Below are 132,790 nucleotides of genomic sequence, written 5' to 3' on the forward strand. Positions count from 1 at the left end.
GGGATACGCAGGGGCTTTGTAAGGGCCTCGGAAATTGGAAGGCTCCCTGGGAGGGCCCAGCAGCCTCAGCTCTCCCTGCTCTCCTCTGTAAAAAGCCCAAAAGTACCCACTCTTTTAAGCCCAAGGGCACTCAGGGCCTGTGTGGCTGCTGAGGGAAGAGGACCCAGCACCTGGGGATCCCAAATGAGCAGCGGGGAGGCAGCTTTAGAAGACCTGGTCCTGCGAGGCCAGGTTCCCAGCCACAGAAGACTGCTTCAGATGGAAAATAAACTGAATAATAAAATCAGGAGTCAAAAAAAAAAAGAAAGAAAGAAAGAAAGAAAGAAAGAAAGAAAGAAAGAAAGAAAGAAAGACTGGGCACAGTGGCTCACACCTGTAATCTCAGAACTTTGGGAGGCTGAGGCAGGAGGATCACTTGAGCCCAGGAGTTCAAGACTAGCCTGGACGACATAGTGAGACCATGAGTCTACCAAAAATAAATAAATCAATCAATAAATTAGCTGGGCATGGTGGTGCAGGTTGCAGTGAGCCATGATTGTGCCATTGCACTTCAGGCTGAAGGACAGAGTAAGGCCCTGTTTCAAGAAAAAAAAAAATCCTGCCTCCGCATATGGACCCAATTCACCATGTAGTGGGGAAGGGGGTTCTCACCTCTCACCCCGGGCCCAGTCAGCCACTCCTCTGGGGTCCCCCCATAGACCTGGAGTCTGACCCCTCCCCACAGCCTGTCCCCAGCTCCACAGCCCACAAACTCCCTTCTGCAATGGCACCTGCCCACGTTTGAAGGCATTCACTGAACCCGAGAACCCCCTCCTCTCAGGGCCCAAAGCCCCTGCCTAAGTCCCCACAGCTGTAGCCTCACCTGGAGTCCACTACAGTCCTGTTGGTCATGCATTCATTCATTCATTCATTCATTCAATCAATCTCTGGAGCATCGCTCTGGACCAGGCCCGAGGGGGCTTCAGCCGACCCCACAGGGTATCCTGTTCCTCATTTTAAGGGCTCTACTTCTGTCCACGGCGCCCACGCGGTCGTTTCCAGCTTCAGCTCTGGGACTCAGAAAGGAGTTCCTGGCCTTTGAGGGAGGGGACCTGAGACATAAACCAGGAGAGGGAACAACTCCAATCCATGGAGAGGCTCCAACCTCTCTCCCCCACCCGGGGTCGGCTCCCATTGTCACTTTCTCATGTGCAAGGCGTCTGGGTTTCCCGGTTGGGATCCGAGGCAGGGGCCGGGCCTGGCTCACTCTCCCATGGACCCTGGTCCCCTTTGGCCACCGAGGGGTCCTGCTCGCTGCTGGCTTGGGCGGGAGTGCTGCAGACCCACAGCCCGGTCCTGCGCCCACAGGGGCTGCTACCCTGTGCAGTGTTTGCTTCCAACAGTCCCCGCCCCGCCCCCGCCCCCGAGCCAGCCCCCTTCTGCGCCCTAAGCCAGCCGGGCTCCACCACAGGGGTCTGGGGCCGGGCGGCCTCTCTCGGGTCTCAGTCTTGTCATCGGAAACCCGGCGCCGGCTGGGGCAGCGTCTGGGAAGCGTCTCCTGGCCGTGCCCAAGGGGAGGAGGTCGTGTCCCGAGGGAGGGGTCTCGGAGCGTTCCCGACTCACCCGGGCAGGAGCCGCCACCTCCGGGCACCCGCGAGGCCGGGAAAGGGCGGGCCGGGAGAGGGGTCACCCGCTCGCCTGTGTGGGGACCGCGCGGAGCGGGGCAGCGGCCACAGGCATCCCCGACCCCGGGCGCATCCCCTGCCCGCCCGCCGCGCTCCCCCGCGCCGCGCGCTCACCTGCCGCGCGCTCCCGCTCCACCGCCGCCCGAGTGGCCGCCCCAGTGGCCGCGGGCTGGCCTGGCACTCACCGCGGGCAGGGAAGGAGGAGCGGCCGCAGGCGCCCCCCGCTGGCCGCGTGTCCCAGGCCTGGGGCGCGAGGGCGGGAGCCGGGGCGGGGGGCTGGGGGCTGGGGGGCGCCCAGGAGGCCGCGTCTACCCTGCAAGCGCTGCTGCCCCCGCCCCGCCCCAGCTCCCCTAGAACCGTGAGAAAGGCGCTGCCGCGGGAGGGAGCGGCCGGGCAAGCTCGGGGCGCGGCAGGAAGGAAAGGCGTCCCAGCAAGACCTTCTCCAGGTACCGCGCGCACGTGCTGGGGAGCGCCAGGCCGGCCCCACCCGCAGAGGGAAACACTTTCTAGCAAACTCTTCCAGTGTTTCTGCCCCAGGCCCGCCGTTTCTGGAAGGATCCACAGACGGCGGGCCAGTGCCCTCCTCCCAAGCCGGGGGAGCTTTGGTCCCGCCTTGCGTCTCACTCAGGCCTTAACCTCCTATGGCAGGGCTCAGGGGCGGGAGATGACGGCGACTACCCCTGTAAGTGTCCTCAGAAAGTAGGTGTTGTAACCTCGTTGTGATCCCTGCAACCCAGGGTGGGGCCCCAGTGTTGGCAGAAAAAAAATCTGCTGTGTTTCCAAGAAACTCAGACAGGGTGAGCAAGAAAGCCTCCTGTGAGTCACCCTGGGAGGGGCAGAGGAGGCCGTCCGCGGGAGTAATCAAGTCTACGAGGGCATTTCTCACTCGCAGACCCCCATGAGTCCCGCCATTTCCGACTGGTCTAAAGCTCCCTGGTACCCAGGAATTGGGGGTTCCCACTTTACTGAGAGGGGTTACAGAAGCACCTGTTATGCCCATTTCTCAGGTCCAACCCCCAAGGCCCTAGCAGGTCTTCATAGAAAGGGCCAGAGAGTCAGTAGTTTAACAAGCATGCAGGGAATCTATGACAAACAGGTAGGAGAAACGCTGATCTACTGGGAACCTATGGTGGGATCCTGGAGCCTGGTACCCCGGCTCACACCAGAGGGGAGCGATCCTGGTGTGGGAGGGCGTTGTCCCCCGCGGTGGGCCTGCAACCCAGCCCCAGGCCACCCACGTTGAAACCATGCTGAGAAATCAGATGGCCGAGGCTGGAAGGTGGAGCCTCTGATTTCCATTCCAGATGGCGACAGGGAGGTCCCACCTGAGACTTACATCCCAGCAGCACCAAGCCCTCTCGGCTTCCCGCGCTGATCGGGCCCCTCCTCTGGGTCGTGCAGCCCCCGGGCATCAAGCATGGTGGCATCTGGCGCTCTGGGCCGGTGCGACTCCATTACTCACCGGCCTCCCCTTGGAGGGCCCTGGCCGGGGTCACTGCAGCATCCTGAGGGCTCACCCGGGAAGATCTGAGCAGCTGGGGCCTCCCTGTGCCGGTAATGGGAATCCCGGCAGCAGTGAAGAATGGGAATAGGATCATCAGCAGAGCCAGCTTCCGAAAGCACCGCCCACCCCCGGCAGCCCCACCCCTTCAGCAGAACCTTGAAAACGAAGAAACCCACCTGTTTCCCCAAGGCCTCCAGAACAGCCAGTGCCTCAGGGTCACGGTGACCTCTGCCAAGGTCAGCCCTGGAAAGAGAGAGGGGAGCGGAGCCCGCTATGGGGGGAGGGTCCTGCTGGGACCCACCCTCGGTGCTCTCCAAGCCAGGAGCCCTCAGCCCTTTCTGGTGTGTGGAACAGTGCTATGACTTCCCAGCCCGTCATCTGTGTGTCATCTTCAGGCAAATCTGTGAGCAAGTCTCCTGACAGCAGACGGGAAAACAGAGCTGGAGAAAGTGAGTTACACACCGTGCCTGCATCACTGCTCCCATCAGAACCGTCGGGGCATATCCATCATCCCCATGGTCCTCATCGCCACTGTGGACCTGTCAGCGGGATCACCCCATTGGATACTCAGTCCTCAATAGGGGATTCTCAAATGGTAGCCAGCAACGGACTCACCCAGAGGTCTGGTGAAGGCACACATGGCTGGGCTCCACTCAGTCTCAAATTCAGGAGAACTGCGTCAGTACTGAGACTTAACTTCTGTCTCACTCCCAGGTTACGCTGATGTTGCTGGTCCTTGGCAGACTGGGTAGTGAGGCTCTAAGGCACTGGATTCCAAATGAGGCTGGAGTGCCATTCCCAGAGATTCTGGTCCTTGGGTGGGTCTGGGAATATGCAGTATTTTTAAAATCCAGGTGAGTTTAATTTGTGACAAGGATGGCACTTCAAATCAGAAAGGAAAAGGAATGGCTCCTTTTTTTTTTTTTTAAGCCACAACTGGATAAACTGGTGGCACGTGGCTGTGGTCCCAGCTACTTGGGAGGCTGAGGCAGGAGGATCGCTTGAGGCCAGGAGGTGGAGGCTGCAGTGAGTGGTGATTGCACCACTGCACCCTAGCCTGGGCAACATAGCGAGACATGGGCACACAGAACCACATCGACTTATTTTGTTAGTTTGTAGAGACAGGGTCTCACTATGTTATCCAGGCTGGTCTCGAACTCCTGGGCACAAATGATCCTCTTGCCTCAGCCTCCAAAGTGCTGGGATTAGAGGCATGAGCCACCCGCACCTGGCCTAAAAATATTTTTTTTTAATAAAAATTTTGCCGCCCCGTCTGGGAAGAAGTGAGGAGCGCCTCTGCCCGGCCGCCCCGTCTGGGAAGAAGTGAGGAGCGCCTCTGCCCGGCCGCCCCGTCTGGGAAGTGAGGAGCGCCTCTGCCCTGCCGCCCTGTCCGGGAAGAAGTGAGGAGCGCCCCTGCCCAGCCGCCCGGTCCGGGAAGAAGTGAGGAGCCCTCTGCCCAGCCGCCCCGTCTGGGAAGTGAGGAGCGCCTCTGCCCAGGCACCCATCGTCTGGGAAGGGAGGAGCGCCTCTGCCCGGCCACCCATCGTCTGGGAAGGGAGGAGTGCCTCTGCCCAGCCACCCATCGTCTGGGAAGTGAGGAGCGCCTCTGCCCGGCCACCCATCGTCTGGGAAGTGAGGAGCGCCTCTGCCCGGCCGCCCCGTCTGGGAAGAAGTGAGGAGTGCCTCTGCCCGGCCGCCCCATCTGGGAAGTGAGGAGCGCCTCTGCCCGGGCATCCCGTCCGGGAAGAAGTGAGGAGCGCCTCTGCCCGGCCGCCCCGTCTGGGAAGAGGTGAGGGGAGCCTCTGCCCAGCCACCCATCGTCTGGGAAGTGAGGAGCGCCTCTGCCCGGCCGCCCCGTCTGGGAAGTGAGGAGTGCCTCTGCCCGGCCACCCATTGTCTGGGAAGTGAGGAGCGCCTCTGCCCGGCCACCCATCGTCTGGGAAGTGAGGAGCGCCTCTGCCCGGCCGCCCCGCCTGGGAAGTGAGGAGCGCCTCTGCCCGGCCACCCATCGTCTGGGAAGTGAGGAGCGCCTCTGCCCGGCCGCCCCGTCTGGGAAGTGAGGAGCGCTTCTGCCCGGCCACCCATTGTCTGGGAAGTGAGGAGCGCCTCTGCCCGGCCACCCATCGTCTGGGAAGTGAGGAGCGCCTCTGCCCGGCCGCCCCGCCTGGGAAGTGAGGAGCGCCTCTGCCCGGCACCCATCGTCTGGGAAGTGAGGAGCGCCTCTGCCCGCCGCCCCGTCCGGGAGAAGTGAGGAGCGCCTCTCCCGGCCGCCCCGTCGGGAAGTGAGGAGCGCCTCTGCCCGGCCGCCCGTCTGGGAAGTGAGGAGCGCCTCTGCCCGGCCGCCCGTCTGGGAAGTGAGGAGCGCCTCTGCCCGGCCGCCCCGTCCGGGAAGTGAGGAGCGCCTCTGCCCGGCCGCCCCTCTGGGAATGAGGAGGCCTCTGCCCAGCCACCCATCGTCTGGGAAGTGAGGAGCGCCTCTGCCCAGCCACCCTCGTCTGGGAAGTGAGGAGCGCCTCTGCCCGGCCACCTATCGTCTGGGAAGTGAGGAGCACCTCTGCCCGGCCACCCCGTCTGGGAAGTGAGGAGCGCCTCTGCCCGGCCGCCCCGTCTGGGAAGTGAGGAGCGCCTCTGCCCGGCCGCCCCGTCTGGGAAGTGAGGAGCGCCTCTGCCCGGCCACCCATCGTCTGGGAAGTGAGGGGCGCCTCTGCCCGGCCACCTATCGTCTGGGAAGAAGTGAGGAGCGTCTCTGCCTGGCCGCCCCGTCTGGGAAGTGAGGAGCGCCTCTGCCCGGCCGCCCCGTGTCTGGGAAGAAGTGAGGAGCACCTCTGCCCGGCCGCTCCGTCTGGGAGGTCTACCACGGAGGCCAGAAGCAATGTGGGGGCTGGACGTGGTGGCTCACGCCTGTGGTCCCGGCACTCTGGGGGGCGAGGCGGGTTGATGACTTCGGGCTAGGAGTTCGAGACCAGTCTGGCCAACTTGGCAAAACATGAAAAATACAACAGACAAACCAACCAACCAACTCAGTGACAACAAAACAGGTCTACCCTGGAGTCATACTCTAATTTTTTCTATTTTCCTCCCTTTCTGATCCTTTATCCCACTTTCTTTTTCTTCCTCTTCCTTCTCCCTCTTCTTTGTCAAATAGAGGATTGAGTTATTATCACTGATCCATATAAAGTCCCTCTCTCATTTATTTTAACTCCCACCCCCCATTTCTATTCCCCGACTTCCCATGTGTAACCTTCCTAATATGTTTGATATGCATCTTTTTGTTTGTATGTATTTTTAGAAAATGTTTATTGTTTTTGTGTGCAAAAAAAATTAATAAAAAAAAGGAATTCAATAAAATAAAATTAATTACAAAAAAAAAATTTTACACCAGCAGTGGCATGAGCTTGTAGTCCTACCTATTGGGAGGCCAAGGCAGGAGGATCCCTTGAGCCCAGGAGTTTGAGACCAGCCTGGGCAACATAACAAGACCCCTGTCTTTTTTTAAAAAATCAAGCAAAAACTAATAGAGGAGAGATATTTGTGTTTGAAAATGGAAACTATAAGAGAAAATATGTTAGTAATTTTGGAGTGGAGAAGTATGCATGGGAAATTGAATGCACACGGAGGTGCTGCTGTTGAAAGTTGCATGTCTCTGTCCAGATGAGGAAGTCTCCAGATGTCCACGTCTAATGTGTTTGTGATTTTATTTATTTATTTATTTATTTATTTATTTATTTATTTATTGAGACAGAGTCTTGCTCTGTGTCCCAGGCTGGAGTGCAGTGGTGCGATCTCAGCTCACTGCAACCTCCACCTCCCGGCTTCAAGTGATTTTCCTGCCTCAGCCTCCCAAGTAGCTGGGACTACAGGCGCCCACCACCACGCCCAGCTAATTTTTGTTATTTTTTAGTAGAGACAGGATTTCACCATGTTGGCCATGCTGGTCTCGAACTCCTGACCTCAAATGATCTATCCACCTTGGCCTCCCAAAGTGCTGGGATTACAGGCATGAGCCACCACACCCGGCCATGTTTATGATTTTAATTATCCACTGTGTTGATAAGCTCCAGAATGCAGTGACCTGGGGTCCCTCCTAACTTACAAGTGCCCAGTGCCCACTGCTCCAGGGCACTCTGCATGTGTTGCCTGAGTCCGTTTCTGCGGTGGGCAACAGTTTGGGGCTTTATTTCACTTGTGCAGCGAGAAGACTTAAAAATTTAAAATCAACCACAACAGAAGCTAAGAGTCATGTATTTCGGCCACCTTAATCCTGCCCTTCACCAGGCAATGAGAACAGCCAAGTAGGAGAATATAAAAGTTTCCCGAGCGGTGCCTGTCCTTTCAGTCCTTTTACAGCCTCTTGATGCATCACTACCCAGAGCATGGCGTCAGCCTCCTCAGCCAGATGGTCCTTGCTGCCTGTCCCAGAAGAAGGAGGAGCTCCCTCCTTTCCCACACTTCCTCCAGCGGTGCTCGCCACAGGACAGAAGCTCAGTGAGTGCCTAAGCACAGGCAATACTGCTCATGAATTTTTTTTTTTTTTTTTTTTTGAGACAGAGTCTCTCTGTTGCCCAGGCTGGAGTGCAGTGGTGCGATCTTGGCGCACTGCAACCTCCACCTCCCCGGGTTCAAGCGATTCTCCTGCCTCAGCCTCAGGAGTAACTGGGATTACAGATGCCTGCCACCACCCCTGGCTGATATTTGTAGTTTTAGTAGAAATGGGTTTTCACCATGTTGGCCAGGCTGGTCTCTAACCCCTGACCTCAGGTGATCCACCCACCTTGGCCTCCCAAAGTGCTGGGATTACAGGTGTGAGGCCCCGCGCTCAACCATAATTTTTAATTAGAAAGAGGAAGAAGGCCAGGTGGCTCATGCCTGTAATCCCAATACTTTGGGAGACTGAAGCGGGCAGATCACTTGAGGCCAGAAGTTTAAGACCAGCCTGGCCAACATGGTGAAACCCCATCTCTGCTAAAAAAAAAATACAAAAATTAGCCGGGTGTGGTGGTGCATGCCTGTAATCCCAGCTACTCAGGAGGTTGCAGTGAGCCGAAATTATGCCACTGCACTCCAGCCTGGGCAACAGAGTGAAACTCCATCTCAAAATTAAAAAAAGAAGAAAAAAGAAAATTTAAGAAGCAGCTAAGAATGCCAGTCCTTCCCCTATCCCAGCAGGAACCTGTAAGCCTTTTCTCTGGAAGAAGGTAAAATAGACAGTCTCTGAATTGGGGAACGCCAAGCCCAGCTGTGGGCAGGGCTACTCAACTGAAAACAGGAAAACTTTAAAGGCAAATTCACGTGGAAGGCTGGGACACACGCCTCCCCCCACCTCACAGTAGCCCTCTTCACCCCTCAGCTCCCAGGATGTTGGTGGCCCAGAGCCTTACCCCCAGGCTGGAGGAATTCATTGGGGAACCCCACAGCCTGCTAATTCTTACAGAAGCACACCGCTGACTTAGCCATATTGATTGACAGAGCTTCCCCCCGGCTCTTAAATATGTGCAGGTAACCAGGAATCACCAGAAATCCATGGACAGCCTCAACCTCACAGAGAGTCCAAAACAACAAATGAGAAAAAAGCTAACAGGGACTATGCAGGTAGACAACAACCTAACAAAATGATACCATTCATATCCTCAGAGATTCCAAACCTATATTGTAACTAGGAAACAAAATTGGATACTATTTTTTTAACAAGGAACATCTGGGGCCAAGGAAAGGACTTGGAAAGTAAAAACATGATAACAGAAATTTAAAAACAACAGAAAATTTGGAAGTGGAACAAAGAGTCAGAGATGGAAAATAGAGAAGAAAAGATAAAATGAGAGGATCAGTCCAGGAGATGCAATACCTGAATAATTATGGAGTTCCTGAGAAGACAGAAAGGAGGGGAAAAAAATAATTCCAGAAGTTTCCCAGGACTGAAGGACATGCAGTACCACATCAGATGCCCCATCACATCAAGTTCCCAGTGCAGTAGATGAAAACAGACTCACCTAACTTTTGTAATAGTGACATTTCAGAACACAAAGAGGAGATCCTAAACGTTTCAAAAAGAAAGGTTACAACTATCTTTAGACTTCTTACAACAACGCTGGGAGTGATGAAGCAATGTTTTCTTTTTTTTTTTTTTTTTTTTTTTTTTTTTGAGACAGAGTCTCGCTCTGTCACCCAGGCTGGAGTGCAGTGGCGCGATCTCGGCTCACTGCAGGCTCCGCCTCCACCCCTCAGGGTTCACGCCATTCTCCTGCCTCAGCCTCCCGAGTAGCTGGGACTATAGGCGCCCGCCACCTCGCCCGGCTAATTTTTTGTATTTTTAGTGGAGACGGGGTTTCACCGTGTTAGCTAGAATGGTCTCGATCTCCTGACCTCGTGATCCTCCCGCCTCGGCCTCCCAAAGTGCTGGGATTACAGGCGTGAGCCACTGCGCCCGGCCGAAGCAATGTTTTCAAATGCCGGAGGAAAAATGTTTTCAACTCAGGATTCTATATCCAGCCAAACTATCAACTGAGTGTAAATGAAGAACAAAAACATTTTCGGATGTCTACTGCCTGTGCACACCTCCAGAAAGCTACTGGAGGATGAGCACCAATGAAAGGAGACAGTTTATCAAGAAAGAGGGAAACAAGACACATAGGAGAGGAGCTGCCCCATGGGATCATGGAGGAAAAGTGTCATTCAGGATGAAGTTTGTGTGCTGGGCACAGCTGGCCAGAAACTCCAGGACAAGTGCCTCTGAGAAGATGACAGTGATAAAATACCTTATGTGCTAAGCATTTGGAGGGGCTTAGAACATTGGCATAGTTTAGGGTGAATTAGTAAACAACATGGAAAACAAAAACTCCAGGAAAAACAAAAAGAAATTGCACGGAAAAAGAAATATTACACAGTTCAGGCCGCGCACAGTGGCTCACACCTGTAATCCCAGCACTTTGGGAGGCCAAGGTGGGTGGATCACTTGAGGCCAGGAGTTTGAGGCCAGCCTGGCCAATATAATGAAATCCCATCTCTACTAAAAATACAAAAATTAGCTGGGCATGGTGGTACATGCCTGTAATCCCAGCTACTCAGGAGGCTGAGGCGGGAGAATTGCTTGAATCCAGAAGGCAGAGGTTCCAGTGAGCTGAGATCATGCTGCTGCACTCCCACCTGGGCGACAGAGCAAGATTCTGTCTCAAAAAAAAAAAAAAAAAAAAAAAAATCAGACAGTGAGACAGGGAGGATCACTAGGGCCCAGGAGGTTGAGGTTGCAGTGACACATGATTGCACCACTGCACTCTAGCCTGGGCAACAGAGCAAGACCCTGCCTCAAAAAATAATTTAAAAAGATAAATAAAGAAAGATTACACAGCTCAGTTGATAAGAACAGCCCTTACACAGTCACTATAATGTGAACACTGAATATTGGGCTAAACAAAATTCATTTTAACTCTATTGGGAGGCTAGGGCACAGAAGTAGTTCAGGGGTGGCAGGAAGTCAACACAATTTCAAGAACTAAGAATCAAGAATCAAGACGTGGCAATAGAGGTCTATTATTTAGAGACATGGAGGTAAACACAGCACCTCAGAAAACCACAAAAAGTTGGAAATAGCTACCTTAGAAGAGGGGGAAAGTAGAGGGAGGGACGGGGGACAAAGTGCTTGTAGTCCCAGCTGCTTGGGAGACTGAGGTGGGAGGATGGCTTGGGCCCAGGGTCTCCAGACTATAGTGTGCTATGATAGCACCTGTGAATAGCCACTGAACTGCAGCCTGGGCAACACAGCCAGACTCATCTATTTAAAAAAATAAAATAAAACACTATTTGTGTTTAAACTATGACAAAACTGGTGCCCTGGTCCTATCCACCTGCTTTCACCTGTCTTGGCAGGGCCCAGCCCACCTCCCCAGCACCTCTGCAGCCCTCCCTGTGCCCTGCCGTGTTGCTTAAGCACCTGTCTCAACAGGTTCCCTGTGCCGCCTGCTAACCTCACATCTCCCTGCAGAGACATTTTAGGCACTGATGCCTGACACGTGAAAGCACAATTTTCTTAAATTGGATTCTTAAAAACAAAGATGTGTGGTGTAACCCACCTTGTGACTATTTTGAAGGGTGCTGTGTAAAGCCACATTCCCGAAGCCACCTGCTGAGTTATTTAAGTACCAAAGTGGTTTACAATCTAAATTGAGCAATAACTCTTTTGAAAATTGATACACCATTTAAATAAGCCACTTGATACTTTTAATAACTCTCTCCTTTCCTTTCCTTTTAATGTTCACATTAAACATTAAGGCATTTTTACCTCTAGTTTCAGCTGTGCGTTGGATGGTTCCTCTTCAACAAAATTTTACTCTCACGTTTTCAAATAGTAGTTACTTGCTTTAACACACACGTGCACTTGCACACACGTACATAATTATATATTGTCAATTTACAGTACAAGAATAAAGGTCCTCTGCAACACACACACAAATTTATACTACTTCTCAAATGAACTATTAGACTATTAGTTTGGGTTTAACATGGTTTCTTTAGACAAGCAAGAAATATAAAGCATTTTACTTGAAAGGTTGAAAGGTGAAATTCTTCCAACTTCAAAGTCAAAGATTGCATTCCTAAGCTAAACTGGTAAACATAGTACATCTCATAATGCACTTACTGAGCTGAGTGTGGTGGCACATGCCTGTCGTCCCAGCTACTTAGGAGGCTGAGGCAGGAGGATCACTTAAGCCCAGCAGTTCCAGGCCAGCCTGGGCAACACAGGGAGAACCCTATCCCCGAAAAAAGACTTTTCCAAAGAATAGAAATTACAGCAGAATTTTTTTTTTTTTTTTTTTTTTTTGAGGGGGACAGAGTCTTTGTCGCTCAGGCTGGAGTGCAGTGGTGCAATCTCGGTTCGCTGCCACCTCAGCCTCCCAGGTTCAAGCGATTCTCCTGCCTCAGCCTTCAGAGTAGCTGGGATTACAGGCATGTGCCACCACACCCAGCTAATTTTTGTATTTTTAGTAGAGACAGGGTTTCACCATGTTGGCCAGGCTGGTCTCGAACTCTTGATCTCAATTGATCCACCCGCCTCAGCCTCTCAAAGTGCTGGGATTACATGCGTGAGCCATCACACCCAGCCAATTACAGCAGAAATTCTACAGTCCCAATGAGAGCCTAAGAAAGTGATTTTAAGGAAAATATCTCCTTAAAAACCTATCATTGCACTGCTCTGGCTTAGGGAGATCAGTCGCACAGCTACACTTTATCCTCCTCTCTTTTCCAACATATTTTCCCACAGATTTTCCCAACAAAATCTGAGGCAGTACTCTGCCTTCTCTGTCCTCCAAAACTGGATTCTTTTTCTTACCTGAGTTACCTCCCTCTACTCATCATAAAATTAATTCCACCCTACTTTTTTTGATAACTTATTTGTTTTCTTTTAGAGACAAGATTTTACTCTGTCACCCAGGCTGGAGTGCAGTCGCACCATCGTAGCTCACTGCAGGCTCCAACTTCTGGGCTTAAGCGGTCCTCCAGCCTGTCTTCTGAGTAGCTGGGACTACATGCATACGCCACCACCCCTGGCTAAGACAGGTAACTTATTTTCAGTGGGAGTTTTAATTGTTGCTGCTGCAGTTATTGGAGGGTCTTGAAATTAAAAGATTTTTAAGGGGTAGGTGGTGGAGAATGACCAATGTAACTATTTCATCAGTTTTGCCAAGGGTGACATATTCTAAAAAGTGGAAATAAAGTATAGAAAAAATAGCAAAGCACTGTTTCAGATGACCATGTTATATTTATAACTTTTAAACCTAGCAAAAATATCAAATGAAACAGTTTTCAAAGAAAGTCATGAAAATTCAACTTGAAAGAATGTAAAACCGGCCAGGTGTGGTGACTCATGCCTGTAATCCCAGCAATTTGGGAGGCCAAGATGAGCAGATCACTTGAGGCCAGGAGTTCCTGGGCAACATGGTGAGACCCCGCCCCCGCCCCATCTCTTCACTTTTTTTTTTTTTTTTTTTTTTTGAGACAGAATCTCTGTCTCAAAGAGTCTCTGTTGCCCAGGCTGGAGTGCAGTGATGTAATCTCAGCTCAGTGCAACCTCTGACTCCTGGGTTCAAGCAAATGTCCTGCCTCAGCCTCCAGAGTAGCTGGGACTATGTGTGCATGCCACCACGTCCAGCTAATTTTTGTATTTTTTAATAGGGATGGGTTTTCACCATGTTGCCTAGGCTGGTCTTGAACTCCTGGCCTCAACCGATCCTCCCACCTCGGCCTCCCGAAGTGCAGAATTACAGGCATGAGCCACCACGCCTGGCCAAAAAAAAAAAAATTTTTTTAAGTGTAAAACTGTGGGAAAGTTTTTTTCCTTAGTAAAATGGGTTCAGAAGAAAATTGTCATCAAATAGCAGTACTTTAGAAAATCCCTATTCAAGGTAAGCTGATGCAGTAAGCCTGGGCAACAGAGCAAGACCCTTTCTCTAAAGACAAAAGGGAAGCTGAAAAATATTGGATATTTCTATTAATTTGTTAGCCTTGATGCGTCTGACACATTAATTTACCAAAGCAACTTGCAAGCTAAAGTCAGCATAATAAAAAGGAATGAAATATATCTCTATGTGTACTGACCTGGAAAGACATCTTTATATGGTAGGGAAGTTGCAGAAAACTATAATACGATCCCATTTGTGTTAAAGGATAAAAGACCCCCTGAAATTATACTTGTTCATGTGTACAAATGCATAGAAAAAAAATCTAGGATACGTCCCATAATATTAAGATGGATGGGTTTGGGGAGATGAGTGGGATTAGGAATTGAAGTGCAGCTAGATCCTTTTTTACTTGTTTACATTTCTTCACAATAGAACATACATTCATATGTTACTTGTGAAATAATTCAGTGTCTAGGTAGACGGACAAAATTGTCATGGGATATTCAGTTCATTCTCTACTATTATATTTGAGAAACTTTTGGGATAATATTTCGAAGGATTTTGCTTTTTTTGCCTTTTTTAACTGAGCACTTGCAGCAGCGGTTTAAGCAGCAGAAATCGGCCAGGTGTAGTGGCTCACACCTGTAGTCGCAGCACTTTGGAGGCCAAGGTAAGCTGGAATGGCACCACTGCACTCCAGCCTAGATGACAGAGTGAGACCCTGTCTCAAGAAAAAAAAGCGGCGGGGGGAAGACATCGCGCTGGAGTGGGCAGTCTGGTTTCACCCGCCAGTTGTCTACATGCTGCTGAGCACCTTCACTCTAAGCCAGTTTGGGACTATCTTACAGGAAACTATCCAGGATTTTTTTTTGGCCACCGCTCAGCTGGGTCCCAGGCAGACAGACCAGTCCAAACCAAATCCTCCCCTGCTGAGGGAGAATTCTGAGACATGCCTTAGGCTGCACTTTGGTTACTAACCCTGCCTCTCTCGGTTCTCTGGAGAACCATTTTCATTATTCTGTTGTAATGATCTGTTACTTGTTGCTCTGCCCAACCTATGGTAATGCATTTCATTTTCTTAGTATAGCAAGCATAACCCCCTGCATTAAAGTGGAGGGTGAAACTGGGCTGGTATTTGTGAATAACCAAATTCTATGAGATCAGTTTCTATAATCTTCCATGGCTGTTGGGGGGGCCAAATGGTTATCATTGTCTAGGACAGAGTAGGATGAAAACAGCATCCTCAAGCATCTCCCAGTACTAGCATTAAAAAGGATGATAACCAGCTTAGAGATCCAGCTTAGAGAACCAGCCACAGAAATGCCATATGTGCACAAGAAAACCTGCCTAAACAGAGCTGTCTTTAAATTTTTTTTAGAAAAAGTAGTCACTCAGGTTTTACATAAGGGCTCATACCAGTGGTTTTGAAGATAAATGAAAGCACAAAGCCTTTATTGAATTGCAGATTATGAATAATAAACCGAGTGGTAAGCACTAGGGGCAGATGTGCATAGAAATGCAATTTATAAAATTTCCAAGGCAAATAATTGACATCTTTGAAGAAACTGTCATTAGCTTAAAAAATCTTCCAGGTGTGCATTTCATTCATAGTTTTCATCACTGGTTGCCCAGTGATACGGCCTCAGGAAATGTTGAGATTTCTTAAATCATTTGTATCAAATATCTTTTTCTGGTAAATTCCTTAGTGTCTCTGCAGTGGTAACTAGACAAGATTGGAAAGTTTTCAAGATGATTCAAACCTCCAGCACCTCACAGGAGTCCACATTTCTTAACACAGAAGACAATGCTAATCAAAGAAGGAAACAAAAAGGTTATTAAAAAATACTGGCTTCACCAGTTTTCTAAATACACGTTTATCTATGTATATTCCACTAAAAATGTTTAACTCAACAGTCCTTCACACTTTATACCCAGAAACTACACTGGTCGTCCCTCACTTTTCACCCGTAACAATGTGTGTTAAGGCAGTGCTGCTTTTTAGTAGTAAAGATTGGAGACTCTTGACACTTCTAACAAACAAGTTTGTGATTTATTTTAGGATTGTAGGACTTTCAAAAGACTTTTTTAAAGTGACTTCTGCAAGTTTCAATATGCAAAAATCTGAGAGGATCTTAAAATTAGGAGATTAAGTTTAGGGACAAAACAACTTATTATGATAAATTGCAACTAAATATAAAAGATAATAATGAAATGGTCTTAGGGAAGAGCTATGAATAGCACAGAACCCAAATTGAAAGATGAAGAAAAATATTAACTCCAAGAATGTGGCTGATAACCCATCATTTCACTCTCTTTGAAAGGCATGGCCTAACCTCTAAGACCTCTAAGAGGCAAGTACTGAACTTCACCAAGTCGCTGGCTTTGGAGAATGCTTTTCCAAGTCCTCCTTTCCCTCCCCTACCCAATCCCACCCCACCTCACCATTCAGGTTTTTGTTTGTTTTTTTAAGAGACGAAGGTCTCGAACTCCCAGCCTCAAGCAATCCTCTCGCTTCAGCCTCCCAAAGTGCTGGGATTACAGGCGTGAGCCACCATGCCCAGCCTGAGCAACCTGTTTACTTCATACTTTCTCACTGGTACTATATGCATTTTGTTTCTAGGCATCTTTAAGATTAATAACATTTCCCCAAAATACATCCAGACTGTCCTTAGGAGAGACCTTCCATGTTACCAGGCCACACAGAAGCTGGTGTAGTGAAAGGTAGCTCCGTGGTGAAGCCACAAAGATGTTAAGTTAAAATGTGGAAATACAGATGATATGCAAATACTAATAAAAATGTTCACTGAAATACAGAAGAGAACACCTGATTTCCACATCATTAGCTGTTCTTATTGACATGGCTAAAATATCTCTCAGTAAATCCAGGAGCTACCACAAACGTATAATAACCAAAGGGAATGCACTACATCCATCTCTCTGGTTCTGCCTCCTTTTCTTTCAGGCTACTAGGCCACAGACAAGGTTAAACTCAATAAAGTACACACTTAAGTAGAAAATGTAAAGGCCAAACATATTTTTTTAAAAAAACCAACAACCTGAGAGACAGTAAAATAAACATTAGCAGTTTATTAACTAAAAACTGTCCTCAAATATTTAATTCTAGATATCAAATAGATCAGCAGACTTTATAAGCAATTTTTCTGGTTAATAATTTTGTCAACATTCAATGTCTATATATATTTAGCTCATTATCTTTGACCAAAAAAAAAGAAAAGTCACTAAGGGTGTGAAGTCAAGATGGCTTAGAACAAGATGACTGAGAAAAAGGCTTCCAGTTAGGTCAAGTTTTCAAATCATGTAAATAACTTCTACAGTAAAATCTGGCTTGTTTATTAGCTATGTTAAATATCAAGGAGCATATTAAAATTTGATCTTTAACACTTATTCTACCCACAAATGTTTTGACAAGATGGCAGGTAGCTAGAGTCTTGAGGGTCAGAAACCAAGGCAAGAAGAACTCTTTTAAGGAATTTCATGTATCTTTGTTTCCACTTTAATGCTGGAATGTTAACATCATTCTCTAAATATTTTACTAGATGAACTATGACCCTGATGAAAACTACTATCAACAGTAACTACTAAATATAACTTTTATATTCAATTAGGTTTGTTAGAGGCATTTATAGAATATTTTGCTCATGAAATACTTTGAGAATGTGCCTTTCCAATAACTGAAAAAGTTTAATGAACTAGGAGAACAAGAATAGATGGGTAAGAAGAAATTCTTCTGTTCATTAATTTTAACATTTCAATATTTATCATAGCAAAATTGGGAATGTATTTTTGATAGTTTATCATTTAGTTTTGACTGTGAAGCAACCAACTGCCTAGAAACATTATTGGTTAGTGACAGAAACACTGAGAAATCAACATATTAGAATTCAAGGAACTGATCAAACTATAGACCAATATTAAAGTAAAACTGAGATGTAGTCATGACCAATAAAAATATCAGCAACATCTACCACTAATATGTAATAATGGTGATTTCTAACAGATCAACCTTAATAACTACACCTCCCAGTCACTGCAGAGGGCTTTGCAACGAACATGTCACAGCAAGAGAATCCTGCACGTCACGGGGGTCATTACTCTTTTCCGACCCTCTAGTGTTTCCAGAAACCCCAAACACTAGTCCACAGGTTCAGGCAAACACAAGTCACACTTACCATTTCATGGGGGAGGGAATGAGCAGAAAACACATGGAGAGATACAAGGTTCGAGCGGAAAAAGACAATTAAAAATGCTCACCCTATTGTCCATGTTTTGCCCAGTGCAGATTTTATCTAGGAATATCTGGAGCCAAATCAAATAACCTAAATATTAATGAGGCTCAAAATGCAAGTAAAGGTAAAGTACACTCAAAACAGGACAAAAATATAACAGAATCAACTGTTGAAGACTGGAGGGCAATTACTTGTAAAAAACATAGGTCCTACAGATCCAAGCTAGATTTGAAAACTGAGTGCGACATCTCCAAACCAAACAAAGACGTTCAAAACCAGGCACCTTCACAGTCACCTTAAAGCTGGAGGGAAAAAATGGATATACTTTTATCATCAAAACATAACCAGTAAGATTTTGTGCTGACACCTCACCAACCCATCAGCTCCTCTAAAAAACAGTATTTAAATATTAATATTTCTGATGGCCAGGTACACATACATGACTGCCTGAGAAATGTCACCAGAGTGAGGGAGAATTTGTAAAATCCCATTCAACAAGTATTAGCAAAGGAAGGTTATGATTCATGGATATGAATGGACTATAATATATAAATGACACATTTCTGATATATTCACAAAATCTTTATAGAAAGTATTAAAACTCAAAAAAGAAATAAGATAGGAGTCAAATAGATGAAATGTATAAAACAAATGAGCAGGCAAACTAAAAGTTCTTGAAAGTATTTTACTTCAGATTGAAAAATGAACAGCTTCCACACTGTTCACTGCAAGATACACAGTATTCACGAATACAATGCTGGTCATTTGAGGAAATGTATACACACCTCAATTTCTCCTTCATGCTTTTTTCTTTTAGAAAGATACTGTTTACCAAAAAGAAACTTCAGCAGTACAGGAAAAACTATTTTCCCAATAAATTTACGAAAACCTAAGATTCCCAATGGAATCAAGATTATCTTCCCGCTACCACCACCTTAATATAATCACATGCTTATTGGAACACTAATATTCGCACCCTAAGAGTACATTTACTTTCAACAATGAGGGTGATTCTTTAAAAACAAACAAACAAAAAACAACAAAAAAAACTTCAGTGTGGTAAATGTAACATAGATCTCTGCAAGTATTAAGTGTCTGAAATAGGCAGCTAATACTGGATTTAATATTATTTTATAAATAATTGTTCCCTTAGCAGTAAACGTAAGTCTACACATTCACAATTGTCCTAGAAAATAAATACTGTGATTATGCACAATGTTATGACAAACTAGTTTCAAAAACAAAAGCTCAACATCTCAATAAAAATTCTGATCAGAATAAAATGTGACTCTAAAATTTAAAACATTGTCAAAATAACATCACATTTGAAATCTTCCACAGTTTACACGAGTACTATGAGTTTCCAGTTTTGGAACGCATTTTTCCATTGTGAATTAAAATATGAACATATTGAAAATTGTTAATTTCAGTGATGACATCAGTTTTGGTCTTACTTTAGCATTATTTTCTTTATAAAAAGTTACACTAAGTGTCCATTAATGGTCTGATTGGTCTTCAGTATTTCATAAATGTATATAAAAGAAACTCCTAAAAGCCAATAGTACTTTATATGTATATATATATAAAAGAATCTCGTCTCAGAAATGGCTGTATTTAACAGAGCCATACACGCTGATGCTAAACTTAAGAGCTTTCACCCTGAAAGAAAGCATTTTCAGAAATGTCACTTACATTCTATTATATTAAATATTCCCAACTGAGTTTCAAACTCAACAGGTAATGATAACAGAATTATACATCTCATTGCACTCAAAGCTGACTACAACCAAAATTTACAGTATGACTGAAACAAGCCAATGTTTAAAAAAGTTTTAATTAACGATAACAATTCCATGAAAGAAGAGGATAAAGAATGGGATGACAAGAAGTATTTGGTCTTAATAAGGCAATACAAAATAGATCCATTATCAAAGACCATTTAATTTGTAAAGATCAACAATACCAAAAGCATAAAGTGGAATATAAGAAAATAGTTTTTTATACGTATGATTTAATTAAAGCTGTTTACAGTTATTCTCCCACAGTAGTTAAGCATGAATTTTAAAAAGAATAAGAGATGAGAAACAGGCACACGCAGCACACAGGGTTAGAGAAGCCAGCATGCAAAGTCTGTGGAACTCGAAGTTTCACTGCAACAGGAATGAGACCAGACATGGGTGGCCTTTTTTTTTTTTTCCTATTAGGAAGAAATGGGGGGGAAAAAAAAAGACTGCAAAGGAAGCAAACACAAAGTCATGTAATTGCCCATTGCCCAAGACGACAGCACTATAGAAAACAGTTGCAAGTTAATTCTCGGAGATGACCAGAGATTTTTCAGTGTTTACACAAAAGTACATAGTACATTTTTTTTTTTTTTTTTACAAAATAAAATAAACATCATTTGCCACCATAAACCTTTTCTTTAGAGAGGAAAAATTTTTGCAGCAGGACACAAGGGTTCTATTAAGTCATTTCAATGCTGAGAAAAACAAATTGAGTAATAGAACTAATCACTTCCCTATATATGGATGTTAAGATGACAATTTAGATTATTTTTCAAACTAATCCTGAGAAAAAATCTGTTTACAATTTAAACAGTAATGTTATGTAAAAAGTATTATTAACAAATCCACTATTACAAATATCAATTTCCTATATGGTCTTCTATATATACACACAATAAAATGGTAAATATATGCAAAAATATTAAAAAAAAAAAAAAAACATGCACAGATCACTTTCCCCTTTGGAATCTCGACTTCCTATCAGATACCTTTGTTTTCCTTCCCCACCCCATCCTCTGATACTGTTTTTGTTTCTATCACCCTACCAACACTGAATACTATTCCCTATAACTCTGCATAAAGCCAATGAGAAATATATTTATTTTACATTCAAGCTTTAAATCTTAAAATGACCCTGTTGTAGCATATGACTTATCAAATAAGCAGCCTTTTTTTCCCTCTTTTTTGCTTGCTTTTTTGTTTGTTTTTTTTTTGTTTTGTTATGTTTTGTTTTTTTGCAGTTGTCAGTCTTCATGATCCATTCTGTGGCGAGCTGGGAAAAAATGCAGTTGCTAAGTCAACGTCTGAACAGTGTGAGGCTCCTGAATATCTCCCAGGAGTCCCTGCGCAACTGTCCTGAGCATGAGATCATTGCACAGAGAAGACAGTCCACCGCGCAGTGCCGACTATCTACAGAGGTCTGAGAGGGGCGCGTCCCTCTTGTGTTTCCTCTTTTTGCCATGGTAATACTGATTATTGGATTTGCCTTGATGTTGTTTGTTTGTCATCAAGGAACCATGGCTTGTTTGAGTTGTACCTTGGAAGCCTTTGCTGGAAGAACGAAAGAGCCTTGCTGATCCATGCTGCAGAAACAGAAAACAACCACAAAGACATCAGTATTGCAGAAAAGCAGAGTATTCTCAAACACCTGGATTCAGGGCAGCTTTCAAAACTAGGAATATGCTGGCTAGAGAGTTACCTTACCGGTCACTGACTTATCTAGTGGGCAGAAAAAGCTGTTACAGGGGTTCTTTTTAGCTCTAAAACCCTTACTTTATTTTAATGGAAATACTGAAAAGCATAGACCACTCGCCTGCCTTCTTAACAGAGTGTGTGGGATGTAAAGGTTTTCTTCAGAAACCTACCAACCCAAACACCACATCATAAGTGACATAGCAGGAAGAGGCTCTTGGGCATGACAGGCACACTGGTAGGTTGGGGTCAGCACAGGTGGCCGCTCCCTTCCTGCTACTCATGGCCTGTGGCTTTCTCGTGACCCCAGTCCCTTTTGTCAACCCTGTCACTTCAACTGGTATTTTGTGATGAGTCTGTGTCTGGTATACATGGCTAAGGCCGCGTAGGTAAAGTGAACTCAGTGAGTCAAATCAGACACAAGGTGACAGCCAAGAGGCCTCTTCCCAGGTTCTCAGCTATAGTGAGGAGTGACCCAGCCTCAGGCCAGAGCCCCATATCAATGGCTTCCTCCCCTCACTCTGAGTCATTACTCAGTTAATGACAATCTAGGCAACAAAAAAACTTAAACTAGAATATCTCTGTGGCCTTTTAAGTCCAAGCTAATGTTAATCAACTGACCATGCCTGACAGCCAGCTGATCATTTCAACACCGGCAACGAGGTATTGAACATTAAAATATTAGAAAAGGATACATTATTCCCAGATATGCACACTGCCATGAGGCCTCACAAAACCTTCATGCCAGCTTATTTCATGTACAACTGAAACATTTTTTATATGGGAGTTTGGCTGGAACATCTTATAAAGACCAGTCAATAGATTCCTGAAGAGATTTATGTTACAATGGTGTCTCACAAGGATCTTTAGGACATCCGGTTTCTAGAAGCACTGTCATGTGTTGGAACCTCTTAGAATAAAATAAGTTTGTTCTTCAATCTAGCGTTTTCTTCAAACCCATGCTGCATATTATTTACATGTGGGAAATTCTAAATATTTTGTATCAAATACTAACAATTAAAAACCCACGTTCCACACACCTGAGATTTGTTGGTGCTGTTGGATGTGTTAGTGGTTTGGGTGCTTTGCATTTTCCCAACTGCCTGAGAGGACTCCAAGGATACATCTTGCGACCCTACTCGGTTCCCAGTGGACGGACGGCAAAGCAGCTGTTTCGGGGTTTTGCATGGTGTTGCATCGGAATCCTAACACAAGTCACGTGAGTTATAATGTGACATATTAGTAATTTAGATACTCAATATTCAGAAAGAAAAACAATTTTGGTTAAAGTACTCTCTGGACTAAATTTAAACTTTTGGGAGTTAAAAGCAGCACACTGAGGAATTTACAAAATTAACTGTTTGTTTAAATTTTCCTCCAAACATTTAAAGTGACTGATTTTATCAGAGAGCTTCTGTTCATTGTTAAATCCACTGCCCACATCTGACCTTGAAGGAGCTCATGGAGGTCTAAGTTTATTTGTTTTTTTATTTATAGAAAATGAAAAACTATGGTAAAGAGTGAGGAACCTAGGTCCTAGTCCCTGGCTTCAGCCAGACACAAGATGATGGGTTTAAGGGATTATATCTCTGAGAGTCTGTGATGACAAATCAGTGATCATTCTAACCAAACATACTGGTGTGGGTGGGTGTGGACTTCCCGCGACAGTGGGCTGAGCTCCACCTGTTTCTGGGCTGCTTGGGCCATGACAATGCTACGTCTCTCTGTAGGTCTCCACCCTGGCCCTGGCACTCTACTCAGCATCTCAGAGTCACATTCTCTCAGTCCCCAACACTCCATCTCCCTGTGTCTGTGACATCTAGCTTGGCATTCTGTCCTCCAAAGCATACTGCTCTAGGAACCAAAAAGGCACACAAGGAGATTTTGCAAGGAAGATTTATGATTCCATACTGACACATGGTCACCATCAACAACATACAATATTTAGATTACTTTTCATGTCCTACACTTAATAAAGTTAAACGCAAACAGGTAAGCCTGCTTTAGATCTCAAATCAGTACACTACAAATTCACTTTGATTTTAAAAGGTAACTTACATTATAATTGACACATAAATTCTATCAGGATGGGGGAAGAAAAAAATTCTATCAGGATAGAAAGAGAAAGTAGATTAGAGGTTACCAGAGGTTAAGGGAGGGAAGGAAGAATTAGAAGAAATTACTGCTAAATGCATGGTTTCTTCTTGGGGTGATGGAAATGTTCTAGAGTTACTGGAGATGGCTGCACAACATTGTGAATATGTTCTAAAAACCACCAAATTGTACATTTTTAATGCTGAACTTTATGTTAATTATATCTCAATTAAAAAAAAAATTTGGCCAGGCGCGGTGGCTCACGCCTGTAATCCCAGCACTTTGGGAGGCCGAGGCGGTCGGATCATGAGGTCAGGAGATCGAGACCACGGTGAAACCCCGGCTCTACTAAAAATACAAAAAATTAGCCGGGCGCGGTGGCGGGTGCCTGTAGTCCCAGCTACTTGGGAGCTTGAGGCAGGAGAATGGCGTGAACCCAGGAGGCAGAGCTTGCAGTGAGCCAAGATAGCGCCACTGCACTCCAGCCTGGGCGACAGAGCGAGACTCCATCTCAAAAAACAAAACAAAACAACAACAACAAAAAATTCAACCAGGAAGCTGAAAAAAAATTGAGTGAAGCCTTACACAAGAGTATATTCTATGTGGTTCCATTTGTATGAAATTCTGAAACAGGCAAAACTAACTATGGTGTTAAAAAGTCGTAACAGCTGGGCTCACGCCTGCAATCCCAGCACTTTGGGAGGCTGAGGCAGGTGGATCTCTTGAGGTCAGGAGTTCCAGACCAGCCTGGCCAACATGGTGAAACCCCATCTCTACTAAAAATACAAAAAATTAGCTGGGTGTGGTGGCACGTGCCTGTAATCCTAGATACTCAGGAGGCTGAGGCAGGAGAATTGCTTGAACCTAGGAGGCGAAGGTTGCAGTGAACCGAGATCATACCACTGCACTCCAGCCTGGGTGACAGAGGGAGACCCTGTCCCCCCTGCCAAAAAAAAAAAAGGAAAAAACAATAAACAAATATTGGAGCCTGGCTACAAGGATGCACAAGCTACAGTACTCTAGGGGAACTGATGTCTGTAATCTACTTTGAAATGGATCAAAGAATAAGATGAATTAATGGATAGAGTGATGGATAGACAGGTATGAGATAAGCAAGTAAAAGGTTAAGAGCAGAATCTATCGGTGAGTACATGAATGCTCACTAAAATTTGTTCACTTTTGCTGTATGCTTGAAATTTTTCATAACAAAATGTTGAGATAAAGTACAAGCATGAAAGTTATTAAAATATCCCAGTAACATGTAAGCAAAGGAAGTAGCCTTAGCCTTCGAGACAGTGTTAACCCCAGCAAGAGAACGTGCATGCGTCTGAGTTCAGAAGAGCCGAGGCTTTCATACTTACTACATCACTAGAGCTGGACTGTGTGGCAGAAGAGGACGACACTGGACCTGATGAAGAGTTTGAAGAGTGTTTACTAAGAGATTCCGAGGTTTTACTTCTACATTTTCCAAGGGCTTCATTTTCTTCAGATAGATTATTATTACATTTATCTAACTGCTGAGTATCTACTATCAAGGTAACACCATTTCCTGAAAGAGTGGCAAAAGATTGGAAAACGTTTCTTCCCATTAAACGCACACAACACAGAAAAGCCTCTAATAGTCAACCGACCAAGGAAAATATCTTACCATTGCATGAAGGCTCAGGTCTATTCTTCAAGCCCCACTGCTTTGATATCCAATCTCTATATGTGGCAACTTCATCTGTTACTCTAATTATTCTACCTAGTATGCTGCATGTGTTTAAAAAGAAAGGGAGAGGGAGGGAATAACATTAATTTGAAGATAAGAAGCCACAACCAATTTTGACACAATGGGCTGGTTATAGATGAACTTTTACCTTTCTGTTTCATTGTTGGGATAGTACTTTGCTATTGGTGATACAGCATGACTCAAAACAACGTAGGCATAATCAAAGGCCTGCTTCACTTGCATGGCCCCATATGAACTCCTTCCAACATCGTTACCTTTAAAAGAAATATACGTAACATAGTAAGCTTGACTGTGCTTAATATGCACTAAATGTTGATGACCCTCTTCCAGGAGAGCAAGGGCCATAGTTATCCCACCAGACTTGTGCCCAGGAGCTGAGCTGTGAGCTGTCCCCAAAGCTCCCCAGTCTCTGAATATGTGCATCATGCAGTTGGTACTTCATTATGGTGCATCAGTTGCCGAAATGTATTCTGGCCCATTAAGAACTATCCCATTCCATACATAAACAGTTATGCAAACAAAAGAAATAGTGCCCTGTTCACTCCTAAGAGTGACATCCCAAGTTACATTAGAAATACTTCCATATTTTTTGGGTTTACATTAGCTATATATCTATTTCTCACTCTAAATTACGAGCCCCTAAAAAGCAAGGATCATCTTGCCGAAAAGTCTTCATGTCCTTTGACCCAATGCTTTTGAACAGAGCAGGCTCCCAATCAATGTAATGTTTCCTCAATGAATAAACACATAGAAATATTAATGTTTATAAGGCAGCTCAATAAGCCAGAAAATGGTTCCTAGGCAACTACTGTATCTCTTCACCCCCTTTCCTTACTCATTTTCAAAGTTTACACATTAAAGCAAATGACTAAAAGCACTTCCACTGAAGTCCAATAATGCAGAATCTATTTTACAATTATATCAAGAAAAAATATTGCTCAGAAAAATCAGGACACAAGCAAGCAAACAGAACTTCAAAAAAGCATGGAAGGAATTTACTTTCTGCTTACTTTCAAGCCTACACAAAGCTGGAAAAAGTACAAAGAGACATGCAAAATCAAACAAGAAAGGAGAAATTCAAAAAGAAAACACATTGTCTCCTTGCACCCTTCTGCTCATGAATTCAAAGATATATTACTGTGCTTGCTGCCTCTCAGGACTTCAGAATCATCTCATTAAAGCCTCATTAATTGCTGACAATTGGTTGTAATCAAGGCAATAAGGACCCAAGAAGAAGGAGCAGCAGCCACCAAACATGAACCCATCCAAATAAGTGAATGCCTCTTCTACTATGCTTTTAGGGTTAAACAGATTCTACTCCCTACTTATCTGGAAGTCTCCAAGGTGTTTTTCTATTGTCTGTGTCTGTTTATTTTAGTATGTTTGCTCATGAAATATTTTGATGAAAAAAGAAAAACAATTAGAAGTTGTTCCTTCATTTTTCATCTAAAGAGAATTTAAAGTATAATAAGGTGACTGACAGTGCCCTCTCTTTGAATGCCCACAAATTTACCTAATTTCAATACCTGGTTGTAAAGGATCTTCGATATAAAGCATTGATGGCCTGTAGCCATCTAGCATATTTTTCTGTACTTCATCTTTGGCCACATATGAACCACCATCCTTTATCCGGATGCCAGTCTTTAAATAATTGAAGTGTCGTCCATATAATTCAAAAAATTCTATTAAGAGAACACCATAGTTTGTATTGGGGATGCAAGCATCTTCCCTGGGATGTAACTAAAAGCAGAAAAGAAGAAATTATATTGGATTTTTGCTAAATTATCAAGGAGAGGGGGAATAAATTATATTCTAACTTCTACAAACAATATTATTATAATTTTGGTTTAGCATAGCAGTCAGTTGATAATGGGCTAACAGCAGGCTATACTGCTGTTACACACAACACTGAAGTCCCAGGGTGTGGGAATGGCGGGAGACTGTTTGTAAGGCTGAATTTTACTGCTGCACCAGGCTGCCGACCAGGGCTGGCTTGGCCCAACACATCAGCAAAGTCGTTCTGACTCACGAATAGACTCAGGCAGTTGGCAACCCTGCCCCATATAAACATACCCACTTACAATACTACGACTCTAATTCGCTTACCAAAATAGCAGGTCTCAATTCCAACTAAACTTACAAGATTCAGCTGCTTAGAAGACATTCTTATTGTTGGCATTTATACTATTTATGCTTACGGAAACCAGGCCGTACATTTTGCATGTTAAAATTTGCAGTGAAAAGTCTCAAAAATACTAGAATGTATGGGATTTAAAACCAAAAATATTATTTCATAGGAATTTAAAAATACTTATTTGCTAAATGATAAAATGTACCCAGTTTAAAGGGAAAAGCCATAAGTAATCAAGGAAAGCAATGCAATTACAGGTTGATTTTGATTTTTTCCAAAATGTTTCCCAGCTGATTGATCACTTTTGCTTTTAGTGTGCACTAGCATGGTATACCCATATGACTTACCTGAAGGAAACTGACTGCCATTAAAAAGAGACTATAAGAACCAATTCCACCTGTAAATACTTCATTAAGGTCCCTCTGCAATAGGAATTGTTTCAATACTAAAACCAAGTATGGTAATACAGGATATTTCTGAAAAAGAAAATTGTATTTTCAATGAATTCCTGTATCAGCAACAGATCTAAGCATTAAGAGGGGCATAAATTGGTCCTTACATTATAAAATTTGGTAGAGATATACAACATACTTAATTTTCTATTTTAAGAGTAAGCTATTAAAAAAAAGTAAACTATAGGTAATGAATGGTTCTCCCCTTATATCTAAAATGTAAGACATGTACAAATGAATAATAGCATCTAAGTACTTGCTACAGGGCCGGGCATGGTGGCTCACCCCTGTAATCCTAGCACTTTGGGAGACCAAGGCGGGCAGATCACCTGAGGTCAGGAGTTTGAGACCAGCCTGGCCAACATGGTGAAACCCCCATCTCTACTAAAAATACAAAAAATAGCCAGGAGTGGTGGCGGGAGCCTGTAATCCCAGCTACTTGGGAGGCTGAGGCAGGAGAATCACTTGAACCTGGGAGGCAGAGGATGTAGTGAGGCGAGATCGAGCCATTGCACCCCAGCCTGGGTGACAGAGCAACTCCATCTCAAAAAAAAAAAAAAGTACTTGCTATAGGATAGAAACACTAACAAACAACATGTAACTGATGATGCTTATTTGTGACCATGACCCTCTAACATTCATTTGTAAACAGATAATAGAAAGAGTACAAGGACAAAGTCACCAACATCTTAAAGCACTCAATCAGTGAGATTTTTAAGAATCGCTTTTCTTGGTGACGCACCACTGTAGACTAGCAACCTTTATTCTGCCACAGCCCTGGGGCAAACAAGAGTCCTGCCTGCTGACTTGCACATGGGCTGATGACTACACACAGACCACCCCTCCCTTCCACGCTTTACAGGGAATGAGGCAGGGCTACCTGAGAGAACACCTGAGTGGGCAAGTATGTACAGAATGAGAGTCCACCTTTTGCTGTGCACATATTCATTCACTTCTCTCTGTAAACCATGCCATAGGCTGGGGCCACTGAGGGAAGCAAAGCAGGCACAACATCTTCAAAGAAGTCTTAACAGCTATTATTACTTAGGGTGGTAAAATTACTAGTGATTTCCATTTTTTTACCCCTCACTCTGTCACCCAGGCTGGAGTACAGTAGCACAATCTTGGCTCATTGCAATCTCCAGCTCCTGGGCTCAAGTGATCCTCCCGCCTCAGCATACCACGCCCAGCTGATTTTTGTATTTTTGTAGAGACAAGGTTTCACCACATTGCCTGGGCTGGTCTTGAACTCCTGAGCTCAAATGATCTGCCTGCCTGGGCCTCCCAAAGTGTTGGGATTACAGGTGTGAACCATAGCACCTGGCCGGTGATTTCTATTTTTTTTTTTCTTTATTCTTATCTCCGTTTTCTAGATGTCCTACAATGAACACGCATGGCTTCTATAAAAAAGAAAAAAAAGCTTATACTTTTGCAAATTGTATCAAACTAAGCAAGCATAGGAAAGAACAAAAACATGGAGAAATAAATATTTTTAAACATTGTGGGCTGGGCGCGGTGGCTCACGCCTGTAATCCCAGCACTTTGGGAGGCCAAGGCGGGCAGATCACTTGAGGTCAGGAATTCGAGACCAGCCTGGCCAACACGGAGAAACCCCATCTCTACTAAAAATACAAAAATTAGCCGGGCGTGGTGGCACACGTATGTAGTCCCAGCTATTCTAGAGGCTGAGGCACAAGAATCGTTTGAACTCGGGAGGCGGAGGGTATAATGAGCCATGATCGCACCATTGCACTCCAGCCTGAGTGACAGAGCGAGACTCTGCCTCAAAAAACAAAACAAAACATTGTGGTTAAGTCAGTCTAGATACAGTTCCCTTTCAAAGAACAATTAGGGGTCAGGTGTGGTGGTTCATGCCTGTAATCCCAACACTTTGGGAGGTCAAGGAAGGAGGAATGCTTGAACCCAGGAGTTTAAGAACAGCTTGGGCAACATAGCAAGACCTTATCTCTACTTAAAAAAAAAGAAAAAAAAAGTGGCCACATAGCAAGACCTCATCTCTACTTACAAAATAAAATAAAAAAGTGGCCGGGCTCGGTGGCTCACGCCTGTAATCCCAGCACTGCAGGAGGCTGAGGAGAGCAGATCACCTGAGGTCAGGGTTTGAGACCACTCTGCCCAACATGGTGTAACCACATCTCTACTAAAAATACAAAAATTAGCTGAGCGTGGTGGCGTGCGCCTCTAATCCCAGCTACTCAAGAGGCTAAGGCAGGAGAATTGCTTGAACCCGGGAGGCGGAGGCTGCAGTGAGCCAAGATCGCAACACTGCACTCCAGCCTGGGCAACAGAGTGAGACTCCATCTCAAAAAAAAAAAAAAAAAAATTAGCCAGGTGTGGTGGGCAAGCCTGTGATCCCAGATACTCAGGCCAAGGTGGGAGGATCACTTGAGCCCAAGAGGCTGAGGCTGCAGTGAGCCAGGATCACTGTACTCTAGCCTGGGTAACAGAGTGAGACTCGGTGTCAAAAAATGAAAGAAAGGAAAAAAAAGAAGAAGAAGGAAGGAAAAGGGAAAGGGGAAGGAAGAAAAGGAAGAAAAGAGAAAAGAAAAGGGAGGGAAAGAAAAAGAGAGAAAAAGGAAAGGGAGGGATAGAGGAAGAGGGAGAGGGAGAAGAAAAGGGGGAGGGAGAGAGAGAAAATGAGAATACGAAAGAATAAATAATTAGGGAAATATCCAACAGAATTTTATCTGGATATACCCTTCAACCTCAAAATTTTGCTTCTGGGAATCTTCCTACAAACATTTTGCACGTGTAAAGCAAGATGCATGTATGGAAGTATATTCGTCAATCCCTTTTTCTAATAGCAAAAAAAAAACTGGAACAACACTGAAGAACTGCTAAATCAAGCAGTCACAGCCTTACAAAAGACTATTGCCTGTGTAACCAACAAAAAGAATAAAGCAAACCTGTATGTGCTAATATGGAAGAAACCTCCAAAACATTAAGTTTTTACGAAGGTATAAGACAATGTGTGTATAATATGCTACTCCTTTTGCTTATAATTTTAAAGAACATAAAAAAGCAACACAAAAAATAATAATTGGCAATGAGAAATTCTGTAAAAATGATCTAAGTATCTACGGTGTAAAAGTGACTCACTTTACACTGTCTCTTTATACTGATGAATGTTATCATTTATATGAATTTCAATTTTTAAAAGTTTTTTCCAGAAAAAGAAAATATCAGACACACACACACACACACACACACACACACACACCCAATATAATGGGATTATGGATATTTCTTTTGTTTTTCTGCTTTTCTGTCTTCCATACATTTATGCAAGATGATAATGCTTGCAACATCAAGTAGTTAACATTTTTTTCTTAAAAAACAAAAAAGAAGAAATAGAAACTTTAGAGCTGCTAGAGAAAAAAAAAATTGTGAATATTCTAACAGAAGCCAAAGGAGTTAATGGTTTAGGTTAGAGGTGAGAAAGCTGACAACTACCTAAGTATGTAAAATGTTCCACAAATGATGGTGACAAATTCTTCTCTATCTTGGAAGAAAACAGAATAGAAATAAACTCAAATAATTGCAAAATAGAAGTAAGGAAGCCTGTAGGAAACACCTTAATGGTAATTTAGGGATTGAAATCTAGAAAAGGCTCTTAAAACTCTTAACCAGGCCAGGCGCGGTGGCTTACGCCTGTAATCCCAGCACTTTGGGAGGCTGAGACGGGCGGATCACAAGGTCAGGAGATCGAGACCATCCTAGCTAACACGTGAAACCCCGTCTCTACTGAAAATACAAAAAATTAGCCGGGCGCAGTGGTGGGCGCCTGTAGTCCCAGCTACTTGGGAGGCTGAGGCAGGAGAATGGCAAGAACCCGGGAGGTGGAGCTTGCAGTGAGCCGAGATCGCGCCACTGCACTCCAGCCTGGGAGATAGAGCGAGATTCCGTCTCAAAAAAAAAAAAAAACTCTTAACCTATTTCCTGTTTAGAAAAAAAAAAAGTACAGCTGGGCACAGTGGCTCATGCCTGTAATCCGGGCACTTTGGGAGGCCGAGGTGGGCGGATCACAAAGTCAGGAGTTCAAGACCAGTCTGGCCAATATGGTGAAACCCCATCTCTACTAAAAATACAAAAATTAGCCAGGCATGGTGGCGGGTGCCTGGTACTCATTCCAGGCACGAGTCCCAGGTACTCATGAGACTGAGGCAGAAGAATTGCTTGAACCCAGGAGGTGGAGGTGGCAGTGAACCAAGATTGTGCCACTGCACTCCAGCCTGGGTGACAGAGAGAGACTCTGCCTCAAAAAAAGAAAAAAAAAAAGTGCAGCTCACTGCCTGCGCAGTATTCTTGGGGCAAACGGGAAATGGATTAAAGGAAAGGTTCTTAATCTGAACTCCTAAAGGTTAAAAACAGATGGAATCAACAGTGTAGTAGAATTCCATCTCTTCTGTCTCTACAAGGAAGGATCTAGAGCAGACAATTTCTTCAAAAGCTTTCTCAACTTTTAATTCTTACCTGAGGTCACATTATAAGTTAATCACTGATCATTACAAGCAGATTCAAAGAAAGCAAAACCGTTGCATACAAAAGTAAGGTGCAGGCTGAGCATGGTGGCTCATGCCTGTAATCCCAGTGCTTTGGGAAGCTTAGGCCAGGAGTTAGAGACCAGCCTGGCCAACACAGCGAGACCCCAACACTAAAAAAAAAAAAAAAAAATACAAAAAATAGCCAGGTGTAGTGGCTTACGTCTGTAGTCCCAGCTACTTGGGAGGCTGAGGTGAGATAACCACTTGAACCCAGGAGTTTGAGGCTGCAGCGGGCCATGATCCAGCCACTGCACTCCAGCCTAGGTGAAGAGTGAGACCCTAGCTCTATTTAAAAGAGACAGAGAGAGACAGAGAGAGAGAGAGAGAGCAACATGCATATAAAAATATTAGACCACCACCACAACAGTATCTTAAAATTACGTTTCTAATAGTTTTCTTGTATAAACACTAAATTCTCTGACCTTGGTAAAATCTTTGATGAGGTCAGCTGCTCTCACGCCATTCTGTACATTAAAGCTGATATCAACTTTCACTTCAGTAAAAGAATCTGTTAATTTAATAATAGGTACCTATAAAGAGAAGAAAGGTAAAATGTAAATGCTTTAACCAGATTAAATGATAAAATCAGGGGATAGAAGCTTACTAGACATGAGGTCTCCATCATCTCATGAGAGCATAACACTGAATATTCTAAATATGGCGCACCCCAGTAAACCTGGTCTGCTACAAATATCATATGCTGCATATTTAGCACTGGGCCCCATACAGTATATTACAGTATAATTTCAGAAATTACAGTATAATTTCTATCAATTGAGAATTTTGTTTGGTGTCCAATTTTTTATTATTTATTTTTATTGTTTATATTTAAGGTGTACATGTTTTGATATACTTATCTTGATATACATACTGAAGTGATTACTACAGTTAAGTAAATTAATATGCCCATCATCTCATTTATTAGTTGACTTATAATGATAATTTTAAAATTAACAAAAACTTTCCTCAATAATTTGGAGAACACTTTCTGAGTATAAGATGAAAAACTATGAATGCCAGGTATTAAATGTTTTGTATCATCAAACTGTTTCTAATAAGAAAATTGCTGGATTCTTAAGGTGTACACTACAACCCACTTGCATTAATGGTCAGTTTTGCAAATAGCCCAAAAAGCAATCTGACAAGATAAAATATAAAAATTATTCTAAAACACTGACAGGATTATTTACATGAGCTATCAGGAGTTCTTTTCAAAAAATGCTCTAACTTGGGCAACACAGGGAGACCCTATCTCTACGAAAAAAATTTTTTTAAATAAGCAGGACGTGGTAGGGTGCGCCTTAGTCCCAGATACACATAAGGCTGAGGTGGGAGGATCACTTGAGTCCAGAAGTTAGAGACCAGCCTGGGCAACATAGTGAGACTGTATCTCTCTTAAAAAAATGAATAAAACAAACAAAAATCTCTACAGTGAGTATTGTATATAATAAAATTGGGTATTTTGCTGTTGTTAAAAGAAATGCAGGCCAGGTGCAGTGGCTCACGCCTGTAATCCCAGCATTCTGGGAGGCAGAGGTGGGTGGATCACTTGAGCCCAGGAGTTGGAGATCAGTCTGGGCAACACGGTGAAACCCCATCTCTACAAAAAATACAAAAAAATTAGCCAGGCATGGCAGGTTGTGTCTGTAGTCCAACTCCCCAAGAGGCTGAGGTAGAAGGATCACTTGAGCCGAGGAGGCACAGGTTGTAGTGAGCTGAGATTGTGTGGTCACACTCCAGCGTGGACAACCAGAAAACTTTTTATGTGCAAGCACGGTGACATTAACAAAATGAAAGAATCACTCACTTGCAATGTAACTGTGCTCACCAAACTTTAATTTTATTTCAAGTTTCATAGGTAAGTAACTAAGGATTTTAATACGAAATGCTGCAGAACTTACAGTTGCTTTGTCTAAAACTTTCACCGAATCCTCATCTGCGACTTTGTGTTTCCGAAGAGCTTCTTCCAGAGTCCAGAGGGGTAGGTTCTCCCACTTCCCAAACACCACTAGGTCGATGTCACTGAACACAGAATACATATACAAGAGGGTCTGAAGAAGTTGGAAACTTGTTTTAACTGACACTCATGCTTATAGACTTCATTAGTACAGTTAAAACCTATTTCCCACCCTGGCCAACGAAGACTAAATGTGTTGGTGATAATGGTTTTGTGGAGAAGGGAAATAGTAGTTGTTGATTTTAACAAATTCCTCCTCCCAGTCATTTCACTGAATTCAGGCCTCAGGAAATAGGGTGATTTTGAAAGAAGTAAAACCTCAAAGAAAAAAAAAACAAAAAGCACTTCACGTATTTTCTTTAATAAAGGCTTCTGGTACTAGACGTAATGATTTTCCTATGTGGATGAGATTAATTGCGACTCAAATATTATGAAGTGCTTTTAAGCTGGATGCAGAACAGGTATCCAGCATGCTACCATTTGTGTTAATATACACACATGTCCTTTTATATGCACAGATATCTCTGAAAGGATATGTGAGAAACTGGTAAAAGCGGCTGTTCCAAGGAGAACCAGGGGGCAGAGGTGGGACTGAGACTTTTCCCTGTATTGATTTTTGTGCCTTTTCCAAATGTGAACTATGTGAATGTACTACCTATTCATAAAATTTAATTAAATTTTTTAACAAAGATTTTTCATGTTTTACTGATGCTAAGAACCTAAATAAGAAATATGAACTCCAAGTTGAGTATTTTATGACTTTTGCAGGCCAAGGACATCTATGAGAAGAATGGAAATTGCCAGGGTCCATCCACTTTAGCACACTTTAAGTTGGGGTAAAGTATACCAAATCAAGCTCAAATGGAAAAACATGATGCTGACTTTATTCTGGAGCGATTAAAATTTAAAGTAATAATAATAATAACCACGATGGAATGTTCAAACAATTTCAATTCTTAGAGAGCAAGTATTCACCCTTCGGAGAAACATTATCATTTCCCAAAAGAGAGCCTCCAAGGCTGTGCATCATAAGAGGTCTCATTTGAGAAGACTGAAACTGAACAACAGTCCTGAAAGGCCAAGATCTTTCTCAGAGAAGAGATCTGTACCCTGAATTTCTGGATCAGGATGCTGGAGCCATAACTAGTAGAATGAGCTCTTAATTTGAAAACAAGAGTGAGTGTGAGAGTGAATCCTCACATTCAAGAGGATATATAATCAGACATTTTATCATGATACCACATTAACATCTGTGTCAGTGGGTTAAGTTATGGGACTGAGCAATACTCTGCTAGGTAGTCAATTTCTAAAATTAGTAACTAATTGATTCCACTGCAACATGATCCCTTTTCCATCTCTCTGTACCATCTATGTCTTGGTAAGATGATGTGAAGTGATATTCTACTTCAAGGTACATCAGATTAAATGCTGATAAATCTTTATTTATTATTTTTTCAGACAGAGTGCAGTGGCGCGATCTCGGCTCACTGCAACCTCCACCTCCTGGGTTCAAGCAATTCTCCTGCCTCAGCCTCCTGAGTAGCTGGGATTACAGGTGCGTGCCGCTACACCTGGCTAATTCTTGTATTTCTAGTAGAGATGGGGTTTCACCATGTTGGCCGGGCTGGTCTTGAACTTCTGACCTCAAATGATCCGCCCTCCTTGGCCTCCCGAAGTGCTAGGATTATAGGCATGAGCCACCACACCCGACCCCATTTTGTTTTATAAATTTGTTTTGTTTCTACTCCTTACAAATTTGACAGCCAAAATGAATACACTCTAGGAAAAGTCCTTTGAAAGATTCATGAGTGTACTAACCTAGTAGGTAAATAAAGTCCAGTTTTAAAACTTCCAAATATCTGGACCTGAAACAGAAAAAGAAGTTGTTATTATATTGAGTTATCAGATAAAGTCACCAAGATATGGAGAAATGTCAGTTTTTGCTACCCTCTACTGGTACTTTTTGGTATGACAAGAGCATTTTTTTCTAACCCCAAGCTTCATGAAGCGGGGATTCTGTTTCACAAGCAGACATTCTGAATATAATTTAAACTTATCTGGTTCAAATATGAAACACATAGACCAAAATACAGTTGTCCCTTGGTATCGGCAGGAGATCGGTTCCAGTTCCACCATGCCAAAATCTGAAGATGCTCGAGTCCCTGCTATAAAATGGTGGAGTATTTGCATATAACCTATGCTAGTCCTCCCATATACTTTACATCATCTTTAGATTACTTATAATACCTAGGACGATGTAAATGCTACCTAAATAACTGTTTTTTTTTGGTTTTTTGTTTTTTGTTTTTTTTTTTTGAGACGGAGTCTCGCTCTGTCACCCAGGCTGGAGTGCAGTGGCACGATCTCGGCTCACTGCAAGCTCCGCCTCCCAGGTTCAAGCCATTCTCCTGCCTCAGCCTCTCCGAGTAGCTGGGACTACAGGCGCCCGCCACCACGCCTGGCTAATTTTTTTTGTGTGTGTGTATTTTTAGTAGAGATGGGGTTTCACCGTGGTCTCGATCTCCTGACCTCGTGATCTGCCTGCCTCGGCCTCCCAAAGTGCTGGGATTACAAGCGTGGGCCACCGTGCCCGGCCCCTAAATAGTTGTTATACTGTATTTTTAAAATAATTTGTATTGTTTTTATTGGTACATTGTTATTTTTATAGTTTTTTCTGAATATTTTCAATCCACTGTTGCTTTAATATGGAAGTGTGGTACTTGTGGATACAGAAAGCCAACCACAGGAAACTTTCAGAAGCAGTTCAGATCACTAATGTTCTCTCATTATCCAGAGACACAATCACAAATCCTTAATTTTTGTTCTCTAAGCAGGAGTCTTCGAAAAGATTACTAAATTGGGATCAGACTACTTTAACTGTAGGGCAAGTGTGGGCCTTTGGGTCAATTCCACAGAGAACATCAGGTACCATCGTTATAACATCATGCTGCGGCATAAAACTGGGATGCATTCCATCTCAACCCATGGAGAACGGTGGAACTCAGGCAGAAATACGTATGCAGGTAATTGTAATAAAAAAAGCATAGGCCGGGCACAGTGGCTCATGCCTGTAATCCCAGCACTTTGGGAGGCCAAGGCAGGTGGGTCACCTGAAGTCAGGAGTTCAAGACCAGCCTGGTCAACATGATGAAACCCCATCTCTACTAAAATTACAAAAATCAGCCAGGTGTGGTGATGGGCACCTGAATCCCAGCTACTTGGGAGGCTGAGACAGGAAAATTGCTTGAACCTGGGAGGCAGAGGCTACAGTGAGCCGAGATCATGTCACTGCACTCCAGCCTGGGCGACAGAGCGAGACTCCATCTTGGGGGGGAAGAAAAGAAAAACAGTGAAACCAGTTCAACCTCTGAGGTGAGATGGACCTGGGAACCTAACCACAAGCTCATGTTCCTCATCTGTAGGTAGACAGATGATGGCTGCCTGGCTGGCTGGAGAGAAAGAGAGAGAGATAGACAATCAACCTCCACCTAAGAAAGGTAAGGGTTAAGTTAGATCACAGCTTCTCAACATTGGCATTTGGGGGTGGATAATTCTTTGTTGTAAGGGCCTATACTGTTCATCATAGAATGGCTGATGGCATCCATGGCCTCTACCCACTAGGTACTAGTAGTGCGTACCCAGTCAGGACAATCAAAAATGTCTCGGACATTGCCAAATGCCCCCTGGAGAGCAAAATAACCACCAGCTGAGAACCACTGATTTGGATCACATAGGAGAAAGAATGCGATGTATGGTCATTGCTCATAAAACATTAGTATCCTTGCCTTTTCCCTTTACCTACAGTGTCATATACATACTGTCATATACATGCAAGTTTTACAAACGATGAAACTTCTTTGTTTTGCCAATTGGACAAAAACCTTCCCTAGCTTCCCACCACCACCCAGGACAGTGCCTAAAGAAAAGCTACAGAACACAAAGTAATGGATTTTATTAGTATTATTTTGTGTACTTCTTTGCATACACAAAATTGTAGAACAGGCCCTCAAAGTGCCCTAAAAAGTGATGTATTAACTTAGTACCAGTAACAGGCCAAGTGTGGTGGCTCACACCTGTAATCCTAGCACTTTGGGAGGCAAAGGCGGGCAGATTGCTTGAACCCAGGAGTTCAAGACCAGCCTGGGCAACATAGTGAGACTCAGTCTCTACAAAAAAATACAAAAATTAGCTAGGTGTGGTGGCATGCACCTGCAGTCCCAGCTACTCGGGATGCTGAGGTGGATCACCTGAGCCCAGGAAATCCAAGCTGCAGTGAGTCGTGATCGCACTACTGCACTCCAGCCTCAGCAACAGAGTGAGAACCCATCTCAAAAACAAAAAACAAAAGACTTAGTACCAGTAACAAAAACGACAAATAAGCCAAGAAGAAATCCTGAGTAATCATTTTGTTCACTGACTGGGAGCTGTCTAAAAGGCAATTAGCTGGTCTGAGAGAGATGAAAAATGGCAATTTCAGGAAAGAAATAAAGAAAGACTTATGCGTGCATTAGCCAAAGGAAATGAACTTCAAGTGACAAAAGTTCTTACTTGACATTTTCATTCAGCTGTAAACAATTATATAATGTTTACCCTGGCAGGCTGGAACTAAGTAGTAATGAGGTTTTGATATATCATATCCAATAACAGACCAGTACAACAATGAGGTTTGATTTGTCTTTCTTCTTTTTACACTAGTAATTTCTAAAGATAGCTTGCCTTTAGTAGTTGCTATTAGCACTACAAAAAAAAAATAAAAGTTGTTAGTCATCCAATCCAATGAAAATAATTAGGAAGCCTCAATTTCAAAGACTGCAGAAAATTGTTTGCCTTTAAAATTTAATTAGACCACAACTCTACAGAGCACTTCTACTTGCATGTGAGGACTAGCATGAGATACCAGCAGATAGGCTTCTAGCCCGTGGACAAGGACTGTCCAAAGCATAGGGTACCCAGGAAGGGACTCACGTCAGCGCTGGGCCAGAGCTCCTTAATTACACTCTCGATCCTGTTCACCACCTCCATCCGCATCTTCTCCTCCTCAGGTCTCGGAGACATGTATTCATAAAAATCACTGATTTCTTCATGCAGACTGAAGAAAAAAGCAGAAAAGTTAATATGAACAGGGCCAATCTAATGAGAAATCACTATCTTAAATAATCTTATCTAATTAAGTCTTATAATTCAGCTGATGACTACCTTAATTTTAATGTTATAACTCAAGCTAAAATGGGAATGTACAGAATTTAATCAAAAAAACCAAAATAATTAAGTAACATGAGAAATTTCCTATGCAAAACACTTGTTGGGGTGCTGGTGATTTAAATAAAATAAAATAAGCATAAGGTCTAGCCTCTGCCTTTCCACTTCTGATCTAATAGACACAAGAAAATACTGAACCCAGGTGACACAGGCAAGTTTCCTGGCAGTAGGGACTGACCCTCTTATCTCCTGGGGATCCATTCCTCACAGTAGCAAACAGTACATCTTTCATAATGTTTGCTCAGTGAATTAAGTGTCAAATGAACAAATCAGGCAGTGAACAACAGCAAAGTCTTGAACAGAATGGCTGGCAAAGGCTCCATGAAGGAGCTGAAGACTTTCAGAGCCTGCGAGGTACAGGGCAATCAGCCAGCTACAAAGGCTGTGGCAAGCAGAGTGGGAGAAGCATCTGGAGAGGAAAGCAGGCCCCAGTAGAGGGCAGGCTCTGAATGACTGGCTAAGAGGTTCAAGTTTCCCCCTGTGGCAACAGATAGCTATTTAAATGTTTCTGAGAGGGACCCAAAGAGACTGACTTCAAAAATGCAGCATTTTAAGAAGATTAAACTGGCAACTATGCAAACAATGGACCAGCAAAGAGACTAGACTGGATGCAGGGAAAAGTCATGAATCACTGAGTTGCAAAAGGATTGGATGAAGGCCTAGAGGATGGTGGAAGGAAAGGAATGGGCTCCAGAAACAAAACACACACACATACCCACACCCTGTAGATAGGCGAAGCGCCTGACTATCATCGTGGTGGGGGGCTAAGGATGCCTTCAAGGGCTGAAGCCTGAGGGACTGGGGGAAAACTACTGGTCTGGAAGAAAGGACAAACTCACTGAGCTGAGCAATGACTTGAACGTAGTCAGGACGAGGGACAGAGAGAAAAGCAGCATTCCTTTCTAAGTTGGTGAGGCTGTGAAGAGCTATGGCTGGGAAGGGAAAGTGAAGTGGTCAGCTCACCTTCCCTAGAGCACTGACCACCCATGAGGACTGAGCCACAGAGGTAAGCACAGGGACTCTACCAACTGGGATAGACCAGAAGGCTCGGAGCAACAGGTACAAAGTGCCTTAGGGGAAGGAGGGGCAGGGGGTTTGGCCTGGGGCACAGCAGTGGGAAGGAAGGGCAGCCACAGCTTAACAGAGCCTTGAAGGAGGAGCATGTCTGCAACTGCGTGGCAACTTCAGGGTCCAGAGCAGGAAGCTGGAAAAACTGGCAGGCCAAAAATCGTTTTAGGGAAAGAAAAAAAAGTGTCTACATCCCAATCCCCAAAGACTATAACTTTTGCTACAAGAAACCTTAGAAAGTGAAAATGTGACTGATTAAGCAATCCATAGTTCCTCCTTCTGATTTTTTATTTTTAGCCTAAGGGTCAAAAACCTTGAGTTCTAGACTCAGGTTCTGCCTGAGGGCAGCTGTGTTCCCTCTGACAGGTGACTGGCACTCTCAGGCTTCAGTGTGTCAGGTACAGCACACAGCTGGTAAGCAGGAGCCTTTTCAGGCCTTCAGTTTCAAAACCTGGGCCCTTCGTAGAGGATGATTTACAATAGCGTTTGGCCTGTTTGCTATGCAATATGTCATAAAAAGTGGATCTTAAAACTCCAGAGAGGTCTGTAGGTGAATCCAGAAGATATCCCAGTGAGGACGTTTTCCTTGCTATGCCTCTGGGTACCTTGGGACCTTCAACTTCTGTTTCGAAGTTTTGTTTTGTTTTGATTTGAGTTTCCCAGGTTTGATTATGTTCTCTAAGGTTATCTAAACCCTTCTGCTTCTTAAAGACAGCAGCTGAATGGGAATAGCTGTTAGGAAGCTTATGCTTTGCTGTGCTCTTCTGCACAGGTCGGCTGGCAAAGATGAGGGCCATGAATGAATGACAGAACAAATGGACTGCTTCTTATCTCATTGCGTAATCTGCTGTGAGTGATCAGAGTTTATTTGTAGTTCTAAAACAGATCCATAGAAAAACTGCATTTTAACCAATGGGGGGGAAAAAACTCCTAAATGTGACTGCATCTACTCTCAAGGCCCCCTTATGAATTTTCTAATTCAAATAAAGGCAAAAAATATTTAGCACAACTGCCAGTCAATCTGAAGTCATAAGAAACATACTAAGAATTCATTCTCTGGCCAGGCACAGTGGCTCACGCCTGTAATCCCAGCACTTTGGGAGGCTGAGGCAGGCAGATCGCCTGAGGCCAGGAGTTGGAGACCATCTGGCCAACACGGCAAAACCCCATCTCTACTAAAAATATAAAAATTAGCTGGGCGTGGTGGCGCATGCCTGTAATTCCAGCTCCTTGGGAGGATGAGGCACAAAAATCACTTGAACTTGGGAGGTGGAGGCTGCAGTGAGCTGACGCCTGGGCAATGGAGTGAGACTTTGTCTCAAAAAAAAAAAAGAATTCATTCTCTAAACACTACCAAGTGCCTATGTTCAAGGCACTAGGAGAAAACTGGCTCGTCAAACATGATCCTTGCCCTGGGTCACTTCCATCTAACAATGAAAAGGAGCACTTATTTAAAGCAGTTTTGTAGTGTGTGCAATGCATATGTTCTGCCCTATTCTGCCATAGGCAGCTTCCAGATGAATGATTCAGAGCTTTCCAATGATCACAGCTGCCCAGGATGGACTAGGTTGCCTTGTAGGTTAGTAAGGTTCCTGTTACTACCAGCATAAAGAAACCAGATGACCATGAGGCAAACGAAGGTACAATAAAAGGGCTTTCTGAACTTGGTAAAAAGTTGGAAAAGATTCTAAAATTCCCTTTCAGTGCTGCAGTTCTAGGGTTCTGACTAGCACATTAATTTGGGGGGAATTATTATAGATTTATAAGACAAGCTCTGAAGACTACCCTCAACAATCAATAGCCCATGGCACCACCTTCCTATTTTAGAAAAAATGGTTCCACAGGTTATTGTATTTTGATTGATGCATATTTGCCACACTGGAAGGGGGAAAGAGGAATACGGAAAAAGAGGAGGGCTATTATTAAAGCAAAGCCACACTTGCAAGTCAGAAGAGGAAATCCAATCTCGGGTCTGCCAGGCTCAGTTTCTTATCCACACCAGGCACAAGCATCACCATCTCACCTATATGTAACTAGCTACGTGTGAAACACTCAGAGAACAACCAGATAAAATATCTTGGAACAGTGAGGAAATAAACTTCAAGTACAGATTTTAAAATAATTCTAACAGGCTCTATCCTCGGGACTGAGTAATTTTACTGGCACAGTGCCTTGCATATTCAGGCACTTAAAATACCCTGACGAACTGGAAGTCCGTTTGTAGAGTGTGCACTGTAAGTCTGGCTCTCATTTGAGTGGCAGAGTGGACCACCTGAGGAATTTTGTAGGCTTGCTTTCACATGGCAATATAATTTTATGCCTCTGAAAGCATCCAAGTACACAGAGAAAACTTTAGTTTCTCCCATGTTTGGATCAAAATTTAATACGATTTATGAGTAGGTATTGCTGGATGATACACGCCCATTGTCACAGTTTCTCATATGAAATTATAAAATATATCATACTGAAGTAAGAATGATGGAAAAAAAGTATAGAATACAACTCTTCTGTGATCTGAACCTGTATGTACCCAAAATACAGTGCCCTCTCTAAGATATCAATGTTTTTATGTTAAAAGGAAAAGTGGCTCGGGCACAGTGGCTCACACCTGTAACCCTAGCATTTTGGAAGGCTGAGGCAGGTGGATCGCTTGAGTCCAGGAGTTTGAGACCAGCCTGGATGACATGGTGAAACCCCATCTCTACAAAGATACAAAAAAATTAGCCAGGCGTGATGGTGCACGCCTGTAATCCTAGCTACTCAAGAGGCTAAGGTGGGAGAATCGCTTGAGCCCGGGAGACAAAGCTTGCAGTGGGCTGAGATTGTGCCTCTGTTCTCCAGCCTGGGCAACAGAGCAAGACTCCGTCTCAAAAAAATAAAAAAAAATTTAAAAAAGGAAAAGTGAACAAGATCCCTGTTCACAAAGGAAAAGTCATATAAAAGCAATATGATGAAATGAGCACCACTATATAACGGGAAAGGATGCCAAAAAAAAAAAAGAGAGCAAGAGAAACAAAATTTGCTGGGGTAAAATTTACATTAAAATCTCAAAATTAATAACATAACATTTAATACAACAAGGAGGTGTCCAAAAAACAGATTCCATATTTAAAAAATAAAACTCACAGGTAATTTAGGTTAAAAAAAAAAAAACACTTCTGTTCTGAGGAAAGATCTGCTACAGAAAAGGAATCCAGCCTATCAAAATTATGTGAATTTTATAATGCTTGTCATGGGGTGGGAGGTTCAAGATATTTGGCTGGAAAAGGAAGAACCATTTCACATCCTTCAGCTGGACCACCCTGGGTACATTGTGAGTTGCTTAGTAGCTTCTGCACTCTAAAAACCAAAGGCAAGGTGGAAAGCTTCCTTGTCCCTTCTAGGCCAAGGGAGGCAGATGACCCACGGCCAGCCCCTCTGCTCAGCACCGTCCCCTGCAGCTCATCCACACTTCTGTTCAGGGATGACACTGCTTCCCAAGAGATACCTGCCCAGACACAGCATGTCTGAGCCCACCTCCACATCAAGGTCCAGCTTTCCCAGTTCCATAACTGAAGTCAGACCCCTTTAATTACCAACTTCATCCTTACATGAAGGAACCAACAAAGTTCTATTCGATAACTGTCTATAACAGGACATCCCTCCACCAAAAAAACTGTCAATAACAGGACATGCCCCCAACAACAACAACAAAAAAATACATACATATATATTTATCTCTTAAGGTTCATGATATCCAATTTTGAAACAATATATTGAAAAGGCATTCATATGTATGTGGGGAAGTATAAATTACTACAATCTCTCCTGAGGTCATTCTACTAACAAATGATAATGTTCATTAAATAATTTTTAAAATTTCCCTTCTTTCCATCCTCCAGAAATATTTTCATGAGGGAACAAGGATATCTGTATAAGGATGCTCACCACAGGATTAATTAGGATACTAAAAAATTTAGAAATGATATCAATGTCCATCAACAGGATCCAATCAAATAATAATAGAAGCACCCATAAAGCACTTTCCCTTTATGGCCAATAACCTCTTAAAAAGAATAAAGTAAAGCTATATAAGCTGATAAAGATGTCAAATATGTTAAGTTGGAAAGAAAAGGCATAAAAAATGTGTTCAGCAGAATCCCTTTTGTGTGCGTTAGACATGTGCAGGGGCAGATGTGGTGGCTCACACCTGCAATCCCAGCACTTTGGGAGGCTGAGGCGGGTAGATCACTTGATGTTAGGAGTTTCAGACCAGCCTGGCCAACATGGTGAAACCCCATCTCTACTAAAAATACAAAAATTAGCTGGGTGTGGTGGCGGGCACCTGTAATTCCAGCTACTCGGGAGGCTGAAGCATGAGAATCACTTGAACCCGGGAGGCAGAGGTCACAGCAAGCTGAGATCATGCCACTGCACTCCAGCCTGGATGACAGAGCAAGACTCTGTCTCAAAAAACAAAAAAAAACAAACAAAAAAAGACATGTAAACACATACACACAGAGGCAGACACACAAAACGTTCCTATTTGCATTGCAAGTTTTCTGGAAGGAGAACTGTTAACAGATATTACCTTAGGGACAGGGACTTTTGCCCAGTGGAGGGTACAGGCAGGAGAGTTAGGAAGACTTTAACTTTTTTTTTTTTATCTTTCTGTACTATTATAATTTTTTAAAAAAATCAGCATGTATTTGTCCACTTGTGAAACAACGATTATTGTCTGCTTGATGAGATTATAGTCCAGGAGATTTGTTGTCACCTTTATATTTTCCCACGTGAAAAACATGGTTGTGAGTATGCATGTTCCACCGGCCAACCAGCCCTCTGCCCACCCCACACAGAACAGGGTCTATCTACAATACTGTTAACAGTTATCACATCTGAAGAGGGACTGGAGGGGTCATTTTAAGAAAAATGCATACATGTTAATTACCACTGTATATTTTTAAAACAAGAACTTCATCATAAAAAAATTCACTAAAGAAAACAAAGCAGAAACACTTAAATTACTCTAATAATCTAGCCTTGCAGACACACTTCGAAAGAGGGTGATGTGGGCCAGCTGTGGAAGGAGCTCAGTGGTCTGCCTGTGGGCAATACTGACAGTTGGGGACACAGAAGACCTCCAAACCCAGGAATGCAGTGACAGCACACACCAGTACATTTTGCGAAGTTTCTGCATGCCCAGAGCAGTGTGTATGGTGAGTTTCTGCTAGTGTCTGGCCCATCCTTTCTGGGATTATTTACATACTCAAACGCATTGCAAGGCAAATTTCTGGAAGAATACACAAAAACTGCTAGCAGGACTTTCCTCTGGGTGGAGTAGAGGTCTGAATTTGCACGACTTTGTACTGTTTGATTTTTTTCAAACCTGCCTAGACACCAAGAGAAGTGAGTGACTCAAGGCCCTGGGGTGATGGCAGGGCAATCTGAGTGACATCTTCAGGAGACTGCAGATGGATCTTTACCAAGAAACTCATGCACACATCTAGACATCCCTACAAAGATGTCACCTCAAACTAAACAAGTCCAAAACACAACTGCTTGTCATTCTCTTAAAGCTATTCCTACTCCTGTGTTTTCTTCCCTGAGTTACTGTTTCCTTGAGTGGAAACTTCAGTCTTCCTTGGTTCACCTTTCTTCATCTACGGAGCCAAGAGGTTTCCAAATCCTTGTACCCAAAACCAAAAAACAAAACACTTCCAAATCAGACCCTGACCCTCCACCTTCCCTGACCGTGCTTTGAGTTCAAGTCTTTTTCTCTCTCAGTAGAACACTATGGCAGCCTCCAAACTGGTCTCCCTGCCATGAGCCTCTCCCTTTTCTAGGCCATCGCTGCATGATTACTGAAGTCCCCTTCCTTAGCCTATCTGCATCCCTTCCATCCTCCTTATGGTAACACTGCCTACCTTTCTAGCCTCACTTCCAAGAGCTTCTGAGCTCTCTTCTACGACAGCCCCACAGAAATGGACTGGGGCATGCCTTGCCTTTTCAAGAATCACTCTCTCACTCAGCTTTGGAGAGCTCAAATATTAGCTCCTCTGTAAAATTCCCAGAGGCAGAATGACTTCAGAGCCTCCTGAGGGCTCCTGGAGCATGGCAGACCAGGCCTACCCGAGGCAGAGCAGTCAGGCTTACGGGCCTCCCTATTCACACTCAACTCTTCCTGCTTTGGGCTCTGTGTGCCCAGATGCAGGACTCAACACAGAGAAGCACCTCCTTAGGAAGGGACCTTCTGTTCACAGGGGGATATCTACCCACCCCAATGTCCACACAGTCTCAAAAGGGACATGATGTTCCTTAAAATGAGCTCCGAACCAGAATCCAAGAAAATGGATGCTCACACAGTGTGGCTGAGAACTGACAAAACCAGGAGGAGGACAATTTGACCCAAGAACTATAGATGTCCACTGTCCTTAAAGAAGGCAATTACACCTTTCAGAATGTAGCCAAAGGAAGTCTGCATGTGCACAGAGATAGGGCGGTAACAAAATATTCACAATGAGCATGTAATTTTCTTTAAAAAGCCAAGGTTTACAAGTGGAATGACTAATGGCTTTACATTTTAAAGTTTGCACAATGTGCCTACCTTCTACAGTACTGACAACAATACAAGGTCACTTGAAAAAGGCCATGCCTAAATAGGAAGCTCTCCAGTTCCAAAGTAGAAAGACAAAAAGCCCTCTCCTCTATTTGTGGACAAGAAACTTATTCACTCCCCTAAATAATTTGTACTATCTCCCAAGATTTAAAAAAACAAGAGAGAAAATACAGATGATGACATACGGATTTAAATACAGAAATACAGATTTAAAAGGAAAAAGAAAGAGCCCATATATCTTACTTTTATGAATGCTGCAGGCATTTACAACAGTGAATCATGGCTAAGGAATGCCATATTTGCTATGGCAACCCTTCCTTGGTTAGGACATGAGAGTAAAAGTACAGGGAATGGATACTCGTCTATGTGTCCTAAATTACAGTTTTCATTTTTTTCTTCTTTTAAGAGGTACTCGTGCCTGCTTTCCTAGAAATTAGAGCATTCCTTTTAAATGCCACTGCCAGTTGCACTCAATTTCTGGACTACAGTTTTTTAGGCCAATGTTTCAGAAGGATGGTTTTTCAGTTGATTTCCTCTTGGTCCCTTCCCACTTTGCTGCTATGAAAAGGGATAATGAAAACCACCCGATTCTCCCCAGGCCTCTTTCTTTTGCCATCCAGTCTTACTACTACTTTCAATTGATTATAAAGAGAGAACAAGAAAAGAAATCATTACCCGAGAGTTGCTTTATCTAATTTGGGTCAAAAATTCTTTCCCCTTCCAATAAAATTTCTGAATTACCCAAACTACTCTTGAGTAGTTCTAACAAAATTTGGGTAAAGTTAGGAAGCTTAAAGAAGAACGGTTGATGGTATTGTCTAAGATCAAGTATCTTGAAACTAAAGCTTCATTAATAAATGTATCCCTCAAATGGGAAATCCTCACATATATGAGTGAAGAAAAAAACAAAGCACAAATAAACAAAGTTTAATCTTTCCTTAGCTACAAGGCTCAAATGCCAATAAAAAGTTTGTTATATTCTTAAATATTAATAATGAAATATGGATGTGTTTAACCCACATAATCCCAATACCAAAACTTCATTTATGTATTTATTTGTTGTTTACCTTTAGTGGAAGGGCTGATGTTTAAGAATAGATACTGCTCTGTCAAAAACACAACCATTTGTAACATCTTTCCCTATGTTACGGTACAGGTAAAAGAAGCACAGAACTACCAAAGGGGCACCTTACATTCAAGGACTCCTACATATGAAAATTCCAGTATCCAAAACATACTACTGGTGATTATTTGCTCAATAAATAATTTATATTAAATAGGACAAGCTCCCATGTGTATTTAAAATGTTTTAACTATTAGTAGTGATTACTTGGATAATGAAACTGGAAACAAGACTAATTTGGAGAAAAGATATCACAACTTTCTTTTTCTGCACTGTTGAAATCTTTTGGCTAAGTGCTGGTATTTTTTTTTCTTTTTCTTTAGAGACGATGTCTCACCATGTTGTCCAGGCTGGTCTCAAACTCCTGAGCTCAAGCAATCTGAGCACCTCAGCCTCCCAAAGTGCTAGGGTTACAGGTGTGCACCACTGTATCCAGCCCCCACCCCCTCTTTTTTTTTTTAAATAGAGTCTCCCTCTGTCACCCAGGCTGGAATACAGTGGCTCACTCCAACCTCTGCCTCCAGGGTCCAAGTGATTCTCATGCCTCAGCCTCCCCAGCAGCTGGAATTACAGGTTCGCACTACCACATCCAGCTAATTTTTGTATTTTTGGTAGAGATGGGGTTTCGCCATGTTTGCCAAGCTGGTCTGGAACTCCTGACCGCAAGAGATCTACCTGCCTTGGCTTCCCAAAGTGCTGGGATTATAGGTGTGAGCCACCTCAGCCAGCCACTGCTGGCATTTCTTTTTTTGTTTTTTTCCTTGAGACAGAGTCTTGCTCTATCACCAACGCTGGAGTGCAGTGGTGCAATCTTGGCTCACTACAACCTCTGCTTCCCAGGTTCAATCAATTCTCGTGCCTCAGCCTCCTAAGTAGCTGGGATTACTGACACGCGCCACCATGCCCAGCTAATTTTTGTATTTTTAGTAGAGACGGCGTTTCACCATGTTGGCCAGGCTGGTCTCAAACTCCTGACCTCAGGTGATCCACCTGCCTCAGCCTCCCGAAGTGCTAGGATTACAGGCGTGAGCCACCGCGTCCAGCCCAGGGCTGGCATTTTTAAAAGCAAAAAAACAAAACCAAATTGATTCACAAAGAATCCATTTACATATACACCAAAAATATAATGTGTATAAATGTAGATTGACTTTTATGAGGTCCTATATTTTTTCAAAATTAACAAAAAAATAAATTCTGGGCTAGGCTAAGTGGCTCAGGCCTATAATCAGCACTTTGGGAGCCTGAGGGCTAGAAGATTTTCTGAGGCCAGGAGTTCAAGACTAGTGTGGGTAACATGGCGAGATCCCACCTCTACAAAAAATAACTTTTTTAAATTAGCAGGGTGTGGTGGTGTGTGCCTATAGTCCCAGCTACTCGGAAGGCTGAGGCAAGAGGATTGCTTAAGGCTGGGAGAAGTTGAGGCTGCAGTGAGCCATGTTCATGCCACTGCACTCCAGCCTGGGCAACAGAGTGAGAACTTGTCTCAAAAAAAATAAAAATAAAAAACACAAAAATAAAGCAAAAGGCAAGTATTCAAAATAGACAAAAAACTCATAATATTCAACAAAAGAAAATGAACCCATTTTTTAAAATGGGCAGAAGACCTAAACAAAGGCCTCACTAGAGAAGATACATAGATGAGAAGTAAACATATTAAAAAGATGCTCAATGTCATATATCATTGAGGAATTGGAAATTAAAACAGGTGAGACAGCATTATATACCTAATAGAATATTCAAAATCCAGAACACTGACAACACCAAATGCTGGTGAGGATGTGCAACAACAGAGACTCTCATTCATTGCTGGTAGGAATGCAAAATGGCACAGCTACTTTGAAAGATAGTTTTTTCTTTTTTCTTTTCTCTTCTATTTATTTATTCACTTATTTTTGCTTCCTTACCCTCTGACTCATCTTTTTTTCTTTTCTCTTTATTTTTTTAAGTCAGGGTCTTGCTTTGTCACCCAGGCTGCAGTGCAGTGGTATGATCACAGTTTACTGCCACCTCCAGCTCCTGGGCTCAAGTGATCCTCCCACCTCAGTCTCCCAAGCAGTTAGGACTATAGGCACATAAGACCACATCCAGCTAATTTTTAAATTTTTTGTAGAGATGAGGTCTCACTATGGTGCCCAGGCTAGTCTCGAACTCCTGGCTTCAAGGGATCCTCCTGTCTCGGCCTCCCATTATGCTAGGATTACAGGCGTGAGCCACCACACCCAGCTGGCAGTTCCTTAGCAAACTAAACATACTTTTACCATACAATCCAGCAATTGCACTCTTTGCTATTTGCCATAATGAACTGAAAACCAATGTCCACACACAAAAAAACCTACACAGAAGTTTACAGCAGCCTTATTCATAACTGTCACACCGGGCACGGTGGTGTATAGCTGTAATCCCCATTACCCAGGAGGCTGAGGAGAGGGGTTCACGTGAGCCCAGGTGTTCAGGAGACCAGTATGGAAAACACAATGACACCCTGTCATAAAAATTTTTTTAAATTATCAAAACTTGGAAGCAACCAAAATGACCTTCAGTAGGTGAATGGATCAACTGTGGTACATCCATACAATGGAATATTATTCAGTACTAAAAAGAAATGAGCTATCAATCCAGGAAAAGACATGAAGGAATCCTAAATGCATATTACTAGGTAAAAGAAGCCAATCTGAAAAGGTTATATGCTGTATGATTCCAAGGGCATGACATCCTGGGAAAGGCAAAACTATAGAGACAGTAAACAGATCAGTGTTTGCCAGGGGCTAAGGTGAGGGATAAATTAATAGGTGAAACACAAAATTTTTAGAGCATAAATGTGTCCAGCACCCTTTATTGAATGTTCCATCCTTTTCTCAATGACTAAGTAAATGCTGCTCCAGTATGCCCAATGGCCTGTCCCCTTACTCCCCTGCTAGTAATTCTACCACCCCACACACTTTCTTTGGGAAACAATTCCTAACCCTACTATTCCATGTGATTCTAGTGAGGCTGCACTGCAAAGCCAGTTGGCAGTTCAGGGCAGGAACAGCCATGGGTGGCCCCCAGTTAGTGTAGCATCCCCATGGTCATGCGCCAGGGATGGGCACATGGCCCCAGCGCCCCAGGACTTTACACACTGACTCTAAGGACTTTACACACAGCACCTTAGGACTTTACACACTGACTCTAAGAAAGGTCACTTCCCTTTTTGATCTCAAGCTATAAAAATAGAAGCCTGGAAGTATCAAAAAACCACACCTCCTTTCCTCTGGCTGCACAAAGGAAGCCATTAGCAACAGGAGAGAATGGAGCCAACCCCAAAAAGAATCAAAGTCAGGGGAGAGACAGGCACTTGAGCTTTCTCTGGAGTCACTAAAGCAAATGCCACCTTTGTGTAAGCAATTATGAGTTTATCTACCTTGCACCTGAAAGACTCCTGATTCACACACAAAGACTTTGATTATATATACTCTCATGGATAGCTGGATCAGGTCTTAAGTGTTCTTTCAGATCTATGGCTATTTCTGTCTATTCAACGGCTCAGATTACCCTTTAAAATTCATGTAAAATCTATAAGTAGTTGATAGTACAAAACCAATCGTCTTCCAAACTCATCTTTAGTTTTCAAAATGTTCCTGGCTATTCTTGCCTGTTTATTCTTCCAGATGCTCTTTAGAATCATTTTTAACAAATGACTCTCCCACCCTCCCCACAAAAAATCAGTGGGATTTTAATTTAAATTATATTAACTAACACATTAATGAGCTGATCTGACATCTTCAAATTTTTTTTTTTAATGCAACCCACTGTAAAGATTTTTATATTTTCTTCACTTTTCTGGCTTTGCTCTAAATTATCTTAGGGATTTGATGCTCTAGTAAGTGAAATTATTTTTTCTTTTTCTTTCCTTTCCTTTTCTTTCCTTTTTTTTAGACAGAGTCTCCCTTTGTCACCCAGGCTGGAGTGCAGTGGCATGATCTCAGCTCACTACAACCTGCGCTTCCCAGGTTCAAATGATCCTCCAACCTCAGCCTCCAAAGTAGCTGGGACTACAGGAGCGCACCCCCACACCTGGCTAATTTTTTTGCATTTTTTGTAGAGATGGGGTTTTGCCATGTTGCCTAGGATGGTCTTGAACTCCTGAGCTCAAGAGATCCACCCACGTTGGCCTCCCAGAGTGCTAGGATTACAGTCATGGGCCACTGTGCCTGGCTTCTTCTTTTTTTTTTTTTTTAAATTATATTTTCTGTCATATATTACAGATACTGACTTTTGTATGTTTATTTTGTAACCAAGCAGGCAGTTTTCTTGCCCTACTACATTGGCTAGAATTACTAAAATAAGATCAAATAACATGGTGAGGGCAGGCTTCCTGTCTTATTACAGATTTAATGTGTTAAATCAAGTTTAGCCTAAAACTGTCTCCTTACATATTTTAAGTTTGACCTACTTTCTGTCCATAATGAACTATAACGAAAATGGAGATGTAAACAGACTGTAACCTGCTCTTGTGCCAATCACTGAGTTTTGGCCAATCAAAGGTGGCCAACTATACAAACCTCAACTTGTGTTCAAATAAGGCAAATTCAGAGCTGTAACCAATCTGGCTGTTTCTGTACCTCACTTCCGTTTTCGGTACATCACTTTCCTCTTTCCATTCATAAATCTTTTTCCACCACATGGCTGTGCTGGTGTCTCTCTGAACCTACTCTTGCTCGGGAGGCTGCCCAATTTGCAGATCATTCTTTGCTCAATTAAACCATTAAATGGCATGGTGGCTCACGCCTGTAATCCCAGCACTTTCAGAGGCCCAGGCAGGCAGATTGCTTGAGCCCAGGAATTCAAGACCAGCCTGGGCAACATGGCAAAACCCTATGTCTACAAAAAATACAAAAATTACCCAGGCGTGGTGGTGCACACCTGTAGTCCCAGCTACTCAGGAGGCTGAGGCAGGAAAATCACTTGAACCCAGAAGGTGGAGGTTGCAGTGAACTGTGCTTGCACCACTGCACTCCAGCCTGGGTGACAAAGCAAAAGTCTGTCTCAAAAAAAAAAACTTAATTTGGTTGTTGTACTCTTTTTTTTTTTTTTTTTTAAGAGATGGGGTCTTGCTATCATCCCCAGGCTGGAGGGCAGTGGCACAATCACATCTCACTGCAGCATCAAGCTCCTGGGCTCAAGTGACTCTCCTGCCTTAGCCTCCCAAGTAGCTGAGACTACAGGCATGTGCCCACATCCTGCTTAAAGTTGTACTATTTTTTTTTTTTGAGACAGGGTCTCGTTCTGTCACCCACACTGGAGTGCAGTGGCACGACCATAGCTCACTGCAGCCTTTACTTCCTGGGCTCAAGCAATCCCCCTGCCTCAGCCCCACTGTAGCTGGGACTACAGGCGCAGGCCATCACACCCAGCTAATTTTTGTCTATTTTTTTTTTTTTGTAGAGACAGGATTTCACCATGTTGCCCAGGCTGGTCTCAAACTCCTGGCTCAGGCGATCTGCCTGCCTTGGCCTCCCAAAGTGCTGTGATTACAGGTATGAGGCACTACCCCTGGCCAGTTGTACTCTTTTTAACAGATATATTTAAGATTTAACTCCATACTTTCAACAAGCATCTATTATATTTTTTGCAGAATAAAGCAACATTGGTAGCTTCTTCCTTTCATGATGAAGGAGATGATGATGACGATGATGATGATGATGATAAACTAAAAGCTACTCTAAGTATATGGCTTCCCGGTAAACAAATTTCACAAACAAGGCACTAATATTGTGGTAACAACAAAAATGTTTTAAGTCAAACAAAAGCCCACTACTATAACAAATCTTTTTTTTTTTTTTTTCACACTCCTAATTAGGTAACTCTCTTAACCAAATAAATAGCAAACAAAACAAAATAAAAACAATACATCCAATACTGCCATTGGGCTGCCAACCAGCAGATCACAGGATGACATTTTCTGGATATGCACAAAACTGAAAACATTTAAGATATTTTCCATAATTCTTTGAGTATAAAAATTTTCTGGACTATGTACTGTTTCATCTTATCAAATCCCTCAGACCAAGTTTATTTAGATACATATGTTGCATTTACCACCTAATTTCTCTTAAACTTTGCTGTCTAAACAAGTTATTAGCAGGCACATCTGTGTACAATGTACCGTAAAGTTCTACATTGACTATTTCTTCCGCTCCAAAGTAGAGCCTGGGATGATTACTATTCCAAGAGTATTTCTACTATATCTATTGTAGACAACACAGCACTTTATCAAAATAATGCTTACTCATTAGCCCTGTAAAGGACTCCCACTAAAGTTATCTTTATTCCTGAATACAGTGTAAGATCTTTAAGACCTATGGACAAAATAAGAGATCTACTATATAGCTCACCAAATTGTAAAATTTATATGTATATTTTTTATACCTTTATACATTTACATGTCTTTTGGAAGATACTGTGAACACTGATAATTTTAAAGAGGCCTCATTTAGTTTCATTAATAGAAAATGATATGCATAAGTACTGCACACTTTCCTCTTTACATGCTAAAACTTGAATAATGATAAAAATATGCTATACTACTAAGCCAGACATAATTTAAAGCCTCCTTTTGTTTTCATGACTCAGGGCCATCATTAAACACACCCATAATTGTCCAGTATCTTCCAAGTGGCTTGGGGTCTAAATCTGGACTCTGCTATGGGCTCACTCTTCCTATTTAATTCTGACTTCCTCCCCTTTCCTCTTTCAGTTTTCATTCCACTTAACACAGTCATTAATAGATAGTAAACTCACTGAGAGCCAAAGGATTTCTCCAAAAGAATCAAGTTCGTACTTTCAATGCTAGGCTTTCAAAGCTATATGATGTGATAAGAGTGCCTTCCACATTTCCTTAGCTGTGCTTTGGAGGGGGTATCACCAGGACAAAGCATCTAACTTCTGTATGGTACTTCATATTTTTCAAAGAGCTCTTACCTATTCTCTGTTTCAGTCATCCACAATAATCCTGTGACTCAAACTAGGCAGAATTTAACTTCTAATTAAAAAATGTTTATGGGAAATAATCGATTTCCCTAAGATCACATAGAAAATCAATTAAACAAGCCTGGGCAGTGTAGGGAAACCCAGTCTACAAAAAAATTTAAAAAATTAGCCAGGTCAGCCGCGGTGGCTCACGCCTGTAATCCCAGCACTTTGGGAGGCCGAGGCGGGCGGATCACAAGGTCAGGAAATTGAGACCATCCTGGCTAACACGATGAAACCCCGTCTCTACTAAAAAATACAAAAAATCAGCCGGGCGCGGTGGCGGGCACCTGTAGTCCCAGCTACTCGGGAGGCTGAGGCAGGAGAATGGCGTGAAACCAGAAGCTGGAGCTTGCAGTGAGCCGAGATCGCGCCACTGCACTCCAGCCTGGGCGACAGAGCGAGACTCCGTCTCAAAAAAAAAAAAAGAAAGAAAAAATAAATTTTTGCCAAGCACGGTGGCTAGCGCCTGTAGTTCCAGCTACTGCGGGGGAAAGGAGCTGGTGGGGGTGGAGGGGTGCTGAGGTGCAAGTATCGCTTGAGCCCAAGAAATTGAGGCTCCAGTGAACCATGACTGCACCACTGCGCTTCAGCCTGGGCAAAAGAGCAAGACCCTGTCTCAAAGCAAATTCAATGAACCTGAAAAAAAGAAAAAGAAAGAAAAAAATAATGGCCAGGCATGGTGGCTCATGCCTATAATCACAGCACTTTGGGAGGCAGAGGCAGGTGGATCACCTGAGGTCAGAAGTTCAAGACCAGCCTGGCCAACGTGGTGAAACCCTGTCTCTACAAAAATACAAAAACTTGCCAGGCAAGATGGCAGGTGCCTGTAATCTCAGCAACTCAGGAGGCTGAAATGGGAGAATCGCTTGAACCCGAGAGGCAGAGGTTGCAGTGAACTGAGATTGCACCATTGCACTCCAGCCTGGGCAACAGAGCGCGACTCCGTCTCACAAAAAAAAATAAATAAAATAAATAAATAAATAAAAGAACAGAACGGAAAAAGAGAGAGAGAGAAGATACTATCTCAAAAAAGAAAAAAAAGCATGAAAATCAATAATCAAAATGAAATATGAAAAAAACAGATCTCACTTGAACACACCAACCATTAGGACCACAGAGGTAAAGCCATGGGACTTGAAATCCTGGCTCAGACTTTTCTAGCTGAGTGCCCTTTCAAAAGTTACCAACAGTCCTCATTCTCAGTCTCTGCATCTATAAAACAGGGACGTTAATGCCCACTCCACAGCTCTGTGGGGTGCTAAGCCCAGTGCCCGGGAAGTCCCCACTTGACTTTCAGCTTTAGCAGCCATGGGACTTCATGAGTTCACAAGGGCAATGAGAAAGTATGATGGTCACTACTCTAAGACAGGTCCGCCAAAACGGTGATCACTTCCTATGGCAGCCACCAGCCCTCCTCCTCATCCTTCAGGAATCCTTTACTCCTCCTCATTACCTACATTCCCACAAACACTTATGGAAGGTGACAACATGCCCAGGCTTTTGTCCAACCAACCATTGTCATATCAACATCAGACACACCTCCTCTTAAAGACTCCAGGACCTGGCCAGGTGCGGTGACTCACACCTATAATCCCAACACTTTGGGAGGCCCAGGCAGGCAGATCACGAGGTCAGGAGATCGAGACCATTCTAGCAAACAGGGTGAAACCCCATCTCTACTAAAAATAGAAAAAAATTGGCCAGGCGTGGTGGTGGGCACCTGTAGTCCCAGCTACTCGGGAGGCTGAGGCAGGAGAATCGCTTGAACCCAGGAGGCGGAGGTTGCAGTGAGCCGAGATCATGCCACTGCACTCCAGCCTGGGCGACAGAGCAAGACTCCGTCTCAAAAAAAAAAAAAAAAAAAAACTCCAGGAACTGCTGCTATGGGCCCACCATTCCTCTTTACCAGCCTGACTCTCCTAACCCTTTAGTCCTTTGCCTGAACCAAAAAGCTAACTCCAAAGTATTTCTAAAAGAACGCAAGTATCAGACAGTTCCACCACCTTTAACATCTCCCAATTCCTCTCTACCAGAGGTCAGCAAACCACGCCCAATGGCCATATCCAGCTCACCTCCAGCCTCTGATTTTTGTATAGTCCACAAGCTAATAATGTATTCATTCATTCACTGAGACAGGGTCTCACTCTGTCACCTAGGCTAGAGTGCAGTGGCACAAACCACTGTAGCCTTGACTTCCTCGGGCTCAGGCAATCCTCCCACCTCAGCCTCCCAAGTAGCTGGGACCACAGGCACGTAACACCATGCCCAGCTAATTTTTTGTAGAGACAGGGTTTCATCACATTGCTCAGGCTGATCTCAAGCTCCTGGGCTCCAGCAATCCACCCAGCCTCCCAAAGTGCTGGGATTAGTAGCGTGAGCCATCACGTCTGGCCTGTTTTTACATTTTTTAATGGTTGAAAAGAAGTCAAAAGAAGAATTATACAGGGGACACATTAAAATTATGTGCAATTGAAATTACAGTGTACACAGTTTTATTAGAGTAGTCATGTACATTCATCTACATATTGTCGATGGCTTTCTCAGTTGTAGTTAAGACAGAGATCACAGATTCAACAAAGCTGAAAACAACTTGCTGCTCCTGGTAATACACAGGCTCCATAATATATTCAAGAGTAACTTGATAGGTCAAGTCTACCAAGTTACACTCTGTATTTCTCTCCATTGCCTTGTACATTTATTTGAGGGTAATGAAATCTACAGATGCACCTACTGTGTACTCATAATAATTTTAAAAAATTTTTAAAGAAATCTATAGAATTAAAGCTTTTAGAAGCACACTATGGTAACAACTGTCTCCTCAACATCCTCCACGATCTCATCCCAGTTCATGTCAAAGGGTCAATTAAGAAGGTCATACTTGCTTGACAATTTGTTGTATAGGAAAAAAAAAGATCACATTTATTAATGATTTTTTTTTTTTTTTTAGACAGAGTCTTGCTCTGTCACCCAGGCTGGAGTGTGATCTCAGCTCACTGCAGCCTCCACCTCCCAGGTTCAAGCCATTCTCCAGCCTCAGCCTCCCGAGTAGCTGGGATTACAGGTGCACACCACCATGCGTGGCTAATTTTTGTATTTTTAGTAGAGACAGGGTTTCACCATGTTGCCCAGACTGGTATCGAACTCCTGACCCCAGTGATCCGCCCATCTCGGACTCCTAAAGCACTGGGATTACAGGCATGAGCCACCATGCCTGGCCTATTAATGATATATATATTTTGTTCGTTTGTTTGTTTTTTTGAGACGGAGTTTTGCTCTTGTTGCTCAGGCTGGAGGGCAATGGTGCGATCTCGACTTACCGCAACCTCTGCCTCCCAGGTTCAAGTGATTCTCCTGCCTCAGCCTCCCTAGTAGCTGGGATTACAGGCATGTGCCACCATGCCCGGCTAATTTTGTATTTTTAGTAGAGACAGGGTTTCTCCATGTTGATCAGGCTGGTCTCGAACTCCTGACCTCAGGTGATCTGCCCGCCTTGGCCTCCCAAAATGCTGGGATTACAGGTATGAGCCACTGCGCCTGGCCTATTAATGATATTTTTAAAGGCTTGGTGTTAGCTGCTATGTGTTTAGTTACATATTTAAATTTGGGCTGGGCATGGTGGCTCACGCCTGTAATCCAAACACTTTGGGAGGCTGAGGCAGGAGGACTGCTTGAGCCCAGGAGTTCATGACCAGCCTGGGCAACATAGTAAGATGCAATCTCTACAAAAAAATTTATAAATAAATAAATAATGTTAAACATACTTTAAAAGTACCCATTAGGATGGCTATTCTCTCAAAAAAAAAAATACTGTTAGCAAGGATGTGAAGAAATCAGAGCCCTCGTACATTGCTGGGGGGGATGTACAATGGTACAGCTGTGTGGAAAACAGCATGCAGTTCCTCAAAAAAACCAGACACGGAATTACCATATGATCCAGCAATTCCACTTCTGGGCGTATACTTAAAGAATTGATAGCAGGAACTCAAATAGATACTTGTACAGCTATAGCAACATGATTCAAGATAGCCGATAGGTGAAAGCAACCCAATGTCCAGTGATGGATAAATGGAGAAACAAATTGTGACATATACATACAACTGAATATTATTCAACCTTAAAAAGGAAAGTAATTTTGACATATGCTACAACATGGACCTTGAGGACATTAAGCTAATGAAATAAGCTGGTCACAAAAGGATAAATACTGGTTGATTTCACTTATGTGAGGTACCTAGAGTAGTAAAATCTGTCAGAAAGATAAAAATGTAGAATGGTGGCTGCCAGGGCTGGAGGAAGGGGAGAAGGGAGAGTTCATGTTTAATGTATACAGAGTTTCAAATGGAGGAGATGAAAAATTTCTGGAAACAGATGGTGGTGATAATTGCACAGTAATGTGAATGTATTTAATGCCACTGAACTGCAGGCTTAAATGGTTAAGATAGTAAATTGTATGCTATATGTATTTTACTATAATGTTTTAAAATGTAGCTACCCAAAAGAATTGTCATTAACGAAATGTGGTATATCCATACAATGGACACAAAAAGGAACAAACTATTGAAACATGCTGCAACATGGATGAACCTTGAAAATACTATGCTAAGTAAAAGAAGCCAGACACAAAAGACATGATTCCATTTATACAAAATATGCAGAATAGGCAAATCTATACAGACATAAAGAAGATTATTGGGCCATGAGGACTGAATGTTCAACAGGTACAGGGTATCCATTTGGGGCTAAAACGTTCTGAAACTAGACAGTAACAGTGGTTGCACTACACTGGGACTGTACTTAATGTCACTGAATTATACCAATTAAAATGGTTACAAGGTAAATGTTATGTTTTATGTATTTTACTACAATTTTTCAAAAGCATTCAAAAATGCACTGTTCTTTTTTTTTTTTTGAAACAGAGTCTCACTCTGTTGCCTAGGCTGGAGTGCAGTGGCACAATCTCAGCTCACTGCAATCTCCCCTTCCCGAGTTCAAGCGATTCTCCTGCCTCAGTCTCCTGAGTAGCTAGGATTACAGGCATGCACCACTATGCCTGGCTAATTTTGCATTTTTAGTAGAGATGGGGTTTCACCATGTTGGCCAGGCTGGTCTCAAACTCCTGACCTCAAGTGATCTGCCTGCCTCGGCCTCCCAAAGTGCTGGGATTACGTGAGCTACCACACCCAGCCAAAAATACTATTTTCTTGATAAATATAATTATCTGGTTATTTTTTGATGCAAATGTAGAAAAACATTGTATTTTTATAGAAATGCTGAATTACATCCTGGAATTGCATTAGGGCACTACTTCATGTTATGCACAGAAGATAAATAATGTGTGTTATATACAGAGGAGTCCACACTAACAAGAAATGTACCACATGCTGGGACGTTTCAGAGAGAATAGAGGGGATATCCTCATGGAGACAGCCCAGGGCCTCAGTTGATGTTTTAGTCATTTGCCTCCAGACCTGTCTGGAGAGTTGGAGGTTCTTCCCTCAAAAAACATTAGGAAAAAGTAGAAACAAGTGCCAAAACTTGTTTCCAGTAGAAACAAGTGCCAAAAGCATTTATAATCAAAGGAACATGAAGGTTCTTTCTTTGCAGTTTTATCTTGCCATAACGCACTTGCAATATTTTAAAATCAAACTGGCACAGTCTCACACTTTAAATAGGGACAACTCAGTTGAGAATTTAACAGTGAGAAGACAAGGTACTCTAGGGTCATATAAACCACATTAAAAAAAACTAATGTGGTAAAAGCCAACTTGACAGAATTTTGACAGCACAATTATTTTTAAATACAAACATCCTATCTCTAAGATTAAGAATAAAAGCTTTTATTTTGTTTGTATTCAATGGAAACAGCCTTCTTAGAAGCAATAAGAAAAGCTGAAGTTACAATGGAATTAAGAAAAAGATATGGATCAGCAGCTAAAACTAAGAAATCCTAAGATTCCTAGATCTACCACACGGGGAAGCAGAGGCAACACAGAGTAGACAACAGTGAGATGTCCTATAAATAGTTACTATGGGAAAAGGGAGAGTGGGGAGCAGAACAAGCTCTGCCTGCCAAACTAGAAATATCAGCATGTATCTTGTTTTGTTTTTTAAAAACCCAGAGTCTCAGGGTCTTGCTATGTTGCCCAGGCTGGAGCACAATGGCTATTCACAGGCACAATCACAGCTCACTATAGCCCTCGAAGTCCTGTGCTCAAGCAATCCTCCTGCCTCAGCCTCCCTAGTAGCTGGGAATACAGGCACAGGTCACAGTACCCAAGTTGTTTAAAATTGGGTGAAAAAATTAAATGTACAAGCAGGATAGGGAATAAAGCAATGTTTCATAATATTGAGACATGTCGTCAACTGGGTCTGCTAACACTTCTCAAGGTCTATACATTCTCTATAAGAATTTTTAAATGCTGTGTTTTCATTTCAAAATTACACTAAAACTTTAGTATAAGCCCTGTTCTGGATCATCAAGATGCTTCCCTAGAAACACAGAGCTGCCCAGGGATTTCACGGCCCACGTGTGCTGTTGTGTTTACCATCAGGCTAAGGCCAAACAATAGGATTTTAACTTGTTTGTACTAACAATCAAGAAGAGAGTAAGACCTGATCCCTGCGCATAATATAACATGCCAAGTGAAGGGCAGAGGGCACCCCTCCAAGGTTTTATAGTTCTCAGAGAAAAGTGATGAGAGAACTGAGTTATCTCATGGCAAGGTAACAGAAGCCATTGCCAAAGCCTCCAAATCTGCCACAGCAATAATACCATATTCACAAGGAGAGAAGCAATTGGAATAAACATCATCGGCTCCATAAAAGTAATTTTAATTTTACTGATTTTGTCATTTTATCTGTCTTTAATTTGTAAACTTATTTTCTTTTTATAATCTGTAAGCAGGCCAGGTGTAGTGGCTCACGCCTGTCATCTCAGCACTTCAGGCCAAGGTCAGAGGAACTGCTTGAGCCCAGGAGTTCGAGACCAGCCTGGGCAACAGAGTAAGCTGCTGTCTCAATTTTTAAAAAATAAAGAAAGAAAAGAATGCATACAAGTTTAAATATTTTATGTGTCAGAGGTTTTTTTTTTCTTCTTCTTCTTTTAAAATATAGCGATGGGGTCTTGCTGCTATATCGCCCAGGCTGGTCTCAAACTCCTCGGCTCAAGGAATCCTCCCACCTTGACCTCCCAAAGTGCTGCAATTACAAGCATAAGCCACTGTGCCAGGCCTTATGTGCATTCCTAAGTAACATAATAATAAAAATAACTTCGGCTAGGGTACCAAGTCCATTCACAGTTGAGAAAGGATAGTCTTTTCAACAAATAGTGATGGGAAAACTGGATATCCATAGGCAAAAGACTCAAGTTTGACTGTTTTTTTTCCCCCCCAGATGGAGTCTCGCTCTGTCGCCCAGGCTGGAGTGCACTGGCACAATCTTGGCTCACTGCAACCTCCGCCTCCTGTGTTCAAGCAATTCTCCTGCCTCAGCCTCCCAAGTAGCTGGGACCACAGGTATGCATCACCATGCCAGGCTAATTTTTGTATTTTTAGTAGAGACAGGGTTTCAGCATGTTGGCCAGGCTGGTCTCAAACTCCTGACCTCAGGTGATCCATCTGCCTCGGCCTCTCAAAGTAGTGGGATTACAGGCGTGAGCCACTGCGCCCGGAGCCTCAAGTTTGACTCTTAAACTGTATACAAAAATTAACTCAAAATGGATCAAAGACCTAAACTTAAGAGCTAAAATCATAAAACTGCAGAAAGAAAACACTAAGGGAAAGCTTCATGACACTGCATTTGGCAATGGTCTCTTAGATATATGACACCAAATGTACAGGTAACGAGAAAAAATAAACTTCATCAAAATTGAAAGCTTTTGTGCATCAAAGGACACTATCAAGAGAGTAAAGGCCATGTGCAGGGGCTTACACCTATAATCTCAGCACTCTGAGAGGCCGAGGTAGGAGGATTGCTTGAAGCCAGGAGTTCAAGACCAGCCTGGACAACAAAGTGAGACCATATCCCTTCAAAAAATAAAAAAATTAAAAATTAAAAAAAGAAAAATAAATGAAAATAAAAATTAAAAAATTGGCAGAGTGCACTGGCCCACGTCTACAATCCTAGCACTTTGAGAGGCCAAGGCAGGTGCCACTTGAGGTCAGGCAAGATGGTGCCACTGCTCTCCAGCCTGGGCAACAGAGTGAGACTCTGTCTCAAAAAAAAAAAAAGTGCAAAGGACGTGATGGGGAGAGACTGGAGCCCTTGAATTTTGCTTGTGGGAAGGTAAAATGATTTAGCTATGGTGGAAAAGTCTGGCCATCCCTCAAAGAGTTAAACATAGAATTTTCATATGATCCAGCAATTCCACTCCTAGGTATAGAACCAAAAGAACTGAAATCAGAGATCCAAATAAATATTTGGTTATCGATGTTCACAGCAGCATTATTCACAGCAGGTAAAGGGGGAAACAATCCAAATGTCCATCAAGGTTGAATGAAAAAACAAAATGTGGTATATACAAACAAAGTAATATTAACTATCTCTAAAAGAATTAAAGTGATACAAGCTACCACATGGACGAACCTTGGAATCGGCCTGCTAGATGAAGAAAGCCAGGAACATAATTAAAAGCATCACAAGAAGAAAAAAATGCCAGAAACAAAGCGACAAATATGTAGGATTCCACTTAGATGGAATAGGCAAATTGATAGAGATAGAAAGTAGAATGGTGATTGCCAGCATCTAGTTGCAGGGAAGGAGTGATAAACTATTGTTTAATGAGTATAGAGTTTCTGTTTAGGATGATGAAAAGTTCTGGCAAGGGACAATGGTGATGGTTATACAACACTGTGAATGAACTTAATGCCGCTGACTTGTAAACTTAAAAATGGCTAAAATGGTAAATTTTATCTTATGTATATTTTACCACAATAAGAAAAACGTCAAGCTAACACTGGATATCTATAAAAATGTTTTGTGCAGAACTTAATTTGAGAAACACCACTACAGAATTAAAAGTAAAAATTACACCATTTATGTAATGTTTAAAGATACAGACAATAGTGTACTAATAGATGTAAACATAGATGAGAGCATAAAAGAGCGGATGGAAAGGGCACACATTTGCCTCTGAGGACAGGTCACCTCTGAGGAAGTGGGGATGAGGGGGAGTGAGAGGTATGCCAAGGGTGTGCAAGTGAATCTGAGTAGTTGCATTCCTTAAGAAAAGAGAGAGGGAGGAAGGGAAGGAAGGAGGGAATAAAGGAACTCAAATGTGTCAAATCCCAGTGGAAGGTAACCAGAGGTTCAATATGTTACTCTGTATCCTCTTCACGTGTTTAAATAATTATAAAAACAAACTCTGAAATCACTAAAAATCAAAGGTTTACACAATGAGGAACTATGTAAATTAAAACTTCCCTCAGCCATTTTACACAGTGAATGAACAGATGACCCACTGACACAGGGAAATGTTCCAGAACTTACCATAAAGACCAGCTTGAACTTTCCTTCCCTCCTCTCTCCTCACAGATCTAAGATGCCGTGAACAGTCAACTAGAGTTGCCAATCACCATTCACTAGCCAGACTTCTCTCTCACTTCAAGACCATAATTGGTCCTGTACTTTGTACTTGCCTCCAAAACTGCAAGTTAAGTAAGCATTAATCCCCATTAGAAGTAAGGTAAAAGCTGCAGCATTCCTCTCGATATACAAGTAAATTCCTACTAGGCTAGTAATACAGAGTAAGACTGGTTGATAATTTACTTACTGCAACTAACTGAAAATTGTCATTACTAAGATGCAGAAATTCCCACAGAAGCCAGAAACTTGGAAGCAAACTACAACTTGGAGCTTGCTTCTTTGCTAGTCATACCAAGACTACACAAAGAGTATCAGGGTGGAAGTAACCCTAGCGCGTCTCTCTTTCTCACTCGCCTGCGCAATCAGGTCTTTTATTTTTTTTTTAGGCAAAGCACTATTTCCATGTAAGTACAGGGAATGTGAGAACACAACAGGCTCAATTAACACTCAGAACCCAAAGTGGGGTCAACACTCCTAGATATTGACCCAAGAGAAATGAAAAATGTATGCTCACACAAAAATTGCAGCATGATACTCAGGAGCCTGAGGCACAAGAATCACTAGAACCAGGGGGCGGAAGAGGCTGCAGTAAGCCTACTGCACTCCAGCCTGCATAATAGAGCGAGACTGTGCCCTCCGCTCACCCCGCAAAACGAAACAAAACAAAACAAAACAAAAAAACCCTCAAGCATGATGGCAGCATTATTCTCTTTTTGTTTTTTTTTTTTGAGACGGAGTCTCGCTCTGTCGCCCAGGCTGGAGTGCAGTGGCACGATCTCGGCTCACCGCCAGCTCCGCCTCCCGGGTTTATGCCATTCTCATGCCTCAGCCTCCGGAGTAGCTGGGACTACAGGCGCCCGCCACCACGCCTGGCTAATTTTTTGTTTCTTAGTAGAGACAGGGTTTCACCGTGTTAGCCAGGATGGTCTCGATCTCCTGACATCATATCCACCCGCCTCAGCCTCCCAAAGTGCTGGGATTACAGGCATGAGCCACCGTGCCCAGCCGGCAGCATTATTCTTAATAGTCAATGGAAAACAACCTAAATGTCCATCAACTGATGAACTGATAAACAAAACATGGTATAACCATACAATGGAACATTACCCAGCCACATAAAGGATAAAGTAATGATACATGCTATAACACAGATGGACCTGGAAGACATTATTCTAAGTGAAAAAAGGCAGACATCAAAGGCCATTAATTTTGGCCTTCCAAAATTAATGTATTATACTACTGTATTATACATTCCATTAATATGAAATGTCCAAAACAGTCAAATCCGTGGAGACAAAAAGTATTCTGATGGTTGCCTAGTGCTGGGAGGTTAGGGGAGAAATGAGGAGGAACGACTAATGAATACAAAGTTTCTTTTTGGGTTGATGAAAATGTTCTACAACTTATTCTGGTGATGGTTGCACAACTCTAGGAATACATTAAAACATAAAAGATATAATTCACCCACTTTAAATGGGTGAATTATATCTCAATGCTGTTACAAAAAAAAAAAAAAAAAAAAAGGGGCAGACAAGCTGCCATTACAGCCACTGAATAGATTATTGTGCCTGAACTTCTATCTTGTACACGCTACCACCAAGCAAAACAAGAGGACTGGAAGACTCTAAGTCAATAAAAAGAAGACTCAGACGTTATGAGAATGGATGACCCACACAAACCCAAAACACAACTTCATATTTTAGTTAACAAGCAAATTGTTCACATTTATGAATACTGAAAACATTTGCAGATCACGTTACATCAGGACCCACAAGGGATCTAGGAATCCCAGGGTCACTACTTATTTAAAGCATTAAGAGTTTTTAATGTATTAGGTTGGTACAAAAGGAATTGCAGTTTTGCATTGTTAGAATTTGCTGTTTGATACTGGAATACTTTCTTAAATGTGGTTATGTTACACGTCGTTTTAATGGGCATTTCTTGCTTTATGTTTTTTTGCTAATGACTTATTACTTGCTGTTTATTTTAGACTATGGAAATGATGTTAGAGGAAAAGCAAATTCAAGCAATTTTCTTATGCGAGTTCAAAATGGGTCGTAAAGCAGTAGAGACAACTCACAACATCAACAACCCATGTGGCCCAGGAACTGCTCATAAACGTACAGTGCAGTGGTGTTTCAAGAAGTTTTGCAAAGGAGACAAGAGCCTTGAAGATGAGGAGCATACTGGCTGGCCACTGGAAGCAGACAATGACCCATTGAGAGCAGTCATCGATTACAACTACAGGAGACGTTGCCAAAGAACTCAACATTGACAATTCTACGCTCGTTTGGCATTTGAAGCAAACTGGAAAGGTGAAAAAGCTCGGTAAGTAGGTGCCTCATGAGCTGAGCAAAAATTAAAAAAAAAAAACAACATGATTTTGAAGCGTCATCTTCTCTTATTTTACACAACAACGAATCATTTCTCAATCGGATTATGATATGCGACAAAAAGTAGATTTTATACAACTGGCGATGACCAGCTCAGTGGCTGGACCAAGAAGCAGCTCTAAAGCACTTCCCAAAGCCAAATTTGTACCAAAAAAAAAAAAAAAAAAAGGGCCATGGTCACTTTTTGGTGGTCTGCTGCTGGTCTGATCCAGTACAGCTTTCTGAATCCTGGCAAAACCATCACATCTGAGAAGTATGCTTAGCAAATTGATGAGATGCACTGAAAACTGCTACAACTGCAGCCGGCATTGGTCAACAGAAAGGGCCCAATTCTTCTCCATGACAACGTCCGGCCTCACGTCACACAAACAACGCTTCAAAAGTTGAACAAATTGGGCTATGAAATTTTGCCTCATCCACCATATTCATCTGACCTCTTGCCAACTGACTACCACTTCAAGCATCTCAACAACTTTTTGCGGGGAAAACGTTTCCACAACCAGCAGGATGCAGAAAATGCTTTCTAAGAGTTTGTCAAATCCTTTAGCACGGATTTTTGTGCTACAGGAAGAAACAAACTTATTTCTTGTTGGAGAAAATGTGTTGACTGTAATGGTTCCTATTATGATTAATAAAGATGTATTTAAGCCTAGTTACAGTGATTTAAAATTCAGTCCAAAACCGTAATTACTTTTGCACCAACCTAAGACGATCTCATCCTGGAGTCCCAATTGCTTCTCCACAGTTAACTAGAGTCCACAAATCTGCATCTGCCCAATTCAGCTCCCTTCCAGGCCTTGCTGTTTTCACAGGATCATCTTTAAGAAGCCACATGAGGTCAAAATACCCTTTTCACCATTAATTTCCCAATAACGTAATGAGCACGTTACATGTCCTTAAATTTACCCTAACTTACAGAGTTCTGTCTCACTTTATGGAAAGTTAAATAGATCTGCATGGTTCTTTTTTTTTTTTCTTTTGAGACAGAGTCTCACTCTGTTGCCCAGGCTGCAGTGCAATGGTGCGATCTTGGCTCACTGCAACCTGCGCCTCACGGGTTCAAGTGATTCTCTTGCCTCAGCCTCCCAAGTACTGGGATTACAGGTGCCTGCCACCAAGCCTGGCTAATTTTGTATTTTCAGTAGAGACGGGGTTTCACCAGGTTGGCCAGGCTGGTCTCAAACTCCTGACCTCAGGTGATCTGCCCACCTCGGCCTCCCAAAGTGCTGGGATTACAGGCATGAGCTACCGTGCCTGGCCAAATCTGCACAATTCTTTTGCAGATGCTTCTCCACTGGAAGACACAAATGCCCATTTCTGAAACTGCTAAATCCCTCAACTTATCTAGTTCCTGTGTATGTGATCTTCTGGCCAAGGACACACAATTTTCTAATTCAATGGTGCCAAGTACACTATTACTTCACTTTCAGATAAGAAGGTGATTAATAAAATAGGAACTCAAAGTACTGTAAAAATAAGAATTCCAAAAAAAAAAAAGGGTTTTTAAGTGACTAAGTATAACAAGAAAAATAGAAAGACTAGCACATTAATGAACCTTCAAAGTATGACAACACAACCAACACAGTCATACATCTCAAAACACACACACTCCAATGAACACACCAGGCAAAAATCCCACAACCGCTACAGCAAGATAAAATACAAGAAAGTGGCTGGGCGCGGGGCTCACGCCTGTAATCCCAGCACTTTGGGAGGCTCAGGTGGGTGGATCACCTGAGGTCGGGAGTTTGAAACCAGCCTGACCAACATGGAGGAACCCCGTCTCTACTAAAAATAGAAAAATTAGCCTGGTGTGGTGGCACATGCCTGTAATCCCAGCTACTTGGGAGGCTGAGGCAGGAGAACCGCTTGAACCTGGGAGGCAGAGGTTGCGGTGAGTCGAGATTGGGCCATTGCACTCCAGCCTGCGTGACAAGAGTGAAACTCCATCTCAAAAATAAATAAATAAATAAAAATTAAAAAAAAAATACAAGAAAGCCGGTGTGGTGCTGCACGCCTATAATCCCAGCTACTCCGGAGGCTGAGGCAGAAAGACTGCTTGAGCCCAGCGGTTTGAGACCAGCCTAGGCAACTTAGCAAGACCCTATCTCGAGAAAAAAAAAAAAAAAAAGTAAAATAAAACTTGCTGTACTTGGTAGACCTTGAGTGTTAAAAGTTTTCCTCATTCACTGTTAAACCTCACAATCTTTCTGGCAACATACATGAATCTTAGCAATCTTATTTTGAGGAACACAGATGGAAATACTAGGTGAAAAGTAAATAACTTTTCAGGAAGGAAGCTTCTAGCACCTTATTTACAATAGAAAAGAAGAAGCAATTTAGATGTCCAAGAATAAGAGAATGCTTAAGTAAACCTTGGCTTGTTCATATAGGAAAGTATATTTACAAAAAAAGCTATATGTGTCAACTATATAAATACATGGAAAAGACCATGTAAAATGTAAACTAGGAGACACACTAAGACCTTTCATGTTGACAAAAATTATTTTTCACAACGGATCTTTTACAATGACACAATACTATGAGCTTAAGGGGACTAAGAAACAGTTGATACTTTATAACAAAGAGGTATTTTGAAATTCTAGGCATTTGGAGTTAATATTTTGGTCAAGTTGAACAAATATAGGAGAAAAATTATTAAATATACAACCTACAATTTCTAACACTGACATGAAGCACCAAACAAAACGCAGAACACATCAAATTAAGTTTTCTCTTGATGATTCTTTTTCACTTTTTTTTGAGGCAGGGTTTCACTCTGTTGCCCGGGCTGTAGTGTAGTCTCGGCTCACTGCAACCTCTGCCTCCCAGGCTCAAGTGATCCTCCCGCCTCAGCCTACTGAGTAGCTGGGACCACATGCATGTACCACCGCATCCAGCAAGTTTTTGTATTTTTGGTAGAAACGGGGTTTCACCATGTTGCCTAGGCTGGTCTTGAACTCCTGAGCTCAAGCAATCTGCTCACCTCGGCCTCCTACTAAAGGGCTGAGATTACAGGCGTGAGTGAGCCACCATGCCTGGCATCTCTTGATGATTCTTGATGTTTTGACACAATTATTCTGGTTACTATCACCTGGTATTTACATCACTAACGTAATCTAGCATTTTTAATAAAATGTTTCCAGGTCAGTGACTAGCACACAAGCACTGAGCATAATTCTCCTGAGTACCCACCTCATCTTCATCACCTCTGCAGCAGTTTGGCTGAAAGACAATTTAGCAGGACCGATAAAACACTTAAAATGTCCACTCTCTGTCCCAGAAGGCACAGCACATGTACATAAAGAGACATATGCAAAAACAATCACTACAGCCCTGCAAATGAAAACACTGGAAACAACCTCTGTGTTCATCAGTAGGAATGTAGCTTTTAAAAACTATGGTTTTTAAATAAAGTGAAGGCTGCGCATGGTAGCTTACACCTGTAATCTCACCACTCTGGAAGGCCGAGGCAGGTGAGTTGCTTGAGCTCAGGAGTTCAAGACCAGCCTGGGCAACATAGTGAAACCCTGTCTCTATAAAACAAAACAAAACAAAACAAAACAAAAAAACAAAAAACAATAGCTGGGTATGATGTTGTGTGCCTATAGTCCCAGGTACTCCAAGAGGCTGAGCCAGAGGTTGCAGTGAGCCAAGATCACACCACTGCACCCCAGCCTAGGCAACAGAGGGAGACCCTATTTCAGGGAGAAAAAAAAAAGTTCAAATCCATGATTGCAGGTGGCTTGAATCAGACTGATAAAGGGCATTCAAGGCACACTGTCTCCACATTTAAATCCACAAACACACCTCCTTTGTGACTCTCCAACAATATATTCTGTCTTGCTTAAAAACAAATCCAGTCAAAAACAAAGAAAAACCCAACACTTTTGTACGAGACCAATTTTTTAAAACTTACACATAATCTCATGATTTAATAAATATTTTTACTTTTAATCCAAAAAGCAATTGTGTTACAAGGCCTGAGCCAAACTTCACTTCATTACAATAATGTCTGTTGCCCACAGAACTATTTTGTAGTTGTTTAATTCATTTGTTATGGTTCTAATCAATACAGAAAAATCAGTGAGAAAGAAAACCATTCTATTTTGAGGAAGCAAAACTATTCTACTTTAATAGTTTGGAAGTTTGAGGACTTCTAACAGTTCATCTCACTCTTGGACTACTAATCTCCTCTAGAGCAATGGGGTCCCTTAGACTCCACTGCCCCTTCTTGAGGGATTTTGATAATTGGCCAGGTTTGGGAACCTATAGTTTAATAGATCCTTTGGGCAGCAGTTCTCAACCTTTACTGCATATGGTTTTTTTTTTTTTTTTTGAGATGGAGTCTTGCTCTGTCACCCAGGCTGGAGTGCAGGGGCACGATCTCGCCTCACTGCAACCTCCACCTCATAAGTTAAAGTGATTCTCATGCCTCAACTTCCAGAGTAGCTGGGACCACAGGCACGTGCCATAATACCCAACTAATTTTTTTGTATTTTTAGTAGAAATGGGGTTTCGCCATGTTGGCCAGGGTGGCCTCGAACTCCTGGCCTCAAGTGATCTGGCCACTTCGGCCTCCCAAAGTGCTGAGATTACAGGCATGAACCACCGCAACTGGCCTATTATTTCAAAAAATATGTGAAAGCCGGGCACAGTGGCTCATGCCTGTAATCCCAGCACTTTGGGAGGCTGAGGCAGGCAGATCACAAGGTTAGGAGTTTGAGACCAGCCTGACCAACATGGTGAAACCCCGTCTCTACTAAAAATACAAAAATCAGCCAGGCATGGTGGCATGCACCTGTAATCTCAGCTACTCAGGAAGCTGCGGCAGGAGAATTGCTTGAAGCTGGGAGGCAGAGGTTGCAGTAAGCTGCGATCGCACCATTGCACTCCAGCCTGGGCAACAGAGCAAGACTCCATCTCAAAAAAAAAAAAAAAAAAAAAAAAGTGAAAACTATCACTCCTCTACAAATTTATTTAATCACAGTACCTGAGAAGCGGGTTCTAGTCACTAATTTTTTTTAACTTCCTCAGATTGAGAACCGCACTTAGAAGCAGCTGCTTTAGGAGTTATCACTATCAAGCCCACTGAGCCCATCATCCTTATCTACATGGTCCACAGGAAACGCAATGGTATGGCAGAAGACAAGGTGAAGCACCAAGCCCTGGTTTTATTTGATTTAACAGACTTGGGCTGATAGAACCAGATTCTAGAGGCACACTAGGACACATTACAGACTAGGGCTAAGAAGCCCTGGATTCAGGTAAAGATAAAGGCACTATACTAACAGCAGAACTTGGTAATGTCATTTAACTTCTCTGAGGCTCAAGTTACTAATTTTTTAAAAAAGGATTGGAGTAAATTACCTCTGAAGATCCTTTGATCTCAAACACCTTGATGATTTCTAACCATGTTGTTACAAATCAGTCAAATGAATAAGCAGAGTGATCCTTACATTAATGCATGAATATCTTCTGCAAATATCAGATTAATCTCATATATGCAATTTTGGGCTTATTTACATAAAGATCCTACTCCTCACCACACCATAAGAAATCTTAACTAACATAGTGTGTTCTATCAAGTCAATTACAAATGAAAATTAAACTGGTCACATAAGCCCCAAAGTAAATATAAACATTTGGAATAAAGTTTTTTGAGACAGAGTTGCGCTCTTGTTGCCCAGGCTGGAGTGCAATGGCAAGATCTCAGCTCACTGCAACCTCCGCCACCTGGGTTCAAGCGATTCTCCTGCCTCACCCTCCCAAGTAGCTGGGATTACAGGCATGTGCCACCACACCTGGCTAATTTTGTATTTTTAGTAGAGACGGGGTTTCTCCATGTTGGTCAGGCTGGTCTCGAACTCCCGACCTCAGGTGATCCGCCCGCCTCGGTCTCCCAAAGTGCTGGGATTACAGGTGTGAGCCACCGCACCCGGCTGGAATAAAGTAAATTTTTAAAGTAACTCTTTACCCTTTTCACTGTCAACACCATCCTGATGTTTTTTATAATTTTTTTCCATCTGTAAAAATTGTTGTAAAACATATGTAACATAAAATGTATCATTTTAATCATTTTTAGGTGTACAGTTCAGTGGTATTAAGTACATTCACACTGTTGTGCAACCCTCACCACCATCCACCTCCATAACTTTTTAATCTTTTCCAAATGAAACTCCGTACCCATTAAACATGAATTCCTCATTCCCTCCTCCCCATAGGCCCTGGCAAGCATTATTCTCATTACTGAATTACTGTTTCTATGACTCTGATACTCCAGATACCTCATATAAGTGCAATCATGCAATATTTGTCCTTTTATGTCTGGCTTTTTTCATTTAGCATAATGATCTGAAGGTTCATCCATGTTACAGCAGTGTCAGAATTTTCTTATTTTTTGAGGCAGAATAATAGTAGCCCATTGTATTCATATACCACATATTATCTATTCATCCATTGATGGACACTTGGGTTGCATCATTCTGATTTTTTTAACCATCAGTAGTTATTTTGAAGTCACATACAAAAAAGATGAATGAACTTTATGTCATCAACTTTTTTTTCTTTTCAAGAGAGAACAAAATTTCACTGAGGCTGGAGTACAGTGGTGCGATCATGGCTCACTGTAGCCTCAACCTCCAGGGCTCAAGCAATCCTCCCACTTCAGCCATATACAGGTATATGCCACCATACCCAACTAATCTTTTAAAAATTTGTTGTGCAGGTGAAGTCTCTATATGTTGCCCAGGCTGGTCTCAAACTCCTGACCTCAAGTGTTCCTCCCACTTATGCCTCCCAAAGTGCTGGGAGTACAGACATAAGCCACTGCACCTGGCCAGCTTTTCTTTAAAAAAAAAAAAAAAAAAAAAAAAGTAGACCACCTTCTGAGCCACAAAGAACATCTTAAACTGAAAAGAACAGAAAGCATGCAAGGTATGCTCTCAGATCACATGTAATTAAACTAGAAATCAACAGCAGAAAGATATCCAGAAAAATCCCAAAATATATACTTGGAGATTAAACAATACACTTCTAAATAACAGATGGGTCAAAGAAGTCTCAAGAGATATTTGTAACTAAATGAAAATGAAAATATGACATCAAAATTTGTAAGATATAGAGAAAGCAGTGCTTACAGGAAATTGTACAGCATTAACTGTAAACATTAGAAAAAAGATCTAAAATCAATAATCTCAGTTTTCACTTAAAAACTTAGTTTTCTAGGAAAACTAAAAAAAAATTTAAATCCAAAGTGAGCAGAAGAAAACCAATTAGAGCAGAAATCAATTAAATTGAAAACAAAATTAATAGAGAAAAATCAGTGAAACCAAAAACTGGTTCTTTGAAAAGATCAACAAAATTGATAAGCTTCTAGCCAGATTAACAAAGAAAAAAAAGGGCAAAGACACAAATTACTAATAGAAAAAATGAAAAAGGGCCATCACTTCTGAACCTATGGACACCAAAAGCAAAACAAAGAAATATTATGAAGGACTCTAATCTCACAAATTTGATAACCTAGATGAAATGGAACAATTTCTTGAAAGACACAATGTATTAAAACTTACCCAAGAAGAAAAGACAATTTCAATGCACCTTTATCTATTAAGGAAATTGAATCAATAATCAATAACCTTCTAAAGCAAAAGGCACCAGGCCCAGATGGGTTCACTGGTGAATTCTACCAAACTGTTAAATTAGATATTATCTCAGGCCAGGCACAGTGACTCACACCTGTAATCCCAGCACATTGGGAGGACAAGACAGGTGGATCACCTGAGATCAGAAGTTCAAGATCAGCCTGGCCCACATAGTGAAACCCCATCTCTACTAAAAATACAAAAATTAGCCAGGCATAGTGGTGCATGCCTGTAATTCTAGCTACTCAGGAGACTGAGGCAGGAGAATCACTTGAACCTGGGAGGCAGAGGTTGCAGTGAACCAGGATTGCGCCACTACGCTCCAGCCTAGGTGACAGAGCAAGATTCCATCTCAAAAAAAAAAAAAAAAAAAAAAAAAAAACAGATATTACCTCAATTCTCTTTCAGAAACAGAAGCAGAGGAAATATTTCCTAACCTATTCTATGAGGCTAGCATTACCCTAAACCAGACAGAAAAGAAACCAAAGAAAACTACAGAACAATACCTCTCATGAAAACAGATACACAAATGCTAAATAAAATACTAGCAAACTGAATCTAACAATATCCATAAAGAATTATAGGTCAGGCGCAGTGGCTCACGCCTGTAATCCCAACATTCTGGGAGGCCGAGGCGGGTGGATCACTTGAGGTCAGGAGTTTGAGATCAGCCTGACCAATATGGTGAAACCCCATCTCTACTAAAAATACAAAAATTAGCTGGGCATGGTGGTGCATGCCTGTAGTCCCAGCTGCTCAGGAGGCTGAGGCAGAAGAATTGCTTGAACCTGGGAGGCGGAGGCTGCAGTGAGATGAGATTGCACCACTGCACTCCAGCCTGGGTGACAGAGCAAGACTCCACCTCCAAAAAAAAAAAAAAGAATTATTGGTATATATGGTTGACACTGGAACAACACAGGTTGGATCTACATATGTCCACTTATATGTAGATTTTTTTTCAATGAAACTTGGATTACAAATATAGTTGTAGGCTGGGCGTAGTGGCTCATGCCTGTAATCGCCGCACTTTGGGAGATGGAGGCGGGCAGATCATATGAGCTCAGGAGTTTGAGACCAGGCTGAGAAAAAGAAAGATTCAATCTCTAAAAAAATTAAAAAACTTAGCTGGGTGTGGTCATGGGCACCCATAATCCCAGCTACTTGGGAGGCTGAGGTGGGAGGACAGCTTGAGTCCAGGAGGCAAAGGTTGCAGTGAGCTGTGATCATGCCACTGCACTCCAGCTTGGGCAACAGAGTAAGACTCTGTCTCAAAAAAAAAAAGCATATTGGCTGGGCTGGGTGCCTCATGTCTGTAATCCCAACACTTTGGGAGGCCAAGGTAGGAGGGGCATTTGAGCCCAGGAGTTCAAGACTAGCCTGGGCAACATGGTAAAACCCTGTCTCTAAAATAAATTTAAAAATTAGCTGGGCAGAGTGGTGCTCACCTGTAGTCACTCAGGAGGCTGAAGCAAGAAGATCACTTGACCCCAGGAAGTCAAGGCTGCAACGGAGCCTTGCTCGTGTCACTGTACTACAGCCTGGGCAACAGAACAAGACCTTGTTTCAAATAAATAAATAAACAAAACAAAAAAGCTGGCTGGATGCGGTGGCTCATGCGTGTAATCTCAGCACTTTGGGAGGCTGAGGCGGGTGGATCACGAGGTCAGGAGATCAAGACCATCCTGGCCAACATGGTGCAACCCCGTCTCTACTCAAAATACAAAAATTAGTTGGGCGTGGTGTAGTGTGCTACTCGGGAGGCTGAGGCAGGAGAATCCCTTGAACCAGGGAGTCAGAGGTTGCAGTGAGCCGAGATCGCGCCACTGCATTTCAGCCTGGCGACAGAGCAAGACTCCATCTCAAAAAAAGAGAGAATCCAGACATAGATCTTATATCTTTCACATAAAAATTAACTTAAAATAGATCACAGACCTAAATGTAAAACAAAAACTATAAAACTCCTGTAAGATAATATAAGGGGAACTCTAGATTACTGTGGTTTGGTGAAGACTTTCTAGACACAATACCAAAAGCAAAATCCATGAAAGAAAGAAGTGGTAAACTGGACTGCGCTAAAATGTATAATGTGTGCTCTGCAAAAGACACTATTTAAGAGAATGAAAAGATAAGTCACGGACTGGGAAAAAATATTTGCAAAACACATATCTAATAAAAGACTATTATTCAAAATATACAAAGAAGCCAGACACAGAAAGAGAAATATTACATGTTCTTACTCATATGTGGGAGCTAAAAAAAAGTTGATCTCATAGAAGTAGAGAGTAGAATGATAGATACTAGAGGCTAAGAAAAGAGTAAGAGGGGCCAGGCATGGTGGCTCACCCCTGTAATCCCAGCACTTTGGGAGGCTGAGGCGGGTGGATCAGGAGGTCAGGAGTTCAAGACCAGCCTGGCTAAGATGGTGAAACCCCATCTCTACTAAAAATATAAAAATTAGTCGGGTGTGGTGGCATTCGCCTGTAATCCCAGCTAATCGGGAGGCTGAGGCAAAGAACTGCTTAAACCTGGGAGGCAGAAGTTGCAGTTGAGTCGAGATTGCGCCACTGTACTCTAGCCTGGGTAACAGAGCGACTCCATCTCAAAAAAAAAAAAAAAAAAAAAGAGAGAGAGTAGGGGAGATGGGGAGCTGATGAAGAATGGTTGGTTAAGGGGTAAAAAAAAATAAAGTCAGGTAGAAAGAATAAGTTCTAATGTTTGATAGCACAATGAGGTGACTTATAGTTAATAATTTATTGTATATTTCAAAATAGCTAGATGTTTTGAAATGTTCCCAACATAGAGAAATGACAAATGTTTGAGGTGACACTCTAATTACCTTGATTTGATCCACATTGTATGCATGTATCAAAATATCACATGCATCCCATAAATATGTACAATTATTTTATTAAGTATTAATTTTAAAAGAATCACAAAAAATACACATATACAAAGAACTCTTAAAACTTAACAATAAGCCGGGCATGGTGGCTCACGCCTGTAATCTCATTACTTTGGGAGGCAAAGGTGGGTGGATCACTGAAGGCCAGGAGTCCAAGACCAGCCTGGCCAACATGGTAAAACTCTGTCCCTACTATAAATACAAAAATTAACCAGGTGCAGTGGCACATGCTTGTAATCCCAACTATTTGGGAGGCTAAGGCACAAGAATAGCTTGAACCCAGGAAGTAGAGGTTGCAGTGAGCTGAGATCATGCCACTGCACTCCAGACTGGGCAACACAGCAAGACTCTGTCTCAAAAAAACAAACAAAAAGAACCCCAGAAGCAATAAAAGAATAATCTGATTAAAAAATGGGCAAAAGATCACAAAAGATACTTTGCCAAATAACGTATACACATATCAAATAAGCAGATGAAAGCCGGGCGCAGTGGCTCACGCCTGTAATCCCAGCACTTTGGGAGGCCGAGGCGGGCAGATCACCTGAGGTCAGGAGTTCAAGATCAGCCTGGTCAACATGGTAAAATCCCGTCTCTACTAAAAATACAAAAATTAGCCAGGCATGGTGGCAGGCGCCTGTAATCCCAGCTACTTGGGGAGCTGAGGCAGGAGAATCACTTGAACCCAGGAGGCAGAGGTTGCAGTGAGCCAAGATTGTACCATTGCACTCCAGCCTGGGCAATAGAGCGAGATTCCATTTCAATAAACAACAACACAACAACAACAAATAAGCAGATGAAAAGATGCTCAACATCATACATCACTAGAGAATTGCAAAGTAAAACAAGATATCACTACATATCTATTAGAATGGTGAAAAGCCAAAACACTGACAACACCAAATGCTAACGAGGATGTGGAGCGACAGGAACTTGATTCATTGCTGGTGGGAATGCAAAATGGTACAGTCACCCTGAAAGACAGTTTGGCAGTTTCTTACAAAACTAAACATGCTCTTACCATACGATCCAACAATCGTGCTCCTTGGTATTTATCCAAATGAGCTAAAAACATGACCACACAAAAACCTACACACAGATGTTTATAGTAACTTCATGCATAATTGCCAAAACTTAGGAGCAACCAAAATGTCCTTCATAAGGTGAAGAGATAAACTCATACACCTATACAATGGAGTATTATTCAGCAGTACAAAGAAAAGAGCTGGCAGGGCAGGGTGGCTCACGACTGTAATCCCAGCACTTTGGGAGGCCGAGGTGGGTGGATCACCTGAGGACAGGAGTTTGAGACCAGCCTGACCAACATGGTAAAACCCCACCTTTACCAAAAATACAAACATTAGCCAGGCAGGGGAGGTATGCGCCTGTAGTCCAAGCTACTTGGGAGGCTGAGACAGGAGAATTGCTTGAACCCAGGAGGCGGAGAGTTTGCAGTGAGCCAAGATTGCGCCACTGCACTCCAGCCTGGGTGAGAGCGAGACTCCGTTTAAAAAAAAAAAAAAGAAAAGAAAAGAGCTATCAAGCCAGGAAGGAACATGGAAAGAAGCCAATCTGTATGATTCAAACTACATGACATTCTGTAAAAGGTAAAACTATACAGACTGTAAAAGGATCAGTGGTTGCCAGGGGTTCAGGTAGATGGAGGGATGAAAAGGTGGAACAAAGGGTATTTTTAGGGCAGTGAAACTACTCAATATGATACTATAATGCTAGATACAGGTCATGATACATTTGCCAACACTCATAGAAACTGCAACACCAAGAGTGAACTCTAAAGTAAACTACGGACCTTAGTTAACAGTAATGTATCAACATTTGCCTCTTCAGTTGTAACAAATGTACCACACTATTTCAAGATGCTAGTAATGGGGAAACGTGAGGGAGATAGAGAAACCATGTACTCCTGCTCAATTTTTCCATAAACCTAAAACTGCTAAAAAAAAAAAAAAAAAAGGTAATACATTCTATTAAAATATATAGTCAACCCTCCATATACTCAGATTGGTTTTAGGAATCCCCTTGTTTACCAAGAACTATGCATACTCCAGTCTCCCAGTCAGCACACCATACAGGTGGGTTTCATGTCCTGTAAATACAATTTTTTTTTTCTCTTGGAGACAGAGTCTCGCTCTGTCACCCAGTCTGGAGTCCAGTGGCACAATCATAGCTCACTGCAACCTCTGCCTCCCAATTCTCCTGCCTCAAGCTTCCCAAGCAGCTGGGATTACAATTCTCCTGCCTTAGTTTAGCAAGTAGCTGGGATTACAGGCGTGCACCACCTAAGCCTGGTTAATTTCTGTACTTCTGTTTAGTAGAGATGGGGCTCTACCATGTTAGCCAGGTTGGTCTCAAACTCCTGGCTTCAACTGATCTGCCTGCCTTGGCCTCTCAAAGTTCTGGGATTATAGGCATGAGCCACTATACCTGGCCTACACTGTATTTTTATTTATTTATGTTTGAGACAGAGTCTTGCTCTGTCACACAGGCTACAGTGTGGTGGTGCAATCTTGGCTCACTGCAACCTCCGCTGCATTGGCTCACTGCAACCTCCACCTCCCGGGTTCAAGCAATTCTCTGGCTTCAGCCTCCTGAGTAGCTGGGATTACAAGTGCACACCACCACACCCAGCTATTTTTTGTATTTTTAGTAGGCACATGGTTTCACCACATTGGCCAGGCTGGTCTCAAACTCCTGACCTCAGGCGATCTGCCTGCCTTGGGCTCCCAAAGGGCTAGGCTTACAGGCATGAGTCACTGCGCCTGGCCTACAACTATATTTTTAATCCAAGTTTGGTTGAAAAAAATCCACACGTAAGTGGACTCATACAGATCCAGCCTGTGTTGTTCAAGTATCAACCATATATGCCTTGGGGAAGAAAACTGAGAAGGAGCTTCTTCCAAACAGAAAAATCCATGACTATTTGGGAGACCAAGGCCCTTATTAGGAAGAAATAGCCCCCTCAACTGTGATCCCTTGATACTGACTTAGCAAGAACCATCATGTTTCCCAGCTTCCATTCTCCACTAATCCACTTTCCCCACCACAGCCAGAATGACTTTTCTCACTCTGCTGCCCAGGCGGTTGTGCAGTGGCATGATCATAGCTCACTGCAGCCTCAACTTCCTAGGCTCAAGTGATCCTTGCACTTCAGCCTCCCAAGTAACCGGGACTACAGGCACATGCCACCACACCTGGCTATTTTTTGTATTTTTTGTAGAGTTAGGGTTTTGCTATGGTGTCCAGGCTGGTCTCAAACTCCTGGGCTCAAGCAATCCTCCTGCCTCAGCCTCCCAAAGTATTAGGATTACAGGCATAAGCCTGGCAGAGTGACTTTTAAAGACATGAATTCTGAGACTAGGCACAGTGAGTCAAACCTGTAACCCCAGCACTCTGGGAGGCTAAGCCGGGAGGATGGCTTGAGGCCTGGAGTTTGGTAATAGCCCAGGAAACAAAGTGAGATCCTGTCACTACAATTAAAAAAAAAAAAAAAAAATGCTGGGCACAGTGGCTCATGGCTGTAATCCCAGAACTTTGGGAGGCAGGTGGATCACCTGAGGTCAGGAGTTTGAGACCAGCCTAGCTAACATGGTGAAACCCCATCTCTACTAAAAATACAAAAATGAGCCAGGCATGACAGCCCGCACCTGTAGTCCCAGCTACTCAGGAGGCTGAGGCAGTAAAATCACTTGAACCCAGGAGGTGGAGGTTGTGGTGAACCGAGATCATGCCGCTGCACTCCAGCCTGGAAGACAGGGTGAGACTCCATCTCAAAGAAAAAAAAAATCCCTATCTTGCCCAGGCCTGAGAGATAGCTTTGTCTACTGACTTCCCCAGGAACGACTACAAACTCCTAAGGTAGCTGTGACCTAGAGGCTAAGTGCAGCTCATCTTCCGGAGCCTTCCCTTACAGGGGCCATACTGCCGTTTCTTTACGCTGCTGCTACCATGCTTGTTACATAATTTTTACACGTAAATGGTGGCTTTTAAAATATTTGATTGGGGGATATTTGGGGGGAATTACTGGACAAATTCACTCCCAGTAGGAAATCTTCCTATAAGGAAGGCTGTATGGGTTATGTTAGCCTGAGGGCAGGAGTGATTCACACGAAGGTTAAGAATATTAGCACAAGATGCCCAGGTGTGGTGGCTCACCCCTGTAATCCCAGCACTTTGGGAGACCGAGGCAGGCAGATCATGAGGTCAGGAGTTCAAGTCTAGCCTGGCCAACATAGTGAAACCCCCTAAAAATACAAAATATTAGCCAGGCATGGTGGCAGGCACCTGTAATCCCAGCTACTCGGGAAGCTGAGGTTGCAGTGAGCGGAGATTGCACCACTGCACTCCAGCCTGGGCGACAGTGTGAGACTCCATCTCAAAAAAAAAAGAATATTAGCACAAGTTGAAGAAACATATAATTCACATTTCACTTCAAGGGAAAGCAAGCATCTTACTCCTGCTTACTGAATTTAGGCTGTGAGAACTTTGTCTACTGAGAAGTTCACAGGTCATAGGTCTGTTCTGGTTGCCTTCAGCTACCAACAGCTAAAAGCAAAGGCCAGGTATGGCTTCCGACAAAGGTCTTCCTTGACAGTCTTGGCTACTGACCAAAAGCCAAGTAGAGTTCACTACAGGGAGGATTAACTTCCCTTCACGCATGCACGCATGGGGCACCAATCATCCCAAGCCCACTTCACTTTCCTGTGACCTGCCTTGCTTCTCTCTGCCTGGGGTGACAGCTCATTAACAAATTCAGTTAGAAACTATTTCCTTTTTCACCCTTAGCCTGCTTTCCCTATAAGAGGCGAACCCTCAAGACAACCAAGTAGCTTGAAGAGGAAAGGTTTCTCATTTTAGAAGCATTCCAGCTAACAACAGAAAAAGGATCAAGAGACTGAGAATATCATAAATTTACTATCCAAATAATGAATTAATAAATATAGGCAGTAATCATTAATAACTACTAATACCACAAAAAGACATTAAGATATGTGTCTTCTGAGAGATGTACACACCACCATTTATGATGCATTTTTGCAAAAAAAAAAAAAAAACCTAAACAAATCTCTAGATCTAACTACAAATTTACAGAAAACACAGGGGAAAAAGGGATCATAGTAAACTGACACCAAAGGAATACAACCAGCAAAATCCAGAGAATAGGAAAATCCATAGGAAACAACGCTTGGTTTCTTCAACAAATAAATATGGGGGAAAAGAGATAGCAGAGAAATCTATAAATTAAGTGTAAAATGCACCTCAAACAATAGCATTGAAATAATCTTGTTTGGATTTTGATTTGAGCAAACTTTTAAAAATTATTATGGGACAATTGAGGAAATATGAACATTGGATATTTGATATAGCAAATGAATTTATTGCTCACTTCTTTTAGGTATTAATAATGGTGTTATGATTATGCCTTCTTTTGAGTCCTTATCTAAAGATACACAAAGAAATATTTGTATGAAATTATATGATATTGGCTGGGCACAGGGGCTCAAGCCTGTAATCCCAGCACTTTGGGAGGCTGAAGTGGGCAGATCACCTGAGGCCAGGAGTTCAAGACCAGCCTGACCAACATGTTGAAACCCCATCTCTACTAAAAATACAAAAACTAGCCAGGTGTGGTGGTACGTGCCTGTAATCCCAGCTACTCAGGAGACTGAGGCAGGAGAATCGCTTGAACCTGTGAGGCAGAAGGTATAGTAAGCACAGATCACACCACTGCATTCCAGCCTGGGTGACAGAGCGAGACTCTGTTTCAAAAAAAAAGAAATTATGTGATATGGAATTTGTTTCAAAATAACGTGGGAGGTCCAGGCACGGTGGCTCACAACTGTAATCTCAGCACTTTGGGAGGCCAAGGTGGGTGGATCACTTGAGGTGAGGAGTTTGAGACCAGCCTGGCCAACATGATGAAACCGAGTCTCCACTAAAAATACAAAAAAAAAAAAAAAAAAAAAGTAGCTGGGTGTGGTGGTGGGCACCTGTAATCCCAGCTACTCAGGAGGCTGAGACAGGAGAATCTCTTGAAACCAGGAGGCAGAGGCTGCAGTGAGCCAAGATCATGCCACTGCACTCCAGCCTGGGCAACAAGAGAAAAACTCCATCTCAAAAAAAAAAAGAGAAAAGAAATTGTATATATTTGCAAAATCTCTTACAAATTAATAAGAAAAAGATAAACACCTCCAAAAGAAAAATGAACAAAGGCAGTAACTCAAAAGAAAAATAAATAGCTAAAGAATGTAAAGACATATGCAAATTGTCAGTAAATACTACAAAATTGGCAAAAACTGTTTCCTTCTGCATTCTTTTTTTTTTTAATTATTTTTTATGGAGATAGGGTCTCACAACATTGCTTAATGGGGAAACGACAGTCATTTCAACAAATGGTTCTGGGACAACTGGATACCCACAGGCAAAGGAATGAAATGGGACCTCTGACCTCTACCTCACACCATATTTTAAAAATGAACTCAAAATGGGCTGGGCGTGGTGGCTCACGCCTGTAATCCCAGCACCTGGGGAGGCCGAGGTGAGAGGATTGCTTGAGCCCAGGAGTTCAAGACCAGCCTGACAAACATGGTGAAGCCCCCTCTTTACTAAAAATACAAAAATTAGCCAGGCTTGGTGGTGCACGCCTGTAATCCCAGCTACTCGGGTGCTGAAGCATGAGAATTGCTCGAACCGAGGAGGCAGAGGGTACAGTGAGCCAAGATCACACCACTGTACTCCAGCCTGGGCGACAGAGCAAGACTCTATCTCAAAAAAAAAAAAAAAAAAAAAAAAAAAGAAAAAAGAAAAAAAACCTCAAAATGTATCAAAGACCTAAATATAAGAGCTAAAACTATAAACCTCATAGAAGGAAACAAAGTTCACAAGTAAATCTTCAGCATTCTGGATTTAGCAACAGTTTCTTACATATGACAAGCAACCAAAGAAAAAAAATAGACAAATTAGACATCATTGAAACAAAACTTTGTGCTTTAAAAGACACTATCAAGAAAATGAAAAGATTAAAGCTTATAATCAGTTGAATTATTTAAGAAAAAAAACCTAAAAGAAAAAAAAATAAAGTAAAAAAAAAAACCTACAGTATGAGATATATATCTACAAACCATCCGTCTGATAAGGGTCTAGCATTTAGAACAAGCTCGTCCAACCCACGGCCAGAGGCCCACGATGGCTTTGAATGTGGCCCAACACAAACTTGTAAACTTTCTTAAAACATTATGAGATGTTTTGGTAATTCTTTTTTTAGCTCATCAGCTGTCATTACTGTTAGTGTATTTTATGTGTGGCCCAAGACAATTCTTCTTCTTCTAATGTGGCCCAGGGAAGTCAAAAGATTGGACACCACTGATCTAAATATAAAGAACTGTTTTAGCTCGGCATGCTAGCAACATGCCTGCAGTCCTAGCTACTCAGGAAGATGAGTCGTGAGGATCGTTTGAGCCCAGGAGGGCAAAATGGCAGTAAACTATGATCACGCCACTGCACTCCAACCTGGGTGACAAAGTGAGGCCTCATCTTTAAAATAAAATAGACCAGGCACAGTGGCTCATGCCTCTAATTCCAGCAATTTGGGAAGCTGAGATGGGCGGACTGCTTCAGCTCAGGAGTTTGAGACCAGTCTGGGCAATAAGGTGAGACTCTGTCTATACTAAAATACAAATAAAAAAAAAAATTAGCCAGGCATGGTGGCATGCGCCTGTGGTCCCAGCTGTGGGATGCTGACTGAGGTGGGAGGATCGCTTGAGCCTGGGGTGGAGGCAGAGGTTGCAGTGAGTCAAGATGGCATCACTACACTCCAGCCTGGGTGACAGAGCAAGAACCTGTCTCAGTAAAATAAAATAAAGAACTCCTATAGCTCAACAATACAAAGATAAATAACCCAATTTTAAAATGGTCAAAAGATTTGAATAGATATTTCTCCAATGAAGATTTGCACATGGCCAACAAGCTCATGTAAAGATATTCAACATTGTTAGTCACCACTAACAATCAAAATCACAAATGAGACACTTACTTCATACCCACTAGGTTGGCTATAATAAAGAAGACAGATAATTTAAAAAGTGCAGACTGGGCGCAGTGGCTCACGCCTGTAGTCCCAGCACTTTGGGAGGCTAAGGCAGGTGGATCACTTGAAATCAGGATTTCAAGACCAGCCTGACCAACATGGCAAAATCCTGTCCCTGTAAAAAAATACAAAAATTAGCCAGGCGTGGTGACACGCGCCTGTAATCCCAGCTACACGGGAGGCTGAGAGATACAAGAATTGCTTGAACCCGGAAGGTGGAGGTTGCAGTGAGCCAAGATCGTGCTACTGCACTCCAGCCTGGGCGATAAAGCAAGACTTCATCTCAAAAAAAAAAAAAAAACAAAAAAAAGTGCTGTCAAGTATGTGGAGAAATTGGAAATTTCATTCATTGCTGGTAGAATATAAAATGTCACAGCCACTTTAAAAAATAATTTGGCAGTTCCTCAAAATGTTAAACAGAGAGTTAACTTAAGACCCAGGAATTCCTCACCTAAGTATATACCCAAGAAAAATGAAAACACGTTCACATAAAAACTTGTACGTGAACGTCTACAGCAGTAATATTCATAACAGCCAAAAAACGGAAACAACCTAAATGTCCTTCTACAGGTGAATAGATAAACAAAATGTGACATATACATGCAATAAAATATTCAGCCATAAAAAGCAATGAAGAACTGACACATGCTACGATACAGATGACCTTTGGAAACATTGTGCTAAGTTTGAGAAGCCAAGCACAAAAGGCCACAAACTGTTATGATTCCACTTATATGAAAGGTCCAGAGTAAACAAATACACAGAGACAGAGAGTCTCTATGTGGCTGCCAGGGTTAGGGTGTGTGAGGGAGTGGGGAGTGATAATGGGTTGAGAGTTTCTTTCTGGGGTGATGAAAATGTTCTGGAATTAGTTGCGATGGTTGTACAGCCTTCTAATATACGAAAACCACTGAATTGTACACGTTAAAAGGGTTAAATTTACAGTATGTGAATTACTATCTCAATAAAAATAAGTAGAAAAATAAAGGATAACCTTTTTTGCCTTTTAATTTTAATTTCATTACATGCATATTTTGCTGATAAGAAAGAAATAATGTTGTCTGGGGCAAAGGCTCAGCTTAATCCATGTCTGGTAAAAAAAAAACAAAAGACTGGAAACAAAATGGTCAACAAGAAATTGGTAATTTAAATTAAGGTACATTAAATCAACGGAATATAACCAAAAAAAAACAAAAGAAAATAAACAAATAAATGGAATATCACATACACATGTACTATGAATACAAGGTCATTCTAAAGGCAATGAGATATTAAAAATGGTATAGAAATATATTTGAAATGAAAAGATGTTTGTCATATTAGTAAAAAAAAAAAAAAAAAATTTTTTCAGACGAGGTCTCGCTCTGTCACCCAGGCTGGAGTGCAGTGACATGAACTTAGCTCACTGCAACCTCTGCCTCTTGGTCTCAAGCGATCCTCCCAGCTAAGCCTCCCAAGTAGCTGGGACTACAAGGGCACGCCACCACCATGCCTGGCTAATTTTTTTTTTTTTGGTAGAGACAGAGTTTCACCATGTCACCCAAGCTGCTCTCGAACTCCTGTACTCAAGCGATCCACCTGCCTCAGCCTCCCAAAGTGCCAGGGTTACAGGCAGTTAATCCCAGGTGAGCCACCATGCCCAGCCCAGTAAAAACTCTTTTTTAAGTCAAAAAAGTATATCCACAATATTCTGATGCCCTTCTCCCAAAGAATAAAAAAAATTTAGATTGAAAACCAGTTCTAAGTTCTGGCCTCTAGACTGTAAAAAAATAAATTTCTTTTATTTAAACAACAACAGGCCAGGAGCAGTGGCTCACATCTGTAATCCCAGCACTTTGGGAGGCCGAGGCAGGTGGATCACGAGGTCAGGAGCTCAAGACTAGCCTGGCCAATATGGTGAAACCCTGTCTCTACTAAAAATACAAAAATTAGCCAGGTGTGGTGGTGGGCGCCTGTAATCCCAGCTACTCGGGAGGCTGAGGCAGAAAATTGCTTGAACCTGGGAGGCAGAGCTTGCAGTGAGCTGAGATAGCACCACTGCACTCCAGCCTGGGCAACAGAGCGAGATTCCATCTAAAAACAACAACAACAACAACAAAAAAAAACAGGATGGGCTCACACCTGTAATCCCAATACTTTGGGATGCTGAGGTGGGAAGACTGCTTGCGACCACAAGTTCAAAACCAGCCAAAATGGTGAGACCCCATTTCTTTCTTTCTTTTTTATTTTTTTTGAGACGAAGTTTCACTCTTGTTGCCCAGGATGGAGTGCAATGGCGCAATCTTGGCTCACTGCAACCTCCGCCTCCCAGGTTCAAGTGATTCTCCTGCCTCAGCCTCCCAAGTAGCTGGAATTACAGGCGCATGCCACCACGCCCGGCTAATTTTATATTTTTAGTAGAGAGGCGGTTTATCCATGTTGGTCAGGCTGGTCTCAAACTCCCGACCTCAGGGGATGCGCCTGCCTTGGCCTCCCAAAGTACTGGGATTACAGGCGTGAGCCACTGCACCCAGCGAGACCCTATTTCTATAAAATAAACAAATAAAACCCAACTCTTTAAAAACATTAAAATTATGCCCACAGTAAGAGTCCGTATTGATAAAAGAAAAACATAACATATATATATATATAAAAACATTAAAAAGTCAAAAAATATTTACATCAAACTGTTAACAGAAGTTATATCAGGCCAGGCGCGGTGGCTCACGCCTGTAATCCCAGCACTTTGGGAGGCCGAGGCGGGCAGATCACAAGGTCAGGAGATCGAGACCATCCTGGCCAAAACAGTGAAACCCCATCTCTACTAAAAATACAAAAAATTAGCTGGGTGTGGTGGCGGGCGCCTGTAGTCCCAGCTACTCGGGAGGCTGAGGCAGGAGAATGGCGTGAATCCAGGAGGCAGAGCTTGCAGTGAGCCGAGATGGTGCCACTGCACTCCAGCCTGGGTGACAGAGCAAGACTCTGTCTCAAAAAAAAAAAAAAAAGAAATTATATCCTGGTAGTGATATTACAGGGGTTATTTTTCTTTCTTTATTTCAGCTATATTTAAGGACAGTAAACAAGAAAGTAAAGGGTGAATAACTTCAAAGAACAAAGACACTAAAATTTCCAAACTTATCACTAGTACTTTATTAAGTCCAAGTTCCTGGAAATTAGACAAAAGTCACCTAATTATAGAATTAAAACACAATCCTATGTATTCTTATTCTTGCTTTGGCAGGAATGTACAACACCTGACAGTGCTAAGAGTTAAGTTACTTTCACAAAATCAAAACAGTGACTACAAAGGGCCAGTAAGGGAAAACTAAGGGACTAAGTCCCAATTCTCAGGTCACAAAGCTGTTTAGATGAAACAATTTATTCTAGGATAGATTTGAAGATTAAGTATCTATTCTATAGAGTCTAAAGGTATTATTCAGGTATAAAAATACTGTAAGAAAATTTTACCACCACCACCACCAACAAACCACTAACCACAGCTTTACTCCCTAAAATACAGCCAAGCCAACAGACTATAAAATATCCTCATATGAAAAGACAGGACTCTCAATTTTGAAATAAACCCTACAGTTTTACTTTTTTATGTTTTTAGAAAATGAGACTAAAGATCTACTTCATGCTAATAACTAGTTTCTAAGAAAAAGCAACATGTAAAGGAAACACTGAAAATTACTTCAAAGACAAAAAAAGTTAAAATGTTACTGCTAAGAGTAAAACTAAAGAAAAACTTGAAAATTAAAGCCTTTCAAGTCACAATTTTAGAGATTTCTCATTGAGAAAGTTCAATACTGCCAAGATGTTTTAAAATAAAAAAGTTAAAATTAGATGAGGCTATTTTTATTGATATTAATATAAGGCAAAACACGCTATCACTACACATATTAGAACTGCTCAAATAAAAAAGTGGTAACACTAAATGCTAGCAAGGATGCAGAGAAACTGGATATCTCATACATTGTTGATAGGAATATAAGAGGATATAGTCATTCTAGAAAATAAATAGTTCAGCAGTTTCTCTAAAAACCAAACATGCACTTACCATACGATCCAAACATTTGGGCATTTATTCCCCCAAAATGAAAATTTTATATTCACATAAAAATATTTCTACACATGAATGTTTATAGCAGCTTTATTTGCAATAACCAAAAAACTGGAAACCACCCTTCTGGTATGTCCTTCAACAAGTAAATGGTTAAACAAATTGTGTGGTTCAGCCATACTATGGACTACTACTCAATAGTAAAAAGAAATGAACTACTGATACATGCAGCAATTTGGATGGCTCTCAAAGGAATTATGGTAAAAGAAAAAAAGCCAAAGTTACATTCTGTATGATTCCATTTATATAACAGTCTCAAAATGGCAAAATTACAGAGATGCAAACAGATTAGTGGTTGCTGGAAGGGTGCGTGTGGCTATAAAGTGGTAGCATAGGGAGCCCTGAGGTGATGGAGTAGCTCTGTATATAGAACTATAGACTGTTATAGTGGCTATCCAGATCTACACATGATAAAATTGCATACAATTATATATATATATATATATATATATATATATACACACACACACAAATACATGTGAAACTGGTGAAATCTAAAAAAGGCTTATGGATTGTAACAATGACAATTTCCTGGTTCTTGACATTAAACTATAGTTATGTGAGCTATTACCATTAGGTGAAACTTGGTGAAGGGAACATGGGCTCTGTACTATTTTTCACAACTTCCTATAAATCTATAATTATTTCAAAATAGAAAGTAAAAAAAAATTAGTAGGGCTATGTATGAGGAGGTTAATATAACAAATGGAAAAGGTTTAGCATAGCATTTGAAACATGGTAATAAAGGCTTCCATTTTATTGAAACTTTTATTACATTAATTTGAAAACACAGGTTTCTGCACTAAATATAAGCAACTATTTCAGCAAAAAGCATGACTTGAGCTAGAATTCCTCAATTTAATTACTAAATACTACCTGAAATCGCTTGTGCACATGCTAAGATTGTTTTAAGACTTAAAATTGTCCAAGTGAATAGGGAACCAGTACACAACATAAATGGCTCAACATTCAGCTTTTTTCCCAAAACTCTAACTCAAATGTCTTTTACATCATCAAGTAACTTATCAGATGGAAATAAATGTATCATCTGCTGTGTGATTCCAAATTAAGGAAAGTCTAACTCAAAGCCATCCTCAACTTGAATATATATAATCTCTTACAAAAAAAACAATTACGTGTAATCTTAAGAATAGTGAAACAAACTCAAAGCCTTTTTGGCATTCCACAGCAGCTGAGTCCCTACCAAATATTCTGGGGTGGAAAGAACATTCTACTGGCCATCCTCTGAATTCCTCAGCAGACTCTAAGCTGTCCAGTCAGCTCTGTAGGAAACAGCAAATACCAGGTACTGGTAACTAGTCTCTAATTCTTCAAAAAAGCATTATCTTTGGCCTACAGCCCCTTCAAGATTACTCTATACCTATGTATGTGTAAGTGATTAATACAGTCTCTAGTGTTGTGGGTGTGATCCTGAAATAGCTTCCACCACTAAATGTTACTCTTAACAGAGTCAACAGAAGAGAGAATAGAAAGCTGTGTGAAATCATACAAAAGCTTGATTTTCTACTTTCCACAGGAAAAAAAAATGACTTTAATTTTCTCAGCTTCAGCAGGTGCAAGAATATCTAAATTGCCATGATGTCTATACCCTTCCTGTGATATTCAGTATACAGGTTATCTGAGAACAAGTGAGAACCATCTGATCAGTTCCGTATCACCAAGGGAGCCCTTAAATTCGGTTTCCATGGACCCTTCTGTACTTCTAACACTATGATTTGTTGGCAGGAATTTCACAGAAGAAGTTGAGATGTAAGGCCATCTGGCACGCCAGGATCAGAATTTTTCTAATACACACCCCCATCCCTGACTTAGAATTTTCTAGTATCCCTTTCCCATCCTATCTTTCCTGTAATGTAGTAAGCCTTTTGTGTGACCAGTGGGTAGACAGACTCCAAAAAGTCACTCACTGTTTCCTTTGCTTTTCAATAGTTAAAACTTTGTAAGTGTTAAAAAAGAGTCCACAAAGACAAAGGGGGAAAAAAAAAGAGTCCAAACACTGAAATACCAATGATCAATGGTGACAGTATTCACTGATAACAGATTTTGGATAAAAGATGGAAGTTGTGGAATGAAAGTTAAGTTAGTGGCCGGACGCAGTGGCTCATGTCTCTAATCCTAGCACTGTGGGAGGCCAAGGTGGGCAGATCATTTGAGTCAGGAGTCCAAGACCAGCCTGGCCAACATGGCGAAACCCCGTCTCTACTAAAAATACAAAAATTAGCCGCTGTGGTGGCGGGTGCCTGTAATCCCAGCTACTCAGGAGGCTGAGGCAGGAGAATCACTTGAACCCAAGAGTGTTGAAGTTGCAGTGAGCCAAGATCATGCCACTGCACTCCAGTCTGGGTGGCATAGCAAGACTCTGTCTCAAAAAGCAAAAACAACAACAACAACAACAACAAAAACAAAGAAAGTTAAGTTAGTTGAACACAGTATACTAAATTTTGAGACATTCTTAAATATGAATTATATTTAGTGTACAATCTACACTATAGAAAACCTAATGTCTTCTTAAAAGCGCATGTCAGTACCCAAATCAGTAAAATTCAATAACCTGAAGGTTCCAGTTCACTAAGAATTACTGTGGGCTACATCTGCAAATGCACAGAAATTAAATAGAGCACAAATCACTTGGAAAAAGTCCTCTAAATTCTTTCATATTCAATCTACTTTAATCTGTCTGATTGCTTTGGAGCCCAGCAGTAACGCCAATCTCATTGATAATACTGTGTAGAAATAAGCAGAGATAGGCCGGGCACGGTGGCTCATGCCTGTAATCCCAGCACTTTGGGCGGATGAGGCGGGTAGATCACCTGATGTTGGGAGTTTGAGACCAGCCTGACCAACATGGAGAAACCCCATCTCTACTAAAGATACAAAATTAGGCATGGTGGCACATGCCTGTAATCCCAGCTACTTGGGAGGCTGAGGCAGGAGGTCGCTTGAACCCGGGAGGCGGAGGTTGCAATGAGCCAAGATCGCACCACTGCACTCCAGCCTGGGCAACACAAGTGAAACTCCATCTAAAAAAAAAAAAAAAAAAAAACAGAAAGAGAGAGAGGGAGGGAGGGAGGGAGGGAGGAGGGAGAGAGAAAGAGAAGCAGAGATAAGCCCTAATGCAGTGCTGAAGAAAGGCATGAACATCTTGGGCTTACTATGACATGATGAACAATGAGCACTAGAGGATGGCACATACAAGAAGATACTGCCCCACAGCAGTGAAGAGCACTGCATCTCAGCCCTCCAAATCTCAGCTCCCCACTAGCAGGTCCACCTATACATCCCCCTACTATCTTCTTCCCCAAACCAATAGTCCTTCTGGCCCTTATTTCCAAAAACACCACAAATATTTCCCCAGTCACTCAAGTTCAAAGCTACAGTATGATTATTAAATCCACTTAAGGAATCTGAATCCTCTCCATCCTTACCCTGTAATACCTCTCACGTTCATTCTCCCTTCATGTCCCCATTCCTACCATCCTAGTTTAAGAAATTATACCTTAAACCCAAGTTTCCCAACAAGGTCTTGATGTCCCCACAGCCAAATTTGTACTCCAAAACATTGTTTTGAACAAGTCATCCAAGCCTTAAAAAAGCATCTACAGATCTGGCAGTACAGCCAACAGAAACCTACCCTCATGAGCTTGGACAAACACCAAGCACCTTCCATAAGAAGTTTCTGGACCCAGGGCTCAGGACCAAGTTCTGCAAATTCCCTGTATTTGCTACTTCTTGCCATCCCCTCTTTCTCCATAGTGATCAACAATTAAGTCTTTCAAAAGAAAAGGGTTTATGGCTCGTTTTCATGGACAAGCAGCAGCAGGTGGGCAGCATCCTAAACCATAGCCAGTTCTGGAGGGGAGCAAAGCCCAAGAGAATCAGTGGAAGCAACTTAAAACATAAAAGACCAGGGCAGGCACGGTGGCTCATGCCTGTAATCCTGACACTTTGGGAAGCCTAGGTGGGCAGATCACTTGAGGTCAGAAGTTTGAAACCAGTCTGGCCAACATGGTGAGACCCCATCTCTACTAAAAATACAAAAATTAGCTGGGCATGGTGGTGGGCGCCTGTAATCCCAGTTACTTGGGAGGCTGAGGCAGGAGAATTGCTTGAACCTGGGAGACGGAGGTTGCAGTGAGCCAAGACTGTGCCACCACACTCCAGCCTGGGCAAGAGAGCAAGACTCCCTCTCATTCATTCATTCATTCATTCATAATTAAATAAATAAATAAGGCCAGGCATGGTGGCTCACACCTGTAATCCCAACATTCTGCTAGGTGGACATGGGAGGATCACTTGGACCAGGAGTTGGAGACCTGCATGAGCAACATGGCAAGACCCCATCTTTACAAAAAATATCAAAATGAGCCAGGCCTGGTGGCAACTCGCCTGTAGTCCTAACTACTCAGGAGGCTGAGGTGGGAAGTTCACTTCAGCCTGGGAGGCCAAGGCTGCTCTGACCCATGATCATGACACTGCTCTCCAGCCTGAGCGACAGAGCAAGACTCTGTCTCAAAAAAAATTAAAAAAATAAATTTAGGCCAGGCACAGTGGCTCACACCTGTAATCCCAGCACACTGGGAGGCCAAGGCATGTGGATGGCTTGAGCCCAGGCAAAGGTTGCAGTGAGCCGAGATCACGCCCACTGCACTCCAGCCTGGGCAACAGAGCGAGACCCTGTCTCCATAAAGTTAAATTGAAATTTAAAAATAATAAAACAAAAAATAAAAAAATGTTTTAAAAAGCGAACAAAATCCCTGGTCTGTGGGTACATGAAGAAGTCTGAGATGGTGAGCCCAAGAGTTTTATTTTGAAGACTTTAGGATGAAATCCAATATCTTACTCTACATATTAAAGAAATGTCCATGTCATGTGTAAGAGGGAACACATAATAAAAGGGAAGTTACACCTATGAAGTGAGTACCTTTGAGAGTTCAGAGGAGAAACCAAAAACATCAAGGACTTAGGCAATGCAAGAGGTCAGCATTCTAAATAAGTCAACCAATTTGGTTGAAGCAGAGAACACAAAAAACAGCTGCGAGAGACTATATAGCTGTCCCATGGTTCTAGCCCATTTTCACATGCTTTCTGGTCTCCTCTCCGCATCTGGACTATCAGTTCAGAGGCCAAGAACCACCACAATGTGTTAACCTATTAGCTAACTATCAGTCACATCTTAAGAATTCAGAAAACAATGGTAATAGTTTTAGTACATTTAATCTCAGAACAGCATAACATCGAGGTGCACCCTGAATTCAGATTTTTTTAAATACCTGTATTAAAAATAGAAAAACTTCCTAAAGTTAAGAAATAAGGATACTAGTGAGAACAGTGGCTCATGCCTATAATCCCAGCACTGTGTGAGGCCAAGGTGGGAGGACTGCTTGAGGCCGGTTGAAGACCAGCCTAGGCAACAAATGGAGGCCCCATCTCTACAAAAAGTAAAAATAAAAAATTAGGCAGGTATGGTGACATGTGCCTGTAGTCCCAGCTACTCCAGGAAGCTGAGGCAGGTGGATCATTTGAGCCCAAGAGTTAGAGGATACAGTGAGCTATGATCACGTCACTCCACTCCAGCCTAGGCAGCAGAGTGAGACCCAATCTCAAAAGAAAAAAAAGATATCAGGATAATGAAGCCAGGCAGGGTGGCTCATGCCTGTAATCCCAGTCCTTTGGGAGGCCAAGATGGGCGGATCACCTGAGGTCAGGAGTTTGAGACCAGCTTGACCAACATGAAGAAAATAAAAAATTAGCCAGGCGTGGTGGCAAGCGCCTGTAATCCCAGCTACTCAGGAGGCTGAGGCAGCAGAATCACTTGAACCTGGGAGGCAGAGGTTGCGGTGAGCTGAGATTGCGCCACTGCACTCCAGCCTGGGCAACAAGAACGAAACTCCGTCTCAAAAAAAAAAAAAAAAAATCAGGATACATGAATCAAAGCAAGAATTTCTAAGCACCCAGACACTCTTAACACTCTTGGGAATTGTTTAATGTATTTTTTGAAACTAGGAGGTCTCAGAATTGAAATTCTTTTTTTAATTTTAAAAAAAAAAGTTTAACTGCTGACATGCTCTAAAGGAGGAGGCAAAAGAATGGAAAATCTGGTGAAGTGATAAGCAGTTTTTAAAGAGGTTTACAATCAGTTTTTAAACAGTAATCCCTCTGGGAAATGAAAATTCCTCTCCTAATCCCTTTGAGGGCAATATATGTGAATCAGGAACAAGAACATCTTGCTTCTACTAAGTACAAATATGAACCTTTTAGAGTATCTTCTGCATTAAATAGCAAGTAGAAGAGAGGACAATTTCTAATTTATCAAAAAAAAATAAGCATCTTGGACTTATATCTTTTGCTAGACACATACAAAGAGGCTTCAGTAAAATGCAATTAAGGAACTTCAAGGTTTTCGTTGACAGTGATTACTTAACTGGAGCTTACTCCTGTGAAATGAAACTACCAGAAACCCTCAACATCAATTTGCTTGTCACTAAACCACAGGTTTACGCTTCGACTTGGAAATGCTAACAGGATGGAACCACAAGCCTTTAATAAAACGTGATGACCATGGAGAGCGCCCTTGAAGCTTAGCAACAGAGGACTCAACCCTAAAAGGGTTCCCTTTCTGGAATGTGAGGGCAGGTTTGACATGTACCACGACACCAGTCCTAAAACGCTTGACTGCATTTTCCACAAAAGGTGGGAGTTGTAATAGTAGCATAGAGCAGACACCAGCCCACTGGAAGCAGATGGAACCCACCAACTCATTTTATCCAGACCTTCAAAAAGGTACACAGAACTCTCTCAGCCAAAGCAGGGCAGATCTGAATGAATAAATCCAGGAAAAGGTTCACATGGGATTACTAATTGGTAATTTTATTTGCATGCCAAAGCCCTCAATGTAAAACAGAACCTGAAAAATGAAAAGCAATTTGAAAGCCCGTTCTCCATACTCAAGCTACACACACACACACACACACACCACACGCACACCACACACACACACACACACACACACACACACGAGAGACCCAAAAGCTTTGTTTTACAAAACAAATAAGATTCAGTAACCTATTCCAGCACAGGGACTCTTCTGAAGGGATATCTAGTTGGAAACATTCCCTGCTTATGTACATAATTCACTAGGGGTCAGGTAAGATTCCATTTTCTAAGCGCTGAACTTTAAACAGAAAGTCAGTAGTGGTGCAATATTCACTCATTAGCATACATCTCTACCCCCTAGAATGAAAAGCACTGGCTGCCTCTGCCAGGATGACAACTTTACAGTGAGAAGCTGGAGCCGCGGACCATGAACTCCTGGAAAGTTCTATCAGGGCCTCAGAAGAGCTCACCACCTTCACCTCCTAAACTTAGCGGTCACCCATCCCACGCCACTCTCTCCACAGACAAGGCATCTGTGATATGGGAATTTTTAAAAAATAAAAATAAAAAGATGGGCCACAGGGTCAAGAGCAGGCAATGCCTTACAGGGCTGACATGATTGCTGTCTGGGACTGGGGGAGGGGGAGGAGCATTCTGGATGTTTCTATTCTTGGCAAGGAAAGCACCTCCGGGTCCTGCACCATCAAAAAACACTCACACACCAATGTTCTCAGGGAATCAATGATAGGCCCGTACTAAGCGGTCTCATCTTGAGTTGTGATGATGGGGAAAAAGGTGTGGAGGGCTGGAGGCGGGGTGGTGGTCAAGGGTAGATGTGTTTAACTAAGGGGGATGGGAGGAGAGTGAATGGATAAAGTGGGGGCCTGGGGAAGGTGTGGACGGTTAAGAGGGAGGGGAGGAAGGTGTGGACCACTAACGGAGGACAGGAGAGCCGAGGGTGTGGACGGCTAAGGAGGCTTGGGGAAAGGTGTGGACGACTGGGGGGTTGGGGATGGCCAGCAGCACCCCCGTGCACCAGCAGCGAAGGCAGGCCGTGGGGGTGGCCGCTCCTAGACCCTCACAACCCCCCTCTGTGGGCGTGTGCCCGGCTGCGCGTTGGCACCCGCCAGGCCATCGGGCCGCAGGGCCAGCACTCACCCCACGACTCCCTGGTTGTAGTTCCTCCGTTTCCACGGGGTCCCGCTGTACACGACCCCGCCGCCGTCTGCTCGGCCGCCCCCCGCGGCCCGCCCTCCGCTGGGCTGCAGCAGGCTGTAGTTGAGTCCATACGTGCTGGCCTTGTTGTCGCGCTTCCTCTTGTTGCTGCTGCCCGAGGCCGAGTCGGCTGGATCGGCGGCGGGGACGGCGGCCGAAGGGTGCGGGGACGAGGACGCCGAGGGAGGCGAGGACGCCGAGGAGCCCGCCCGGCGGGCCCAGGCCCCGGGCTGGTGGTGGTTGTTGTTGTTGTTGGTCGTCTCTAGGGGCAGGAAGTCCCGCTGCTCCGCGGGCAGCGCGTGGCTGCCCAGCAGGCGCTCCCCGGAGCGGTACATGCCGGCCGGGGCCGGGGCCGGGGCCGAGGCCGCGCCGCCGGGGCTGCCGGTGCTGCTGCCGCTCCCGCCGGTGGCCGTACTGCTGCTGCTGCTGCCGCCGCCGCCGCCGCTCGCGCCGCCGCTGCTGTGACAGTGGTGGTTGAAGTAGAGGTTCCTCAGCCCCTGGGTCGTCTCCCAGATCTGCATCCACAGACTGTTGGACGGTCCGAGCTGCTCTGGCTGGAACCAGGCGATCCTCGGATCCATCAAACGGCGGCGGCCGCTGCCCCCGCCCCTCCCGGCCGCCCGCAGGGCCGCCGCCGCCGCCGCCTCAGGCGCACACCCGGCCTCGGCTGCTGCTGCTGCTGCTGCCGCTGCTGCTGCTGCTGCTGCTCGGGGCCCGCCGCGGGCGGCGCGGTCGCGCAGGGAGCCGGGCCGGCGCCGGCGGCGTCGCTCCCGCCCTCGGGGGCTCCGCGGGCCCTCCCCCCCTCCCTCCGCCCCTCCGCCGAGCCCCTGTCACTGGGGTCCCCGTGCAAATGGCGGCGGCGGCGGCGGCGGCTCCACAGAAGAGCTAGCGGCGGCGGCGGCGGCAGCGGCGGCAGCGAGACGCGCCTGCTCGGTAGCGTCCTCGCTCCTCCGGCCCCGGGGCGGGGCCTCTGCCGGCTCCGCCCCGCTCGCCCCGCCCCCCCCCCACCGCCCCGCCCTCACGCGCCCGCCCCGCCCCCACCGCGCCGCGCAGCAGCCCGGGAGGCCGCGCCGTGCGTCACAGAGGCCGCGGCGCGACGGGGCCGCAACCGCCTGGCCCAACCGTACTTGCGCTATCTGTGGAGGGGGCCCACGTACCTGGGCGTCCGGGAGCTTCTGACGCGCGCGCGGCTCCTCCGCCTCGGCTTCCTCGGTGCTGAGACTGGACGAGGCCGCATGGAGGTTGCCGCCCGCCCCGCAGGGAGTGAGTTGTGGGAGGTGCCGCCCCGCCCCTCGCTCCTCGCCCCTCCCATCCCTGTGGCCGCCGGATCCCGGGCCCTCGCAACCCTTCCTGACGTCTTGGCTTCTGCCTGCTTTCTAAAACACTTTCTTTTTTTAAAAAAAAAAAAAAAAAAAAAAAAAAAAAAAGCAGCCTATATAACACTTTTTCTGGTGGGGTGGGGACACGCCCCCTGCCCGAGCGCGTGCCCCGGGGTCCTGACGCTGGCTGCGCGAGACCCTGCACGGCTACGTGCGCCCCGCCCTGCTGCGCCCTGGCCGGGGTGGGGGACCCCTCCCGTGCGCCCTGGCCGGGGTGGGGGACCCCTCCCCCGGCCTGAGGCCGCAGAAACCTGCACCCCATTCTCAGCCCTGGGGGAGGCCACTAAGACTGAGAGTGTGAGCCAAGAGCGGAAAGCCATAGCCACACACTCAACCCACTTTACACGGACACGCAAACACGTGTAGATGCACAGAGAAGCAGACACACTCCTGCGCGGCGTAGCAAAGACGCTCTCCTGCCCTAAGGTGCACCAACAGCCTTAGAAAGCTCTTCTGAGTTAAGCATTAAATTTTAAGAAAACCCAAAACCTTTTGAGCCTAAAATGAAGATTTAGCATCAGCAAAGATTGTCCACTAGGTCGTTATTTGCATGTCTTTCAAATCTCTGTGGTTAAAAAGCCAAGGAAAGGGGAATGTTAACTATTTTAAATCAAGAGACTAAAAGAAAGTAAGTGAACAGCTTCTATATGGGCCCTTTAAGGTTGATCCAAAGTCCAGAAGAAGTCCCTGATGCCTGATATTGGCCTTCTATTTTGGGAGCTCAATATCCTGGAAAGTTTTTATGACAAATAGTGGAAAACTATCAAAGAACTAAGTGTCACTCTACCTTTTTCTTTCTTTCAAGACTAACTCTTGCTCTGTCATCTGGAGTTCAGTGACTCGTTCACAGCTCAGTGCAGGCTCGGCCTCTTGGGTTCAAGCGATCCTCTTGCCTCAGCCTCCGAGTAGCTAGGACTACAGGCACTCATCAACATGGCATAGAGACGAAGTTGCTCTGCTTTGCCCAGGCTGGTCTGGAACTCCTGGACTTAAGCGATCCTCCCACCTCAGACTCCAAAACTGCTGGGATTACAAGGGGGTGAGCCTCCACGCCTGACTTTACCATTTTTTTGTGTGGTAAGAGATAAATAGCATGACCATAAATACGGAAAACACACAAAGACCCTTCAGCTGCAAACAACAGCTTCCTTGGTAGTTTATGCAGCCTGTTTCTTATATGGGCTGCTCTAAGGAACTATGGAGACAGGCCTTTCAGATGTATGTTCATGTCTCTGACCTTGCACTATGCCAATGTAGGCTCCAGGCAGATATTCCAGGTGCCTTTGGAAAGCTCCAGGGCACTGTGGCCAGGGTTCACATTGGCCAAGTTATCATGTCCATCTGCAACAAGCTGCAGAACAAGGAGCATGTTATTGAAGCCCTGCTCAGGGCCAAGTTCAAGTTCCCTGGCTGCCAGAAGAGCCACATCTCAAAGCAGTGGGGTTTCACCAAGTTCAATGTGGATGAATTTGAAGACGTGGCCGAGAAGCAGCTCATCGCAGATGACTGTGGGGTCAAGTACATCCCTATCATGGCCCTCTGGACAAGTGGCGTGCCCTGCCCTCGTAAGGGCTTCCCACTGTGCTGCCCCCTCTTAATACTCACCAATATTCCTACTTCCTGTCCACCAAAAACAAAAAAAACCCTTCGGAATTTTGATTCATTCTATTTGATTGTTGCTGTTGCTTTACCAGAAATCAGTATTAAAAGTTTTCTCTGTCCGGGGGCGGTTGCTCACACCTGTAATCCCAGCGTTTTGGGAAGTCAAGGTGGGCAGATCACCTGAGGTTGGGAGTTCGAGACCAGCCTGACCAACATGGAAAAACCCCATCTCTACTAAAAATACAAAATTAGCCGGGTGTGGTGGCACATGCCTGTAATCCCAGCTACTCAGGAGGTTGAGGCAGGAGAATCGCTTGAACCCGGGAGGTGGAGGTTGTGGTGAGCCGAGATCTTGCCATTGCACTCCAGCCTGGGTGACAGAGCAAGACTCCATCTCAAAAAAAAAAAAAAAAAAAAGTGTTCTCTAAATGAAATTACTAATTATTACATAGCCAAGAAAATAAGTAGCCGTATTTTTTTGTGTTGTTCACACTGACAAACAAAAATAAAACATTGTATAGAAATAGATTTTGTTTGCTGACCTCATATTTGTTTTAAAAATTTAATCTCTGGCGGGGCGCGGTGGCTCACACCTGTAATCCCAACATTTTGGGAGGCCAACGTGGGCAGATCACGAGCTCAGGAGTTCCCAAGACCAGCCTGGCCAACATGGTGAAACCCCGTCTCTACTAAAAATACAAAAAATTAGCCGGGCATGGTGGCACATGCCTGTAATCCTAGCTACTTGGGAGGCTGAGGCAGGAGAATCATTTGAACCTGGGAGGCAGAGGTTTTGGTGAGCAGAGATCGCGCCATTGCACTCCAGCCTAGGTGACACAGTGAGACTCTGTCTCAAAAAAAAAAAAAAAATTATATATATATATATCTCAGCAGGGTGCAGTGGCTCATGCCTGTAATCCCAGCACTTTGGAAGACTGAGGTGAGAGGATTACTTGAGGCCAGGAGTTTGAGAACAGCCTAGGCAACATGGTGAGACCTCTGTCTCTACAAAAAATTTAAAAATGAGCTGGGCCTTTTCCTTTAACGTAGGATCAAGGTAATAAAAAAGAAAAAATATTCAACATGAAATTTGGAGGAGACGTATCCAAACTAGTATCAGATGCTAATTCATCAGTTACACCATAGTAATATCCTAAGTGTGTTAAGTAAAAGGCTTTCTTCAGCAAAGTATCAGAGATACGTTTGATTTACATACTTTTGTAAACTATATCTTCTCAGGATGTTGGGTACTTATTAAGATCCATGCTTTCAGGCCAAGCATGGTGGCTCACGCCTGTAATCCCAGCAATTCGGGAGGCTGAGGTGGGCAGATCACTTGAGGTCAGGAGTTTGAGACCAGCCTGGCCAACATGGTGAAACTCCATCTCCACTTAAAAAAAGAAATTAGCCGGGCATGGTGGCCCACATCTGTAAGGCCAGTTACTCAGGAGTCTGAGGTGGGAGAATCACTTGAACCTGGGAGGCAGAGTTTACAGTGAGCCGAGATCGTGCCACTGCACTCCAACCTGGGCAACAGAGCTAGACTCCATCTCAATAAATAAATAAATACATATATACATACATACATACATACATAAGTAAATAAAATTAGCTGTGCGTGGTGGCGAGTGCCTGTGGTCCCAACTACTCGGGAGGCTGAGGTGGGAGTATGGCTTGAGCACAGGAAGTCGAGGCTACAGTGAGCTGTGTTTGTGACACTGCACTCCAGCCTGAGCGAGATCCTGTCTCAAAAATAAAAATAAAAATAACCAGGTGCAATGGCTCATGCCTGTAATCCCAATACTTTGGGAGGCTGAGGCAGGAAGATCACCTGAGCCCAAAAGTTCAAGACCAGCCTGGGCAGCACAGCAAGATTTTTGTCTCAAAAGAGAAGAAAAGGAAATAAAACTAAAAAATTTATTTTCTTAAACCCTGCTTGAAAAAAAAAAATTCAGGAGAGGCATAGTGGATTACACCTATAATCCCAGCGCTTTGGGAGGTTTAGGCCGAAAGGTGACTTGAGGCTTGGAGTTTGAGACCAGTCTGAGCAATATAGCAAGACCTTGCCTGTAAAAATAATAATAATAATAATAGTAATAATAATAAAAATTTTAAACTCAATCTCAAGACATAAGATCAGGGAAACATTTTTCTTTTTAATTCAAATAAGAACAATGGAAAGCCCAAAAAACTAAACATAATTGGCCGGGCGCGGTGGCTCATGCCTGTAATCCCAGCACTTTGGGAGGCTGAGGTAGGAGGATCACTTGAGGTCAGGAGTTTGAGACCAGCCTGACCAACATGGTGAAACCCCATCTCTACTAAAAATACAAAAAAAGTAGCCAGGGGTGGTGGCGCACACAAGTAGTCCCAGCTACTCTGGAGGCTGAGGTGGAAGGATCACTTGAACCTGGGAGGCAGAGGTTGCAGTGAGCTGAGATTGCACCACTATACTCCAGCCTGGGTGACAGAGCGAGACTCCATCAAAAAAAAAAAAAAAAAAAAATAGATGTTATCAAGGTCCCACCAACAGAAATACCCACTGTGAAGACTGTTAAACATTCATCCAAAAATCTCTCCATGCATACGTACATGTTGAAATACAGGTATATATTCTAGTCTCTTACAATATTTCTTCAGGGCCAGGCGCGGTGGCTCACACCTGTAATCCCAGCACTTTGGAAGGCAGAGGCAGATGGATCACTTGAGGTCAGGAGTTTGAAAGCAGCCTGGACAACATGGTGAAACCCCATCTCTACTAAAAACACAAAAATTAGCTGGGCCTCATAGGTGCACACCTGTAATCCCAGCTACTCAGGAGGCTGAGGCAGGAGAATCACTTGAACCCAGGAGGCAGAGGTTGCAGTGAGCCGACATTGCACCACTGTACTCTAGCCTGGGTGACAGAACGAAACCCTGTCTCAAAAAAATAAATAAAATAAAATATTTATTCAGACATTCTAGAACACATTAAATGCCATTGGTATCTAAGTTTTTTCAAGGTACTCAAAATTAGTAATAGCATGTGCAAGAAATTAACATTTGTTATATTTGAGTGCTGATTTCCTCAGGCAAAGGTTAAGAACTACTAAAGTATTGGCAAAATGATAAAAATTAGTTAACATACATAAAAATATACTGTAGGCTGGGTGCAGTGGCTCAAGCCTATAATCCCAGCACTTCTGGAAGCCAAAGTAGGCAGATTGCTTCAGCTCAGGAGTTTGAGACCAGCTTGGGCAACGTGCAAGACTCCACCTCCATAGAAAAAAATATATAAAAATAACTTTATGGTGCCAGACACGGTAGCTCACACCCATAATCCCAGCATTTTGGGAGGCTGAGACGGGTAGATCACCTGAGGTTGGGAGTTGGAGACCAGCCTGACCAACATGGAGAAACCCCGTCTCTACTAAAAATACAAAATTAGCTGGGCATGGTGGTGCATGCCTGTAATCCCAGCTACTCAGGGGGCTGAGGCAGGAGAGTTGCTTGAACTTGGGAGGCAGAGGTTGCAGTGAGCCGAGATTCTGCCATTGCACTCCAGCCTGGGCAACAAGAGGGAAACTCTGTCTGAAAACAAACAAACAAACAAACAAAAAACCTTTATGGCCAGGTGCAGTGGTTCATGCCTGTAATCCCAGCACTTTGGGAGGCCGAGGTGAGCAGATCACTTGAGGTCAGGAGGTCAAGACCAGCCTGGCAAACATGGTGAAACCCCATCTCTACCAAAAGTACAAAAAACTAGCCAGGCGTAGTGGTGTGTGTCTGTAATCCCAGCTACTTGGGAGGCTGAGGCAGGAGAATCACCTGAACCCAAGAGGGGGAAGTTGCAGTGAGCCAAGATCATGCCACTCCACTCCAGCCTGGGCAACAGAGGGAGACTCTTGTCTCAAAAAAAAATAAAAACTTTGTAGACTGTGATGTGTGGGCCGAAAGACAAGGCATTACTGTGACCATTCACCTGGAAAGAATGCATGTTGGTTAGCTGTGTAACTTATCCTTGTTTCAAGGCCTTCAGCAAATCTTGGTTGAATATCTGTCACCCATTCAGAATTGAGCTAATTGCTTTAGAGGAGATAAATAAGCAACCAGGGCCTTTGGCTGCCTTCCATGAATTTCCTGTCTGGTTGAGGAGGCAAAAAGAAGTAAATATTTAAACTCAAATTGCAATTCATTCAATTAATTCAATAAATATGGTCTTGAGCAACTATTAGATGCCAGATTCTGGGGATACAGCAACGAACAATTCTGATTCTGGGGATACAGCAACGAACAATTCTGATGAGGTCCCTGCCCTGGTGGACCTAGTTTGCCAGTGAGCAAGGGAAGCCTATAAAGTCAGACAGTGGTAAATGCGATGAAGAAAAAGAAGGCAGGCTAAAGGACAGTGACAGCATGCTATTTTTAGATAGGCTAATCAGGGAAGGCTGCTCTGAGGAAGTGATATTTGAGCCGAGCGGTAAGTGAAGGAGTGGGCTGTGACCATCTAAGGAATGGTCCATTAGACAGAGGGGATGGCAAACACCAAGGCCCTGGGTCAGGAACCTGCTCTGGGCACAAGAAGATGAGGCACTGTAATTGAGTGTCGGATATGTGCCATGGTATAGAATTATAAAGCATGTCTTCTGGAAGGTACCTTAAAAATCATTCAGCTGGGGCCGAGTGTGGTGGCTCGCTCCTGTAATCCCAGCACTTTGGGAGGCCAAGGTGGGCAGATTGTTTGAGCTCAGGAGTTTGAAACCTTCGTGGGCAACATGTTGTTTCTCCTAAAAATACAAAAAATTAGCCAGGCATGGTGGCCTGTGCCTGCAGACCCAGCTACTCGGGAGGTGAGGTGGGAGGATCGCTTGAGCCTCGAGAACTGAGAGAGATCACTTTTTACTGCTATGTACAGTTTGCCAAAGAGACAACTGCTCACACAGATGATTAGTGGTACCTGGTGTTTTAAGCAGATATTCTCAATAACAACTAGAAGTAACTACAAAATTATTACAGTACTGCACTATGTACTACAGGTAATTTTTTTCAGTTATGATTTACTATCGCATCTTTGTTTGTTTACATTTTTTTCAACTGTGAGTGATGCCATGTATGATCTGTAAGTATATTTGTATATCAGTTTGGGCAAATTTTAACTTTTTTTTTTTTTTTGAGACAGAGTCTCGCCTTGTCACCCAGGCTGGAGTGCAGTGGCGTGATCTCGGCTCACTGCAATCCCTGCCTCCCAGGTTCAAGCAGTTCTCCTGCCTCAGCCTCCCGGGTAGCTGGGACTACAGGTGCCTGCCACCACACCGGCTAATTTTTGTACTTTTAGTAGAGACGGGGTTTCACCATGTTGGCCAGGCTGGTCTCGAGCTCCTGACCTCGTGATCCGTCCGCCTCGGCCTCCTAAAGTGCTGGGATTACAGGCGTGAGCCACCGCACTGGCCAAATTTTAACTTTTTGTAAGAGGTTTGTGCATATTTTATGGAAGTAAATGGTAAAATACACTAGTGTCTACATATATCTTGTGCATTTCTACCTAACTTTTCTTTTTTTTTTTTTTTTTTTTTTTGAGACTGAGTCTCGCTCTGTCGCCCAGGCTGGAGTGCAGTGGCACAATCTCGGCTCACTGCAAGCTCCGCCTCCCGGGTTCACGCCATTCTCCTGCCTCAGCCTCTCCGTGTAGCTGGGACTACAGGCGCCCGCCACCACGCCCGGCTAATTTTTTGTATTTTTAGTAGAGACAGGGTTTCACCGTGGTCTCGATCTCCTGACCTCGTGATCCGCCCGCCTCGGCCTCCCAAAGTGCTGGGATTACAAGCGTGAGCCACCGCGCCCGGCCTCTACCTAACTTTTCTTAATTTTTTTTTTTTTTTTTTTTTTTTGAGACAGATTCTCACTCTGTCACCCAGGCTGGAGTGCAGGGGCATGGCCTCGGCTCACTGCAGCCTCCGCCTCCTGGGTTCAAGTGATTCTCGTGCCTCAGCCTCCCAAGTAGCTGGGATTACAGGGGTGTGCCACCACATCTGGCTAATTTTTGTATTTTTAGTAGATATGGGGTTTCACCATGTTGGCCAGGCTGGTCTCGAACCCCTGACCTCAGGGGATCCACCCCCTTGGCCTCCCAAAGTGCTGGGATTACAGGCATGAGCCACTGGGCCTGGCCAACTTTTTAAATTTTTTTTTTTTTGCCATTTCTAGGCTATTCTGCAAGTTTTTTCAAATTGTCCCAAATCTCTGAAAATTTTTCCCACATATTTATTGAAAATATCCACATATAAGTGAACTCACACAGTTCAAGGAACAACTGCATTCACTTTCCCCAAAAAATCTTCAATGTTTTATCCCAAATAATCTACTACTGCATTTTTAAAAATAGACAACACCAATTTCAATAATCAATTTTACTCAACCTTTTTCATTTTGCTATTTAGAACAAAAGAACAGACATTTATTGGAGCCTTGAAAATCGTCAACATTGATAAGCCAAAAAACGCAGCTATCACAACCCCAGACATGTACCTCCATAATTTAGCATCCTGTTCATTCTCAATATTTTTCTTCCTAGGCAAGAAAGATGTTGAATTGATAGTGTTAACTTGCAAGATTTACTGAAACACCAAAGTTCTACAGAGTAAAAATTTAGTAGAGAAATAAGAAGAAAGAAAACTACCCAAGAATCATGCAAATTTAAACGTGTTTTCATTTAGTTATTTACTCTTTTTAGAACTGAAGCGTCACTTTGTCACAGGCTAGAGTGCAGTAGTGTGACCTTAGCCCACTGCATCCTGGAACTCCTGGGCTCAAGTGATCCTCCTGCCTCAGCCTTGCAAGTAGCTGGGACTACAGGCGTGTGCCACCATGCCAGGCTAATTTTTTCATTTTTTTGTAGAGATAGGGGTCTTCCTACATTGCCCAGGCTGGTCTTGAACTTCTGGCCTCAAGCGATCCTCCCACCTGGGCTGGCATTACTATTCTAGTCCAGCCTCCTACTTCCCTGGTAAATCTGCAGGATTTCCCAGGCTGGTCTTGAACTGCTGGCCTCAGATAATCCTCCCATCTTGACCTCCCAAAGTGCCAAGATTACAGGTGTGGGCCACTATGCCTGGCCTTGATTTATTAACTTGAACAAAACAGGAGGGAAATTCCACAACTACTACCTGGTATTATTAATAATTGTCATTAAGGCAGGATGTGGTGGCTCATGCCTGTAATCCCAACACTTTGGGAGGCTGAGGAGGATAGGATTGCTTCAGCCAGGAGTTCAAGACCAGCCTGGGCAACATGATGAGACCCCCCCATCTCTACAAAAAATAAAATAGGCTGGGCGTGGTGGCTCACGCCTATAATCCCAGCACTTAGGGAGGCCGAGGCGGGCGGATGACCAGAGGTCAGCAGTTTGAGACAAACCTGACCAACATGGTGAAACCCTGTCTCTACTAAAATACAGAATTAGCCGGGCATGGTGGCACATTCCTGTAATCCCAGCTACTTAGGAGGCTGAAGCAGGAGAATCGCTTGAACTTGGGAGGCAGAGGTTGCAGTGAGCTGAGATCAAGCCATTGCATTCCAGCCTGGGCAACAAGAGGGAAACTCCCTCTCAAAATAATAATAATAATAAAAAATAACAATAAGACAAAATTAGCTGGGTGTGGTGGGGTATGCACAAGTAGTCTCAGCTACTTTGGAGGCTGAGGCAGGAGGATTCCTTCAACCCAGAAGTTCAAGGTTACTCCTGGGTTGAGCTATAATCCTGCCACTGCACTCTAGCCTGGGCAACAGAACAAGACCCTGTCTCAAAAAAACAAACTGTCATTACAACTATATTTTAGACAGTATGTGATTAAAGTACTTTATTCTGGAGTTAGTAAAAACCATAAATAGTTTCTTAGTATTAGTATCTTCATCATTTACATTATGAAGCATTTGCTCCAGTTATGAATAATCTTAGGCCCCATTTACAAACCTTCCCCTTTTTGCACAAAATATATGTTATTGTTTCATGTTATTTTTCTCCTTCATAAATACCAGGCAGATTCCAAGTAGGGAAATATTTTTCAGCAAGACTTAAAAATAATTAGCAATGTCGAAGCTTGTATGTTGTTCAGGATAATCCAAATTTATTTATTTATTTATTTATTTATTTATTTATTTTTGAGACAGGGTCTTACTCTGTCACCCAGGCTGGAGTGCAGTGGCCCAATCATGGCTCACTGCAGCCTCCACCAACCTCCTGGGCTCAGATGATCCTCCCACTTCAGACTCCTGTGTAGCTAGGACTAAAGGCAGGCACCACCACACCCAGCTAATTTTTTGTTGTTGTTTTTTTTTTGTTTTTTTTTAAGAGACAGCGTTTTACCATGTGCTGGTCTTGAATTCCTGGACTCACGTGACCCTCCTGCCTCAGCGATCCCAAAGCGCTGGGATTAGAGGCATGAGCCACCTTGCCCAGCCGAAATGTCTTTTAATTCTACTGTTCTAGAAACAAACTTGCTCAGTTTACAAGCCACTTTGGGGTCTTGGTGTGTGTATATGTGTGTGATAGTTAATTTTATGTGTCAACTTTATTGGGACACAGGGTGCCCAGATTAAACATTATTTCTGGGTGTATCTGTGACAGTGTTAGTAAAGTAGATTGCTTTGGAGCTTGTATGCGAGCCTGAAGAAGACTTCTGTCTCCTATAGCCACAGAGCTGAGACTGCTGAAAATCAAATGCAGAGCCTCATTCTGTGACTGACTGAATTGTATCCAGCCTCACAGGGCATCTCATGTTAAAGTGAGCATATTGATTGGGAAATGACAGGATCCTGGAAATTGAAATAGGGATGTGTGGGAAGACCTTGATAAGAGACATTGAGCCCCGAAAGTCTAATGTATCTCCCTTGCCAGTGGAAGAGGCCTCCCTACCCCAGTGGTATGGGTCTCCCCATCACTCTCCCACCGCTATCTCAGGGAATTAACTCTGCATTGCCTGAGGAAACTGTAAAGGCCTCCACTGAGGCAGTTGATGGCAAGACTATGCTGATTCTGTTACGGGACCACCCCAACATCCCCCTTTGGTTCTAGACCTGTAACTAGACCCAAGTATCAGTAGGCCCCTAAGGTAAAGTACAAAGTGTGACCCAAGAGGAGGGATGCGATGCTCCAAAGCAGTCCCCCCAATCCATGGCTTTGCTTTCCACAGTTTCAGTTACCCACAGTCAACCATGATTCAAAAGTATTAAATGGAAAATTCCAGAAGTAAGCAACTCATACTTTTTTTTTCTGTTTTTGTTTTGTTTTGTTTCGTTTTGTTTTGTTTTCTTATTGAGACAGACAGGGTCTTGCTCTCCACTCAGGCTTGAGTACAGTGGTGTGATCATAGCTCACTGCAGCCTTGAACTCCTGGGCTCAATCTTCCCATCTTGCCTCCCAAGTTAGCTGGGACTACAGGTGTGCACCACCAAGCCTGGCCAATTTTTTTGTTTTGTTTTGGTTTGGTTTGGTTTGGTTTGGTTTTTGTAGAGATGGTGGTCTCACTGTGTTGTCCACGCTGGTCTTGAACTCTTAGCCTCAATGTTGCCTCCCACCTTGGCCTTCCAAAACACTGGAATTATAGGCATGAGTCACTATGCCCAACCAACTCATAATTTCAATTGCATGTTGTTCTGAGTAGTGTGATAAAATATTGTATCATTGCTAAATGGACTTAAGGTTGTTTTAAAGAAATAAAGAATATAAATAAAATAATACGATAAATTAAAAAAAACAAAAAACAAAATCTTACACCATCCCACCCAGGATGCGAATCATCCCTCTGTCCAGCATACCTGCACTGTGTATGCTATTCACTCATTTTCACTTAGTAGCTGTCTCAGTTATCAGATTGACTGTCATGGTATCACAGTGTTTGTGTGCAAGTGGCTTTTATTTCACTCAATAGTAGCCCCAAAGTGTAAGAGTAGTGATGCTGGCAATTCAGATATGCCAAAGAAAAGCTGTCAAGAACTTCTTCTAAGTGAGGAGGTGAAAGTGCTCAACTTAATAAGGAAAGAAAAAAACTCATATGTTGAGGTTGCTAAGATCTATAGTAAGAACAAATCTTTTATCTGTGAAACTGTGAAGAAGGAAAAAGAAATGAAATTCATGCTAGTTTTGCTGTCACACCTCAAATTGCAAGTTAGACCACAGTGAGTGAAAACTTTCATTACAGCATGTTGTTATAATTGCTCTATTTTATTATTAGTTATTATTAATCTCTTCCGGTGCCTAATTTTTGTTTGTTTGTTTGTTTTTGAGACAGAGTGTCACGTGCTGGAGTGCAGTGGCACAATCTCAGCTCACTGCAATCTCCACCTCCTGGGTTCAAGTGATTCTCCTGTCTCAGCCTCCTGAGTAGCTGGGACTACAGGCACACACCACCACACCTGGCTAATTTTTTTTTTTTTTTTTTTTTTAGGAGAGACAGGGTTTTGCCATGTTGCACCGGCTGGTCTCAAACTCCCGACCTCAGGTGATCTGCCTGCCTTGGCCTCCCAAAGTTCTGGGATTACAGGCTCAAGCCACCATGCCCGGCCTAATTTTTTTTTTTTTTTTAGTACAGTCAAGGTCTTGCTATGTTGCCCAGGCTGGTCTCAAAGTCCTGGGCTCAAGGGATCCTGTCTTCTCAGCCTCCCAACGTCCTGGGATTATAGGCATGAGCCACCACACCTGTCCTAGAGCCTTTCTAACTCCCTAAACTGAAGAATTAAAGGCAGAATCTCTGCTTAGTGGGCCCAAATCAATTAATTTAGCCTGACCCAACCTTATGTTCTTTCCACCATCATCCCATACCCTTAGTATCCATTCTCACACATGCTCTCCCATTTCTGTCCATATAAATTAGAAAACTCAAGTAGAGTAGTCCCCTCTTAGCCTAAGGGAATATGTTCCAAGACCCCCAGTGGAAGACTGAAACTGTGGATAGTACCAAACCCTACATATACTATGCTTTTTTCTATATACACATACCTATGGTAAAGTGTAATTTATAAATTACATGCTGGACACAGTTGCTCATGCCTGTAACCCCAGCACTTTGGGAGGCTGAGGTGGGCAGATCACTTGAGGTCACGAGTTTGAGACCAGTCTGGCCAATATGGTGAAACCCCATCTGTACTAAAAATACAAAAATTAGCTGGGCATGGTGATGTGCACCTGTAGTCCCAGCTACTGGAGACTGAAGTGGGAGAATTGCTTGAACCCGGGAGGTGGAGGTTGCAGTGAGCCGAGATCACGCGATTGCACTCCAGCCTGGGTGACAGAGTGAGACTCCATCTCAAAAAAAAAAAAGCCAGCCAGGCATGATGGTGTGTTCCTGTAGTCCAAGCTACTCAGGAGGTTGAGGGAGGAGGACCATTTGAGCCTGGGAGGTTGAGGCTGCAGTGAGCCATACTCTGGCCTGGCTGATAGAGTGAGACCCTGTCAAAAAAAAAAAAAAAGAAGGCTGGACACGGTGGCTCACACCTGTAATCCCAGCAGTTTGGGAGGCTGAGGAGGGCAGATCATGAGGTCAAGAGTTCGAGACCAGTCTGGCCAACATGGTGAAACCCTGTCTCTACCAAGAATACAAAAATTAGCCAGACGTGGTGGCAGGCACCTGTAATCCCAGCTACTCGGGAGGCTGAGGCAGGAGAACTGCTTAAACTCGGGAGGCGGAGGTTGCAGTGAGCTGAGATTGAACCACTGCACTCCAGCCTGGGTGACAGAGCAAGGCTCTGTCTTGGGGGGAAAAAAAAGGAAAGGAAAGAAAAGAAAAGGCTCTAACACTTTGGTTGATTGGCTCAAACGTGGAAAACATGGACCGAAACCTGGCCCATGGTGAGCAAATTGGAAATGCCGTACCTGCCTTGGTTTAATGTAGGGAAAGGAATTCAGAAGCTTAGGGAGATTGGCATGCTAGAGTGAATTTGTCATTTAAGGCCTATTCACCCACAATGGGAAGGTTCAAAAGACACACCTTTCACCAATACCGTGAAACATAACATCATGAGGGGAGCACATGCTTGGAGAGCTCTGTGATCACCCTACTCTGTAGGCCTGGCCTTTCGATGGAAACTGCACTCACAGAATCGGGAAGCCTAAATGCAATGGGAGTCATTGGATCCCACCCCTGCCCAGAGTGGTAGGTGCCAAGTTTTGGCACTCAACCAACAGAGGCAAGGGGGGTGTGGTTGTCATGATGAACAGCAGAATCAAGGCAGCAATCAGAATGGTCTGACTCATGAAGACCTTTGGCATTGGCAAGTTTATCAGGGTGTTCCTAGAAGTGAAATATTTTCTTACTTGATCTGTATATGCAGAAAATTTCTAGGTCAGATGAACAAAAGTTTAACATGAATCATAAAAATTGATTCATAACTCCTCAATGAATTGCTGGACATCAGCCACTTTACTGACCCAGGACCACTTGAATGAAGGGGATACCTGGACCTGTTGAAGAATAACCCCAATACTCCTAAAAATCTATCTTGTTGTGTGTGTGTATGTGTTTTGTTTTTTGTTTTTGTTTTTGTTTTTGAGACAGAGTCTCACTCTGTTGCCCAGGCTGGAGTGCAGTACCTGGAATTACAGGTGCCCGCCACCACACTTGGCTAATTTTTGTATTCTTGGTAGAGACAGGGTTTCAACATGTTGGCTAGGCTGGTCTCAAACTCTTGACCTCATGATCTGCCCACCTCGGCCTCCCAAACTGCTGGGATTACATGGCTCACTGCAGTCTCAAACTCCTGGGCTCAAATGATTCTCCCGCCTTAGCCTGCCGACTAGCTGGGACTACAGGCTCGAACCCGTGTGCCTGGCTAATAAAAATGTATGCTATTAATCTTTTTCCCAGTCTTCCCCAAAGGGACCTATAGCCAGGGACCTGTAACCACAGTAGTTGTGCATTGGGAAGAAGGAAGTAATCAGAACTTTTGGGGACTACTAGACACCAGCTCTGAGCTGATACCAATTCTGGGGTACCCAAAATGCCACTGTGGCCTACCAGTGGGAGTAGGGGCTTATGGAGGTCAGGTGATCAATGGAGTTTTAGCTCAAGTCTGCCTCACAGTGGGCCCAGTGGGTCCCAACCCATTCTGCAGTTATTTCTCCAGTTCCAGAATATGTAATTGAAATAGGCATACAAAGAAGCTGGCAGAATCCCCATATTGTTTCCCTGACCTGCGGCGTGAGGGCTGTTATGGGAGGAAAGGCCAAGTGGAAGCTATTAGAGCTGGCTTGAACTAGGAAAATAGTAAACCCAAAGCATAACACATTCCTAGAGGGATTGCAGAGATTAGTGCCACCATCAAGGACATGAAGGATGCAGAGGTGATGATTCCCACCACATTCCCATTCAATTTGCCCATTTGGCCTGTGCAGAACACAGATGGATCTTGGAGGATGACAGTGGATTATCACAAGCTTAACCAGGTGGTGACTCCAATTGCAGCTGCTGTATCAGATGTGGTTTCATTGCTTAAGCAAATTAACACATCCCCTGGTTCCTGATTTGCAGCTATTGAACTGGCAAACGCCTTTCCCTCAAATTCCTGTCCATGAGGCCCATAACAGCAGTTTGCTTTCAGCAGGCAGGGCCAGCAATACACCTTCAGGTCCTGCCTGGGGGGCATATGTCAACTCTCTAGCCCTATGTCAAAATTTACACAGAAAGACAAACATTGCATGTTCTCACTCATTTGTAGGATCTAAAAATCAAAACAACTGAACTCATGGACATAGAGAGTAGAAGGGTGATTATCAGAAGCTTGGAAGGGTAGGATAGTGGGGGAGGTGGGAGGTAGGGGTGATTAATGGGTACAAAAACAGTAGTTAGAAAGAATGAATAAGACCCGCTATTTGATAGCACAACAGGGTAACTATAGTCAATAATAATTGTACATTTTAAAATAACTGAAAGTATAATTGGATTGTTACACAAAGGATAAGTGCTCAAGGGGATGGAACCCCATTCTCCATGTAATCATTATGCATTACATGCCTGTATCAAAACATTTCATGTACCCCATAAATATATATGCCTACTATGTACGGCAAAAATTATTAAAAATAAAACAAAATTAAATTCCCAATGAATTGCCTTTCCTTTCCACAAGACATCACACTGGTCCGTTACATTGAAGCCACCATGCTGATTGGACCCAGGAAGCAAAGAGTATCAACTACTCTACACTCACTGGTAAGACGCTTGCATGTCAGAGGGTGAAAAATAAATCCAACCAAAATTCAAGGGCCTTCTACCTCGGTGAAACTTCTAGAGAACCAGTGGTGTGGGGAATGTTGAGATATCCCTTCTAAGGTGAGGGAGAAGTTGTTGCATCTGGCCCCTCCTACAGGCAGAATACAGGCACAATGCCCCGTGGGTGTCTTTGGATTTTGGAGGCAACATATTCTTCATTTAGGTGTGATATTCTAATCTATTTACTGGGTGACCCAAAAAGCTGCAACTGTTGAATGGGACTCAGAACCTGACAAGGCTCTGCAATGGGTCCAGGCTGCTGTGCAAGCTGCTCCGCCCCTTGGGCCATATGATCCGGCAGAACCAGTGGTGCTTGAAGGGTCAGTGGCAGACAGGGGTGCTGTTTGGAGTCTTTAGCATGTTCCTGTAGGTGGATTATAGCACAGATCCTTAGAATTTTGCAGCAGAGCCCTGCCATCCTTCAGCTTACTTTCCTTTTGAGACAGCTCTTGGCCTGCTCCTGGGCCTTGGTAAAGACTGAATGCTTGGCCGGACACGGTGGCTCACACCTGTAATCTCAGCACTTTGGGAGGCTGAGGTGGGTGAATCACGAGGTCAGCCTGGCCAACATGGTGAAAGCCCATCTGTACTAAAAATACAAAAATTAGCCGGGCATGGTGGCATGCGCCTGTAATCCCAGCTACTTGGGAGACTGAGGCAGGAGAATCACTTGAACCCTGGAGGCAGAGGTTGCAGTGAGCCAAGATTGCGTCATTGCACTCCAGCCTAGACGACAGAGTGAGACTCCGTCTCGGGAAAAAAAAGACTGAATGCTCAAGCATGGCCACCAAGTTACAATGTGACTTGAGCTGCCCATCACAAACTGGGTGCTATCTGATCTCCAATGCCATAAATTTGGATGTGCACAGGAGCACTCCACCATCAAATGGAAGTGGTATATACATGATTGAGTTCAAGCAGGCCCTGAAGGCACAAGTAAGTTAATGAAGGACTGGCACAAATACCAACGGTCCCCTGCCCCGCTACACTGTCTTCTCTCTCCCGTTCTGTACCTATGGCCTCTTAGGGAGGTCCCTACAATCAGCTGACAGAGGAAGATAGGACAGGCCTGGTTTCCAGGTACTTCTGCACAATACGTGTGTGCCATCTGAAAGTGGACAGCGCTATAGCTTCTCTCTGAGACACCCCTTAAGGACAGCAGTGAAGGGAAATCTTCCCAGTGGCAAAACTTCAGGCAGCATGCTTTGCTTGGAAGAAAAAATGGTCAGACACGCAATTATATACCAATCTCATGGGCTGTGGACAGTAGTTTGGCTGGACGTTCAGGAACTTGGAAGGAAAATGATTGGAAAACTGGTTAACAAGGAAATTTGGAGAAGAGGTATGTGAATAGACCTCGCAGAATGAGCAAAAATCGTAAGATATTTGTCTCCCTTGTGAATGCTCACCCAAGGGTGATCTCAGTAGAGCAGGACTTTAAAAATCAAGTGGATAGGATGACCTATTTTGTGGATACCCATCAGCCTCTTTCTCCAGCCACTCCTGTCATCAGCCAGTGGGCTCATGAGCAGAGTGGCCATGGTCAGGGATGGAGGTTAATCATGGGCTTGGGAATATGGACTACCACTCATCAAAGCTGACCTGGCTATGGCCACTGGTGAGTGCCCAGTCCATCAGCAGCAGAGACCAAGACTGAGTCCCTGATATTCCCCGGGGGGTAATCAGCCAGCTCCCCAGTGGCAGGTTGATTACAATGGACTTCTTCTATCATGGAAGGGACAGTGTTTTGTTCTTACTATAATAGATTCTTAAAAAATTTTTTTTGATTCTTATTTTTTATTTTTAGAGATGGGGTCTTGCTCTGTTGCCCAGGCTGGAGTGCAGTGGCTATTTGCAGGCATTATAGCACACTACAGCTTTGAACTCCTGTTCTCAAGAAATCCTCCCACTTTGCCGCAGCCTCCCAAGTAGCTAGAACTACAGGTGTGCACCACTGTGTGGGCTTGTAATAAACTCTTACTCTGCATATTAATTTGCCTTCCCTGCACACAATGCTTCTACCAAAACTACCATTTGTGGGCTTATGAATGTCTTATCTATTGTAATGGTATTGATGTTCCACACAGCATTGCTTCTCATCAATGAACTCACAGCAAAAGGAATGCAGCAATGGGTTCAAGCTCATGGAATTCACTGGTCTTTTCCCACCATTCTGAAGTAGCTGGTTTGATGAAACAGTGAAAGGGTCTTTTGAAGACTTAGTTACAGTACCAGCTAGGAGGGCTAGGGCAAGGTTCACCAGAAGGCTGTATATGCTCTGAATCAGCATCCAATATACAGTGCTGTTTGTTTTGTTTTTCTCTTCTTCTTTCTTTCTTTCTTTCTTTCTTTTTCTTTCTTTCTTTCTTTTTCTTTTTTTTTTTTTTTTTTTTTTTTTTTTGAGACGGAGTCTCGCTCTGTTGCCCAGGCTGGAGTGCAGTGGCGCGATCTCGGCTCACTGCAAGCTCCGCCTCCCGGGTTCACGCCATTCTCCTGCCTCAGCCTCCCGAGTAGCTGGGACTACAGGCGCCCGCCAACACGCCTGGCTAATTTTTTGTATTTTTAGTAGAGACGGGGTTTCACCGTGGTCTCGATCTCCTGACCTCGTGATCCGCCCGCCTCGGCCTCCCAAAGTGCTGGGATTACAGGCTTGAGCCACCGTGCCCGGCCGGCTCTTTCTTTCTTTTTCTTTCCTTTTTTTTTGAAACAGAGTTTCCCTCTTGTTGCCCAGGCTGGAGTGCACTGGTGCGATCTCGGCTCACTGCAACATCTGCCTCCCGGGTTCAAGCAATTCTCATGACTCAACCTCCTGAGTAGCTGGGATTACAGGCACCTGCCACCACACCAGCTAATTTTTGTATTTTTTAGTAGAGACGAGGTTTTGCCATGTTGGTCAGGCTGATCTTGAACTCCTGACCTCAGGTGATCCACCCGCCTCGGACTCCCAAAGTGCTGGGATTACAGGCATGAGCCAATGAGCCTGGCCATGGTGCTGTTTCTCTTACAGCAGGAAATCACAGTCAGGAATCAAGGGTGGAAATGGGAGTGGCACCATTCACCAATTTTTTTTTCTTAGAGTCTTGCTCTGTTGCCCAGGCTGGAGTGCAGTGGCATGGCCATAGCTCCCTGTAGCCTCAAACTCGTGGGCTCAAGCAATCCTCCCACCTCAGCCTCTCAAGTAGCTAGGACTACAAGTGCTTGCCACCATGCCCAGCTAGTTTAACAAAGAGAAAAATATATATATATATATAGTAGAAACAGTGTCTCCCTATGCTGTTTGGGCTGGTCTCGAACTCCTGGCCTCAAGCAATCCTCCTGCCTTTGCCTCCCAAAGCACTGGGATTCCAGGCATGAACCACTGTGCCCAGCTGAACCACTATTACTTCTAGTGACCCAGTAGCAAAATTTTTGGTTCCTGTTCTCACAACTTTGTGCTCTGCTGGTCTAGAGCTCTTAGTTCCAGAAGAAGGAATGCTTCCATCTGGAGACACAACAATAATTGCATTGAGCTGGAAGTAAAGGCTACCGCCCAGCCACTTTGGGCTCCTCAACACCCTGAATCAACAAGAAAAGAAGGGAATCCTCTAGTAGCTAGATAAATTGATTCTGACTACCAAGGGAAACTTGGACTACTACTCCACAATGGAGGTAAGAAAGAGTACGTCTGCAATTCATGAGATCCTGTAGAGCATCTCTCAGTATGACCATGCCCTCTGATTAAGTGGAACGGAAAAATATACAACAATCCAATCCAGACAGGACTAGATATGGCCCAGGTCCTTCAGGAATGAAGGTTGGATCACAACACCAAATAAAGAACCATGACCACCTGAGGTGTTTGCTGAAGGCAAAAGGAATACAGAATGGGGTAGTGGAGGAAGATAGTTATAAATAAATACACAGCCAAGACCACATGACTGGTTACAGAAATGAGGACTGTAATTGTTATATTTCCTCCTTATTTTATTTTGTGTTTTTATATTTATTTATTTATTTATTTATTTATTTATTTATTTAGAGATGGAGTCTTGCACTGTCACCCAGGCTGGAGTGCAGTGGTGCAATCTCGGCTCACTGCAAGCTCCACCTCCCGGATTCACGCCATTCTCCTGCCTCAGTCTCCTGAGTAGCTGGGACTACAGGGGCCCGCCACCACGCCCAGCTAATTTTTTAAAATATTTTTAGTAGAGACGGGCTTTCACCGTGTTAGCCAGGATGGTCTCGATCTCCTGACCTCGTGATCTGCCCGCCTCGGCCTCCCAAAGTGCTGGCATTACAGGTGTGAGCCACCACTCCCGGCCTCCTCCTTATTTTATTATGAACATGTTTGTGCAGCAAATATCTTTGTTTTCTTTCCTCTCATTTTATCATGTAACATAAGATGTATTGACTTTATATCATAGGATTTAAGCACTGTTAATTTTATATCTGGCTGGGTGTGGTTGTTCATGTCTGTAATCCCAGCACTTTGAGAGGCTGAGGTGAGAGGACCACTTGAGCCCAGAAGATTGAGACCAGCCTGGGCAACATAGGGAGACCCTGTCTCTACAAAAATTTAAAAAAAAAAAAAATAGCCAGGCGTGGTAACACTTGCCTGTAGTCCTAGCTATGTGGGAGACTGTAGAGGGAGGATCTCTTGAGCCCAGGAGGTAGAAGTTGCAGTGAGCTATGATCATGCCACTGCACTCCAGCATGGGCAACAGAGTGAGACCTTATCTCAAAAAACAACAACAGTTGAGCATGGTGGCTCACACCTGTAACCCTTGAACTTTGGGAGGCCAAGGCAGGTGAATTGCTGAAGCCCAGGAGTTCAAAACCAGCCCGAGCAATATGGCAAAACCTCATCTCTACTAAAAACAAATCAGAAAAAAAATAAAAAACAGTATCCAGGTGTAGTGGCATGCACTTGCTGTCCTGACTACTTGGAAGGCTGAGATGGAAGACACCTCAATTGCTTGAGCCTGGGAGGATGAGGCTGCCATGAGCTGGCATTGCACCACTGCACTCCAGCCTGGGCAACACAGGCAGACCTTGTCTCTATAGAAAACAAACAAAAAACCAACAATAACAGCAAAAATTTTACATCTGCTCTATGAAAGTGTCATATATGCAAAGCAGCCCTCAAATGCCAAAGGAGCATCAAACCGAGGAATGAGGTAGATGAACCAGTTTGTCAATGAAGGGTGATTTATGAGGGAACTTATACACAGAAGTTTAGTCTTGAGCATCAGCAAGACAGGTAGATCTCAGCATGATATCTCCCCAGACCCAAGGCTCACCTACGAAAGGGAAAGGGGCTATATGCTCTATAGAGACAATTCAAGGCAACTGACATAGTTTGGATTTTTTTCCCCTTTAAATCTCATGTTGCAATGATTCCCAGTGTTGGAGGTGGGGCCTGGTGGGAGGTGATTGGATCATGGGGGCAGATCCCTCATGAATGGTTCAGCACCATCCCCTTGGTGATAAGTAAGCTCTCACCTGACTGCATGTGAGATCTTGTTGTTTGTAAGTGCATGGCACCCACCCCTTCCCCGTCTCTCCTGCTCCCACTTTCTTTATGTAACATGCCTGCTCCCCCTTCAGCTCCCACGGTAATTGTAAGCTTCCTGAGGCCCTTGCCAGAAGCAGATTCTAGAGCCATGCTTGTACAGCCTGCAGCCTGCAGATGGGAGAATCACAAACTCAGCTCATTGCAAGCTCTGCCTCCCAGGTTCAAGAGATTCTCCTGCCTCGGCCTCCCGAGTATCTGGGATTACAAGCAACTACTAACCACCACGTCTGGTTAATTTTTTATTTTTATTTTTTGTATGTTTAGTAGAGACAGGGTTTCACCATGTTGGCCAGGCTGGTCTCAAACTCCTGACCTCAGGTGATCCGCCCACCTTGGCCTCCCAAAGTGCTGGGATTACAGGCATGAGCCACCGTGCCCAGCCCAAACCTCTTTTCTTTATGAATTACCTAGCCTCAGGTGTTTTTTATAGTAATGCAGGGACGGCCTAACACAGCAGCCCTCCAGAACAAGCAAGAATGCTATGTGCGTCATAGCCTGTGATTTGTGTGGTAATATCAAGGTTGCCTTGACCTAAAGGCAGGATTTATAGTGTGTACATGTTCTTACACCAAGGACAGTAAATAAAGTAGGAATCAGAAGGCATTCACAAGACTGGGGTTAGTAAGGAGTCCGTATGGCAGATCAGCATTCAAGATGGAGTCACTTCTGTCTCCGCAACATCACAGTCTTTAAGTTTCAGAAGAATATCAAAGAGAAGACTAAACATCACTCATTCCCATCCTTTTATGGGAAAGAGTTTGTGCATTTTCGGTGGCACACAGGATAGATGTATCATATTAGGCAGAATTATTACCTTGTTATTGTCATTATTTGGAGATTAAGTATGGTTTCAGGAGATGAGGATGAGTGTCAAGTTGACAAGGGATAGATTTGTAATGGTTATTTTTATGTGTCGACTTGATTGGGACATGGGGTGCCTATGTAAAACGTTATTTCTGTGTGTGTCTGTGAGAATGATTCTGAATGAGACCGGCATTTGAATCAGATGGCCCTCCCCAGTGTGGGGGTCCTCATCCAGTCCTGTCATCCAATCCACTGAGGGCCTGAATAGAACAACAGAAGCAGAGGAGGGAGAGTTTGCTCTGCCTGCCTGATTGGTTGAGCGGAAACATCAGTCTTCTGCCCTCTCCTGGGACTTGCACCATCAGATTCCCAGTTCTCAGAGTTACACCGCCAGCCTTCCCGGGTCTCCAGTTTGCAGAAGCAGAGTGTGGGATTTCTCAGCCTCCATAATCGCATGAGTTAATTCCTTAAAATACATCATAGATGATAATACAGTGATAGCGATAGGGGTGGATAGACAGATAGATTGATCAATCATATTGGTCTATTTTTCTGGAGAACCTTGACTAATACAGTGTGTGTTTTAAGAGCTCTATTGGTGGGGGGTGGCAATGGGGAGATGTTGGTCAAAGGGTATGAAGTTTCAACTATACAGAAGAATGTTTTCAAGACCTATAAGAGAACTGATTTTATTTTATTTTTAAATTTTATTTTATTGAGAGTGTCTTGCTCTTTCACCCAGGCTGGTGTGCACTGGGATGGTCTCAGGTCATTGCAGCCTCGATATTCTGGGCTCAAGTGATCCTCCTACCTCAGCCTCCCAAGGAGCTGGGACAACAGGTACATGGCATCACGCCTGGCTAATTTTTGTATTTTTTGTAGAGATAGGGTCTCATTATGTTGCCCAGGCTGGTCTCAAACTCCTGGCTCAAGTGATCCTCTTGCCTTGGCCTCTCAAAGTGTTGGGATTACAGGCGTAAGCCACTGCACCTGACCAAGAGAGCTGATCTTAAATGTTCACACCACAAAAAAAAATTATGTGAGGTGATGGATATGCTTGATTTAATTATTCCATAATGTGTACATATATCAAAACATCACATTGCATCCCACAGAGATACATAGTTATTATTGATCAATTAATTTTTTTTTGAGGCATGGTTTCACTCTCCTCATCCAGGCTGGAGGGCAATGGTGTGATTTTGGCTCACTGCAACCTCTGCCTCCCAGGCTCAAGCGATCCTCCCACCTTAGCCTCCCGAGTAGCTGGGACTATAGGGGCACACCACCATGCCCTGCTAATTTTTGTATTTTTGGTGCAGACAGGGTTTCACTATGTTAGTCAGGCTGGTCTCAAACTCCTGAGCTCAAGTGATCAGCCCGTCTTGGCCTCCCAAAGTGCTGGGGTTACAGGCATGAGTCACTGCGCCTGGCTGATTAAATATTTTTTAAAAGAGATTTATTTTAATTTACATACTGTAACATTCACCCATCCTAAGTGTACAATTCAATAATTTTTAGTGAATGTACAGAGCTGTGCAATCATCACCACATTCCAACTTTAGAATACCTCCGTCCCCAGAAAGATCTTTATTTTATTTTATTTTATTTTATTATACTTTAAGTTTTAGGGTACATGTGCACAATGTGCAGGTTTGTTACATATGTATACATGTGCCATGTTGGTGTGCTGCACCCATTAACTCGTCATTTAGCATTAGGTATATCTCCTAATGCTATCCCTCCCCCCTACCCCACCCACCCCACAAGGTTCATTTGCAGTCACTCCTTTACCCACTTGAGCCCTAGGCAGCCACTAATCTACTTTCTATCTTGATAGCTTTGCCTTTTCTGGGTAATCTCTGTGTTCAGTGGTGTTTCTATAGAACTTGACCATGGCGGGCACTAAGGCCCCCAAAAAGAATTGGTAGCTCAGCCTAATGAGAGTGGAAAAAAACCCACTCCCATAATGAGTTCATTTTCTCAAATTTTTGGACCGGTCTTTAACAAATTCAGACATTTTTCAGATTCAAGTTTTCACAAGGCCATGTAGGCAGCTCCTCCCATCATCTTTCTTGTTACTAGAGGAAGTAGCGCCCTTGGCCAGAGGCATGCAAAGCAAGTGTTGGTCTCTGGGCAGCCACTCTAATGGAGAGAAAGCCCAGAAACTCAGCCAAGATGCAACACCCTAGCAGTGCTGTGCATTTTACCTTTTTTTTTTTTTTTGAGATGGAGTCTCGCTCTGTCACTCAGGCTCAGGCTGGAGTGCAGTGGCATGATCTCGGTTCACTGCAACCTCTGCTCCCGGGTTCAAGTGATTCTTCTGCCTCAGCCTCCCATATAGCTGGGATTACAGGTGCCCTCAACCATGCTCAGCTAATTTTTTGTATTTTTAGTAAAGACGGAGTTTCACCATGTTGGCCAGGCTGGTCTTGAACTCTTGACCTCAGCCTCCCAAAGTGCTGGGATTACAAGTGTGAGCCACCGTGCCTGGCCCCATTTTACCCTTTCTTTTTAACTCATCCCTGCCATGTAGTCTATGGACAAAGGAGAAGGCTCCAGACAAGGTGGTCTTGCCTTAGAAGGTGCTCACTGACAATTGCTACCTTTTCTGTCATTAAACAATCCAACCACGCAAATTCCGTTTTGAAAGACAAAGGCTTTTTTTTTTTTTTTTTTTTTGAGACAGAGTCGCTGTGTCGCCAGGCTGGATTGCAGTGGTGCAATCTCAGCTCACTGCAACCTCCAGCTCCCTGGTTCAAGTGATTCTCTTGCCTCAGCCTCCCGAGTAGCTGGGATTACAGGCACATGCCACCATGCCCAGCTAATTTTTGTATTTTTAGTAGAAATGGGGTTTCACCATGTTAGCCAGGATGGTCTTGATCTCCTGACCTCATGATCTGCCCACCGCAGCCTCCCAAAGTGCTGGGATTACAGGTGTTAGCCACCGCATCCTGCGGACAAAGGCTGTTTTGTCAGAATAGCATGAAAAAAAGAAAAGAAATGAAAAGACAAAGGCCCTTAGTAAATGTCAACGCTTCACTCCAGAATGTTCTCTTAGTAGTGCCTACATAGCTTGAAACACAGTCCAGGCCTTCTCAAAAAAGAGTTACTTGGTCACAAAAGAAGTTTCCAAGGCTCTTTTCTAGAACCCAGTTTTACTATTGTTCTTGTTTTGTTTCGACAGTCACCTTCTGCTTTGTGCCTAGGAGACAAGTATGACCTTCCTGTTCCTCCTACATTCAAAAAACCCCAGACCTTCCGTCTTATATCTCCAGGACATGCTGGAAGCCTCTACCCCAACCCTACTTGCCTAGTTCTTGTCTAGGCTACTGCATATCTTTCCAACTGTTGGTCTGGAATCATCCACATCAACGCTTGGAACCCCCTCTGCCTGTAATCCCAACATTTTGCGAGGCCAAGGCCGGGGAATCTCTTGAGCCCAGGAAATCGAGGCTGCAGTGAGCTGTGTTCACACCACTGCACTGCAGCGTGGGTGACAAAGCAAGACCCTGTCTCCAAAAAAAAAAAAAAAAGAAAAAGAAAAAAGAAAAGAAACAATGACAATGTCACTTTGCTTACAGCACATAATAAAATCAAACTCTAAGCAGGATGGTAGCCATGGAAGTCAGAATCCGCTAACAAGTGTAAGTAACAACTTGTCTGCCAGAAAAAATACAGAAAGAAACAAATCAAACTTCAGATTTTTTTCTGTTCAAACTCATTTCTCTTACTGTCTTCTGCATCTCAATAAATGATGACCCCATCCTTCAAGTGACTCAGGCCAAAATCCTTGGCATCACCCTTAACATTTTCTTCACTCTCACCACACATCCAATCCACCATTGATGCTGCACGCTCTTCCTTTAGACAACAGCTGCCTACTATCCAGGAAATGCACCACTTGGGTTCACACTGCTAATGTTTCTTGCTGAAATGATTAAGACTGGTTTCTCTCCTTCCAGCCATGCCTCTCTTCCATCTGTTCTTATCCCAGGATCAAAGTGATCCTTTGCAATGGAAAGCCAGTGTTTCTCCTCTGCCCCATGTTGCCTAATGTCTTTGTATCACACTCAGATCCTTAATACGGCTGCAAGGCCCTACCTGGTCCAACCCCAACTCCTCTCTAGCCTTGCATCCTGCCACTGGATCACTATGCCACAGCCACGTGGGTCTCTGCATTGTTACAGAACCCTCCAGCATGCTCACTCGGCAGGGCCTGTGCACATGCTCGTTGGAGGCTGGTGCCTCTTCTCCCAGTAATCTCTGTGCCTTCCTCATTTCCTTCAGGTCTCTGCTCAAATGTTACTGCCCCAGAGGCCTTCCCTGACTGCTCTCTTCTACAGTAACACTCCTTTACATCTGCTCCATTTACCCAAATTTACTGTTTGGCTTTAGCACTTATTTTTAGCACCCAGCATGCACTTATTTGCCTATTCATTGGTTGTCTGTTTCCCCTACTAGGAGGTAAGCTCCATGGGAACAGGAACCTGGTTTGCGAGGCAGACTGACTTTAAGATAGTCTCCTCTCCCATGATCCCCACTTCCTGTTGCTCAAGTCTTTATGTAATTCCCTCTCCTTCAGTGTGGGTGGGACCTGTGATTTGCATCTAACCAATAGCATGTGACAAAGTGATAGGATATTATTCCTATGATTACGTTGCTTTATAAGACTCAATCTTGGCCAGGCACAGCAGCTCCTTCCTGCAATCCCAACCCTTTGGGATGCTGAGGTGGGAGGGTCACTTGAGGCCAGGAGTACAAGACCAGCCTGGGCAACACAGTGAGACCCTGTTTCTGTAAAAAGTTTATTAAAGATTAGCTGGGCAGGCCAGGTGCGGTGGCTCACACCTGTAATCCCAGCACTTTGGGAGGCCGAGGCGGGCAGATCATGAGGTCAGGAGTTCCAGACCAGCCTGGCCAACATGGTGAAACCCTGTCTCTACTAAAAATACAAAAATTAGCCAGGCATGGTGGTGGATGCCTGTCATCCCAGCTACTCAGGAGGCTGAGGCAGGAGAATCACTTGAAACCAGAAGGCGGAGGTTGCAGTGAGCTGAGATCGCACCACTGCACTTCAGCCTGGGCAACAAGAGCAAAACTCTGTCTAAAAAAAAGAAAAATTAGCTGGGCATGGTGGTGCATGCCTTTAGCCCCAGCTACTCAGGAGGCTGAGGCAGGAGGATTGCTTGAGCCCAAAAATTCGAGGTTACAGAGAGCTATACAAAAATAATTCCTTTTTTTTTTTTTTTTTGAGTCTTACTGTATCACCCAGGCTGTAGTGTGCACTCACTGCAACCTCTGCCTCCGGGGCTTAAGTGATTCTCCTGCCTCAGCCTCTTGAGTAGCTGGTATTATAGGCACCCACCACCACACCTGGCTAATTTTTCCATTTTTAGTAGAGATGGGGTTTGGCAGGTTGGCTAGGCTGGTCTTGAACTCCTGACCTCAGGTGATTCACCCACCTCAGTCCCGCAAAGTGCCTGGGATTACAGGTATGAGCCACTGTGCCCGGCCAATAAGACTTCCATCTTGCTAGCAGATATGCTTTCTCCTGCTGGCCTGGCCTGAAGCAAGCTGCTGCTTGTCAACCGCACAGGGGCAGCCTCCAGGAACTGAGGACCTCTGGCCAACAGCTGGTAAAAATCCAAAGCTCTCCATCCTATTCCTACAAGAAAATGAAGTCCACTAACCACCGGAGTGGGCTTAGAAGCAAGTTCTTCTCCAGTTGAGTCTCCAGATGAGAACATAGCACTGTTGATAGCTTGATTGCAGCCTGGCAAGAACCTGAAACAGATAACTCAGGGAAACAGTACATGGACTCTAGACCCACAAAAACTGAGAAAGAGTAAATGTGTGTTTCCATAAACTGCTGCATTTGCAACAATATGTTACACAGCAATAGAAAACTAATATTGATTGGTTTGTTCATTGCTCTATCCTGAGTACATAGGACAGGATTCAAGTGTACATTAGGTACTTAATAAATATTTGTTGAATGAGTATATTGTTACAGAAAAGCAAAGTAGCAAACAAAGTGGGCCAATGTTATAATATGTTACCAGTCATAAGAGTGCCCTGTCTATGTGCATACACATAGTCTATCTCTAGAAGGGTATACAAGGAAGTAACAGAAGACCGGGGGAGGAAAACTAGAGAATAAGAAATCCATGAAAAATTGAGACTTTCACTTTATACTCTTCTGAACTGTTATTTATTTATTTATTTATTTATTTATTTATTTGAGACAGGGTCTTGCTCTGTCACCCAGGCTGGATCTGCAATGGTGTGATCATGGCTTACAGCAGCCTCCAATTCCTGGACTCAGGCAATCCCCCCACCTCAGCCTCCTGAGTAGCTGGGACTACAGGCATGCACCACCACATCCAGCTACTTTTTTTTTTTTTTTTTTTTTGAGACGGATTCTCGCTCTTTCGCCCAGGCTGGAGAGCAGTGGCGCCATCTCGGCTCACTGCAGGCTCCGCCTCCCGGGTTCATGCCATTCTCCTGCCTCAGTCTCCCGAGTAGCTGGGACTACAAGCGCCTGCCACCATACCTGGCTAATTTTTTTTGTATTTTTAGTAGAGACAGGGTTTCACCATGTTAGCCAGGATGGTCTCGATCTCCTGACCTCGTGATCTGCCCACCTTGGCCTCCCAAAGTGCTAGGATTACAGACATGAGCCACCACGCCCAGCCCCTTTTTTTTTTTTTTTTTAAATTTTTTTGTAGGGACGAGGTCTTGCTCTGTTGCCCAGGCTGGTCTCGAATTCCTAGGCAAGGAGGGAAAAATAAGGGAAAAGCTTGGCCCCCTTGTTTTGCATTTTACCTTGGAAAAGGCCCTTGTGGCTCGGCTTTACACATATCTGGAAAAAGAATTCCTAAAACAAAGGAAATTTTTTTAAAAGAAGAAAGTAAGAATTTACCTTTCTGCTGCTTTTGTTGTTGTCATTTGTTTGTTTTGGGTTTTTTTTTTTTTTTTTTTTTTTTTTGAGATGGAGTCTCACTCTGTCACCCAGGCTGGAGTACAGTGGCACAACCTCAACCCACTGCAACCTCTGTCTCTTGGGTTCGAACTATCCTCCTGTCTCAGCATCCTAAGTAGCTGGGACTACAGGTGCATGCCACCATGCCCGACTAATTTTTTTGTATTTTCAGTAGAGACAAGGTTTCACCACGTTGGCCAGGCTGGTCTTGAGCTCCTGAACTCAAAAGATCCGCCTGCCTCAGCCTCCTAAAGTGCTGGGACTATAGGCGTGAGACACGGCGCCTGGCCCTTTTCTGCTTCTTTGTGATGTAGTCAAAACATAATGTGCTATTGACTCTGAAATTCTTTGTTTTTTGGGGGGAGGCCAAGGCAGGAGGGACTCTGCAGGTACTGGGATTACAGGTGTGAGCCACTGCACGTGGCCTGAATTTTGTTTTTACTCTATAAATGTATCACTTAAACATCCACCCCCAAAACCAAATAGCCCCTATGACTTCCAATTTCAAGTAAAATCCCTTCTTCAGCACGTACTCCTTTACTTGGCTCTCTGCCTTCCCCATCCAGGAAACACCCTCGTCTGTTGCATCTGCCCTGTAATCCCCCTCCAGGATGTTTTGTGGTGAGCGCCTTCAACAAAAGAGTAACTACAGAATTAAATGTGTTTGGAACCACATGCACATCGTGCTTTGACTACCTTACAAAGGAGCAGAAAGGCAAATTCTGTTTCCAGTAATGTGCAAAGTCAAGCCACAAGGACCTTCTCCGAGGTAAAACGCAAAACGAAAGGGCCAAGTTTCCCTTATTGTGATTGTGTAACCAGCCTAACAGACATTTAATTTGAGAAAAAATTTGAATAATAATATGGAGTTACCCTGGAGTTTTGGGATGGTCTAAGAGTAAGCTTTGAAAAATGTGGCCAAAATGATTATAATCAGAGTGGGGGGAGCAATTCCTGTATTTATTTGGCTGACTTGAAAAAAAAATCCAGCTGCAAATCTGCAGGCTGACAAATGGACAGAACCCATTACAGAGCAAGAAAAACTGAGTCAGAGAGGACAGGCTAGAGCTCTGGGAGGCCACACACCTTGTGCCAGAAATCGAAGCTCCCAAGCTTATCACTTACAAACCTCATCATATCATGTTAGTGGGACGGTTTCAAATGGATAGCCCCTGATCTGTTTTGAAACTAGCCAATATAGCTGGGTGCGATGACTCACACCTGTAACCCCAGCACTTTGGGAGGCCAAGGCAGGTGGATCACTTGAGGTCAGGAGAACAAGACCAGCCTGGACAACATGGTGAAACCCTGTCTCTACTAAAAATACAAAAGTTAGCCAGGTGTGGTGGTGGGCACCTATAATCTCAGCTACTCAGGAGGCTGAGGCTGGAGAATTGCTTGAACCTGGGAGGAGGAGGTTGCAGAGAGCCAAGATCGTGCTACTGCACTCCAGCCTGGGCGACAGAGCAAGACTCCATCTCTAAAAAAAAAAAAAAGAGAGAGAGAAAAGAAAGAAACTAGCCAATATAACCAACTTAAAATATAATGAAAGTCATTTCTCTTAGGGCTATAGAGAATATGTGAGACACAGTGAGTGGACTGTTTCTTGTGATCACATCTTATTTACCTTCATGTAATTAGCAAGGGACTGTGACCACAGCAATACAGGATTATTAACCTTGTTCAAAGTTCTAAAACTGGACCTGAAAAACACAACCATAATTAATGTTGAATGATTAATCAACATCTATGTGTTGATGGCTAAAAAACCTTGAGTTATAAGATGTTATCTCTGTCTAGCTTTTTAAATCATAATTAGTTTTTTGTGTGTGTGCGTATGTGTAAGACATTACAATTTTGCTTAGCACAGTGGTGAGTCCCTATAGTTCCAGCCACTCAGGAGGCTGAGGCGAGAGGATTGCTTGAGTCCAGGAAGTTCAAGACCACCCTGGGCAACATAGTGAAACTCCATCTCAAAAAACAAACAAAGCAGCTATAAAATATTGCAATTTCTCACAGGTGACACTATGGCTACGTCTTCTTGGTTATTCAATCTGTTCAAGCCGGACAAGTTGTCGACGTGGCTACAAGTTCATGACTTTGGATCCTATGAAGATCAAAAGTTATGCTTAGGCCAGGCATGGTGGCTCACACCTGGTAATCCCAGAGCTTTGGGAGGTCAAGCTGGAAGGATCACTTGAGGCCAGGAGTTAGAGGGTGCAATGAGCTATTATTGCACCACTGCATTCCAGTCTGGGTGACATACATAAATAAATAAGGCGATGCACAGCCTCTTGGCCACAATAACATCCTTTTCAAGAAATATCTGGGTACTTGACTAAATAGCTGTCTTTGCCTTTCATTCATTCATTCATTTATTCATTCTACCAATATTTAACACTGGGGTGCAAGGAGGCATAAGTAAGGACTGTTACTCACAGTCCGGTGGTCCATGGGTTTGTGGGTGTGTCTTCCAGCCAATGTGTCATTGTAGCCAAATCTTTTCTTAATTGGTTGGAGTGCGAGCTCCTGGAGAAGAGACACAAAGGATGGGTAACTCCAGTGGGGAAATTGGTGTTCCTGGAGCAGAGCGTCCTGGTGCCATATCCTCAGACTCCCAAGTGATGGGAAGGAGGAAAGAATGATCAGGAAGGATCTATCTCAACATAATTCCTTCCTTCCTTCCTTCCTTCCTTCCTTCCTTCCTTCCTTCCTTCCTTCCTCTCTCTCTCTCTTTCTTTCTTTCCTTCTTAGATGGGTCTCTCTCTCTCACCCAGCTTGGAGTGCACTGGTGTGATTTTGGCTCACTGCAGCCTCTGCCTCCTGGCCTAAAGCAATTCTCCCTCCTCAGGCTCCCGGGTAGCTGAGAATATGGGCACACACTACCACACCTGGTTAATTTTTTTGGTTTTTTTTTTGTTTCACCATGTTGCCCAGGTGGGTCTTGTACTCCTGGGCTCAGGTGGTCCACCTACCTTGGCCTCCCAAAAAGAGGCCTCCCTTTCTAAAGCCCTCTTTAAAGAAGGTTACAGACGTGAGCTACCACACCCAGCCCCATCTCAACACATTTCAAAGAACAAAAATCACACATCCCACCCATCACTCCTTTTTCGTTTGTTTTTTTGAGAGAAAGAATTTCGCTCTGTCACCCAGGCTGGAGTGCGGTGGCATGAAATCAGCTCACTGCAGCCTTGACCTCCCAGGCTCAAGCGATTCTTTCACCTCATTCTCCAAGTAGCTGAGACTACAGGTACATGCCACCATGCCCGGCTAATTTTCTGATTTTGTTGTAGAGATGAAGTCTCACTATATTGCCCAGGCTGGTCTCAAAGTCCTGATCTCAAGCAATCGTCCCACCTCAGCTTCCCAGTGTGCTGGGATTACAGGCATGAGCTACAGTGCCTGGCCCCTTCACTATTTCTTTTCTTTTTCTTTTTCCTTTTTGTTGAGACAGAGTCTCACTTTGTCACCCAGGCTGGAGTGCAGTGGCACATCTCGGCTCATTGCAACCTCCGCCTCCTGGATTCATGCAATTCTCCTGCCTTGGCCTCCCAAAGTGCTTGGGATTACAGGCATGAGCCACTGCGCCTGGCCCTCCTTCTAGCTATTTGAAACTATAGAATATATTATCGTTAACTGTAGTCATCCTATACGGGTGTAGAACACGAGAACTTATTCCTCTTATGTAGCTGAAATTTTGTATCCTTGACAAATGTCTCCCTATCCCTCCATTCTCCCTACCCTCCCTAGCTCCTAGTATCCTCTGTTTTACTTTTTACTTTTATGAGATCGACTTTTTTTTAGCTCCCACATATGAATATGGAACATGCAGGCCGGGTGCAGCGGCTCACACCTATAACCCCAGCACTTTGGGAGGCCAAGGTGGGCGGGTCATTTGAGGTCAGAAGTTTGAGACCAGCCTGACCAACATGGTGAAACCCTGTCTATATAAAAATACAAAAAAAAAAAAAAAAATTAGCCAGGTGTGGTGGCATGCACCTGTAGTCCCAGCTACTTAAGAGGCTGAGACACGAGAATCACTTGAATCTGAGAGGCAGAGGTTGCAGTGAGCCGAGATTGCACCACTGCACTCCAGTCTGGGCAACAAAGTGAGACTCTGTC

At 43.6% G+C, this 132,790-nt stretch overlaps 1 protein-coding gene and 2 pseudogenes across 4 annotated transcripts; 2 read left to right on the forward strand and 1 right to left on the reverse strand.

Annotated features, from left to right (window-relative positions):
- Positions 1 to 18,471: 18,471 nt before the first annotated feature.
- Positions 18,472 to 99,377, reverse strand: TENT4B (terminal nucleotidyltransferase 4B). 4 transcript variants are annotated; one of them, XM_030797304.1, is made up of 13 exons: positions 99,262 to 99,377; positions 98,048 to 98,560; positions 39,179 to 39,302; positions 36,032 to 36,078; positions 34,158 to 34,278; positions 32,679 to 32,786; positions 27,587 to 27,715; positions 26,635 to 26,848; positions 25,236 to 25,362; positions 25,025 to 25,128; positions 24,738 to 24,784; positions 22,323 to 22,487; positions 18,472 to 21,173 (listed from the first exon to the last, which is right to left on the reverse strand). In XM_030797304.1, the coding sequence occupies exons 1-13, from the start codon at positions 99,339 to 99,341 to the stop codon at positions 20,997 to 20,999; spliced, it is 1,956 nt and encodes a 651-aa protein (XP_030653164.1). In that variant the 5' UTR covers positions 99,342 to 99,377; the 3' UTR covers positions 18,472 to 20,996. The 4 variants fall into 4 exon arrangements, with proteins under 4 accessions (XP_030653164.1, XP_030653154.1, XP_030653157.1 ...); XM_030797294.1 differs by having other exon boundaries at positions 24,738 to 24,925; XM_030797297.1 differs by having other exon boundaries at positions 24,738 to 24,925; positions 98,048 to 98,658.
- Positions 99,378 to 100,602: 1,225 nt separating this feature from the next.
- On the forward strand, positions 100,603 to 100,692 carry LOC115831882 (annotated as a pseudogene).
- LOC100586705 lies at positions 100,661 to 101,052 on the forward strand (annotated as a pseudogene).
- The last annotated feature ends 31,738 nt before the right edge of the window (positions 101,053 to 132,790 follow it).

Source organism: Nomascus leucogenys, chromosome 2 (genome assembly GCF_006542625.1).
Source record: "Nomascus leucogenys isolate Asia chromosome 2, Asia_NLE_v1, whole genome shotgun sequence".
Taxonomy (NCBI): domain Eukaryota; kingdom Metazoa; phylum Chordata; class Mammalia; order Primates; family Hylobatidae; genus Nomascus; species Nomascus leucogenys.

Bases quoted from the DNA above. Each gene is read 5' to 3' on its own strand.
- TENT4B (XM_003263035.4), bottom strand. From the start codon at position 98,685: ATGGATCCGAGGATCGCCTGGTTCCAGCCAGAGCAGCTCGGACCGTCC. The intron at 27,716-32,678 runs GTCAGAGAATTT...TTTCTTTTTCAG, and splicing joins TCATCAAAGATTTTACCAAG to AAATATCCTGTATTACCATA. The intron at 26,849-27,586 runs GTAAGTCATATG...TTCTGCTTTTAG, and splicing joins TGGCAGTCAGTTTCCTTCAG to TTACATCCCAGGGAAGATGC.